The 116,331-nt window shown below is 45.5% G+C and overlaps 4 protein-coding genes across 9 annotated transcripts; 2 read left to right on the top strand and 2 right to left on the bottom strand.

Moving 5' to 3' along the window:
• The first annotated feature begins 2,889 nt into the window (after window positions 1-2,889).
• On the top strand, window positions 2,890-64,773 carry FOXJ3 (forkhead box J3). Of its 4 annotated transcripts, none has more exons than XM_076069238.1 (13): window positions 2,890-2,985; window positions 14,635-14,729; window positions 35,917-36,230; window positions 38,405-38,479; window positions 45,691-45,774; window positions 47,185-48,111; window positions 49,581-49,655; window positions 50,689-50,932; window positions 52,106-52,300; window positions 52,952-53,053; window positions 55,656-55,808; window positions 59,009-59,095; window positions 61,324-64,773. In XM_076069238.1, the coding sequence occupies exons 2-13, from the start codon at window positions 14,663-14,665 to the stop codon at window positions 61,416-61,418; spliced, it is 2,418 nt and encodes an 805-aa protein (XP_075925353.1). In that variant the 5' UTR covers window positions 2,890-2,985; window positions 14,635-14,662; the 3' UTR covers window positions 61,419-64,773. The 4 variants fall into 4 exon arrangements, with proteins under 4 accessions (XP_075925353.1, XP_032821466.1, XP_075925354.1 ...); XM_032965575.2 differs by lacking the exon at window positions 2,890-2,985 and adding an exon at window positions 12,380-13,216; XM_076069239.1 differs by lacking the exon at window positions 2,890-2,985 and adding an exon at window positions 13,355-13,482.
• A 1,304-nt stretch (window positions 64,774-66,077) lies between these two features.
• LOC142928023 (uncharacterized) lies at window positions 66,078-75,466 on the bottom strand. The gene is made up of 2 exons (XM_076069243.1): window positions 72,885-75,466; window positions 66,078-68,201 (listed from the first exon to the last, which is right to left on the bottom strand). The coding sequence occupies exons 1-2, from the start codon at window positions 73,512-73,514 to the stop codon at window positions 67,875-67,877; spliced, it is 957 nt and encodes a 318-aa protein (XP_075925358.1). The 5' UTR covers window positions 73,515-75,466; the 3' UTR covers window positions 66,078-67,874.
• Window positions 75,467-75,496: 30 nt separating this feature from the next.
• Window positions 75,497-86,241, top strand: RDM1 (RAD52 motif containing 1). 3 transcript variants are annotated; one of them, XM_076069241.1, is made up of 7 exons: window positions 75,497-75,825; window positions 78,304-78,477; window positions 79,301-79,423; window positions 81,021-81,183; window positions 82,281-82,373; window positions 83,128-83,201; window positions 83,559-86,241. In XM_076069241.1, the coding sequence occupies exons 1-7, from the start codon at window positions 75,718-75,720 to the stop codon at window positions 84,063-84,065; spliced, it is 1,242 nt and encodes a 413-aa protein (XP_075925356.1). In that variant the 5' UTR covers window positions 75,497-75,717; the 3' UTR covers window positions 84,066-86,241. The 3 variants fall into 3 exon arrangements, with proteins under 3 accessions (XP_075925356.1, XP_075925357.1, XP_032821492.1); XM_076069242.1 differs by having other exon boundaries at window positions 75,506-75,825; window positions 83,727-86,241; XM_032965601.2 differs by having other exon boundaries at window positions 75,526-75,825; window positions 85,284-86,241.
• On the bottom strand, window positions 84,524-100,161 carry FTCD (formimidoyltransferase cyclodeaminase). Its single transcript, XM_032965588.2, has 14 exons — window positions 99,999-100,161; window positions 96,531-96,714; window positions 95,887-96,015; window positions 95,212-95,300; window positions 94,607-94,786; window positions 93,535-93,672; window positions 92,543-92,674; window positions 91,888-91,949; window positions 91,641-91,767; window positions 89,748-89,909; window positions 89,299-89,342; window positions 87,694-87,832; window positions 86,425-86,520; window positions 84,524-85,524 (listed from the first exon to the last, which is right to left on the bottom strand). The coding sequence occupies exons 1-14, from the start codon at window positions 100,155-100,157 to the stop codon at window positions 85,426-85,428; spliced, it is 1,740 nt and encodes a 579-aa protein (XP_032821479.2). The 5' UTR covers window positions 100,158-100,161; the 3' UTR covers window positions 84,524-85,425.
• Between the last annotated feature and the right edge of the window lie 16,170 nt (window positions 100,162-116,331).

The raw sequence follows: 116,331 nt of genomic DNA, 5'->3' as shown, positions 1-116,331 counted from the left end.
GTGTGGGTTACACATTCTCGACTTAAACATTGCAGGGAAAAACTAAAGTGAACAATGCTCTGTAGTCAATCATAAGAAAACAGAGAATAACGTGTCTGCAAAATCAAGATACTGTACAGTATATTAAACGATACAACGAAGCATTTCTAAACATCAACGTTGCAACTGTTATCTGGGGACACAAAAATGGGGTTGTAAATATAGGCTGTTGCAACGTAGAGACGATATTATTTTTAATGAACGTAAAAATAATTCCGTACATAAATATAATGGTAATCTGCCAGCGCAAAAGCAGCTGCATTTTCCATATTTGCTGTGGGAAATTGGTTGAGATGGGGTAAGTGGCCCTCAACATGGTCAACTCAAAGTCTCATTCCACAGTTCTGAGTATCACGAGTGTACAAGTAAAGTCCTTTTGCAGGGGTTATTTGACCAGGCTATTCCACGCTGGTCAGTATGGGCTGGTGATGACGGGAATTTTGCTGCACTGTCCTCTGCTGGCCAACACGTAGGAAAACCTAGCAGCCACCAATGACAGCCTGTCTTATGCATTATCATCACCCATCCAAGCAATGTCGAGGCTCACACTTGCTTAGCTTCTGAGGTCTGATGATATCGGCCGAATTTCAGATGTTATGGTCATAGTAATAAATACACAATTGAAGATATTATGCACAATTAGATGCTACCAACTTCGAGTGTGCTGATCTATGGCCAAATATTTATAAGGAGGGATTCCACGTGGATGATTTAACTGCACAAGTTAAAATATTATGGGGGGTGGTGAGACATGCATTCTTTTATGGGGTTTTTTTTTTACCAGTTTACACAGATGTTGCTGTCGACTAGATTGAATATATAGGACGTGTATAACTCACAATACCCCTTTACCTCTAGGAGTGTAATCGATATTAAGATAGGGGTATAGGGACTTTATGCATACCCTGCATAATCAATAATTGTTCAACCATTATCTATCCACTGCTGAAAGGCCTCCCAAAGTTGCTGCCATCCCTCACGGTCCTGCGATGGACCTATGTGTGTTAAACTTATTTTGCACTGTACGTAGCCAACCGTGCTAATCGGAGAGTGCGGGGGAAAGACAACAAACTCAACACGAAAATAAGTTCTAAAGAAATGTAGTTTTTGATATATATTTAAAAGTGCATAACTCCAGTGGATTCTTAATGTCGGAAGGAAGAGCGTTCCAGACGGCCGCAGAAGCGCATCTGAAAGCACGCGATGCAGTGACCACCGCCTTCGTTCGATGGTCAGCCACAAGCCGTTGTAAAGATGACCGGAGTTTGCGTGATGGTTTATGCTCCTTGAACATTAAATTACACAATTCATCTCGTTCCTGCACGTGAGTAAAATGCCAGATAGGGCCAGATAGAGCTTCGCAATCATTAACCAATTTTAAGTTAAATAAAATTGTCTGGAAACTGCTTTTATTGTTCTTACGATTTCGTCTTTTAACAATGTTTTATTTTACCTGTACAGCACTTGAAATTTCATCTTTGCACGAAATAGTGTAAAAGAAATAAAGAAAAACTTGATGAGTTGATCTCATCGCTCCATCTCCCTAGTGGTTTCCCTCTTGGGGCTGTTCCTGCCTTTGGCTGCTGATGGACAGGATGTGGTCAAAGGAAGTCAAACATTTGATCAAACCAGCTTGTTCATGTAGCTGCTTGCTCTCAATTCAGTTCTGGATGAAACGTCGTCAACAATGATATACTGGATATACAGTATATATGTTGACGGGTCACTAATATATAAAAGAGAAATTTGCGAATGTGTGTTTGTTCGAAATGTTAAGCATACTTTCCGACATGCAACAAACTTGAAATTTGGCATGTGGGTAGTTTCCAGACGGTACACCATGCAAAAAGTATAAAAATAGACTTTTGAATGTTTTGGGGGGGAGGGGGGCGCAATTATGGATATATTTTGCACGGCAAGTGAGCTGTGACGTCACATTTGTGATTTCACCCGCATGCGGAAGCGTCACGAAGTGTGCCTGCTGACGTCACGCACCCCACCCCCAACCCTCCGCGAGTTAAGTGCCATACAAATGTGTTGCAGGTCTAAGGCGTTCTTTGCGCAGCATTGGTTTATTATTTGAGTCGTTTACTGCCGTACGCACCCTGAAAGTTGTGTTTGCAGCAAGCGCGTGTATGTGTACCTATGGACGCGTGCGCGTGTGTGTGTGGGGAGCGGTAGTGTAGTGGTTAGCGCGTTGAGCTACAAACCCGACAGACCCGAGTTCAATTTCCGCTCACGGCCACCACCGGTGACGATTATTTGAACCGGTCCTGGGCCTCCTCTAGGTCGACTCAGCCTCAAACGAGTAACTGGTGTGGTGTGTGAACATCGCCACTGGGGAGACAAAGGCGGCCGGGTGTGGTGAAGCCAAGTGAAGCCAAGTCCCGGGTGAAGCCGGGTCGTAAAGCTAGTTATTCATATAATTTTCCTGTCTCATATTGCATCTAAGAATCATTCAGGCAAACTATCATCCAACAGCTGGTCCCACTAATTTGATGGTGTCCACAGTTATTCCATCTGGAGCGGGCGCTTTCCCTTTTCTCATACCAGTCAAATGTTTTGGGTATGGCCCATTTAGCTAAGAACCGTGTGGCAGTCAGAGCGATAATTTTGGTGGCAGGGTGTCTCTTGATTGAGGAGGAGCGAGGGACGCGGGGCGAGGGGGGGGGGCTTTGTGCGAAAGTGGTTGCAGGTGTGTGTGGGATTAGATCAGCTCAGGAGCACGAGGGATTGGACTCATGAGCACGCCGTGCTAATTAATTTGGGAAAAAAACAAGGGTGTGACTCAATAAAAGACCCCGCCGCCGCCGCCGCCGGGAAACCCCGGGGAAGGGGTCGGGCATTTTATTCTGCTCGGTGCGGCAGCTGTGGCTGGTAGGCATGGGGCTGTGCCGGCCACGGGGAGACACCTACTCGTCCACGGCCCGGGAGCCAGCCGTGTTGGTGGGTCAGCACTGCTACCATCGCCTTGGAGTCCAGCCTGGGAGTGATCACCACTTGCTGGCCAGTGGGCGTGATTTAACTGAGGTTCTGCAGTTGGATGGCTGGTCCCCATTTACCAGTGGGTCGTCTCTGCAACTATCGTTTCTGGAGCCAAGGGTGGGGGTCACACGGGGAACCACACGCTGCTGCCGTGAAGGGAACTCCTCGTGAGGACTGCGGGGCGGTTGACAGCTGGGACATTTGCGGGGAGGAAGGGAGGTGATCCTCTGAGGTGGTGCTTGGAACGTGTTTTTGTTTGGTCCGTTCCAGAGCCGGGTGATTGTTTCGTGTGTGCCTTTCAGGGGTTGCGCAACAGCTTTCTCTCCCACCAGCGTTTGTGGTGAAGGAAATCTGAAGCTGTGGTCGTCGGGTTGTTGTGCGACTGTGCTGTTGCAAGGGCTATTTGGGTTTATATAATTGTGTGTGTGTGTGCATTCCTCCGGAGAAGTAGCAGGCCTGTTACCATTTGACAATTTAAAACGTCTATAAAATTTAAATTCGAAGTAAACACTAAATCTGCAGTATACCGGCAGTCGTCTTTGTTATATTCCACACGCGGTCGTTTGGGGCGTCGTGTGAAACGGGGGCTCCACCATCTTAAACCACAGTGATGCTTGCTAGGGTTTTGGGTATAGACCAAAACACTCTAAAGTATGTCCCAAATGGGTGCACTGTTGCAAACCGCTTTCCTATGGAAAGCGGTGGTTACTGTTGAAGGTGTGACGCATGGAATACATTTCACTAAAAGATTGGTATCCTCAGGTAGATGACTAAATTGAGTCGCTGTCCCAACTTTTTTTCTAAATTGTCTGCAATTCTGTGACAACCCACAACCTCCTGCGTTTTAGGCTGCAGGTGGCGCTTCTGAATTCCATGTGGGGTACAAGATAATGAAATGTGCTGTCCTCTTGGATAATACAATACAGTATTGTACAATCTGAACGTATTAGGTATAGGAAGGAAACCTTGTAAAACCTCGCTGCTTTCTCAAGTTTTCCAGCACCGACTGCACGTAAAGACTGCGTTCAATGTAACGCGGCTACGCAAGACGATCATTTTTCTCGATCATCGGCTCTGATCAACCCACTGCCAGATGAAGGCCTCAAACTGTTGCATTTTCTCACGGTTCTGCGATCTAACAAGTCACCTAGCACCTGCACACAAGCGAATGTCTTTGCTCCATCTGAGCTACATCTCGTGCGTGTTTCTGTTCACTCTGTTCACTTTCAACAACAAAATGTTAAATGCCAGATTGGTCTATCAGCCTATGGACATTGTGGACCAACGATTTTCAGCAGCATGTTTAAGTTTCTACTTTCTGATTATCATTAGCAACATGCGGCCTGTCAACTGTGGCTTGTATTATTGGAAAGTGCCCTGTAGGCAAGATACATGATTTTTTTTCCGAGACCAAGGTACTCTGCAAACTTTCGGGCTACTATCAAAGGTTTGTCCATGAAGCCATCTAGATATATAAACATAGACATAACTTCAACCGAGAAGATGGATACAAATTGAACAATCATTGGAAGGATGTTATTAACCAGGTAAAACCTTAGCTGTGCATGGTTGTTCCATCATTTGCCGGGCACTAGTCTATTTTGCCGCGTTAATTGCATCCCCAGCGTTTGGCATTGTTGCTGCAATGGCATTGTTGCTGCATTGGCATTGGTGCTGCATTGGCATTGTTGCATCTCCCCCCCGCGCATCCCCAGCTCTCAGCCCCGCCCACTTCCAGCCCCGCCCACTCCCCCCCGTCCAGCTTCACGTCCCTCTCCTAGCGTCCACGAAACGCTCCCCTCCCCCTACCCCCCCTCCCTAGCTCCTCCCCCCCCTCTTACCTATATAACCTCTTACCACGGCATCTCTCTCCCATTTCGGCAAAAAAATATATTGCTGTGGTTTTCCCACCCGATGATGCTTGCTTGTGTTGCAATCGAAACGTTGATTTATGTTTTATTTAATACCTACGTGACTACCGAAAGCAGATTATGGATTCCTGCAGTCACGAAAGCTTCGAATCTAGATTAAGACATTTATTTTGACTTAATGAAGCGTAGGAACCCATGCATGTGGTGAGAATACACGGCACCACAGCTGCCTGCACTGACAAGTTCTGCTTCACAACCATTAATCTGCAGTAAGCAATTTCAAATTAAAACAAGACCTAACTGGCATTCATTGTCTATGTCACCGTCGGCCAGTTCTGCACGTTAACTCGACTCCTTTCGTGGTAGAACGATTAAAATCTATCTCTAAATCAGCTCAACCCTCTTTTAAATCACCCGACTTCCGTGTGGCCACATCCACTGAATCCCTCCATTCGCCATGCTGCCCCCTGTCGAAACAGACGCTGCTCCCTGCCCCTCGTTTGCTCCTTCTCTCTCCCCGTCTTCCCTCCTCTCTCATCCCCGATATCTTGACCTGGTCATTACTTCTCCCCCACCTTCCCTTCCTGCACCGCCACTCATTCTTTATTCCAGCTGCTCACCTTGAGCCCGTGCCCTGTATGTCTGTCTTGACCTCCCCTTCCCTTGGTGTGCCACGTGAATAAGTTGTATATCAACTAAATATAGATATTTTAAATGACTCATTTTGGAGGTGGCATTTAAAGTAAAACCGTAACATTTCCAACATTGCTTTAAGTGTAATATTTAACGACAAAGCGCTATAATTTTGAAAAGTCCTGAACTAGATGGTGCTCTAATGAGAAAAAAATTATATAACTGCTATGTTGCAAATACCGTATCGTTTTGATTTCCATGTCCTTTCTGGCTACAAACTCTCAGACAGTCTCTCACCTCTGTCGTTCAAATGTATATGGTTATTAGAACGAATGTGCTTCGAATGACCGTTGCCCAAAACTTTGTTACATTGTTTCCTTTAAGGCCACATTTATTGACGAATGCGTTGAGTTTTGTTAATTGTGCTCGTGCGTCACTGCCAAAAGACCAACATCACTGAAGAATTTCGTTCTTAGAATGGGAGTTTGATGGCCATGAGGCCACTCTAAACTCCTAGATTTTAAACAAACCGTTAGATTCTTACATAATACAGTATTATATCTTTAATACGCAACAGCCACACGACCATTTGAGGGAGAGCATAATTCAGTAACATTGATTCAAGACAAGTTTTCTTGTGCGGCTAATGGGTTAAGATAATTTATTTTTCATGTGAAGAGACATATATATGTGAAGGAGACATTGGCTGGCGTTAGTCATCAATATTCACTCACACCTCCTAATATTGAGGCGTCTGGTGATATCTTAATTATAATTCTCACAGATCCTCTCTTTCCCTCGTTTTGACAGAACGCGTGTTCTAATGGTAAAAGATAGTCGTAAAGTGGTTCACTGTAAACAATTGAGATTACATAGGGCTGAGAATTCCAAACGTTCACATCGAATACTCAAGTATACTGTAGTAAACGACTGCATGTTTTTAGTTATATTTCTGGAAAATGCACTAGTACTACAGAGCGATAATGGCTGGTACGGTAGTTGAAAATAATTGCAAGACAACCAAGACAGAGCACGACCGACGCGGAGATGTAGCAATTCAATCGGCGAATAAGTGAGGTGCATTGCTGCATCGCGAAACAGTGAGTTGACAACGGCTTGGGAAAGGTCTTCATCCAGCTGTAGATATACCATGGTTGATGAGTACAATTGTATTGTCTGCACAACACTGGCTGAAGTAAATCCTTCCAACAACATCCTTATCAATAGTTTTTGGGTTTTTCGGTAAAGTCATGTAGATAGAAAAATAAAAATCACGTTTCCATTGCAAAACAAGCAATCGTCTTCAGGTGAAAAAATACAGCAAGCGGACTGCTGAGGCAGGAAGAAATGTAGCGAGAGCTACTGTAGCCAGAGGTTATATAGGTTTGAGATGGGTACAACCCAAGGGCAAGTGAGTGGGGTTAGAGATGGAATTTGCAAGTAAATGTAAGATCGCATAGCTAGATATACCTCGGCCATTGTATTGCTAGAGATTAGCATGTTAATCTGTTAATGTAACCCCACGGTTACGGTGCTGAAGAAGCCTTTGTATTGCTCGAGATCAGAGATTAACGTGTCAATGTGAGACGGCTCCCGCAGCAGTGGCTGTGTTAATGAGAGAGACATTCGGCCTATTAAACAACGAGCGTCACCGTCGCATCGAGGAAAAGGGAGCAGCAGCTATGTTAGACATTTAGCTTGTTACTGTAAATACATTAAACAAGGTAATGTAACTCGGTCAGAAATAACTGCTAACATTGGCAGGTAGGATGGAAGCATCACAGCGAGTTATGACTTTACCTGGTTAATAACATCCTTTCAATGATTGCTCAGTTTGCACCCATCCTCTCGGTTTAAATTGTGTTTGTTGATATATCTGGATGGCTTCATGAACAATTCTTTATTGATAGCTAATGGGTTTGCATGGTACTTTCGTCTTGGAAAAAACAATTTCATGTGTGCCCACAGCAGTAAATCAATGATCAAAAAGTGTCTACATCTGATTGGGACCATGTACAGTGAGGGGAAAAAAAGTATTTGATCCCCTGCTGATTTTGTACGTTTGCCCACTGACAAAAAAACGATCGGTCTATAATTTTAATGGTAGGTTTATTTGAACAGTGAGAAAGAATAACAGCAAAAATCCAGAAAAACGCATGTCAAAAATGTTATAATTGATTTGCATTATGAGGGAAATAAGTATTTGATCCCTCTGCAAAACCCTTGTTGGCAATCAGAGGTCAGACGTTTATTGTAGTTGGCCACCAGGTTTGCACACATCTCAGGAGGGATTTTGTCCCACTCCTCTTTGCAGATCTTCTCCAAGTCATTAAGGTTTCGAGGCTGACGTTTGGCAACTCGAACCTTCAGCTCCCTCCACAGATTTTCTATGGGATTAAGGTCTGGAGACTGGCTAGGCCACTCCAGGATCTTGGTGTGCTTCTTCTTGAGCCACTCCTTTGTTGCCTTGGCCGTGTGTTTTGGGTCATTGTCATGCTGGAATACCCATCCACGACCAATTTTTAATGCCCTGGCTGAGGGAAGGAGGTTCTCACCCAAGATTTGATAGTACATGACCCTGTCCATCGTCCCTTTGATGCGGTGAAGTTGTCCTGTCCCCTTAGCAGAAAACACCCCCAAAGCATAATGTTTCCACCTCCATGTTTGACGGTGGGGATATGTTCTTGGAGTCATATGCAGCATTCCTCCTCCTCCAAACACGGTGAGTTGAGTTGATGCCAAAGAGCTCCATTATGGTCTCATCTGACCACAACACTTCAGCCCAGTTATCCTCTGAATATTTCCGATGGTCATTGGCAAACTTCAGACGGGCATGTATGTGCTTTCTTGAGCAGGGGGACCTTGTGGGTGCTGCAGGATTTCAGTCCTTCATGGCGTAGTGTGTTACCAATTGTTTTCTTGGTGACTATGGTTCCAGCTGCCTTGATCATTGACAAGATCCTCCCGTGTAGTTCTGGGCTGATTCCTCACCGTTCTCATGATCATTCCAACTCCACGAGGTGAGATCTTGCATGGAGCCCCAGGCCGAGGGAGATTGACAGTTCTTTTGTGTTTCTTCCATTTGCGAATAATCGCACCAACTTCTCACCAAGCTGTTTGGCAATGGTCTTGTAGCCCATTCCAGCCTTTTGTAGGTCTACAATCTTGTCCCAGACATCCTTGGAGAGCTCTTTGGTCTTGGCCATGGTGGAGAGTTTTGAAAATTAATTGATTGCTTCTGTGGACAGGTGTCTTTTATACAGGTAACAAGCTGAGATTATGAGCACTCCCTTTAAGAGTGCTCCTAATCTCAGCTCGTTACCTGTATAAAAGACCTGGGAGCCAGAAATCTTTCTGATTGAGAGGGGGTCAAATACTTATTTTCCTCATTAAATGCAAATCAATTTATAACATTTTTGACATGCGTTTTTCTGGATTTTATTGTTGTTATTCTGTCTCTCACTGTTCAAATAAACCTACCATTAAAATTATAGACTGATCATTTCCTTGTCAGTGGGCAAACGTACAAAATCAGCAGGGGATCAAATACTTTTTTCCCTCACTGTAGATAACATGACAGCCTCTTTAGCCGCCTTGATGTCGGCTAAATGCAAAGAGAAACTGATTTCCAAATTCAGCCTCCTGTCTAAGAAGAAGCCAGAGCCACACATTAAAAAGTTAGACGTTGATAAGATTGTTATCAATTGGAGTAACAGCCCAATTTCTGACAGCCTAAAATCGGTACTAGCTCAAGATTTTAATTTCACAGTCACCCCTAAACATGTCCCAGTTGATATCATTACCCAGGTCGACGTAGCCTTTAAAGGTTTGGGACACATTCCTGCAGACGTGGCGAGATCGGAAATCACTGGAATCCTAAACACGCTAAGAAACCCATTAGCAACATCAGCAAGGATGAGCGCTTTGAGCTTTCTCAACTGAAAAAGAGAGATGACATAGTCATCCTCTCAGCTGACAAGAGCAATGCCACTGTCATCATGGATAAAACCACATATAGTAACACAATTCAGGACCTACTTAATGATGGCAGCTATACTAAAATCAAGAGATCTTACCAACCACCTTGTTACGAAAACCAACAATCTTCACTGATTCGACATCTTTAATCGAACCAACCAAGCGGTTATCTCAAACCATCTGCTGCAAGACCACCCAGATTGTATGGCTTACCAACAAACAATAGAAGGAACACCACTCTGTCCTATTGACTCACCCACCTACAAACTGGCCCGATTTCTGTCAGACCTTGTTGCCATTCACTGGCAAGACCATCTCAGCTAATTAATTCAGCTCACTTGGTATCTCTAATTAAAGACATCTATCTCCAGGTGATTTGCTCGTTAGTTACGATGTATCTTTGTTTACCAAAGTTCCTGTGCCTGACACAAAATTGCAATAATTGACGATTTGGTCCAACAAAGACTGAATGCTGATGTACCTGCCCTGGTGAGACACTGCCTCACCAACACTTATTTCACCTGGAATGGAACATTCTACAAACAAGTGGAAGGTACCCCTATGGGTTCTCCCTCATCTCCAGTGGTAGCCAATGTTTTCATGGAAAAAAATTGAGATGCCATCCAGGCAACCATCCTACGTTCTTTCAAGTGGAAGAGCTACGTAGATGACATGTTCGTCATCTGGCCACATGGCCTGCCAGCTCTGAACCAATTCTTCAACCACCACATCAATTCCATACACCCAGCCATCAAATTCACCATGGAGGTGGAAAGGGATGGCAAGTTACCATTCTTGGATGTTTTAATGGAAAAGAGACCAGATGGCTCAATGGGACACCGTCTACAGGAAAGCCACCCATACGGATGCCTACCTAAAAAAAACCTGACTCCCACCACCATCCATCCCAGAAAAATTCCCTCATCAAAACTACACCATAGAGCTAAATGTATTTCTGACTGTCATCACCTAGCCAGTGAACTGGAACATGTACACCAAGCCCTCAAGATGAATGGATATTTGGATTGCACAATCCGTAAAGCTGTCACCCCAACCGTTGGGAGAGAACCACCTGAGGACCCAATCAAAACCATAACCTTGCCATACACAGCAGGGGTCACCAATTCGTGATCTGATCCCGTCTGTGAAGGATGTGATCCCTGACATGCAATACCCCGGCATCTACAAAATGAGTTGTACCTGTGGCTACATTGGGGAATCTAAGCAACATGTCTCGGACCATGTTCGCGAACACAAGGCGGATCTGAAACACGGTAGGACCAATACCTCTGCCGTGGCTAATCATTGTTTTAACGCTGTGGGCACACACTAAATTTATTTCTCCAAGACGAAGGTACTATGCAAACTCACTGGCTATCAACAAAGATTTGCTCATGAAGCCATCCAGATATATAAACACGGATACAAATTCAACCGAGAAGATGGGTACAAACTGAGCAATCATTGGAAGGACGTTATTAACCAGGTAAAGTCATAACTTGCTCTGATGCTTCCATCCTACCTGCCAATGTTAGCTTTTATTTCCGACTGAGTTAATTACCTTTTTTTATTTAAAGCTTTCGTGACTGCAGGGATTCATATTCTTGGTTCTTTCGAAAGAACCAAGAATATTACATTACCTTGTTAAATGTCTTTACATTAACAGGCTAAATGTCTCACTAACAAAGCTGCTGCTCCGTTTTCCTCGATGCGGCGGTGACGCTCGTTGTTTAATAGGCTGAATGTCTCTTTCATTAACACAGCCGCTGCTGCGGGAGCCGTCTCACATTGACACGCTAATCTCGAATCTCGAGCAATACAAAGGCTTCTCCAGCACCGTATTCGTGGGGTTACATTAACAGATTAACATGCTAACCTCCAGCAATACAGTGGCCGAGGTATATCTGGCTATGCGATCTTACATTTACTTGCAAATTCCATCTCCAGCCCTGCCCACTTACCCTTGGGTTGTACCCATCATCAAACCTATATAACCTCTGGCCTGCAGCAGCTCTCTCGCTATATTTCTTCCTGCCTCAGCAGTCCGCCTGCTGTATTTTTGTCACCTGAAGACGATTGCTTGCGTTACGATGGAAACGTCGTGATTTTTTAAACGTATTTTTCTTTCATCTACGTGACTTTACCGGAAAAATAAAAACAAAGGGTGTCAATTCCTGCCGTCACGAATGCTTTAAGTAAAATCCTTATTCATGATAAACTATGTAAATATATCCTGCAAGTGCCATCTACGTTGTCATCTTTAAGTGACATTACCTTCCGTATAATTTGCTGTCGCGAGCTGGGTTATGAGGCTCGGGGGTGGGGTGGTGGAATTTATCGTTCGGCGGTGGTGGCGGTGGTGGCAGTGGTGATGGTGGTGGCGGTGATGGTGGTGGCAGTGGCGGTGGTGGTGGCGGTGGTGATGGTGGTGGCGGCAGTGGTGGTGGTGGCAGTGGTGGCAGTGGTGATGGAACGCGTGGGATTTCATGCCTCGTGTCTTCCTATGGCCGCTGTAATTTGTTAATTGGCACCGCTGGCCGCTTCAGACACGCAGAAGGGGCGGGGGGCGAGTGCCGGTTACTTGAGAGGAGGGGGGAGGACAATTGTCTTGCGAACGCCGCATATTTATTTGACGTGGCGGCGATGTTGCTTGATGATTGTGGTCAATTATGGTGATGACACTGCTGGTGACCATGGTATTGATAATTACGACGGTAGTATTATAATGGTGGTATGATGATGATGGAGGTTATGCGCAGGGTGCTGCTGCTGCTACTAATGACGATGCTCCTGCGAGTGATTATTATGATGGTGGCGGTGTTGATTGTGGTGGAGGAGGAGGTTATGTTGCTAATGAATATCGTGCTGCTGATGACGATCGTGATGATGGGTGCTCCTTGTAACGATTTCACTGCAGCTGTTGGTACTGCTGCTGCTGCTGATTATAATGAGGGTGCTGCAAGTGGTGATTATGATTGTCGGTGGTGTGGAGGTGATGCTGTTACTGCTGATGTATTTGATGATGATGCTAATGGTGGAGGTGATCATCAGAATTATATTGGCAGTGCTGATGATGCGGAGGAGCTTGATGATGATGATAATGATGATGCGCTAATGATGATGCTGAGGAGATTAATGATGAGGAGCTGTTGCTTGCTGCTGCTGCTGTTGGCTGTGCGCGGGGCGGAGAGAGCCTCACACCGCGCAAGGATTCGCACTAAAGTAGTACCGGCATCCCCCTGCCCACATCACATTATGCAATACACTCGGCTAAGCCCCCGCCAAGGTAACAAAACACGGACACAATCATCGCAAACCCAAGACGTCAACGAGGCCGCGTGTGCGGCACGCAGATTGAAGAAGAGAGAGAAAGAAAATACCTCCCCCAACAATTTGAAAGGGAATAAAGTAAAAAAAGAATGTCGAGTGAGTGAGTGGGTGTGAGTGAGAGAGAGAGCGCTGGCGGAGGGAGACGCGACGGCGGTGAGGAGGCGCGAGGAATCAACATGGCGGCGAGTCGCCTCGCCTAGGCCGCCGCCGCCGCGCTCCGCCTCTCCGCCTCTCCGCGCTCCCCCGCCGAGCTTCCCCGCGGCCTCCTCCACCGAGCCGAGCTCCGCGCTGCCTCCCCGCTGCCGCCTTCGCCGGACGCCTACCCCGTCTCGGTTCGGCCGTGCGAGTGCGCCGCGCGAGGCGGGACAAAGTGCCCCGAGGTAGGCCGCGCCGCGCCGCGTCGCTGGGCCCACGGGCAAAGGCGCCCCCCCTCCCTCCCCCCCCCTCTCGCTGCCCTCTCGCTGCCCATGCGAGCTCAGGCGAGACGGGAGGCTCTTGTCTCGGGAAGCGGTGGGTGCGGGGCCGTGGGTTAAATCGCTCTCTTCACACCCAACACCACCGGCGGCGGCGCTCGTGCCGAACTCGAATCGTCATTCTCTCTCTCTCGGGCGTTTCTCGATGTGTGGTGACATTGCGATGGTTGGCGGTAAGAAGCGTCGCCTCGGCTGGGCGTGTGCCGCGCTGGGAGATCGGGGCTGTCACTGCTGCTGTCACTGTCGCTGCTGTCATCGTCGTCGTCGTGGTGGTAGTGGTTGTTCTTGCCGTTTTATTTTGATTCCGTGTTTTGCAGGAATGTGCGGGGGACGGCGTCGCACGCGCACATGGGGCGGCACGCGTGTTCACGCGGCGCGTTGCGTTGCACGCCGCCGCTGTTGCTGACGGCAGGCGCGTTCATGTTCTCTTGTTAACATTTAATCATATTCTCTTGTTAAGATTTAATGAGAGAGGCGAGCCCGGGCCGCTTGCTTGCGCCGCTTAAAGGGCGTCCCGACGTCACGCGCGGAATCCGTCGGTGCGTTTGCATATCCACGCGCGGTGAAAATTTTAGGTGAGGAGGGAAAACAAAAAGGATCGGTAAACGAGGACGTGGTGGACGGGGCTGTGTGTGTGTGTGTACCGTGCTTTAACATTATAAATACCGTTTTCCCTCCCTATACACAACACACACGCACGCGCGCCGCACGCCGTTAGGTCAATCAATGTACTTGGGATTTTTTTTTCTTTAAATCGCGTGGCGCGCCAATCTGTGAAGCCATGATTATGGTGACGATTGGAAGTACCTGAGTTGTCACTGCGATACCGAAATTCAGAATCGATGCTTTTGGTTGGTGGATATCGCTCTTAATTGCTCTGGGCGAGAGCTCTTGTCACCCACCCCTGCCGCTGCCCCTCCGGTGGAGGAGGAGGAGGAAGGGGGGTGGTGGTGGTGGTTTGAGAACACGCGGCGTCGACAGCGTGGTCGGCGGTCGAAAGCCGGCTCCGGTTGCGGCGGAGACAGGGAGAATCTCGCTGGCCATGCCGCCTGGCTAATTGTGCCGACAACATGGTGTGTGTGTGTGCGCGCATTGTGCGGAATGTACAGCAGAGGCGGCGCGCGCACATGCGTTCGGAATAAGAAGTGAGCTTTTGCACGCCGAGCTCCTTGAAATTCACCCACAGGTTTTGCACCCACGCGTATGTGAACAGCGGCAGTGACGGTGTTGGTGACGTGTGTGTTTGTGTGTTAAGTTATTCCTAGTTTTAAAAAATATATATCATTAATCCTCATCGTGTGTTGCGTGCTGTCGTTTTTTTAAAGGATTTTTTTTCTCCATTAAAGCGGAGAAATGGCGTCAGAACTTGAAAGCAGTTTGACATCTATGGACTGGCTTCCACAGATAGCATTACAAACAGGTGAGTAAAGAGCCGCGTTAATAATATTGTGGTGATCTACTGCACTGTGCTCTGTAGCCTGTGTGCGTGTTATATTTTGAGTTTGCCTCCAACGTATAAAAAACATTTGCATGACACATCATTTTGTGGCTTTCATGTTAGCTGGCGTACAAAAGTTAATCGCAGTGTGATGGTAGAAATGCTTTTAACTTAATGTTCTATATCATAATTTTAAAATCTATGATGTTTTATTGTGTGCATTAAAATTGAGATCTATGAAGATGGTCAATACTTAAAAACGTGTTTTAAGCATTGTTATTTATACCATGTGGTAAAGTTCACAGGTGTAACATAATTCTGTTTTTCCAATCAGGAATATTTTAAAGTAAAATGATCAGGTCTGATGTTGAACACCACTGGCTTTGGACATGTGTTTCAGTGCATCCATGAGCATGTATAGTGACTGTAGGCATGTGGCAGGCTATGGGCACGTGTGGTAGTGACATGACATTTCTAAAATTGAAACTTCATAGCCAGTATTTTTTTTAAGTCTTTGTGACACCTGCCAACCGATTCAACATGGGGTGTGCTTGTCAACTGAATATAGGTTCGTCATTTAATCGGTGTTCACGTCTCTCTTATGGTTTTAAAACATGTTTTGATTAAGTTGTGTCTAACTTTGCAAATAGCCATTAAAAGGTTATTCTATTTTGATTTAAAGCTTTCGTGACTGCAGTGATTCATATTCTTGGTTCTTTCGGTAAAGTCACGTTGAAGGGAAACAATAAAATATATAACAATAAAATTCTCACGACATTTTGACTGCAACACAAGCAGTCATCATCAGGTGACTGCTTGTGTTTTCACACCTGATGATGACTGCTTGTGTTGCAGTCGAAACGTCGTGAGAATTGAATTGTATTTTATATATATTTTATTGTTTCCCTTAAACGTGACTTTACCAAAAGAACCAAGAATAAGGTTATTCTACTTGCCTTGCTTAGGAACGCATTTGGAAAGTATTTCTTGCTTGACTTTTAGGTCAGTCAGAACATAACACATGAGGTGTATTGCTATTTGATGAAAGCAACATTTGACCTCGACAATAACTAGCAAAGCCGTAAAATATTAATTGTGCTGTAATGACTTGTGTTTTATCATTCGTTTCACGTTTTAGTGTAAGACATAAATTAATTAGCTACATGAGAATGAGCATTTTGTTATGTACATTTTCCTTTTGACAGTGGTATGCTGAAGCAGTAGCTTTGATGGGTGTCCTTATTTACATCAACATCATATTGCATTATATATGGTTAGGGGGATCCCCTCCAGCTCACATCAAGAACAATGACATAGCCTCCCTGCAGCTGCCAATATATTGTAGTAAGTTTTCTACTTCGTTCCTGAAAATGTTATGAGATGCTATAACATCAAGTTAATATTTTGCAAGATAATAACATTTAAAAGGCCACAGCGAAATGATTTGGCATCTGGCACATTAGTCATTTTAAAGGCTATTATGTGCCTATTTTTATGAACTTCGGTCTTTTAACATTGTATTCTTTACAGATGAAGGAATGTATATATTAGTAATAAGAATGTAAAGTTGGGGTGCTGAAAATATTTTTGACAGACAGATTTCATGCAGTATAAAAGGGATATTCTGCATACTCTGAAGTTCATTCAGAGACCCCCTTTTCCATGGCTGTCACTGCCCTTGTTGCAGATTTAGTTTTCAATAATTCAAGAGTTGTTGAAAGCATTAACTTGAAACAGTGTATTATTAAATTCAAGCGGTGTAATGCTTCAAACATTGTATTGTTTAACTGCAGTCGTGATTTGATTTTTTTTTTAGTAACAGATGCATTGTGACACCAAACTTCGTTGCATAGCTGAGTTGTTGTGTACAGCCAATTTTCACACTGCCATCACCTCCAGTAATGCACTTTTCATTATTGCTGGTGCTTGCACACAATTTGAACGCCATTATATGACGTGTTGCTGAAGTGTGGCAAATATCATTATACAGTGTAGTCCTACTCCCATTGTATTACAGGTGAGACGTCCTTCCGAGTGAATACTCGTGAGCGTGAGTAAGTCACGTTGTGAATGGAGGCAGAAACATACATTGGTTGAAATTACTCACGACGGGTAGGTATTTCCTGCAGTGGTGTTCTCTAAAGTCTCCAATTAGCGAGGATGCAGATTCAACTTCGTAATTAGCTGTTGTCTGCAGGGCAATGATCCACCTTGCCTCAAGGTGCCGAGACAGTAAATATTGTTTAGGACCACACTATTCGGTTGCTAAGGTAGAGTCGTACCTGGAATGCTTTAGTAACAAAAGAGGCCACTTTCCTACACAATTACTATTTGTGATAAAACTGAAAATATATGGAAAGGAATGAACTGTAAATTGTGAGAATAATGGTTCGATGCATCTTGGCACCATACATCACTTCTCATTTAAACATTTCAAAGGAGCACCCCCAGCGGCAGTTGTTCTTTTGCACAAGGTGACTCAACATCTGGCTTTCAAACGGCTATTAGAATGCCAGTAGGGAGGGGTGGGGGTTGATGATTGGCATGTATAATCAATGCAAGGTTGGCTAATTTACCTGACAATTACTATGTGTTCTTGCTAAAGGTAACCCCCACTAATATCCTGCAGGGATAATTACATTTACTCTAGGGGTTTCAGCCATCATTGCAGTCTCTGTAAATGCATATTCGCCAGGTTAACGGTCGATTGTGTGACTAATATATGGGTGTTCTGTACTGCATTTACAAAAAGTTAACTCGACTAACCACATTGAGGAGAGTTGAGGCATTTATTTTAGTCTTTACAAATTCGTGATGAAAAAAAAATGTGCTCAGTGGGGGCAAGGTTTTCCACAGCAAAAGCCATGTATTGGATTCTACTTTGCTCTAACGTATATGCCTTCCGCCTTCCTGTGTCAGTCATCTGTTTACACGTGGTGTGGAATCGTGAGACGTGCGTGCAATTCGCAGTGGTGTTGAGATTCATTCAACAACAGTCTCTAAAAGCACAGTGTACAGCATACTTTAATTACTGGGAACCAGCAAGTGAGAGGCATTTCTTAGAAAGATACCGAAATTGCTGCATTTTTCTGAGTAGAAAATTTGCATAAAGTTACATTTTATAAACTTTACCAATTGGTCTCTACCAATTGCTGTGTATTATAAAATGAAAACATCCATGGGGAATACTTGCAAGAGTAGGTCATTGGGTACCCAAACAATTTTTACATTTCATAACTGCTGCCAATTCATAAATACATAAATTGCTCATGATGAATGCTTGCTTTTGTCAGATTATCTTAGTCCACTCTAAGAGGTATTTCTGTGGTCATAGGCACTTAATTATTTAGATCGGCATCCTTTTTCAGTGGTTATATAACAAAAATAACTGGGGAATTAGAATGGCAAAGTTTTCAGCTGAGACGCTTAATATCATTCATTATTAGTACATGTACATTATATTCCTGCATAATGTTTGTGTTGTATTGATACTGGGACATGCATAATTCACGTACAGTACACTAGTTGCATACGCGATGGAGGATCCACATGGCCTTGGGTTCCTCTTGGACCATTTGCCCTTATGCCCTGCGCCATTTGACCCTGCTGGGTGACCAGCTGGCCACAGATTTCGCCCAAGGCATCCAGCTTTCTCAGCCACAGCAGCTCACAGATACGCCACCCTGCCAGCTGGTTATTTAATCAGAGTTGACTCGAAGCACTGATGCCATTGAGTATAAGAACGGCTTGCAAAATGTAAGGCTTTTCAGGAGTTAGACATTGTGGCTTTCATTACTTTTGATGTTAATGTAGAGTTAGTGTAGAAAATGCCTGGAGTTTTATAAATCAGCTTTTTATTTTGCAAACCATACATCTCTATGTATTACAGTGATACCCATGAGTCATCCCAACCAATACAGTATGAAAATGTAAAATATTTGTAATGGTAGTGGAAAGTATATGTTAAGAATTTCAGCTTCAATTCCTTGTTTCATAGTTGTTTATCCTGGAAACAAGTTCCTTATACCCTTATTTTTTAAATTTGTGAATGACATTGAATGGCTTAGTATTTTCTAAATGGCTATTGATTCAATCCACACACATATAAAATTAGCATTCATTTAGCGTTAAGAATTTTTGTTTTCATAGTTTATACAATTGATTTTAGTCCACTAGTAAATGAACAAGGTGGAATTTTAGGAATGCATCCATTTGTTGGTTGGCAAAAACTAGAAACCTAGATCCGTATCCGAAGAGCACCGTGGAAGACCGCTAAGTGCCGCCCGATCCACAGCATTTACCCCTGCAGTGGTGATGGGCCTTTCGTGCCGACGGCAGCCATGGTCTGAGCTGCGTGCGACGGGCAGGCGAGGTGGACGTCGTCACCTAAACGGCACCGTGCTGCGTTGAAAGCACCTCCTCTGCAACAAGTGCGCGCGCTGAAACTGGTGTTTGCCAAGTGGTGGTGTTGTACGCCAACGTTCTCGGACACGTGTGAGTTGTTGTGTAGCTCTGCTCGTTTCTCCGAGTCGGTACTTCACTTGGCCTCTCACTCGTCGTGATTGGTTGACCCTGCTGTGCAATGAAACAGGACAGAAATCGTCCCTTATGTGATCAACGGTTATACGTCCATTGTTGATTAATAGAACTTTCTCTGTGGTCCAGCAATACGTTATCGAATTGACACAAAATCGTCCTACAAACTTATGGACAATTCTGGTAAAATCATAAATGTGGCTACGAAGTTGTGTTTTACATTCTAATAAATGCAGTTTGAGCAGTTTATCTGCACAGAGACACATGCTTAAATGTTGCAATGTTATATGGATATTAGTCATGAACAGTCGGTATAATTCATTAACCTTATTTTCTTAAACCAGCAACTCATGATTAACCCAAAATCCATTCTGTTTATCTTTTGCAATGATGCCAAGTTCAGTGGCACAAGGGTAAATTGTTTATCCGATATGTGCTAAGAAATTCTGACCCACACCAACAGACTAGGATGGTCTCTAGATGGGGTTATATAAGTGGAATCATATTACAGTACTCCTCAAGCCCTGGCTTAAATAGTGCATGTGCTGCTTGTCTGATCCCCCTAGTATCCTTCTGCCAAGGAAAAAAAACACATTTAAAACTACTGTCTGAGCATATATCGACAGGTTGTGCTCTTGTACTGATCGTGCCGGCAAACAAAATTAATTATTCTCTATTCTTGGATCTCTCGGTAAAGTCACATAGGTTCAAAGAAAATAACAAAAACTACAACGTTTCGATCGCAACACAAGCGGTCGTCTTCAGGAAAAGTGGGGTTAGCTTCCAAGGCAAACTGTTTATAAAGGTTGGAAATGGGCGTAGCCCAAATGTCAGCAGCCAATGATAATGTAAGTAGTGGGCAGCAACCACGACGTTGGTTGGTTTTCTACCAATCAAAGGGCTGCCAGGTATAAATTAGCATGTTAATTTAAGTTCTGTGAGCGGGCCTCCACGGCGAAGTGACTGAGAGTGCAAATTTGAAATGGGCGTAAAGCACAACTAACATCGGAAAGTGGTTGGATGGGAACATCATAGCAAGTTATGACTTAAACTGGTTGATAACGTCCTTCCAATGATTGCTCAGTGTGTACCCATCTTATCGGTTGAAGTTGTCTGTCTATATATATGGATGGCTTCATGAACGAATGTTGTTGATAGCCAGTGGGCTTGCAAAGTACCTTCGTCTTAGAGAAATCAATTTCGTGTGAGCCCACCGCATTAAAACGATGATCAGCCACGGCCGAAGTATTGGTCCTACCGTGTTTCTGATCTGCCTTATGTTCACGAACACGGTCCGAGACGTGTCGCTTAGTTTCCCCAATGTAACAACTGCCGCAGACACAGCTTAGTTTGTAGATGTCGGGGTATTGCATGTCAGGGATCACATCCTTCACAGATGGGATCAAATCGTGAATTTTGTGTACTGTGTTAAATCGAACCTAGATCTTGTGTTTGCTCATGATTTTGGAAATCTTTTTAGTGACCCTTGCTATGTATGGCAAGGTGATGGTTTTGATTGGGTCCTCAGATGGTTCTTTCCCAACGGTTGGGGTGATAGCTTTACTGATTGTGTTGTCTGAATATCCATTCATCTTGAGAGCTTGGTGTACGTGTTCCAGTTCACTGGCTAGGTGATGACAGTCCCAAATACATTGAGCTCTATGGTGTAGTTTTGATGAGGGAATTTTTCTGGGATGGATGGTGGTGGGAGTCAGGTTTTTTTAGGTAGGCATCCGTATGGGTGGCTTTCCTGTAGACAGTGTCCCATTGAGCCATCTGGTCTCTTTTCCATTAAAATATCCAAGAATGGTAACTTGCCATTCTTTTCCACCTCCATGGTGAATTTGATGGCTGGGTGTATGGAATTGATGTGCTTGAGGAATTGGTTCAGAGCTGGTTTGGCCATGTGGCCAGATGATGAATGTGTCATCTACGTATCTCTTCCACAAGGAAGGACGGAGGATGGATGCCTGGATGGCATCTGTCTCAATTTTTTTCCATGAAAACATTGGCTACCACTGGAGATACGGGAGAAACCATTGGGTACCTTCAACTTGTTTTGAGAATGTTCCATTCCAGGTGAAGTAAGTGTTCCTGAGGCAGTATCTCACCAGGGCTGGTACATCAGCATTCAGTCCTTGTTGGACCAAATCTTCAATGATTGCCATGGTGTGTCAGGCACAGGAACTTCGGTAAACAAAGATACATCGTAACTAACGAGCAAATCACCTGGAGATAGTCAGATGTCCTTAATTAATGATACCAAGTGAGCTGAGTTGAGTACAGGTGACGTGATCTTACCAGTTAATGGTTGTAAGGTCTCGGACAGAAATCGGGCCAGTTTGTAGGTGGGTGAGTCAATGGTGGAGACGATAGGACGAAGGGGTGTACCTTTATGGATTTTGGGTAAGCCATACAATCTGGGTGGTCTATCAGCAGAGGGTTTTAAGGAAAACCGCTTGGTTGGTTCGATTAAAGATGTCGATTCTGTGATGATATTGCTGGTTTTCGTAACGAGGCGGTTGTTGTGATTTCTTTTAATTTTGGTATAGCTACCATCATTAAGTAGGTCCTGAATTTTGTTATTGTATGTGGTTTTGTCCATTATAACTGGCATTGCCCTTGTCGGCTGAGAGAATGATGATGTCATCTCTCTCTTTTTTTTTTAATTGAGAAAGCTCAAAGCGCTCGTCTTTACTGATGTTGCTAATAGGTGTCTTAGCGTTTTTGAGGATTGCAGCGATTTCCGATCATGCCACGTCTGCAGTAATGTGTCCAAAACCCTGAAGGGCTACGTCGACCTGGGCAATTATATCAACTGGGATGTGTTAAGTGGCTAGAACCGATTTTAGACCATGTGATCCCTGCAGTCACAAACTTCAAATCTAGATTGAGAGTTCCCTCATCAAAACTCTACACCATAGAGCTCCATGTATTTCCAACTGTCATCGCCTAGCGAGTGAACTGGAACATGTACACCAAGCTCTCAAGATGAATGGATATTCAGACTGCACAATCCGTAAAGCTATCACCCCAACCGTTGGGAAAGAACCATCTGAGGACTCAATCAAAACCATCACCTTGCCATACAGAACAGGGGTCACGAAAAAGATTTCCAAAATCATGAGCAAATACAAGATCCAGGTTCGATTTAACACAGTACACAAAATTCGTGATCTGATTCCATCTGTGAAGGATGTGATCCCTGACATGAAATACCCCGGCGTCTACAAACTAAGCTGTGTCAGCGGCATTAGTTACATTGGGGAAACTAAGCGACACGTCTCGGACCGTGTTCGTGTACATAAGGCAGATCTGGAACACGGTAGGACCAATAATTCGGCTGTGGCTGATCATTGGGTTAATGTGGTGGGCTCACACGAAATTGATTTCTCTAAGACGAAGGTACTTTGCAAGCCCACTGGCTATAAACAGATTCGTTCATGAAGCCATCCATATATATAGACAGACAATTTCAACCGAGAAGATGGGTACACACTGAGCAATAATTGGAAGGACGTTATCAACCAGTTTAAGTCATAACTGGCTATGATGTTCCCATCCTACCACCTTCCGATGTTAGTTGTGCTTTACGCCCATTTCAAACCTTGCACTTTCAGTCACTTCGCCGTGGAGGCCGCTCGCCGATCTCGCATTAACATGCTAATTTATACCTGGCAGCCATTTGTTGGAAAACCAACCACCGGTGGGTTGGCTGCCCACCACTTGCATTATCATTGGCTGCTGACATTTTGGCTATGCCCATTTCAAACCTTTATAAACAGTTTGCCTTGGAAGCTAACCCCACTTTTCCTGAAGACGTCCGCTTGTGTTGCGATCGAAACGTCGTAGTTTTTTGTTATTTTCTTTGAACCTATCTACGTGACTTTAACGAAAGACCCAAGAATATGAATCCCTGCAGTCATGAAGGCTTTAAGTCAAGATTTAATTAGTCTCTTTCTCTAAAATTTGATTTGTCAATTATTTAAATTTTACTCCCCAGCATTGTTCCCTTTATCTTTGCCCCCTATCGTACCAACCTGCAGCGGCAGGCTTGTGATTCTGTAACGTTTCATGTCAACGACAGTTTGTCTCCTTCCATGATGGCTGCTTTTTGTTTAATTACAAAGAGCCACGAACTTTAGGGGTAGATCCTTTACGTAGGGACACTTACAGAGAGGACAGTTGGGTTTTTTAATGTTTACACCCGAGTGCGGGTGCGATAGGACGTGGCACCGATTAATTTCGCCTGCCAGCAGATCAAGTCCGGTAGGCAGTTTTGGGAGAGAACCGGGCATCAGGTGGCCTCGTTCACTCGTAAAACAGGATGATGCACATCCTTTGACATATACAACCCGTTTTGTAAATCCGCTACTGGTTGCGGGCCTCCCTACACCATGTGGGTCGTACTGGTTATTTCGCCATACTTCACTATTCTGGTCAACGCAGGTTGGTGAAGGTGGGTGAGCATAGTTGCTGAAATATAATACAGTACAACAATGAATTTCGTTGCACAGCTCCCTGCCAACAATGTAACCCCACAGAAGCCTACAACACTTATTTTATCCATGGTGGTCACCCATCCATGCCCTGTCCAGGAGCAATACTGTATAGCTGCGAAGATCTGATGAGATTGGGCACAATACCGGGTGGTTTGGTCACAGTCTTAACTCTGCTTAACAGTGAATACAAGGATGATTTCAATTTAAATCTTCACACTCTTATGACTCGGTGCAGTCCTTTGCCAGCTGATGTCATCTTCTCCCAATCTGATAGCGCCTCACCGTTTTTCTCTTGATAGGTGCTGCATTAACAGCATCATCTCAACCCGATTGTCATTTACAGTCCATTTAACACTTTCTCACTGTAAACGGTTACAAATCCTGAAGGACAGCATCCCAACTGAAATGTCCATCTTTATTGTTGATGGCAATAAAACACTTTCTGTTCACTTTAAGCTTTACGTTTAAATGTAGAAAACGCTTACTTGGTGTGTACCAGCAGCCGGTTCTTATGCTGCACTGCAACCTTGTGATTTTGGTTGTGAGAGGGTTGGAGGTACAAGACGTCTTTTTTGTTTGCTTTAACCCTGTGGAGGTGCGTGTTTCCATAGTATATGTTTTACAAATACGACTTTCATCACAAAACAAGCGGACCTGAACATCCTTTAGTCATCACCTTTAAGACTGGCATTATCTTTATCAGTAAGAAGACACTCGTGCAATAGTCTTGTAAAGTAAACCCTTATTAATTCGACACATGGGGCTCTAGCCTTGCCAAATTATCGAATATTCCGAATTATGTACAATGGTGCTTTCCAGTGCCTCCTGCCCCAATATTTTTTTCCCAAATTTGTTTTCCAAACTCTAAACAGACCATACGCATAAACACACCCTGCATGAATTGTATCTAAAACTTTGGATTTATCTCGCAGACTAAGGGATTTTACTTCAGTCCCTTTCCATTACGTCTTGATGTAGGTGTAGATGACATTTCTTAGAGGGTTGGCTTGCACAGAATGCATAAACAAGGTGAAGTCCAAAGCAACAGGTTTTGCACCAACGCTCATCACGCACGCCGCCACTTGACGGAGTTATTGTTTTGGTCGTGGTGTGCGGCGTCGCTCCACGTGTGTGCTGAAATTTTACAATTTGGTACGGAAATTCGGCTCCTGGTGAATTACTGATACTGTATATATGCCGAAATTGCAGCCGTGCCGAATTATCTCCAATTACGAATGATCAGATACCAAAATAACGAGGTTTTACTGTATGCATAAATGAAATGCTGTAATAGCACGCTGAGCAAAACTTCCTTGAAGCGTGCGCGCACACACAGTATTAAATAAGGTAAGCTCAGGGCTGCACGTATCGAAAACTATGAGACAGTTGCTGATATACTGAGAGAATGGTTTTTGGACACGTTAAAGATTCTTCGGGTTTAGTGTCAATGCCCTAGACTCAGTCAAGCTGACATGCCTAAGATTCTTAGCATACATTATTAATGCCTGCGGCTTGGAGCTAGTTTGTAGAGTGGTACAGCCGTGAATAACCAGCTAGTATTGTTGCAGCAAAACAAGTCGGTGGATTATTTTTCCAGGGTTTTTAAAAAATGTTAAATATTACATTGAAAGTGACCACCAGCACTCTACTTAACTATTGTTTTTTTACTTGAAATATAATCACGTACTAAGAGTACTTTTGTATGCTGCAGCTATTTCACTTGATGTCGGCATTCTCTAGTACACCTGTGTAACCAGTTACAGTGAGGGGAAAAAAGTATTTGATCCCCTGCTGATTTTGTACGTTTGCCCACTGACTGTAATTTTAATGGTAGGTTTATTTGAACAGTGAGAGACAGAATAACAACAACAAAATCCAGAGAAACGGCATGTCAAAAATTTTAGAAATTGATTTGCATTTTAATGGGGGAAATAAGTATTTGACCCCCTCTCAATCAGAAAGATTTCTGGCTCCCAGGTCTATTTTATACAGGTAACGAGCTGAGATTAGGAGCACACTCTTAAAGGGAGTGCTCCTAATTTCAGCTTGTTACCTTTATAAAAGACACCTGTCCACATAAGCAATCAATCAGATTCCAAACTCTCCACCATGGCCAAGACCAAAGGGCTCTCCAAGGATGCCAGGGACAAGATTGTAGACCTACACAAGGCTGGAATGGGCTACAAGACCATTGCCAAGCTGCGTGGTGAGAAGGTGACAACAGTTGGTGCGATTATTCGCAAATGGAAGAAACACAAAAGAACTGTCCATCTCCCTCGGCCTGGGGCTCCATGCAAGATCTCACCTCGTGGAGTTGCAATGATCATGAGAACGGTGAGGAATCAGCCCAGAACTACACGGGAGGATCTTGTCAATGATCTCAAGGCAGCTGGGACCATAGTCACCAAGAAAACGATTGGTAACACACTACGCCGCGAAGGACTGAAATCCTGCAGCGCCCGTAAGGTCCCCCTGCTCAAGACAGCACATATACATGCCCGTCTGAGGTTTGCCAATGAACATCTGAATGATTCAGAGGACAACTGGGTGAAAGTGTTGTGGTCAGATGAGACCAAAATGGAGCTCTTTGGCATCAACTCAACTCGCCGTGTCTGGAGGAGGAGGAATGCTGCATATGACTCCAAGAACATATCCCCACCGTCAAACATGGAGGTGGAAACATTATGCTTTGGGGGTGTTTTTCTGCTAAGGGGACAGGACAACTTCACCGCATCAAAGGGACGATGGACGGGGCCATGTACCATCAAATATTGGGTGAGAACCTCCTTCCCTCAGCCAGGGCATTGAACGTGGGTCGTGGATGGGTATTCCAGCATGACAATGACCCAAAACACGGCCAAGGCAACAAAGGAGTGGCTCAAGAAGAAGCACATTAAGGTCCGGGGGGTGGCGTAGCCAGTCTCCAGACCTTAATTCCATAGAACATCTGTGGAGGGAGCTGAAGGTTCAAGTTGCCAAACGTCAGCCTCGAAACCTTAATGACTTGGAGAAGATCTGCAACGAGGAGTGGGACAATCCCTCCTGAGATGTGTGCAAACCTGGTGGCCAACGCCAACAAGGGTTTTGCCACCAAGTACTAAGTCATGTTTTGCAGAGGGGTCAAATACTTATTTCCCTCATTAAAATGCAAATCAATTTATAACATTTGTAACATGCGTTTTTCTGGATTTTGTTGTTGTTATTCTGTCTCTCACTGTTCAAATAAACCTACCATTAAAATGATAAACTGATCATTGCTTTGTCAGTGGGAAAACATACAAAATCAGCAGGGGATCAAATACTTTTTTCCCTCACTGTATATACAGACACGTGTTGTACACTGCATAGGTGTCCACTGTGGTGAACCAGGAGGATGGCCCTTTTTGGTTAAAGTTCCAATGAGTATATAAATATCACACCAGTAATGGAGCAGTGGCACCACATGGACGTTACATGTCGGTGGAGGGTGTGCACTTAATCCGTGCATGTCGTTTGTTTAAGAATATTTTTATTTTCATGCGTGAAGGCTACAATTTGGGCCAGTTTAAAGAGGCCTGCGAATGTCTTGTGTCCAAATGAACAGGCATCGGTATAAAAATGTAATTTCTTCGTTATTGTACATGGCGGTGCGTTTATTGATTTTTTAACGTGGATGAATAATATCAGCTTTCATTGCTTGTATTTGCAGCCTGGCTTCACAGACTGGGCTCTGATCTCATGGGTACACTGTGCCTTCTCGCTCGTGTGCCTTTAGGCCCTGTCGCCGTGGATAAGCAGGGTCAGTCCTGATGCTGAGAAGTGGTGTCGCCACCTGAGAGCATGGAAATCTGTTTATTACCAAAATATCTATACATGTACAGTGCTTTATGTAGCCTATTCACATACGCATGTGCATAATATAGTGCTTTCAGATTTTGTAAGTGCAAAAACTGTATAAAGGCTGTTTGGTATAACCATACATTAACATGTAAAATAATTATTATACTGCAGTCGTATAGAGGTCCAAATTCATGTGTTGGCAGTGTAATTTCCACAGATATTAAATGAAGTAACAACCAAGTTGTTGCTATTTTTTTGCGTTAGAATAGTTTTACACCAAAAAATGCATGTGAAAAGCAGTTCATGTGAGACTATTAACCAAACTTGATTTGGTGCTTTCGTGACTGTCTGTCTTTGTGTCTCCGTGTCTGTATCTTGTCTCTCTCTCACATTTCACACTTAACTTCTAATTTAGCAATCTTTGGAAGAACGTAATCAACCAGGCCATGCGTTAATTGTGTTGACCGACTCTCTGTGTTGCATTGCATTATATTTCAAAATTTTATTAAGTTTGTTTGATTTAGTGTGTTTTCTCTCTCTGGCTCCCCTCGTTTTGTTGCTCTTGCTTCCTGCAGTTGCGCCAGGTCTCTCATTGACATGCTAATTTCTCTACCCCCCCACCCTCTCTCTATTTAAGGCCTCGACACAGAGGCGTTGTTTCTCTGTGTGCTTATGTGTGTCTCTCTCTGTTATCTCTCTCTGCTTATGTGTCTGCCTATGTGTCTCCGGTTCTGTGTTTTATCTCTCTCTTAAATTTAGCAATCTTTGGAAGAATGTAATCACAACCAGGTTAGGGTGTTGACTGTTATGTTCGCCGACTCTGTGTTGTATTGCATTATATTTCTAAGTTTACTAGGTTTGTATTTTCTCTTTCATTTGTACCTGATGATTGCTTGTGTTGCAATCGAAACGTCGTATGCTATTATTTAATTTATTATTTTCTATTTCTACGTGACTTTACCGAAAGAACCAAAGAGTAATATTAACCAAAACCACAGCGTTCATTTTAGCAAGGGAGACTTGGGACAAGAGCCGGAGAAAAAATATGAATTAACCAGGAAACAAATCGGTAGTTATGGGGCTCGTTTTGTAATGTGGTTTTAGTTTCACCATGCTTCGGGAATGCTCTTGGTTACAGGACTGGTTCAAGATTCATTCACTATATAGAACTATTATAGAAACTTAATTGAACTCTATTTAACTGTTTTTAAAGTATTTCAGTTAGTATTATGGCACTGAAATAAAATCAAAGTATTAACATTTCAATATGAAGTAAGTTAACAATGATACTAATTATTGACAAAACAGGCAAAACTCTCGTATAACATTAATAATCGTGCTACACAGATATAATATTGCCCTTTACCCAACAAATTGTAGCAGAGGCAAGACTTTCAGGAAGGTCCTGCATGGATATGTTTGTCGATTCCTTGAATGAGTATATGCCATGTGTGTGAAGCGACTTGAGTTCCAGAAGAAAACCCATGCTTAAAGTCCCACACAGATTGATTCAATTGCCATACTGCCACCTCCCTGGATACCTTCATGTGCAAGACTATAAGACCTGGTATTCCTAGACAGTTCCATTTAAACTAAAACTATTTGTAAAACTAAACTATTTGTTATTTTACCGGGTAATGCCCACTGAGCGATATAGCTCTTTTTCACAAGCGACCTGGCCACAAATGATAGCTTAACGAAGTAGCTTATGTTGAAATTAATTGCAGCAAAATACTCTAAACACATGTTTCTAAATGTCGAGGGTTAAACCGGACGACCCAGAGAAAAATCCACGTGACCGTGTGGTGAACATGCACACTCCAAATATACAGGCGTCAGGGTGGGGATCGAGCCCACAAACCTCTTGTGTATTCGACGAGATAGATTGTTAACATCTCGCCACCGTGGCACCCTTGCTTAGGTTCTGAGATCTGACGAGATAGCACATGCAGGGTGATATTGACAATCTGTCAGGTTATTGGCTGACCAGAAATTATTAAATGATGACGTTCAGCTATATTTGTCGAGTCCTTTTTGCGATGTCAAACTTTATAATATTTTGTATTTTTTTCAGAACGTTGTAATGTTTGAGTTTTGGAAGCGTGTCACCGCCGCAGATTATATAGTTCCGCTTGCATAGGTGATCACTGTTTTATATTTGCATGGGCACTGCTCCCGATAAAATCGTAGTAAATTAATCAACATGTGCAGCATAGTCGTCATCTTCAGCATGAGGAATGTGGCCTCTCTTGACTTAAAGCTTTCGTGACTGCAGGATTGCATATTCTTTGGGTCTTTTGGTAAAGTCACGTAGATAGGTTCAAAGAAAATAACTAAAAAACTACGATGTTTCGATCGCAACACAAGCGGTCGTCATCAGGAAAAGAATATGAATTCTTACAGTCACGAAAGCTTTAAGTCAAGATTTAACCGCCTCCTATGGGGAGGATTTCCACACAACTATTAGATCTTTTAACAAACTTTGAGACAAGAAGGCTCTTCTGATCGAGTCGCTCACATTCCTGACATTTGGGCTACACCCATTTCAAGCCTTTATAAACAGTTTGCCTTTTAGAAGCTAAACCCCCCTTTTCCTGATGACGACCGCGTGTGTTGCGATCGAAACGCCGTAGTTTTTTTGTTATTTTCTTTGAACCCATCGACGTTGACTTTACCGAAAGACCCAAAGAAAAAAAAAATGTGCCGCCTCGAGTGCAATGCCAATGTGAAGACGAGTGGTGTGCAGTGTGAATCCTCGGTGTTGATGACAGCTCCTCCCCCTCCACCGATTTCATTCACTGGCTACCCCTCCAAAGCGGTTTTGGTTTCCCACCTCTGCATAGAACACATGCACGTCTCTAGACGGCATGCCCCAGGCACAGCGGTGGACGGGCAATTAATCAAATCTGTTCGCTCCTCAAAACAAGTGGTTTGTGCACTTTTAAGCGACAGATGACGAGTGTCAAAAAGTAATTCTTATTATAATACGATTCGTAAGTATAAAATCAATTAAGAGGCTTGCAAATGTGAATGTTGGCCATTTTTATAAGGTCTGTGCAGTTTACATGTCAGAGTGTCTGTCGATTTATTATTTTGCTTAATATTAAAACAAGGCAACATATGAGGGGAAAAGAGAGTGACTGGAGTCTTTGTCAACTGGTCGACAGCATTAAGCAATTTAACAACATAAACTACTAAATGTCTACATCAAACACGAGTACTGTACCATTGCATGCCACTTCAAAGAATGTGTGCCAACATCCACTGGCTGTGTTGCAAGGTAAAGTAAAAAATAATCGATGGTCCGGTGGCTTTGGGGGGGGGGGGAAGTGGGTGCTGGATTTTCAAAAACGCAGGAGAATCACATTTTTAAAAATAGCTTATTTTTGCACATTCTTGCATAACATGTTTGAAGTGTTTGTTTGTTTTTTGTGTTTTTAAATGAGTGTACTCTTTGAAATTTGCATAAATAAACATACAAGTAGACAAATATACTGTAAAAAGTTACTGTACCATACTTATCACTCCAATCTCGAAGACTCTCCATGGGGTGATGTATGTATTACGCTCTTGTTTCAACTACATGAGTTTGACGATCGCCGGACTGGTACAGATTTGGACCGGTTATGCCAGTTTCGCCAGATCGGTCAGGGACCGCCAGGTAATGTTGGAAGCCAGATAATGGTGCGCCCGGATAATCGATGATCAACAGTATTTCTAGGTAATCATTGTATTTGTTTTGATTTAAATTGTGGTAGTGGTCCGCTCCTCTTGAACAGTTTCCCCTGATCTCTCTGGGCAGTCTTAACACATCCCATGCTTTTCTTGTTACATTGGTTGGCCATGGACAAGTCTTTGCTGCCAACTCAATAAAAAAAAGCATGGCACATGTCAAGATGCAATGAAAGACTTATCTCACACCACCCCTTCACGAATGGTTTGGGTGGTTATTGCGAGAGGTGAAGGAAATCCCATATCTCATCAATGTGCGAAATGGTGCATTCTGGGCTTGGCTGTCTCCAAATTGGACAGTTATTCAAGTAAAATGTTTAATGTTATTGCGAAGACGCAGGCTGTGTTGCAAAACCACACAAGCCAGTTATAGACGTTTAGACTAGCCACTGCTCTTTCGCTTGTCTTTGGTTTAATAAGCATGAAGTACATAAGCAGCCCACATCTCGGATAGATATGGACAAATTGACACAAGTTATCTTAGGCGGATACGAAGCTTGAGATGGCAAGATCATGCAGCCTGCTTGCTCAGCAACTGAATGCCCAAAACAGCTGTTGTTTGGCTGGGGTAGAAATGACTTGCATCAGTGGCACAGGATGCAGAAGTGGTGGTAACTCAGTCCAAGAAGAAGGCCAAGTGCCTTCACAGCTGGCTGATGTCTGCCGTGTCTGTTATGAATGACCATTACACATTAACTATGAAGAAAAGTAAAGTGGGCTTGGGCAAGACTATAGAAGGAATGATGACGAATGGATGAGCGTTGTTGGAATAGCAGCCAAAAGAGAACAGCCGCGAGGGGGTGGATTGTGCAGAAATAGAGCAATTAGATCGCTTAATGCACGGGAGTGAGATGGGCTATGGCATTGTAGGACTGAGGGATGGCGACGGCATGGGGGGGGGGGGCCTTTGTCCTACAGTGGCTAGACAATGCCTAATGATGATGAATCAGGCCTGTGAGAGGCCGTTGACATGCATCATTTGTTTTTATTATCACCAGGATAACTCGTGTAGTACCAATTATACATATTTGCAATGTATTTGCAGGTTATGCATGTACAGTAGCAACATTCGAATGTTCACATTACAGTACAAGGCTCAATAGCGTGTGGTGATTTGTGTACAGTGAGGGAAAAAAGTATTTGATCCCCTGCTGATTTTGTACGTTTGCCCACTGACAAAGAAATGATCAGTCTATAATTTTAATGGTAGGTTTATTTGAACAGTGAGGGACAGAATAACAACAAAACAATCCAGAAAAACGCATGTCAAAATGTTATAAATTGATTTGAATTTTAATGAGGGAACTAAGTATTTGACCCCTCCTCAATCAGAGATTTCTGGCTCCCAGGTGTCTTTTATACAGGTAACGAGCTGAGATTAGGAGCACAGTCTTAAAGGGAGTGCTCCTAATCTCAGCTTATTACCTATATAAAAGACAACTGTCCACAGAAGCAATCAATCATTCAGATTCCAAACTCTCCACCATAGCCAAGACCAAAGAGCTCTCCAAGGATGTCAGGGACAAGATTGTAGACCTACACAAGGCTGGAATTGGCTACAAGACCATTGCCAAGCAGCTTGGTGAGAAGGTGACAACAGTTGATGCGATTATTCGCAAATGGAAGAAACACAAAAGAACTGTCAATCTCCCTCGGCCTGGGGCTCCATGCAAGATCTCACCTCGTGGCGTTGCAATGATCATGAGAACGGTGAGGAATCGGCCCAGAACTACACGGGAGGATCTTGTCAATGATCTCAAGGCAGCTGGGACCATAGTCACCAAGAAAACAATTGGTAACACTACACCGTGAAGAACTGCAATCCTGCAGCGCCCGCAAGGTCCCCCTGCTCAAGGAAGCACATATACATGCCCGTCTGAAGTTTGCCAATGAACATCTGAATGATTCAGAGGACAACTGGGTGAAAGTGTTGTGGTCAGATGAGACTAAAATGGAGCTCTTTGGCATCAACTGAACTCGCCGTGTTTGGAGAAGGAATGCTGCCTATGACCCCAAGAACACCATCCCCACCGTCAAACATGGAGGTGGAAACATGCTTTGGGGGTGTTTTTCTGCTAAGGGGACGGGACAACTTCACCGCATCAAAGGGACGATGGACGGGGCCATGTTCCATCAAATCTTGGGTGAGAACCTCCTTCCCTCAGCCAGGGCATTGAAAATGGGTCGTGGATTGGTATTCCAGCATGACAATGACCCAAAACACACGGCCAAGGCAACAAAGGAGTGGCTCAAGAAGAAGCACATTAAGGTCCTGGAGTGGCCTAGCCAGTCTCCAGACTTTAATATCATAGAAAATCTGTGGAGAGAGCTGAAGGTTCGAGTTGCCAAACGTCAGCCTCGAAACCTTAATGACTTGGAGAAGATCTGCAAAGAGGAGTGGGACAATCCCTCCTGAGATGTGTGCAAACCTGGTGGCCAACTACAAGAAACGTCTGACCTCTGTGATTGCCAACAAGGGTTTTGCCACCAATTACTAAGTCATGTTTTGCAGAGGGGTCAAATACTTATTTCCCTCATTAAAATGCAAATCAATTTATAACATTTGTAACATGCGTAGTTCTACCATTTGCGAATAATCGCACCAACTGTTGTCACCTTCTCACCAAGCTGCTTAGCAATGGCCTTGTAGCCAATTCCAGCCTTGTGTAGGTCTACAATCTTGTCCCTGACATCCTTGGAGAGCTTTTTGGTCTTGGCCATGGTGGAGAGTTTGGAATCTGATTGATTGATTGCTTCTGTGGATAGGTGTCTTTTATACAGGTAACAAGCTGAGATTAGGAGCACTCCCTTTAAGAGTGTGCTCCTAATCTCAGCTCGTTACCTGTATAAAAGACACCTGGGAGCCAGAAATCTTTCTGATTGAGAGCGGGTCAAATACTTATTTCCCTCATTAAAATGCAAATCAATTTATAACATTTTTGATATGCGTTTTTCTGAATTTTGTTGTTATTCTGTCTCTCACTGTTCAAAAATAAACCTACCATTAAAATTATAGACTGATCATTTCTTAGTCAGTGGGCAAACGTCCAAAAATCAGCAGGGGATCAAATACTTTTTCCCTCACTGTACACTGGATATGGACTTTAATTGTCATCGTGTCATTTGGTATTTTGCATAGTTTGAACATCTGTTAATCAGTTTTTTTCAAATCAGAGATCAACCTTCGGGTTACAATGAACCCTTTTAGGGGTCTGTGGATGCTATGCTGTAGACCCCCAAAGTGAACAGTCTTGTTTGAAGTGAGATGATAAGCTGCTTATTTCTTTGCCCTGGAATTATTCTGTCTGTCCTTCCTGAGGTTCACATTCTCACGAATAAAAGCAAAACCACTTTCACGTGCAAGTGCACGTATATACTTTCACCTTTGTATTTGAGCTTTACAGTTACAGAAAGCATACATTGGTAACTTGCACCACTTTTCTATGAAAATGAATTTTCTGTGTGCGAGTCCCTGTGCATCCGTGTGTATGCGTTTTTGCTCTTGCATTTCTTGGTACACATCAATTCATTGATATATATATAATTGGGAAAGTCTTGTTATCCTTAAATCTGGAGTTCCTCCATTATAAGGATACAGCCGACGAATCCCCTAATATATGGGAGTATCTGTTAATTGGCTGGCGTTCCAGTTTATATATTTTAAAGGAGTCCTCTTCTACTATGACGATGGTTGTATCATAATTTGCCACCCAAGCAGCAGGAAGTGGTGGGCGGCGGTATTTTGCGTATCGCCACATGCACCACAATTAGCCCAGTTTAGCTCTCAACACCTTAATTCAACATTCTTCTTTAGATCACCTTGGCCACTGTGTCCACTGGTGCCCCCTTGAGCACCCCAGCACTAAATGAAATTCACCTTGCAAGCTTTGCTAACCTTAATATGTTTTGTTCCATACATAAATCATCAGGCCAGTATACAATTCAATTTTATTTACAAATTAATTTTGCGATTATATTTATGCACAACTAATGGCTATGCAACGTATTGTATTATTCAGGATGTAAACTTCCGATTCTGATTAACGCATGTCATACAGTTAAAATTACAAACTAGCTTATTTAGCCTACAGCATGGCTTTCTCACACCTTCAGCTAATTTAATTTTCAAGTAGCCTTGTACTTGCTGTGCTGTGGGAGGTGTAAAACAAATTCAGTGCAGTAGACATCAGTTTGGAATGTAAAAAAAAATCTGAAATATGGGTTCTGGGCTATGCCTTGGATTCCAGAATGTCTGTTGCTGTAATTTTATACAGTGGACTAACAGACTGCTCATTCGTAAGCATGTGTAAAATAAATAATCAATTTGTCATTTAAGTATTGGATTGCGTGCAAGTGAATTTACAAATAAAAAAAGGCGTGACTTTCACATGCTGAATGTAGCACGTTTGTTTGCACGCATACATGTTGCAGTAGACACTGAGGCTGGGACAATTCCTTTACCCTGACAGCATTAGCTTATTGTTTGACAGCCAAATAATACGTCTCCAGTATCCTCTTGGGAGCGTAGATTCCGCGTATGTGTGCCTGTGACACCGCTGTCTCTTCTCGCTCCACTACAGCTGCTGCAGCCGCCGCCGCGTCCAAGCATTCCGCTTCGGCCTCCGGCGCCGGCTCTGGCTCGGATTCGAGCTCGGGTACGCTTCGGAGAACGCCCGGCTCCCCGGCAGGCGCGGCTCGCTCCTCGTCCGAGCCCGACGAGAGCCCGCAGGCTTGCAGCACCGGCAGCAAGGACGGCAAGCCGCCCTACAGTTACGCCAACCTCATCACCTTTGCCATCAACAGCTCCGCTCGCAAGCGGATGACGCTCAGCGAGATCTACCAGTGGATCTGCGACAACTTCCCCTACTACAAGGAGGCTGGCATCGGCTGGAAGGTGTGTGTGTGTTTTGAGTCGCGTGAGGGTGACATGCGTGTTTTAATTGTGCGCGCGTGTGTGCGTTTTTAGTAGAGTAATGGAGAATCTGGCCATAGTATGCAGAACTGGCATGTCAATGAGGTCCAGGAGCACTGGTAGCTCATGGTGTCCCTTACTTGAAAGATGGCCCTCGGACTTTATACAGTCGGTACAACCAGCCATAGCTAACAAAGGCCATTCGCCGTGGCCCTCAATCCCCTCCATATCATGTTGACTTGTGTGGGTTATTTTAGTTATGTGTAATAATATCAATGGTGCATGTCTCACCGGTGGGGAAAGTACGCGTGTTCTGGATGAACTTGCATAACATGTTTTGCCTAAAATCCCTCGGCCCTTGTGCAAGCTTTCATTAGAAGCCTGTAACATGGCAAAATATCTGAACTAGTTTCCCGCACCTCCGATTAGCACAGTTGGCTATGTGCGGTGCGAAAGAAGTTCAACATACATTCGAATAAACTGAATGACACTAGATTGTTTGGGAGGGGTGGCACATTTGTCAATACAAATACCAATGAGCGAGCCAAGTGCCCCACAATCATTGTTGAGTAATGATTTATTCTTGCAAAAATTACTGATAATTCCTGTAGATGCCACCCAGTATTGTAAAGGAATACTGATTTTACTGTTGAGATGAGTGGTTTATTTAACTTTTCCCGAATGGGCAGTATAACCTCATTGGTATTCTTTATAGAGCGAATACATTTTTTGTGATGTATTTTTAAAGGTTGCACTGTTACTATGAAAGTGAAAATCCATACTCCTGAGCTATCCGGGATCAAGGGCAACCACTATTCTGCTATGCCAAAATCTCAAATCTTGCACGTACCAGAGTACATTGATGAGGCTCGTTATCCACTTTATTATTTCTCATTTCCCATGGAGTGAAGCCGTATTGCATGCAGAGCGGATGCAGACCCTGTTCTTATAACCGTGGAACAGAGCGCATCCTGCAAGTACTGTATTTTCCCGCATATAGCCCGCATACGCATATAACCCGCAGATGCATATACCCCGCAAGAATAGCGTTTTGTGTAAAACAAATTTCAGATAGTCCGCATCGTCATATACCCCGCATGCATTCATATCTTTAACGTCGTTACCGCAGCTTAATTCCATCATATTAATACAAAGTTTACATTTGTAATACATTCCACTATCAAGTGTTAACATTAAGATCATAACGTGCACAAAGAAAACAAACTAACCAGAAACGAGTGAACTTAAAACAGTAAATAAGTAACAAAAATAGATATCCAATAAATAAGTAACACATAACTGGTAGATAAGTAAGTAAGCATACTGTTAGGCTTACCAGCATTCGACCTCATCATATTACAGCTACTGGACCAGTAGTTACCCCTGCACTGGTATATTGCGCGCTGCGCAGACAATAGCGGCACTACGGTTACACCATTGCCTCCTGGCAACAAAGCCATTGGAAGTTTGAAACAAAGCTCATGGTCGCGACTGTATAGTGCTCAGCCAATGGCAGCGGCCTAAGGGACTCGGCAATTATGATTCCGCGTCTGCTAGACGCTTGTTAAGGCCCTTCCTATTGCGCAATGTAAACATTGCACAAACAATTCGAATAATTTAAAACGTGATAACGTGCAATTTTAGTGTTAGTGGTTTATTCAGAAGTGCTTTAGTCAAAGGTAAGTGTTGCACAGTGGATAGTCCTACCATATCACACGTGTAAAATATTTTTGGGATAGCCCGCACCTCCATATACCCCGCAGGGTCTTGTTTTGCTTTTAAAAAGTGGTATACCCCGCGGGTTATATGCGGGTAAATACGGTAGCTACACCTAACACGTTTGCATCTGATAATGAGGGAGGGGTCAAAATTAAATATATAGTTTTATCTATCCACTACCACCCGAATACATGGAAGTTAATGTGAAGTCAATCATTTGAATTAAAGCTTTGAAACTTTATACATTTGTAAGGCAGAGCTGATCTTGAGTAAAATAAAAATATTACCCTCCATAGTTGTAAAATAAAAAAGCAGTTATTCAACGAGCCGTTACATTTCTGTAAACCACTGAGATTGATAAAAGCAGAGTGGGCAGCCGTTGGTGTGCATGTGAAGTCACAATTGTGCCGTTGTTGTATGTGTGTGCTGCGTTCTAGAACTCAATCCGTCATAACCTATCTCTGAACAAGTGCTTCATCAAAGTGCCTCGCTCAAGAGATGACCCTGGAAAGGTGAACCTTAAATGCTTTCACCACATTGTAATTATGATGCAAGTCTCTCCGTGTTAAATTGTACCCTTCACGTTGATTGTATGAGGATATTCATATTGATGCTATTAGTACATATTTGCAATGGCCTTCGTCTGAAACTGTTTCGTTCCTCGTACGTACACGTGTGCGTATACCACATGTGTGCGCGTTCTTTGCCGCGTTCCTGTGTTTTGTTTAGTGTTTTTTAAGTGTTGTAACTGTCCCCTTAAATTATTATATTGGCGAATGACCCGGAAATTCTGCTTGTCTGTTTGTCAAGGCAGATTTGTAACCAGGACTGGAGCTGTGCGATACGTTGCACAGTAGAAAGGTGCTCGGCACCGTCCTTTGTAATGCGCTGTGAAAGGGAAGGGCTGTCGGCTCTCTGGCTCCATCGATTAGTGTCACTCGTTTTGAATAGCATTTATGCACTCGTGATTGCCAACAATAGTTCGCTATTGGAGATGGTATGAGCTCATTACATGAATTGTTAGCGGGATTCATCTTTACACTAATGACACACCGGTGTTGTACTAGGCATTTGTAGTAAGTCGCAATGATTAATCTAAATGTTTTTTCGGACACAGAAAACAATGTCTATGCAGGTGTATATTTCTTCTGCACTCTATATTTTTGTTCTTCTTGCTCTGTTTTAAAAATTATTTCTCAAAATTGCAAAACTTTTTTTTTTCCCGAAAGATTGATATTGAATCAGGATGTGCATCATCCAAACTGTGATTTATATTGTGCTTTAACAAGGAGTGTGCTGAATGCAAGAGCTATAACCATAGTTAAATTTGTACAGTCAAGTTGTTTTCCTATTTATAGGAAACATTTAGGTTTGTCATTTGGACTATGATCACAAGTCACGCTGATGAATTACAAAAAATAAGCTACATATTGCTTTAATTGAAGTTTCAGCGATGGGTGTACAGTAGAATGCAAACAGAAGAATATTTACATAGTTTCAAATCGTCTTTGTGAAAGATTTCGCGCCAAATAATATATACGTGAAGTATCAACTGCCGGTGGTCCTATTTATGTCTGTGAACACGTTTAAATGGTAAAAGCCACTTTTGTACAGCCGATGAAATTCAAACTGGGATGTGTTGGCACTGAAAAATATCTCGGCACATTATTGGATTCCATTTTGTAATAGTGTATCGCATGTGACTCCACTACAAATGTGTTCACTTACTCACACAGTTGCGCAGCCTAATATTCAATGCGGCTAATACATACCACTTGTGTTTATTTAAACACGACTGCACTTGATTGCCATCTGCTGGAGAATGATCTATATAAATTAAAACCTTAATCTGTCTCAAAAACCTCTAGGGTACTTCCTGACAAGGTATAAAGCAGAAATTTGGTACAGAGGTAGCTTTTAGGACACACACAACAGGAACAATCTGAAAATCTGAGATTTTTTTTAAATGTTTAGGTCCCCAAATCTCAATTTTAAGTGCCCGATGAACATGTTTGTGCGTGTCATTCAGAAACCGTTCAAAATATAAGATTTAGTTTTTCCTTTGATAGAGCGATAAACAGCAAATTAAAGCAAGAGCCATTGTTTTATATTTTATTGTTCTTGAGATATTTCGGATTCGAGCAGTTTTGAACGAAAAAATACGCATTTTATGATGTTCAAATCAGAATTATTCGAAAACGGTAAAAGATAGCATACCCTTTTAGAGTATTAAGTAAAATTTTGATTTAAAGCGTTCGTGACTGCAGGGAATTCATATTCTTGGTTCTTTCGGTAAAGTCACCTAGAAGGGAAACAAAATAATAAATCAATAAAATTCTCACGACTTTTCGACTGCAACACCTGATGATGATTTTTTGTGTTGCAGTCAAAACGTCGTGATAATTTTATTGTTTTATATTTTTATTATTTTATTGTTTCCCTTCTATGTGACTTTACCGAAAGAACCAAGAATAGTATTAAGTTAGTTGATTTTTGTTCTTTCTAATAAAAAAAACGGAATCTTTAAATTGAGCAGTTTCTGATAGGTACGCCTTTAAATATAAAATGTTGAATTAAGCCGTCAATTATTTTTGTGGATAAATACACATTTTTGGAGTCATCGTTAATCGTAAATAAAAATTGTAAAAAATCATACAGGTAATAAGTTGTACGTATAGAAAACGTTTGCCTGGTGAAGACGGGCTTTTTGAACTAGTTTTAGATACACGTGCATAAAAAAACGACACGTGTTTGCAGGTGATACAAAACAGTTATTGCTGCCAGATTGTGTAGTGACTGATCGTATGCAGATGTATGCAAGCAGAGAACCCGCAATACTTATCTTTCATTAAATGTTGCAGCTGCTGCAACAGCAGATACGGGGGCCTAGCTTTTAGCCCTGCATGGGCACTTTGATACGGTGACGTTCCCAGTTGGCATGCGCCATGCGCCGTCGCCGGACCGTACATCCCGTGCCTGCAGTAGCACTGCCACGTCCGTCACGGAGCTGCGCTAATCGTCTGTAATGACAGTCGCCGCTCAACTCGTTTGTAATGACGGTCGCCGCTCTCCACCACTGCGGTGTTTTGCATGGTGGACATAGCCCAGCTCCCGACTCCTACCCGAAATGGTGGCAGCTCGTGCGTAAAAGCGAAAACAAAATACAAAGACCTCCTGAGAGTAGCCTGCATAGTTTGTCGAGGAAAGTGCTGTGAGCGAGCATCTGTGAAGGTCAGCATGGCACCCAAGGGGATAGTGTGGCCACCACGACACCCCGCTGCCTTTGCTCTCCATTTTATGTTGTTTAAACACTGCATGGGGTACTCATAAGGCTAAGTTGACCTAGAGGAGGAGCAGCAACAGACAAAATAGCACTGCTAATTGTGTTAGCCGCAGCCCGGAATCTAACCCAGATTGCCGAGTTTGTAACACAGTGCACTAACCACTGCCACCACTCCCCGTTAAAAACAAATCCAGAACTGCCCGAAGTGCACTCGCGATCCAGCACCAGCAGCTCTTGCTTCAGCTGAGTGCAGTGCTGTGGGAGCTTTGGTAAATAGTTGGAAATATGAATGTTTTGTTTAAGATTTGCTTCACAGTGTCCAAAGTAAGCTTGTGGTATGCTTTAGATTTACAATACTAGCAGGAAGAGCTTGGCTTTGCCAAGGGGAAACACATATAAATATACTTTAAAACTTGTCTTCTCTTAAAAAAACATACACATACTCATCTGTTATAAAAGCCCGGTGTTCTGTTTGTCCATTTATCCATCAACTAAATTACAGGAGCCTTTCAGAAGGCCTGAATCAAAAAGTTGAACCAATAGGTTTCCAAAAATCGTCAACCCTCCCAAAATGTTTCACCCCCCCCAATTTTTTTTTTATAGAAAGTGGACCCCTCCCCCCCCCCCCGCTCAGATGCGGGGTAAAAAAGTTGACACAAGGTTTACAAAAATTGTCAACCCCACCTCCCCCCCAAAAAATTCACCTCCCCCAAAAAAAGAAGTGTATTTTGTAAGCATATATACCTACACACGCTACATACAGTAGGGTCAGTGGTATCTGCAGTGTGGGGGGGAGGGGAGACAGGGACATCAGGTGGGGGTGATGGGCGAGGTGCCGAGAAGCCCTCCGAAGGAGCTAAAATATATAGCGTCCGCAGGCTGCAAAAAATAGCATTTCCTTAGCCCATGCTGCAGCAGTAAATGTACAGTCTCTAGGTTGTCTCCATGCACGCTGCTCTGACGTTTCCTCCGCCTGTGCTGCAGCAGTAACTGCAGTTTCTGGTTTGTCTTGATGCACGCTGTTCAGGATTTTCTTCGGCGTGTGCTGCAGCAGCAGAAACTGTGCAGTCTTTGGCTTCTCTCCATGCACGCTGTTCAGGATTTTCCTCAACCTGTGCTGCTGCTGCAGTAGCAGCAGCAACTGTGCATTCTCTGGATTGTCTCCATGCACGCTGCTCTGGAGTTTCCTCAACCTGTGCTGCTGAGGTGCATTCGTTTTTTGTTTGCTGTTGAGACTGCCGCTGCTCCTCCACTGTTTGTTTTGCGCTCCACCTTGTTGTAACAGCGACAGGGCTGTTACAACAAGGTTATATATGTGGCGATGGGCAAGCAAGCGGGGTCTGAGCTGGAAAGCAATTCCATCCCCGGACGCAAGTACGTCAGTTGTGTTAATGGGGGAGCTTCGGGACAGAGAGATTAGCATGAAGTGAGCTTCCGTCGCCGCATAAGAGTATAACACTGCGGTTGTGCGCATATGCGGGCATTAATGAGAGATTAGCGCCATGAGAGGTGCAATCCAAAGGACATGAGCATGAGAGGTGCAATCCAAAGGATGTCAGCATGAGAGGTGCAATCCAAAGGACGTGAGCATGAGAGTGCAATCCAAAGGACATGCGAAAGATCTAAGAGAGAGGCATAGAGAGAGTCGGAAATAACAGCTGACATAGGCAGGTAAGATGGAAACATCACAGTCGGTTAAGACTTTACCTGGTTAATAATGTACTTCCAATGATTGCTCAGTTTGTACCCATCTTCTATGTTGAAGTTGTCTGTTTATGTATCTGGATGGCTTCATGAACAAATCTCTGAAGGTTTGCTTGCCCATCGCCACATATATAACTTTGTAACTGCTCTCACGCTGGTTCAGCAGTTCCACTGCTGGATTATATTTGTTCCGACCGCTTGTGTTGCGATCGAAACATCGTGATTTATTTTCTTTTATACATTGTACAAAGTTTTATTTTCTTAGTTTATATTGAACTAAGGGCAATAATAAATACTAAGTATTCATCCGGAGGCTTAGTGTATTGTATTTGTGTATTTTGTTAAAATATAAACCCAATCTTTTGTCCGTTAAATGCGTTTACAAGGAAGGCGGATGCACAGACAGACAAAAAAAGTCCTTTTATAGATAACAATACTAATGTATAAATAACGACTTCAAACAGTACTATGCTTATTGCAGTTTTTTTCCGATCAAATTCCATGAGCTTGAGTAATAGTATAGTTCATAGTTCATTTATTTGGTATAGCCCTGTGAGCCATTCGGCTCTTGAATCGGGTGCAACCGCAACAAACAAAAAAAACACTCAAACTGTTTAAGATTTCCAGTATTGCTTTAACACTTAGGCTTTCACGACCAATATCATCCATAATTGATGTTTTTTTGGATTGGATGGTGTAAATATATAAATGTGTCGTGAAACCCTCTACCACCGAACACAGCCAATTGGTAAGGTTTGTCACGTAAACAGAACATATTCGTTACTAGTGTAACGACGACTTGACACACTTCTCTTGAGATGGAACTTTATTGAAGACACGTTCACTTGACACAGGCGGAGACCCCCACTGCAGCAGCCCCGAGTCTCCCATGCATCTCCCTTATATACGGTCAGAGGCCACGCCCCCCTTCCCGAACCTTCTCGCTGGCTCTAGACACTTGCTCCACCAGCAGATTCTACCGTCCTCTTCCGTCACCTGGCCATGCTCCCCTTCTCAATTATTCCCATAGCCACCAGTCCCTTCGTACTCACAACTGACACCCCTGTCATTACCTCCCATGGCCACTAGTCCACTCACACCGCAGGTCGACTCTTCTGTCATTAAACTAGTACAGCATACTGTTGTGTCAGAGAGCAAATCCACAACATTTACAATCTGAGTACGACGTTTCGCTAGTAATTACAACTAGCATGAGGCGCACAAGATTTGTGGAGAAATCCTGTTTTCGTTCCTTAAATAGAGGGATAGATGTGGTAACATCACTAAGTGAGCCCTTCACGTGCGAAGGAGGGGGGGGGGATTAATGGATGCATATAAATTACAATGCGTATCCATTTCCGGTTGGGTTATTCATATGGTAACGTACATTATGCTTGCATTAAAATAGCAGTACCTGTTACTGTCTGCGTACAGGTAATCTCCATTGAAGTATGATGACTTGTGTAGTGAGTCCAACTGAGTAACACTTTATTTCAGTAACTCAACATAACACAACCTACACTTGGGTGTTGAATGCCCATCTAGCCATGCTATGGCAGAACTAGACACGGTTCGCTATCCCGGCCCGGACCACGAGCTGGGTCTCGGACCGCGTAGCTAGAGGCTTCTTTTACCCGACGTGGATCTTCATCACCAGCAACACGAAGCACCCCGAGCCCCTCACGGAGGCCCCCGTTATATAGCACATATCGTGCACTCGGAGGTGTGGAGCATAAGCTCACGGTTTTTTTTGTGCCAAGTGTGTGGCGCCTTCAGCTGACTCCTGAAGCAAGAGGGCGTTTGAATGCTTTGTACGTGAAGCTGGAAAGAGTTGCAGATGACAGGAGCAGCCACAGACAAACACCGCTCAGCCGGGACTTCTGGTCTAGGAATTATCAGCAGACCTTGATGTGCTCCATACAACATGGTGGTTCTCTGTAAAAGTTTAGTCATTTCTAATCACAGTGTTCGTAATGACTGTCATAGCTGTGAGCATAGAATGATGCATTGACACCTCCCAGGGAGAGTCATGGCATGTAAACTTGCTTCTCGGCACTTGCGGTACCTGGTCACTTGCACGGATGACTTGGGTGACATGAGTTCAGACAGTGCAATCGATAGGTACAAGATTTATAACAATTCCTGAAGTGCAAACCTACACTGGTTCAGGTGGTACACACTCAAGTGTGTCTCCTTCTGCATCTCGCTCCACTGATTGCAAGCAAAAAGCTGCTGCAGAGGAGGTGTTGAGTACTCGCCAACTGTGGATTTCAGCAGAAGGGAAGGAAGTGGTGGTCAGGTGTGGTGTCATCTGGTATTGGCCAGCGATGAGCTCTGTTAGGCATTACTTGTCAATGTGCTTTATTATCATGTGCAATTAGACAACATTGTCCCAAAAAGTTGTTACGACCAAACTGGATATATAACCTGTTTCTGCCATTGTTACAGTAATAAACACATGCCCCAAACGAAGCAATGTACGATAGGTGTCATACTTCGGTTGTAGTTAAGCCATATTTCTTGGCTCTTTCCCAACACTTGTTGTCATTTTAATGGGCATAGCCTTGTGAATGTACAAGACGAGCAGATTTTCGAGTTATGCTGAGAAGGAAATGTGTGAAATTGTTGTTCGTTTAAACAGTTGATCATGATTAATTCATCATAGCCAAAACGCTTGTGGATATGAGAATGTACACAATGTATCAAGTCACTTTTTTGTGTGTGTGTGTGTCGCAGGGATCCTACTGGGCGATCGACCAGAATCCTTCGGATGAAAATTCATCGACCAGACCCAAAAAGCGGCCACGGTCAAATGACAGGGTAAAGGATCTGTGCGTGCATGCGCGCACATCGTCTCGCCAGTTAAGCATACTAAAGGGCGCCTTACACATAACGGATTTCGTTACATTGAATGATGTGAAATGTTTGTACATTTTACAGTAATATAAAGTGCCTCCGATTTAGCATGGTTGGCTACTTATGGTGCGACAGAAGTTCAACATACATAAAGGTATTTTCATCTAAGGTTCTGCTATTTTGATATGTAGGGGCATGCTGGCTTGGATCTGTAAAAAGTAAAACCGCTGTGCTCACACGACTATAGCTATGATTAGGTGAATGGAAACCATTTCAGCCAGGAGAGGTTTTCGTTCTGTTGACACCCGAGTTGATTTTCCCAGAGAAACCCGTATGATGCGAGGACACACCTTGCTGATATCATCAAGGAGCATAAACCATCACGCAAACTCCGGTCATCCTTGGAGCAGCTTTTGGCTAACCATTGAACAAAGACGGTCACTGCATCGCGCGCTTTCAGATGCGCTTTTTCAGCCGTCTGGAACCCCTCTTCTGATGTTAGGAAGCCACTGGAGCTATGCACTTTTAAATCTAAATTGAAAACGAATTTCTCGAACTGCTTTTTGTGTTTAGTTTGTCCTTCCCCCGCATCTCTGATTAACATGTTTGGCTATGTACGGTGCGAAATAAGTTCTACGTACACACACACACACCCTTAAAGGTTTCCCTTATAGGGTCATACTGGCTACCTGTGATCAGCGTGCATACGTGATGCACTGGACTCAGAAGAGTGCACGATATTATTACGATAACAAGTGTTCAGACGTACCTGCTTGTTTTTGTGTTTACTTCAGCCAAATTTTATTCAAAGAACAACTCGCTCTTATATTGTAGATATACACAGATTGTGTGTTCCAGGCTGTTCAAGATAAGTTTGGAGCTTTGTTGGTGAGAAAAAAGAAGTGATTTAACTTTCAAATGCAGTGCTCTGACATCATTGTGGTTTGGCTGCAGTATGCAAAATGCAGCATATCTGCAGCTACATTACTCTCTCAGATACCTGGAAATGTACAGTGAGTCTGGAAGTTATTACCCAACACTGGATCATGGCTGTGAGTTTAATCTTCAGGGTGAAGTGCAGTAAAATATATATTTCCCCCTCGTGAAGGATTATATCTTTTTGGCTACAGTCAGAAGGCTATAACCGCTATCATAGATCCATCTCGTAGTTTTTCCCTTTCAATTGCATTCAACTGCACTGATGTGAAATACACATTGCATCATGAAATAAGCCATAGAGATAGCAATTTCACTCCAGGTGTGCCAATAAATGCATTACAATGCTTCTGCTGCAATTGTGGTACTTGCTTGATATACTTTAAAGTTCCTTTGCAGCAGAAATCCACGTTGCCCCTCTTCTACTCTCTCCCATAGGTTCCGCTGACATCCCCCAACCAGGAGGCAGATGCGCAGCAGGCGGGCGGTGCGCAGACCAACCCGCAGCTTTACACCATGCCTAGCCCCCAGGCGCAGATGCCCTACAGCAGCCCCAACACAACGGCCGGTGGCAGCAGCAGCAGTAGCAGCGGCGGCACGCATGGACAGTTCAAGATCGCCAAGACGCAGACCAGCACACAGAGCCAGTTCACCATCACGAGCGCACAGCCGAACTCGCAGATGCCGTACAGCATGCAGAGCACACAGGCCAGTGCATCCTCCAGTCCCTTCAGTGTGGGCAAGGCCCAGGGCAACTCACAGCAGCAGCAGCAGCAGCACCAGTTTACTGTGTCTGGTACTCAGAAGAGCCCCCAGGGGCAGGACTCGCAGTCGAGCACCCCTCCCCACTACGGCATGGCCAGTGCACAGCAGGCGCATGCGCAGAGCACGCCGCCGTACGTGCTGCCGGATTCGCCACCACGCAGCACCAAGAAGCCCAAGATGTACGTGCCGGCGAGCGGAGCACAGGGACAGTTTTCGGTGGCCGACTCGCCGACCAGCAGCCAGAGCGGCTACAGCATCCCGAACACACAGGCGGCGGCCGAGGGCACGTACAGCGTCCCGAGCGTGCAGTCGGACGCGCTGAGCGCGCAGCCTTACAAGATGGCAGAGGCGGCGCCCTACGGCATGCCCAACTCGCACGGGCAGACGGCCGCGCGGGGCATGTACGACATGCCAGGCGCACGCGGCCGCTACGGGATGGGCAGGACGCACACGGCGCACGCCAGCGCGGTGCAGCCTTACGCTATCCCGCACTCGCAGGCCACGCCGCAGAACCAATTTGGAGTTGGTGGAGCGCAAGCTGGTGGACACGGCAATCAAGCCTATGGCTTGGGGCCATCCCAGCCCGGTGGCAGCACACGGGTAAGAACCAGCCACATCTGACTAGGCTCCTTTCTGCAGCATCGTAGATTTGTTACCATTAACAGCCTGGGGGGTGGGAGGGCATTTGCTTATGCGTCAATTATAGTTTAATATTTCATTTAGATATTTTTTTCCATTGAGGATTTTATGGCGTGTCAAGGTCAGGTTTAGGCAGTGTAATAAAGTGAATGATTAAGCGTTCTTTGAAATTGATGCACAATTAAATTGATTTATATTTAACCTTGATGCAACACAGAATCCAGTTTGCCAAGAACCCATTTAACCTAAGGTTGTAGTTGACATTTCTTAACTCTTTATGCTCTTGTAATAACAAGTAATCCATAGTTTTGGGAATTAAGTTACTCAAGTGAATTCCTGGCAATTTTCATTTCAGAATTTGGTGAAAATCCAGTGATGTCTACTCTGTTGTATGTGAGATATCGATATATACGTAGTATTTTAATTCTTGAGCTTATTCCTACTTAACAAGCTTAGATCCACTTCAAAAATGTTGGTTCAACATCTGAAGTTGAAACTCGGTATCACTTGCCAGGCCTAGCCCTGTTTCCTGCATATTATTGTGCCCCTTCTTGGAACCTCCTGCACAATTGATGTTTGTTGGTTCACGTTGAGTGTTAATGTTCTTCGGACTGAGTGTTTACCACCTGAAACTGTCAGATAAGCCACCTCATATTTCTAAAACTTTTTTAAAAATTAGTAATTTGTTGCAATTTACACATTCAGAGTGCCTGATAACCATTTTCTAAAAGATGAGGTTTAGACTGTCTTATTTGCGGTGTTACCATGCTTCACAGTCTGGTGTTTTGTGTGTAAGCGCATTTAAGAGTGTATATATTCAGCCTCGCTAGAAGAGAAGAAAAATGAAAATGGATAGTCACGTCTTACATTGTAATATAGATTACAAAGGTGTTAACCTATAATAATAATATTAAACCTGAATTAGCAAGTGTAATAAAGTCGGTGTTATTTTGAAATGTACTTACAAAATGTGCCAATGGAGAGAACTCTTCAAATAACTTACACATTGCACCTTAGTTTTACAATGGGCTTCAGATTTCCACATTCAAAGCACACTGAATATTCAGTTTCTTTTTAACTACTATTTTAAATATTTTGGTCATGCTGACCAAGAACCCCAACGGATTCACGAGCTGCCTATCTCAGAGCTCCTCCGCAATGAAAGCCTTGAGGTATCTCCGTGCTCACATGAGCAACGAGGTGGCGTTGCTTATCACCACTGTCTGTCCTGAGCCAGTGGTGGAAATTTTATATTGTTATCACATCTCCTGTCTCTGCACAAGACGAGCCCAGTATTTTGTTGTTCCATGCTAAGTGTTCGTCACAGTCTAGTAATTTTCATTCTTTACAATGTACATTTTCTGATGTGCCAATAGCTTGTGGTTTAACTTTAATAAAAAAAAATGTTTTTATATATATTTTAAATACAGATGTACCAATCCTCGGGCACCAAAATGGGCTACGGAGAGCAGCCTGGCGGCTCCTACGGGCAGTACCCGACCACGGTATGCCGCGGGCACGTGAAACGGCGCCGTAGGCGCAAGCGACGGCATACGAGTTGCGCAGAATGCGATGATGTGCTTTGTCATTGAATGGGGAAGCTGGCCCGAATCACCACCTCTTCTGTTACCTTTTGTAATTTGAAAATAAATCAAAATCCTGTGAGATTGTGCCTAGAAACTGCTTTATACACCTCGCCCTGTGATTTCACAGGCGCTCTTGATGAGCAAATCTGACCATAAAAGCAGCTGTCTGAAGCTTGGTTGGCTGTCCCCATATGTTGCCGTTATGAGTGAATATGGCCAGAGGGTTTGGGTATGCCAGTGTGGTGGTGCTGAGTGACGCAAATAGCATGCAGGCTCCTGCTATGTGCCATTTACGTATTGCATTGTGTTGTCACATCCCCTGTCCACGCATTGTCCGCTTTTTTTCCAGATGTCTGACTGTTGGATTTGTTTTGTTTTAACACTTGTGAGAATTGATTGTGAGATGACGGGGTTCTAAGTGCTCATGAGTGCTCATGAGTGCATAGCTGCAGTACTCTGCTAATTAACGGTCACCAGGAGTGCTGTGGTTTTTAATATTCATGCAGCTCTTTGCTCTGTTCTTTTACGGCTAACGATGCAACAGAAGGAATACCTGTGTAATTCTTGCTGTGAACCATTTATATATAATGATTCATCGTGCCACGACTCAAGGAATTGTTATTATTCGGCTTCATGATTTATTTTAGGAACTGATCATTTTTTGGCATTTTATTACGTGGAATTAATTGGCAGCAGAGCTCTCGTAAACCAAACACGTAGAACATGCATGGATGAGATGTAATCAAATCTCACGCACGGTCCGACGCTTGCATCGTGGACATATCTATTTTAATCGATGAATCATTCCATGCTCGGTTTTTATACTTTTTTTTTTCCTCCATGACATGTGAGAGCGTTGCCGTGAACCCCATGTAATAGACACCTTGGCTGGACAAGTGCTCAAAGCGCGTGGTTTGCTCACCCTTTGCTTGTGTGTGGGGGCTGTGAGTAGGCATTTGGCACGCACGCGCCAAGCGCACCGGGACACGCGCACAACCCCGGCACGCCCACGCACACCACCCCGACGCCGGCGGAGCCCTTCGACTCGCAGCTTGGCGGTGCCGATGGCAGCCGGGAGCCATCGGAGCCGGTGGGGCGTGACGGCGGGCCCGACGACAAGCTGCACTTTAACATGCAGGGCAACGCCGACGATCTCAGCCAGTCCTTCCGTAGCCTCTACCGCAATGTTTTTCAGGGTGCGTGCACGGGGGGAGCCTGCCGGCATCGCGTACCTGTGTTTAGCGCGAGCCGGGCGTTGTGCGAGATGTACGCGTATGTGCTTGGCATTGTCATTTAAAAGATGGATGATGGAGAGATGGAGCTTAAACAGGAGGTGGAATAATGTGGGAAAAAGTTTAGGAGTGTAAACGTTGCCAACAAATCCAAAACTCATTTACTTGTGGGGCATGTCTAAATGTAACAGCGAGTGATATTGCTCAAATAATACATTGTTGAATTTTGTTATGTGCAGGAGATTCATTAGTTAATTATAATGCAATTGTGATGCGAAAGTAAGGATTTTTGGTTGCATCTAAGAACCTTTTTTTTTGGCAGCTAGATGGCTTACATTACCGTGTAATGTGAAGTCTTTTTGTTCTTTACCAGAAAATAATTCACTCAGTCCTATTTATGTAGTGCACCGGCAGCTGCCAGTGCTTCGGGTCTTTTGTAGGCTCTGTTACAGAAACCTCGTCTTTGCTCACAGCCCTTCTATAATAAATAGTGGGAAACGAATACCGTAATACCCCGATTTACGTCTCCCCCTTTTACCACTACCTGATTTGCGTCGCCTCAACGCACACTTACGTTGCTGACAGCATCGTCTCGTATCTTTCGCCTCCACCTACCCCGTAAATTGATTTGATTTACGTCGTTTTGAAATTGGTCGCACCTTTCAAGACCGCAACGCCGGCATAAACCAGGGTATTACTGTAAGAACTTGTAAGGTGACTTCAACTAATATGGGTATGGTGTACATTAGCCTATTATTGCACCTCCGATTGGCACGATTGGCTACGTACGATGCGAAAGAAGTTAAACATACATAGCTGCTGTGCAAGCTCAGAACCCCCTCGCTTTTCTCCGAAAAGTAGACTCGCCATTGCCTGTGTGATAGTTAAATGTTTTTGTGCATCAAAGTCTCAGGTTTTTCTGTTGTTTGGGTTCCTACCTCCATTTTTTTCGGGTTTTCCAAAGGTTTTTCAGTCAGGTGTCTCACTGATTGGTGTGAACCCTTTGGGCTAGACATTTATGTAAACTTGAAAACCCAAGAAATTGCAATCTGTTCAAGGTGTTACAATATGTTACCACAACTTATAAAGGTTGAATTCCTGTGGCTGTTTCACTCACTTCCGGGGCGTGTCGCACAGGGATGATAAACCCAGCGGCACAAGGCGGCGTTGGCGATGGAGCAGGCAGCGCGCCATCGGCCGAGCACTTGGGCCACGCCACCCACCAGGCCGTGACGCACCCCACGCCACGCCTCTCCCACCAGGGACCCACCGGCTGCCCGTATGGGACCAACGCGGGTCACGCCGCACAGGGTGTTGGCAACGGAGGCCCACGTGAGTAGCTGTCTGGCTGCACATGCTATGGGAGATCATACATTTGAATATGTGTGTACACTTTACCATTTTTTTTGTCATTCCACTGCTGGATGAGGGTCTCTCCATGCCACATTGTGGGGATTAGTGACCATACTTGGACACTGATCAGTGCAAGTGGATGAAGGCGGGGAGCAGGGAGCATAGACGTTGCGAGCGTTTACAATGCAACTGTAGAGTTTTCTATACCCCCCCTCTGTTAATATAACACTCAAACAAATCAAATCAAACTTGACTTATATAGCACGATTTGTGCATAAAATACAATCCAAAGTGTTTTAGAAGACAAATTAAAAGCAACTGACACAATTTAAACAACAATAACAATGATACATAAAAAAAGATGTAACGTAATGAACTAAGAATATAAAAAGCATAATAAGCCTACAATCGTGGGAGAGCCCTGCAGCAGCCTACACCTGTGTTATGCGTAATGGTTGCCCATCATAATATCCAGCTTCAACCCTGCTTAGCTTCTGAGATCTGATGAGATTGGGCATATTCCAGGTTATATTTTCATAGGCAACATAAATGCAGTAAATTATGACGTGAACGCTGTGTGTGTTTATGATGTTCTCGGATCTGTGAATGTTGCTGTTCTTTGGTTGATAGTACCGAGTCCCGGGCTCTGGTCTAACCTGGACCTGCTGAAGGAGAGCTGTCGACGAGCATCCAGTTTCAATTGGGCCGAAGTGGACATGTCCCAGTATCAAGGTGAGTTGTACGCAGTAACTCTGCAGCACCACCCCTTTACCTTACACACAAGGTTGTGTGCATACGTGTTCATAAACCATTCATGTACGTGGCTTCGTTTTTATTAGTGCAGCTCTGACTTAATCAGGTTAGTGGTATGGCTTGCTCGTAGGAGGGCACAAACCCTTAGTCCCCCCTGCCCGTTGCACCAGTCGGTTTCCACTTAATGTGAGGTCACTCATTTTCCCATGTTCTCTGGAGCTCCCCCACCCTATGGTCATCCTCTTGCTGACACCTTATAAACTCAAGACCTTAATATGCTTTTATATTTTTGTTTTAATGTGAACAGAGTTATTATCCATAATATAGGTTTTTCTGGGTTAGATCGTGTAAATATAAATGTGTCGTTAAACCCGCCACCACCCGACACAAGCCAATTAGTTTGTCACGTAAACTGAACATGCCAATTCGTTACTCGTACAGCACACCGGTGTGTTGGAGAGCAAATCCACAACATTTACAATCTGAGTACGACGTTTCGCCAGTGATTACAACTAGCATCATCTGTCGCACAGCAAGATTTGTGGAGAAATCCTCTTGTTTTTGTTCCGTAAATAGAGGGATAGATTTATTGACGTCACTTGTGAGCCCTTCACGTGATAAGGGGGGAGATTAATAAATGCATATGAATTACAATGGGTATCCATTTCCAGTTGGGTTATTCATACGGTAATCAACATACGTTATGCATGCACATTGTTCTTGTACCTCCTGTCGTTTGCTTGCAATAAATAGCAGTACCTGTTACTGTCTGCCTACAGGTAATCCCCATTGACTTATGGTGGTGACCTGTATAGGCATGCATTTAAACAATGTATTATTTGATGATTTGCTTCCAAGCAGCACTAAGCCTGTAGCTATCCGAACGGTTAAAATTATTTTTACTTCTCTCAATTTCGATAGATTCTCTAATGTTCTGTTTTTTCGTGACAAACCTTACTAATTGGCTATGTCGGGTGGTGGCAGGCTTAACGACACATTTATATTTATGCGACCTAACTAAAAAATAACCTGTTATGGATGATAAAGGCACGTAGAAGGGAAACAATAAAATAATAAAAATATAAAACAATAAAATTCTCACGACGTTTCGACTGTAACACAAGCAATCATCATCAGGTGTGAAAACCACGGCAAGAAAATGATCTTGCTGTGGTTTATCTTGCTGTGGTTTTCACACCTGATGATGATTGCTTGTGTTGCAGTTGAAACGTCGTGATAATTTTATTGTTTTATATTTTTATTATTTGATTGTTTCCCTTCTACGTGATTTTACCGAAAGAACCAAGAATATGAATCCCTGCAGTCACGAAAGCTGAAAATCAAAGTATTATTAGTTTTATTGTTTTTGTTGTTCACATATGTCCACAGTTTTATCGCACGTGAAAAATATTTTGTCTTAACTAAAAATGAAGCTTATTATAAATGTGTAAAATCTTTACTCTTTGGTTCTTTTGGTAAAGTCACGTAGGTATAAAATAAATTAAATCGCGACGTTTCGGGTGCAACACAAGCGTCCGTCATCAGGTGGGAAACCACAGCAAGAAACAACACTTCAGCAATTGTTTCCTGCTGTGGTTGTCCCACCTAACGACAATTCAACAATTGTATCTTGCTGTGGTTGTCCCACCTAACGACGGACGCTTGTGTTGCGCCCGAAACGTCGTGATTTAATTTACTTTATTTTATACCTACTTTACTTTTTACAGAAAGAACCAAAGAGTATGGATCCCTGCAGTCACGAAAACTTCAAATCTAGATTGTAAAATCTTATCGCATACCTGTGATCCTGCTATATCTTCTCCACTATAATTAGGCTACCACTTCCAATTTGCCATCCTCCCTAATTATGCATCTTCATATGCAAATTATTCTACGTGCTTTATACATCTAAATGGTAATGTACATACACAGATGCCCTTTTTTTCTTTCGGGGCTATCTTTGTACCTAAAGTGTTGGGGCAGCGCAACACCCACCCACAGGCGTCGGTATCACAAAGACCGGTGAACGTGCACTATTTAGGATTTTATGGGGCCCGCCCCCTGTAATTAGTATTATTTCTCACTGGCTCGGCATGAATGATGGGCTAGTAAGTATAGAGGGGTTAAGGCAGCCTTTTTGAAGTTGTACTAATGCATCCCACCGCATGTATGCATGTAAAGGTTATGGTAACACGTGGCGTGCTCATATTAAAAACAAGGATGTTTGTGCCTCTTGTCTTCAAGGATGCTTTTATATTCCCTTCTTAAGGACTACAGATGGTATGTAACTGAAGAGGCATTTTAACGTCCAGTACTGCTTACTAAACTTCGTGCGGGATAGTATGTTTTAAAATAATTAGTATTTGTGACCTGACATATAGCAGCATGACTATTTTGATGAACGCGTGAGCAGTACCCGTTCTATCAGCCTCTAATATCTTGTTCGTGTCCAAGGTACAACAGGCCGTCCAAATCGGCAGTCACTTTATCTTTCCACCATTGCGTTCTCTCGAGCCAACTTGTTTTTAGCTCGGACATCTCTGCTTGGATGGGTCGTGCTCATGTGTCCAACCACCCGCAGAGTTGCTGGAGAGCATGCGGCGGGCAGACATGAACAACTGGTGCCTGGACACAAGCCAACTGGCCGACCTGTGCTCCTCCCTGGGACACTTCTTCTCACAGACTGGGCTCTTCCAGCCAGTTGGCCGAGACCAGCTGCCAAGTGCCCCTTCACGTATGCCGCTTTCTTTCTTGTCCTTATTTTATGCAACAGTGTAATGTATTTCTGTCATTCGTTTGACTCTCTGAAAAATATCAACGGATTACTTCAAAGACTAACCGCCAAGAAACAGGATGCCTTTGCAGTTGATTAACAAAGAGAAGGTGGAGGCGACTGATTACATCATGGGATATTGGAATGCAATGGAGCACATTGACACAGGATTGTGGCAACCGCTGAGAAGCGATATGACGATTATGTGAATTAAAAACCTGGTTGATAGTACTTGCGCTGCTTTTGTACGGAGGAATATTGCTGAAACGAATATATTAATTGCTTACCTTTGACAGTCTGCCATAATAGCTAAACTCGGCATTCGCAACATTTTGTAATAGGTGACGTTTTGAGCAATGATCATTCTTCATATCACAACTTATTTTTAATACAACATTTCATAGAGCCTTTGCCCCATATATAACAGCCATTCCAGACTCTTTTTCTGTTCAGAAAAGAGTTCAGCTCACGAGCACCCTGACCAGGGCTGAGTGGCTCTTCGCATTATTTTGGTTGGGTTGTGTACCCAGCCCTTTTTAAAGATGCCCACAAACAAACAGCATCGGTTGCACTCAGCAATTCGTTTGCTACAGATGGGGAATTTGAACAACAGCATCTGCATGTAACAAAGAAAATGAGCATTCTCTTACTAGCAGGAGTCCCCGGAACGTCGGCGGGGAAAAGGATGTCAAATATGTACTTTGTGTCATCACTCCCTGTCGTCCACCTCACCCGTGACGTCATCAACCACTTTCCTCACCACCCCAGCTTCACGTCAACCTCCCTCATCAACGGACCTCAATCTAGTAACGTAATCGCCCCTCTGCGCCAACTTGTCTGTGTTGTCTAACGTCATCGCCCTCTCCTCACTGCCTTCTCTCCCGTGACGTCATCACCCCCCCTCCTCTGTCACAACATCACCCCAATCTTGTATGACGTCGGTACTCCTCCAACAGCCCAGTGTCTCTTGATGTCAACAGCCCCTCCACTTACACCTCAGGCCAATCGACTCCTCCGCTCCACCTCGGCAGTGTGGCTAACCCCCCTCCACACTTGGCTAAATTGGTCCCCCCCAATTTACAGACAGACAAGTGCATTATTGTATAGAGATTGGTTGTAAATCCAAGACCACACTTATGGTAGCAGTAAGTGATAGGTCAAAAGTCTAAATTGCAGTTGCAAAATCCTTACAAGGCAGTTCGCTGAAACATGACCTGAACACCGTCATCATCATTTAATGTTTCCTCTCCCATATTTTCAGGGTGAAGTGTTTGGTTTGTTACACACTTTTATTGAACTTGTTAGGCTTCGTAGATCCAATTAATATCTCCGGATATACGAATCCTAACGAGCTAACATTTTATACACAGACCCGTCTCGCCGTGAAAATTCTAGTTTTTATAAATCAATAAAAACCGCTACATCTCCCGCCAATCCTGATCTATTCGTGTTTTTTTACTTAATTTAATGATGAATCCTCGTAAATTTTACCCCTCCCCTCTTTTTGAACCTCGAATGGTCGCGTCGAGCTACGAGCGCAAACGTCTCGTCCAATCAGTGGCTGTTGGGGAGCCTCTGACCAATGAAAGGAGAGCGCCTACATCGCCGCTCGTCATGGTGCCGTAGCGGCCTCTGTGGTTTCCTCTTAGCACGAGACCAACAATTATAATAATTACTACTATTGCTAAAATATTTATATAGTTATAATCCTAATAGTTGTATCATTCGCTTTGCCACGCCCGTTACGATGGGCTGAGGGCAACATGGTTATGCTCAAGTTGAGCGAGCAGGTGAGAACCGTGATCATGTTTTACAATTAAATGCCGTAATGTTATCCTCATTTTGGTTGTCAATCTTCTAATTATGATTGATATAAACGCTTTAAATTAGTGCTAAATCTGTGCACTTTGAATACGGTCTTCGCGATATGCACTGTTGTCCATATGCGCGCATTGTTAAAGTATTGCAGTCTGTCTTCTTTCATACAGTACAGTACTTAAGGATCGCAAATACGACAAACGCGTTGTGCATCGTGTTGTTCTAAATGTAATTTCACGACTTTGCAATTGGCATGATCGTTATTCAAATTGTAATAACGGTGATGCGTGTTATCAACCTTTCATTACATCGCCTGTTGTGTAGCAATGCGCATGCTTTCCATTTATTGTATCGACAAGGGTTGACATAGGCAAGCCATCATTATCTCTACAGGGTCATACAAAAATTTGGTATAACAAGTTTTTCAATGCACACTTTTATTTGCACTAAATAATCGCATTTGATGTGTTGAATAAAAGTGGGTGGCTTGCAAAAATAAAAGTTAAAATATATAGAAAGGATGCCACTCACTTTTATTCAGCACATAAAATTTGATTCATTCTGGAGTCAAAATAACTTATTTTGTGAGAATAGGTTTTCCCCTTTTTTCTGGCAACAAAACAGGTGTTCGGATGTTAAAACACCAAACTGAAACCTTTTACAAGGAATCATGTCTGCATTAACCACAACACTTGTGGTCAGAATTCTAAAAAAAAAATACTCTAATATATGATTGGTACACACCAGAGACAGCTTTCTTTTGAGCCTCGTCTCAAAACGGTGTTAGTCCAGAAGACGCCAAAAGGCGTACAGCACAAAGACAATGCACTATCAGAGTAATGAGAGCTCGGGGTGAGCAGCTACATCATGGGACCTCCTTTGCCAGTACCAAAATATGAGAATAGGTTTTCCCCTTTTTTATGGCAACAGAACAGGTGTTCAGATGTTAAAACACCAAACTGAAACCTTTTAAAACCTTTTACAAGGAATCATGTCTGCATTAACCACAATACTTGTGGTCAGAATGCAAAACAATATATACTCTACATATATTATCAGAGAGTTTTTTGGTTTGTTTGCATTCTGACCACAAGCATTGTGGTTAATGCAGACATGATTCCTTGTCAAAGGTTTCAGTTTGGTGTTTTAACATCTGAACATCTGTTTTGTTGCCAGAAAAAAGGGGGAAAACCTATTCGCATATTTTGGTAATGACAAAGGAGGTCCCAAAATGTATTTTGTACTTTAGTTTTTCAATGCACACACTTTAATTTTAATTCTAGCTTTTTCCCCTTTTTTTTTACTTTGATGTACTGAATATGTTGCGCCTTTCACCCTCTCAGGTGCAATGTATGGAACACCTGGAAACATGGTGGGGGCCTCGGGCTATCCACACCTCACTGCGCCGAGCAACGCAAACGCTCACCCAGGTGCCCAGTGCCTTGCACCACACACTTGTAATCATTTGGCCAGCGAGCTCCGCACAATTAAAGCTACTGCTTTAGTTGGAAGCGTAAATTATAAACGGAGCCACGATTGTTACACGGTTGCCTTATTCCCCATGCATTGTGAGTATCAAAATGTTTGTGAGGTGGTTGTATTTATGTTTTGACTTAACTTTCGTGACTGCAGGAATTCATATTCTATGGTTCTTTCGGTAAAGTCATGTAGATAGAAAAAATAACAATAAAATAATAACATTAATAAAATAATAATGAAAATAAAGTGAATAAAAAATATCGCAACACAAGCGGTCGTCATCAGGAACAGGGAGGTTGGCCTCTGAGGGCAAGCTGTTTATAAAGGTTTAGAGATTGGCGGGCCAGCTAATGTTAATGTAGGAGAGGGCTCCGACACCGACAGTAGGTCTACACCAATCAAAGAGCTGTTTATAAAGGTTTAGAGATTGGCGGGCCAGCTAATGTTAATGTGGTAGGTCTACACAAATCAAAGAGCTGTTTATAAAGGTATAGAGATGGGCGGGGCAGCTAATGTTAATGTAGGAGAGGGCTCTGACACCGGCAGTAGGTCTACACCAATCAAAGCATTGCACCTCGCTCCACACACCCACACTGCTGACGGTGGAGGTGGACAAGAAAACACAAATTGAAACTGTTTTCTTGTCCACCACCACCGAAACTGTTATCTTGTCCACCTGCTATCTTGCAATTATCGGGATGAGCAGCTCTCATTGTCCTGATAGTGCATTGTCTTTGTGCTGTTCGCCTTTTGGCGTCCTCTGGTCTAACACTGTTTGAGACTAGGCTCTGAAGAAATTTGTCTCTGGTGTGGACCAATCAGTTTCAAGGACAATGCATATATTATCGAGTTTTTTGTTTGCATTCTGACCACAAGCATTGTGGTTAATGCAGACATGATTCCTTGTAAAAGGTTTCAGTTTGGTGTTTTAACATCTTAACACCTGTTTTGTTGCCAGAAAGTAAGGGGAAAACCTATTCTCATATTTTGATACTGGCAAAGGAGGTCTCATGGTATAAATAAACATGACATACCTTTCATGTTAACGATGGTGATGACAATAAGATGATGGGGGAAGAAGAGGTGGTTAGAAGGAGGGATCTAGCCCCCACCCTCTTCCCCTAGGCCACATAAACAACACTCACCTTGACCATTCGCCGCATGCTTCGGGTCCATGCTTCAGGGAAAAATTTACGTGAATGTGGTTGCGATGCGTCGCGATCTATGCGCTCCGAAAATGACAGTTCAGTATGTTCAACAAAACAGACGGGGCAGCTGATCGGCTACGCACCATCACGGGTGGCGCTGTAGTGTAGAGGAAAACCATGGCCCCAATACATTTTTAAGAATGACGTCACAATTCAATGATGTCATGCTGTATTGCAATGATGTAATACCTATGCCATATGGCTTCCTTAACACCAGGCTTTGGTTGGTAAATTGGTATACAAATAATGAACCATGTATACTTGAAATCGCGGTTGGCAATCCGCAGACGGCCAAGAATTCTCGTATACAATTCCTTTTTAAGGCAGTGTTGTTGACTAATTTGAATGTTTTCACGCAAGTTAGTATCAGCAGTGACACCTCCACGTTCTCTATTCAGAAAGCCTGTATAATAATCTTTATTTAGTATTCATAATTGTGAACGCCTGCAGTCATTCCTTGCAAATTACCCTCTTTTACGCATTATAAAAAATGAAAGTAATTTTAATGAAGTGGAACTCTTGGAGTTGACCAGGAAATATGGCCATTCAAGCCTGCTGGCTTGCACTGCTATACTTTAACGTGTAACAATTTAACAGTGGTGGATTGTACATGGCAACAAATATACAGTCGTCAAAGTAGTCTAATAATGTCATTACAAATGCACATGTACATGCGTATGCTATATAAACGTGATTGTGAAATTATTTTATGCCCTATATAATTTTGAGCTCTTTCGTACAGTACCAATGGAACCTGTTTCCGCATGCAAACTGATTATGTACACAACCAAAAGCGTTTAGATGTTTAGTTCACGTTTTACAGTGAATGAGGATGCTCTTATGTTGGAAAGAAACATAATTGGTTGATAATGTATGCATACAATTGTATGTACGGTGTTGTGTGCTGTTTATAAGCACACACGTTACGTAACGTTTATACAGTACTGTTTGTGTGTGTGTCTGCCATGTAGGCCAACCCCCGCCCTTGTACCACCTACCACTGCCACAGCGACGCATCAGCCAAGAGGAGATAGAGAACGACTTTGACTGGGATTCCATTGTGTGAGGCCTGCGTGGCGAGCGGGATGGCCTGAGTGGATGAGCGCCGCCCCACACAAGCAAACTTGAAAACTGTAAACTCTACAAAACACTTTTCTGAGAAGGTGGATAGGAATTTTAGTTGAACATCCTACCTTCATGCAGTTGGCACATGGTAAATGTACCAACTAAAAAAAAAACAGAAATGTCTTAAATATGGAAGTAAGTTTTACACACTGGGGCACAATGACATTAAGGTGGTGGGAAAAGAAACACATTTGGGATGGGTTCTTTTTGCACATTAAATATGGGAAACTGTGGAAATGAAAATGTTTTTATTCTTTAAAGATACGTTTATAAACGTATCTTAAAAAACAAGTATTACAAACACCTGGTCCAAAGGGATGTCTGTAATAAAGTTCAAAATTACGTCCCCTGAGCGTGCCAATAAGAAAGATACAGTAATATAAACGAAATATGTTATAGTAATATAAAATCTATTAATTTCTATATATGAACATAGTTGAATATATATGTGGATGCATAAAAATAAAGCGTTGGGCAACGAGAGGTGGGGCAATGTGAGCGGCACGTCGACACCACAGTTTCGGCACTTAGCCACCTCCTCCTCCGCTGCCACCGCCACCAGACAAACCCATAATTGCGTTCTGGAGGGTTTTTGTCCACAGACAATCATTTTAAATGTTTTATAGACGCGAGGTTAAATGTGCACAAAGTGTAGTAGATTGGTTTGAAGAGAAAATCAAGGATACAGTTCAAAGTGGGCCCTGTTTTTTGTAGATGATGCACAAAGCTTGTCCCTCCGCTCCTTCCAGGTGCTGCTGCCACACTCGTCAATTTATTTTTTTTGTTTTTTGGAAAACGAGCTTGGGGCTCAACATTATTTTTCAAAACAAACTGCCATGCTTCTTCTTGGGAGCAGAAAACTTGTGCAAATACATATTTTAAATGGTCAAAAAAATATATATTTAGAGGGTTGAAAAGATGTGTGGCTTTGGCGTGGGTTGGGAGCGAGCTGGGGGCATCGTTGTACCCCGCACGGTGCTACAAGGGCCGCGCGGCCTCACGGCATGTGTGACTATCGAACGTTTCATACCGTTTTGATACAAGACTTGATATTGATGTACTATCAATTGAATTATTTCCACATTATTGGAATCGATATTTTTTTACCCATTTGGCCAAATTCGGATTGTCAATTTGATCATGTACATACCCAAAAATATAATGCTTAAAAGCCTAATGTGAACTTTTAACCCCCTGGTAACATCTGCTTTGAGGCTTTTGTAGTTTTTTTTCCCCCTTAGATTTTTAAAATTATTGTGAATGATTTAAGTTTTTTTTTATTAAAACATGCCAGCGATAGACCTCAGTCTTAGCAGATTTCGTTGCTGGGGTGAATGCTTTGTTTAACGTACAGTGAAATTATTGATATCGCATCGATATTGTGGTACATCGCTTGATATCGTATCGATATAGTGCGGAGCGCAGGAATGAGATATCTCACATCCGTGGTGGTGGTGGCATGTCAGCTCACGGGTGGCGCGATGGCAGGGCTGGAATGTTGTGTGTGATGGAGTTTTTACAGTTTGGAATGGGTGGGGAGTAGAGGTGTAGCTGTAATCGGGGAAGGGACGGGCGGTCCATGAGGGAGTGCAGTACTTTGATGCCGCCTTCCCTTTGCCGGCCCTGTGAGCCCGTCTACCTTGTCCACCCCAGGGGCGGCGTGGCGTGGTGGACACACCAAGGAGCCCCACGGTGCCATGGGCCCTATGGCTCTCCCTCGGGCCAGCAGCTGCCCGCCCAGCTATGTGCTGCTGGCGACGCAGTTCGCGTGACAGTGCGAGCTCACGATAATGAGTCTGTGCTTTTGTATTACTGATGTAAGTGGTCTGTGTGGTCATGACGTGATGATGCTAGCCATGCGGTAGCGTAACGCATTGTCAATTATGTAAACCTTTTTGCATTTTTTTAACGGTCATTTTTACGTACGTTGCCCCACAATGCTTTGCATTGTATGCTAATGAGCTGGCTATTTTCCTCGTTGATTGGCTGAAAGATTGCTGTGTGTTTGTGGCGTGATGTGTTAATTATCGTGCAAATTAAAGCAACAATTACTGCCTTAATTGCTTAATTTGCATAAAACACTATAGGCACTTTGCTTTGTACTTACCGCCAGTAAAAACGTATCTTATTGGTCAGCACTTAACCTTTTTACAGTAAAACCGTTTATGATTGGTTAGGAAGGCGGCATCGACTCTAAAATATTGGGATGTAATGGAAAAATGAGGCTTAATAGTTTAATACTTCTTATAAGATCATTAAATCACAAATTACTGTAGATGGGCATGAAAATGTTTACATTTTAGCAGCTGTAAGGCGACTGGGTTCTGTGCCATTTGAGATGAACCTTGGCGACGTAGGAAGCGCCATCAGAGTCTTACAGCCCAAATCCCTTTTGTAAATTTTCTCTTCAGTTTTTAACGCTTAATGCAATATAATGAATATACAATTAATAAATTGCATGTAAGTTCCTATTTATTTTTTTGTTAATTTTCATATTTCAATGAGACCATGGTTTTACTGTAAAATAGATTTTGACCAATCACAAACGGTTTTACTAGATATATAAAACATCCTTATGTGTATATATTAAACTTACAGTTTTTTGTGTGTACATATATTTATACATATGTGTTTAAGCTTTAAGTGTCATATACTATCATAATAAAAAATAAGAATTATAAGAAAAAAAATGATTAATTATCGTTCGGCTTGTTAGCGCTTTGAGAATGGCGCCATTGGGTTGATTTTTTTGTAAATTTTTACGGAATTTATTGTCGTGACAGGCACTGACACAGCGGTGACCCTTGGAAGTATGTAGTGTAACGGTGCGTGGTGCTTAGAGCTTCTGTGTGGTGTCTGTGGCCTACAACCCAAACGCTCCCGCTCTGCCTTGTGTACACAGCTGTGCAACTTCACCGCAAATACTATTTACATGCAAACCTAAATCCCGAGGTATCGTACACACAGTACACATAGTTGTAATGTATATGTGATTGTGTGTATATGTATATACAGTGTGTGTGTGTCTACATATTTAGTACAGACACGTGCGTATTTATGTAATGCACACACACAAACACTTGGTAGGCCATAAGGTAACAGCAGAATAAGTATAATGTATGTCGGGTTGAAACCCAACCCCGTCTGGTGTCTGACCCCAGCTGTTGCTCGATATAGTCCTGTCCCTGGTTCTTTAACTTTTGTTTATATCGTATGTATTTTAACAGCTTTCCATGTCAGACTTGTGTGGTATAGCGGCTTGATACTGTTGAAGCAATAAACGGTGTTTGTAAGGACGTCGGTGTACCAATACATGGATTGCTCGCAAGTACGGTGTGATGTCTGCTGCCATTTCCCAGTGGCATTATCGACACGTGTCCAGCTTGGTGTAATTTCCACCCACGTTCACAACTCTAGTGAAATTCTTCATCAAGCACATCTCAGAACAAGAGCTGTGACGAGTGAGCAAAATTAACCGTCAACATACGTTGAGCATAGAGGCACTCGACAGTGTCACGTTAGCGTGACCGTAAACCACATTGCTCAGTGCAAATTGTACATTGGTGTGATTTGCCTCAAATAAGCCTGCCATTTACACGTGCCGTTCATGGCAATGGTGTCCATCATAGTACTTGCTTATTTTCACGTAGGAAAAAGTTCAAATTCAGTTTCAAAAGCCAAGATCAATCCACTGCTGGATGAAGGTCTCCCACATCACCGTCCCTCACGGTTTCACCGTTGGATGAGTAAATCTCATTGCTTCAGCTTTGGACATCCGCTCGTGCACGTTCCCTCGTTTGTCTGCCATACCATGACTCTCGTCCACATGCTATCCTGGCCAAGCCCATTATTTTTGGTTGTTGATATAACCCTAATTTGATGTTTTTCTTTTGATCCGTGCGTTCCACTTGTCTCCGTATAATTAGTGCATGCATTTTTCGACTTTTTGTATTTTCGGTTTTCTATTTTCTTTACCTCATACGTCTTTCCATTCTCCATCCCTCACTCTTCCTTTCACCTATCGGTCTCTTCCACCTCGTTCTTAACGTTATCTTATCCACACCCCTCCATTTTTTCCCTCATTTTTCTGTTATCCTGTGTAATGTATGGTTCGGTGTTAACGCCCGAGTTCTCAGTCTGGAACGCTTCTGATATTCGGAAGCCACTGGAGCTTTTACATCTACATTGAAAACTCATTTCTTGAACTGCTTTTTGTGTTTTGTTGGTTGTCCTTCCCCCGCATATCCGATTAACAGTTGAATATATACGGTACGAAAGAAGTTCAACAGAGCCAGATTAAGGTTACATTAGGATTCTTCGCTTCATTGAAAAGTACTCAAAGATTAGACAAATGGGTTGAAAATAACATTGCAGATGGAGAGCTAGAATAAAACTGCTTTAGACTAATAAGGGTTCCTGGTTAATGACAGGCTGAGCCAGACGTAGCCCCCTCGTTTAGGATGTCTTGTTGCAAAGGTGACACGTTCTTAATACGTACGTGACCACTCTTACGCTCCACATTTGTAAAAAAAAAAGTCTCGTCCTATTCATTAAAGGTGATACAGGTGTAATAAATCACAGCGACGACGTCTGACTTGTCTTTATTTATTTCTTTAATGGCTGGACAGCACGTTCCATTCCCCTTTAAATTACTGCACGTTCTTCGTTGCGCGGCGTAAGTTGGTGTTGTCCCGCGCACGGCTCGCTCACGCTTCCCGCTCCTGCGCACCGCTGGCCGACGGTGCGCAAGGAGAAAACCCCGGACTGCCACGTGGCCGCTGGAGTTCCGGAGACGCGAGACGTGGTCCCGCTTCAAGACTTTCCACACTGACCTCGAGCCCCTAACTCCTTCCCCTTACAACCCCCTGATGCGGAGCCCAGCCCCGCCTCTAGCCACGCCCCTTCTAGAACCTTCACGATGGTTCCCCGCGAGCACCCCTGAGCTCCGCCTTTGAACTTTGGCACAGATGATCCCACTCAATCCTGATTGGCTAAAGGCTGATGCAGCGGAGTCTATCCAGCCGGTCGGCGACCGTCGGTGTACTCATTACACAGGCTTCAGAGCTATGCGGTGGGCAGTCAATGGTAGTGCAGCAAAATACGTTGTTGTACTGAACTTCTATGCTGCAACACCAATGCTCCCCCGCCTTCGCTGCAGGCGTGATGAAATATCCTCCACGATATATACGGTGTGGAGTCTATAATCCAGCAGTGGATACATCATTACATCGTGTAAAATTAGTTCACTAAATATATTCATTCTACCGATAGTAAAATAAACTCGGTGTCAAAAACACTGCTTTATAAAATGAATGTTAAAATTAGCGACGGTACGGGCAATGCCGTGTCTACATTGAATATAAATAGGCCAGAGTGGATAATAGTCGGAGGCTTTTCAACCATGGGACCTGCAAAGATGTTTAAAATGTTTCCTTTGTGAACAGTTTTCATCCTAAGAATAGTTACCTATTAGTATTGTGTAACGAACCCTTCAATTGTCAAAAATGTAGCATTACTAAATAAACTTTGCATTAAAAATATAAACTAACCCATCGTACAATTGGTATGTTTTAGAGGCTAAACCCACTAAAATGTGGCAACTTAGCTGGGCACATGGCGGGACTTGAGATGAAATGTCTCTTAAAACGTGCGACTTAATTCAACATCTGAGACATTACAATTGTAATAAACGACTTCCACGACGACTCTGGACTGGTGTCTTTTATTTAAGTGTCCGCACAGCTCCACGCTCTCTCTGGGTAGATCTCTCGCTCCCTTGTCCGCTGCTGCGGTACGTCGCCCTCTTTCTCTCTTTCCGTCCACGCCGCTGGCTGGCGGCGTGCCCGGAGGAGAGACGACTTCGCTGGAGGTTCGCCACGTGGTCGTTGGCGAGGAGAGATAGAGCGGCAATGCAGTCTGGACCCGAGGCTTCCCACACCGACGCAGAGTCCTCTCCTGCCTCCGCTTTTATGCCCCCGGCGGAGCTATGCGCTGCCTACGGCCACGCCCCCTCGTGGAACCCTCTAGATCAGGGGTGGGGAACGTCTGGCCCGCGGGCTGTATAAGGCCCGCGAAATCATTTGGTCGAGCCCTGCCAAGGCAACCGCAGGTGGCACTCGAAATTAAATAAATCTAGGAGCAAACCTGGAAAAGCAGTTGCGAGTAGCAACATCATCAATACCAGCTAACATCACACGCCTCGCCAAAGAGAAGCAGTTCCAGCCATCACATTAGTGGCGAGTTAATTAAATGTTTGACCAAATATAACAGGAAAATTTTTAAGTTAATAATTTTGTATGGCCCGCGAATGATGTAACATATCCAAATGGCCCTTGGCAGAAAAAAGGTTCCCCACCCCTGCTCTAGATGGTTCCCCCCACCCCCGTGATGAAAAAACCTAGCCGTCCCGGCTAAGAATGAATTTGGACGCGTAATGGAGAGACGCAATAAAAGACCCCGCGGCAACGACAAGGATCTGTAAAAACACAGCAACATGAACTGTATGAGCCGGCATTAAAAGGCGAATAACAAAGCGAAGACAAATGGGATGATCGGCAAAATCGAGGCGTTTTAGAACGGGTCTGCGACGCTGGACCCTCTGCAGTAGTCGTATCCTGCTTCGTGTCGATCGGCGCGGCTGGAAGTGTAGCGGTCGGCAGAGGAGTCCAATGTAACGGCTGGACCCGGCAAGGCCATCGTTCGCGACAGCAGTCGGGTTGGGATGCTGTGGACGGCAAAACAGAAATCTTCGGAGGATCAACGTGCAACCGCACACCCCCTCCGGCTCATCGGATATGCCAGACCCCGGCAACCCAATATGTGGAGATGACAAAGCAACCCGTGGCGGAACGAAGGGTTTCAACTGTGACGGGTGGACGAACCAACGACGCCGACCTGCCCGAATATGTACACACTGTGGGCGTTTAACCTCAACCACTTCAACCGGCCCATGCCATAGCTTGTGCAGTTTGGGAGAGGTGCCAACAGGCGTTTTAGAACGGGTCCTGAGGGCAATGCAGCCAGGCCCGGTCGCCGACAGACCATGACAAGTCGTGGCCGGACCTGCGCGCACAGCGCTCATTGCGTGCCTGCGTTTTAGTGGTGTTAATCCGAGCCACCTCCCGCGCTTCAGAAATCCGGCGCAGGGAGTCCCGCACATGGTCAGGCAGGGTAAATTTAGTGCCCCCAACAGGCGATTTCAATTGAGCAATTGCTCCGGGGTGCCTTTGTTCATGAAATAGCCATTCAACAATGCATCAGTGATGGAGGATGCAGATTGGTCAGGTAAGGGCCAAGCCATCGGCCACCAGGAAAAATATTCCACACCCACCAAAAGGTATTTGTTATTTTTGGGATTGATCGGGAAGGGCCCCAGGACATCGAGAGCCACCAACTCATTGATGCGCGTAACGGAAATAGATTGCAGCGGCAGATGGCACTTCAGGCACGGCGGCTTCCGCTGGGCGCACTGATGACAGGAGCGAATAATAAAATATATATAAAACAATAAAAAATTCTCACGACGTTTCGACCATAACTCAAACGGTCATCTTCAGGTGTGTCGGTTTGCATAAATGTATTTTAAAACGGCGCATCTATTTATTTATTTATTTAAAAAAAAGGACGTTAGCGTCACGCGCAGCGATTTGGCAGTTTACCCAGGACTAGTCCATCTATATTTTGAAAAGAGGAGGGGGGAGACGAAATTTTAAAATGTATGCTGTCTGAAAGCCAATGTAAGCGTGAACAATCAATTAAGAACTGAAATGGTTTATCAAATCTTTCCAATGATTGCTAAGATAGAATCCACCTTCTCGGTTGAAATTGTCTCTGTGCTTGTATATGTGGATAGCCTCATGAACGAATCTCTCATGGAAGCCAGATGGCTTACAAAGAACCTCTGTCTTGGAAAAGTCAATGGCATGTGAGCCTACTGAATTAGAACAATGATCTGCTACGGCCGAGGTGTTGGTCCTACCGTGTTTAAGGTCTGCTTTGTGTTCACGAATGCGGTCCGAGACATGGCATTTGGTTTCTCCAATGTAACTACTACCACAGAGGCAACTTAGTTTGTAGACACCAGGGTATTGTATGTCCGGAATCACATCTTTTACAGACGGAACCAGATCACGGATTTTATGTAATGTGTTGAAACGGACCTGGATCTTGTGTTTATTCAAGATTTTGGAGATCTTTTTTGTGATCCCAGCAATGTAGGGTAAAGTGATGGTTTTGAAAGGCTCCTCAAGAGGGTTCTTCTTCATGGTTTGAGTGATAGCTTTGCGGATTGTATAGTCGGAGTAACCATTAGCCCTAAGAGCTTGGTGTACGTGCTTGAGTTCACTGCTTATGTGTTCCTGGTCGGATATGCATTGGGCTCTATGATACAGAGTCTTGATGAGAGAATTCTTCTGTGATGGATGGTGGTGGGAATCCGGTTTCAGATAAGCATCCGTATGGGTAGCTTTCCTGTAGACAGAGTGGCTCATTGAACCATCAGGTCTCTTTTTAATTAGGACATCCAAAAAAGGTATCTTGCCATCTATTTCGACTTCCATGGTAAATCTGATGGCTGGGTGTATGGAATTGATGTGGTCGAAGAATTGGTCTAGAGCAGGCCGGCCATGTGGCCAGATGACAAAAGTGTCATCCACGTACCTCTTCCATAAGGTTGGGCGCAGAGTGGCAGTCTGGATGGCGTCAGTCTCAAATTTCTCCATGAAAATGTTAGCTATAACTGGAGAAAGGGGGGAGCCCATTGGGGTGCCCTCAGTTTGTTTGTAGAAAGTTCCATTCCAAGTGAAGTATGTATTGGTTAAACAGTGTCTCACCAGGGGGGGTACCTCAGTGTTTAGTCCTTGATGAACCAAGTCTTCAATGATTGCAATGGTGTCAGGTACAGGAACCTTGGTGAATAAGGAAACTACATCAAAACTGACAAGCAGGTCGTCTGGGGACAGGGAAATACCCTTGATTGTTGATACCAGGTGAGTAGAATTTTGTACCGCAGAGGTGGTCTTTCCAGTGAAAGGACGCAGGATTTCAGACAAAAAACGAGCTAGTTTGTAGGTGGGGGAGCTGATAGTAGAGACTATGGGACGAAGAGGTGTATCAACTTTATGTATTTTTGGTAAGCCGTATAATCTTGGTGGCCTGGCAGCAGAAGGTTTCAACGAAAACTGTTTAGATTGATCAATTAATGCGGTTGAATCAGAAATTATTTTGTTGGTTTGTGTGACGAGGCTGTTGGTGGGATCTCTTTTTATTTTTGTATAACTACCATCGTCGAGTAATTCTTTAATTTTGTTGTTGTATTCTATTTTATCCATGATGACAGTAGCATTTTTTATAAATAAATAAATAAATAGATGCGCCGTTTAAAAATAAATTTATGCAAACCGACACACCTGAAGATGACCGTTTGAGTTATGGTCGAAACGTCGTGAGAATTTTTTATTGTTTTATATATATTTTATTATTTTGTTGTTTCTCTTCAACGTGACTTTACCGAAAAAACTAAGAATATGAATTACTGCAGTCACGAAAGCTTTAAATCAAAATTTAGGAGCGAATAAGTTTAGAGACGTCGGCTGTCATACCGGGCCATTAATAATAATCCCGTTGCAAAGTTAGCAAGGACTTTTGGACCCCAAGGTGCACCAACTTTTCACCGTGCAATACGCGAACCAATCCGTCACGGAGAGCAACTGGAACCACAATGCGCCAACGGTCCACTATATCATCCCTCCACATCAAAAGGCCCTCCAGAAAAGCCAATCGACCACCTTCTGACACAGAACCCTCACGCGTCTGTTTCGCCTGATGCCGCAGAGCCCTTAAGGAGTCATCCACCAGCTGCTCGCACATCCATACGGAGCGGGGCAACTGCAACACCTCATCGGCCGGCACATCCGCCCTATGCAAGGGAGACTCGTTCACCGCGGACATGACAGTTCGCGGCAGCGAAGCGACGAGCGAGCAACGACTTGTCCCGGAGGAACACGCACAACGAGACACCGACGGCAGTTGAGACAGCGCATCGGCGTTACAATGACGGGAACCCTTACGATAGATGACGTCGAACGTGAACTCCTGTAATATCTCGAGCCAACGAGACAAATCGAGAGTGGAAAAATACCTGCGCGACAGTGGATATGCATCGGCCACCGAAACCTTATTTAATTTACGAAAATCCACACAAAACCTGAGGTTGCCGTCCTTCTTTATCAACACAAATGGCGCACCCCAAGGACTATTAGATGGTGAAATTATATCCGTGGCTAGCATGTTACTGACAGCGCTCTGGACGCGCTCCTTCTCCCCTGGGCTGAACCGGTGCGAGTTTTGACGAATAGGGCTGGCCCCGCTCGTGTCAATGTGGTGAGACAAAAGTCAACTCGTCCTTACTAAAAACGTCAAAGAAATCACGCAAAAGCGCGCACAACCCATTCCGTTGTTCGGGCGACAATGCCGAATTTTCACTCTGCAATCCATCTATCGTCCGAAACAGGAGAAGTATGAGTCACCCCCACCAATTGGTGCAGAACACCTCGGTGGGTTCCGTAAAGGCAGTGGTGTCATAGGCCAAAACAGTGCCGGCAGGAATGACAATCTCATCCGGACCACCATTGAGAACCTGCAGAAATGGTGCGTGTTCGGAGCGAACAATCGTCTGAGCGCCGACCAGCGTCAGACCCCGAGTCGCAGCATTAGATGGGGTCAGGAGCACCCCAGCCGCCGAGTTATTGCAGGCACCCCCTTTTCGATAGCGTAGCGGCACCAACATTTGGGACCACGGCGGGATCTCAACCGTGACATCGACCCGCACCTGCACGTCAGCACCCCGAGGTGAGCAACCCAGCGACGAGGGCAGAAAGAACACATTGCGACCAGACGGCATTTACAAGCAGCCCTGGTCACCCAAGATCTTTATTGGCATTTTCGCAAGGAAATCAGTACCCAACAAACACGGCACGGCCAAGGACCTGGAGATCAGAACCGGCCCCGAAGCGGCGACCTCCCCGATCGCGATATGACCGTTCACCTGACCCACGATGCCCATGCTACCCCCGTTAGCAGCTACACAAGCGGCATAGGCCGGACGAACACGCGAGACGGGAATCGACAACAATTGAAAGATCATGTCCGAAATGATCATATAGGAAGCCCCCGTGTCAACTAAGACGTGGACATCCACACCCTGAATGGAACCAGGTACCGTCGAGGATCCCGCAACCGCCGTGACTACGCGACGTGTCAATTTTTTCCATTGGGTCAACGAAACAGGCCAACGTGGCCTCGAACGCAACCCGTCAGCCCCCGAATCGCGATACGAACAACCGTGCCCCATGGTACGAGATGCATGAGGTGGCGAATTTGGCCGGGTGTCAGACGTGTACTGACTTGCCTGTGAGGGATGATGGTAATCTGTCGGAAAAGCAGCAGGAGCCGGAGCAGCAGGCGGAATCGGCGATCGAGGGCGGCGCCTGCACTCCCTCGCGAAGTGGCCCAAGCGGCCACACCTGAAGCAGGTGACGGCCGCCCGCCAGCCACTCCCAACCTCACGCGGACGCGGACCGCCGACCCTCCAGCGTTGCGAAGGGTCGTCTCGACCCCGACCCCAACGAGGCACAGCAGCGGCCAGATCGCCCTCAGCAGTCGCGTGCTCCGGCGGGATGTCCATGACTTTAGTCGGCGACCACCCCTTGGGCTCACCGTCCCGAGCCGGGTCGCCCGCCCATGCAGCCATTTGGGACCAGTGCTGCAGGCTCTCGTGTGCGTGAAGACACCTAGCAGCCCACCGGGACATTTGCACATCATGCCCGCAAGAGGGCAAGACCACCCCAATGTCTCTTTCCAAAGCCAATATGCGGTCCATGACCAGCGAGTCAAGGACCTCCTGCTTAACATCGGGGTAGGCGGCCACAGCCAACGCCATAAGGGCACTCCGGTAGGCGAGCGGAGACTCTGAGCTTCCCCTTCTCCGCTGCATAAACTTTCGTCGGGTGTCGGAAGGTGGTTCATAGACTTCCGCCATTTCGGCATAAACACTTTGAAGCGTCTTCTTTTTCTCAGGGGGGATCGATCTAAAGACCGCTAGAGCGTCGTCGTCTAGGACGGTCGGCAAAGCGACCAACGCCTCCTCCTCTGACCATTGCACTGACCGGAACGCTGCCTCAAACCTCCAAGTGAAGGCACTCCAATCGCCGCCGGCAGCGAGGAATTATTTTACGTGCGGAAGCCGTCGGGTGCGCTCCGCCCCGTGTCGCCCAGCAGGAGCAGCGGCCCCCGCAGCCAGCGCGCCACGCGGCTCACTGGAATATGGCAGGCTCCGACCTCGTCTTAGGCACATCGCCCAAGATGGCAGCATCCTGCCGCGTGGTCACCGCAGTGCGCGTAATGGCGGACCCTCCGAGGCTCCAGTCTGAAGCCTCTGCACGTCACCCCTCGGCAGTACCTCCTGCAGGCGCCCCGACGACATGGACGAGGCGATGAGCGATACCAGCTGGAGAAGCACCATCCGCAGCGACTCCAGCTGCTCCTCCATCCTCCTCCAGCCGTCTTTCACCTGCCGTGGCGAAGAAGCCGCAGCCGCACCGCCCGCTTTTAGTGCGGCGACTTAACCAGTTCCTGTAACCGAGACCACAGATCCCGGGGTCGGCAGGTTCTGGGTCACCGCCTCGTCGTCAGAAGACGCAACAGGTGGGTTCTTCTTCTTCTTGAGATGCTTGGACATTCCTCTTTCTGTTGTATGTTTCCGTCTCCAGAAGAACCACTTCTGACTCCAATGTAATAAACAACTTCCACGACGACTCTGGACTGGTGTCTTTTATTTAACAGAATGTCTGCACAGCTCCGCGCTCTCTCTCGGGGTAGTTCTCTCGCTCCGTCGTCCGCTGCTGCGGTACGTCTCCCTCTCTCTCTCCGTCCACGCCGCTGGCTGGCGGCGTGCCCGGAGGAGAGACGACTTCGCTGGGGGTTCGCCACGTGGTCGTTGGCGAGGAGAGGTAGAGCGGCGATGCAGTCCGGACCCAAGGCTTCCCACACCGACCCCGAGTCCTCTCCTGCCTCCGCTTATATGCCCCCCGGCGGAGCTATGCTCCGCCTACGGCCACGCCCCCTCGTGAAACCCTCTAGATGGTTCCCGAATATTCCCCGTAGCTCCGCCGGTTACCTTTAGCCTAGATTGAGTCCTTACTCCAGATTGGATACCGGTTACCCAGCGGTGGACATGCAGATGTCCCCTGTAACCCCCCAGGTGGTGCTCTCTCATTACACAATTATGGCAACTGACTTCGATGAGTCGAATCGTTCCCACTCACGATGCCGTTCTAGTACATTAACCCAGGACGGTATGCATCCGGTAATCTATTTGGTGCTGTAATGAAGGGCCATTGCCCGAAACGTTGCCTATTATTCCTATCTTAAAGCAACCGACCTTGACCCAACTGTGTCGAGTCTAAATTTCGATTTAAAGCTTTCGTGTCTGCAGGGATTCATATTCTTGGTTCTTTCGGTAAAGTCACGTAGAAGGGAAACAATAAAATAATAAAAATATAAACCAATAAAAGTCTCACGACGTTTCCACTGCAACACAAGCAATCATCATCAGGTGTGAAAACCACAGCAAGAAAATTTCCAATTTTCAAATTTTCTGTGGTTTTCACACCTGTGGTTTTCACACCTGATGACGATTGCTTGTGCTGCAGTCGAAACGTCGTGATAATTTTATTGTTTTATATTTTTATTATTTTATTGTTACCCTTCTACGTGACTTTGCCGAAAGAACCAAGAATATGCGACCGTTTGTGTTATGGTCGAAACGTCGTGAGAATTTTTATTGTTTTATATACATTTTATTATTTTATTGTTTCCCTTCAACGTGACTTTACCGAAAGAGCTAAGAATATGAAATATGCGTCGAGTCTGTCTATTCTGACGAAGGAATCGCTTCGGTTAATAATTATCGGATCGACTTCTCTTCCGGAATTGAGCTCTTCGTGATTCGGTAGCGAGTCCAGGAATCGACGAGTTTAGAATTACGCGAATCGACTTACGCGAATCGGAATCGGTGCGCGGGCGTTGGCGGGAGATTTTATTTTGTCGTCGTCGCCGCCGCCGCCGCAGCTGCAATCCCCGTCGCTCGCCGAGGGCTCGCGGTTCTGTTGGGCTTCGACCACGGGGGAATCGTCGGGCTTCCCGGGGGGGCGTGGGGGGGTCTCTTGGAGCAAGGCATCTGGATGGAGGAGTCGCGTCTGGAGCTGCTGCGGTTCGCTGTGCCCGCGGAGCGCAGCAAATCTGTGCGGGTGCGCGGGGTCCCGAGGGCCGCCGGCGAGCCGCCCGTCACGGTGAGGGGGCCGCACGGCTCACCTCGTCAACAACACCGCGGTTGAACTCACCTCGTCACGCGATTAGAATTAAGTCACCTCGCCGCAGCGTTGCTGTTCAACTCTTCCTCGTCGCGCGATTTTAGTTCAACTCGCCTCGTCACACCGTTACAATTAAACTCACCTCGTCACGCGATTATAGTTCAACTCACCTCGTCACACAATTATAGTTCAACTCGCCTCGTCACACGATTATAGTTCAACTCGCCTCGTCACACCGTTACAATTAAACTCACCTCGTCACAGGATTCTAGTTCAACTCACCTCGTCACACGATTATAGTTCAACTCGCCTCGTCACACCGTTACAATTAAACTCACCTCGTCACACGATTATAGTTCAACTCACCTCGTCACACGATTATAGTTCAACTCGCCTCGTCACACGATTATAGTTCAACTCGCCTCGTCACACCGTTACAATTAAACTCACCTCGTCACACGATTATAGTTCAACTCGCCTCGTCACACCGTTACAATTAAACTCACCTCGTCACAGGATTACAATTAAACTCGCTTACAACTCACCTCGTCAAGAGTCGCATCACGACTACACTCGTTCACAACTCGCCTCATCACCACTCGCTTGGTTAATCCCTCTTACCCTGACCCAGTTAGACTCCACAATCTTCAAACTCATCGCCTTTACAACTTGACCTCCTCGCTTGTCACCCAGCCGCGCCTCTTCACAGTTTTTTTACATCCTAGCCTCAGCATCGCTCACCTCTTCACGATTCGCCTCGTTACAACGGCTCTCGACGAAGACCTCTGGGAGTTGCTTCTTTAAAGCAAGGGGGCTGCTGATAATCTGGCCGTGTTGGGGTTGAACATTCTGGGTTTCAGATGTGGTGTGCGTGATTCGTCGTGTGGCGTTGCGCAACTTGGCAGTATTGGCGGTATTGACCATGAAAAGTTGCGCGTGACAGGGCCTGTGGTTTTGATTTTGGGATTGTAAAGTTTACACAGCTCAATTGCCAAGCCGCATTACATTTTTGTTTCCATTGCGATCAGATACAATCTTTTCCCTCACTGCGCGAGCTGCAATTCGGCGAGCTCTGTGCACGCCTCTGGGTCTAGATTAACTAATGTCCTATGCTTGATCAAGTTAGAACCCTTAGGTTTCTCTTGGAAATTCAACAATCAATCCCAAAGACCTTTTTAGTTGCATGGGAAAGTTGCAAATTTTACAACTTAATTTCCAAGTAGGTTTTACCTTTGAGATTTGACCATACTGCTTGCTGGTCTAGTTGCTGAAGTTGAGGTGGTGGGTAGGGGGTGACCCCCAGGACCGATTCAGATATCACTCGCCAATGATCTTAGCTGTGACTTAGGAATTGAATTCTGGTCACCAGGTTCAAATATCAGTGCACTATCCACTGCACCACTGCTCCGTCCCATTCAAACATCACAGGTAATTTCACATCCTCTCATCACCCACGCATGTACACATTTTACACATGGTAGTCATGAATGTTAACACTGGCAGAGCCAGTGGGGGGTGGGGTGGCACGTGCCCCCCCCCAATGATCCGATCGAAATGAGGGATTTCGATCGGATCATTGGGGTTTATTAGTAATAAATCGGCATTTTGCGACCCCCACGGCCACTGTGTAGCATATTATTATGTGCCAGGGACTCTATGAGATGATAGGACGATAGTCTGAGTCCATAATTGGCAATAAGTAACGGCAAAGCGGCTCTAAGTGACTTAGAATTGTGCGCAGTTGCGTATACAGTACACGACTTCCCTGAAGGCATCGACACCTTTAGCGAGTGCGATGCCGATCACACAACACGGTTAGAGTTCGACCCTCGATCGATGGCTGCGCCATCGCCGCACACGCGTCCAATAAAAAGCAAGGGACAAGGTCCTTACTTACGAACAACTATCATTTTTCATTGCTGGAGGGGTTGCCCCTCCTACCTGAAAATCCTGGCTCTGCCATTGAATGTTAAGTGGTATATTTATGTCCGAGAGTCTTTAACATTATTTTTCCTGTAGATGGCAAACTTTGGTAAATCCCTGCAGAAACCTTTGGGCAGCAGCGGGAATCTCACCATCAACGCCATGTTTATTGACCTGATAGGAAGCGCACCAACCCGTGGTCCTCCGTTATGAATGCTTGCGATTGCATTTGCTTGCGAGCATGCGTGTGGGTAAAGGGCGAGGAGCAACGCTCACAATAACGAGCAGAGCGGTGCGGCTAAAACACAGCACAGGAGAGTGAAGATGGTGCAGATGGTGCATCTGCCAGTCAATTCGGTCACCAGGGTCTGTCCCGTGAACCTCCCCCTACAAACGAGCCTTTAAAACTTCACGTGACCTCAAAGTGCACTGCAGCCCAAGCAACGTGATCATGCCACCACTGCCACTTGGTGGAAAATAAAAACTGATTGCATGTGTGTCTTGCCTGCCACTGACCATGCCTGCGTACTACAGACGGAGCTCCATGACCTGTTTTCGATGGTGGGGCCCATCTTCTCGTTGCGCCTGACGGATTCGGGTGAGCGGGACGGGTGCCAGCAGGCGTTTGTGCGGTTCTACTCGTTCCGTGATGCCGCCCGCGCAGCCCGCGTGCTCCACCGCAGACCCTTCGCTGGCAGCATCCTGCGGGTGCGGGTTGGGACCGATGCCACTCTCCAATTGTTAGCCCCTTTGTCCGTGAAAATAAATCTACCGGATTATTCCTTTTTTTGCTGAAATAGTTTTTTTCACATGTAACAAACTACGTGTTTGCAGTGGGTTATAAGTTTGAGAGATGACATGTTTAAGCCACATTTTTTTACGTGAATGGTTTATGTAAAATTTTGCATTTAAGAAGAGGAAATTATAGCTGGGAGACTTGCAATTAACTGACTGATAATTGTAATCGGTTGCTTTTTTGTAGTTGATTTCTTGCATGCGTTTAAAATTGGCAGACATCCTTCCCAAGGCAGAAAACCCCCTAATCTACTAACCATACCCAGCGTGATTCGGACGATGATGCTGATGATATCTCCAAAAACTGCCACTTAGCTCCGGTCCAACTTGTGTTTAATGAGTGTCCTTGAAAAACTTTATAACCATACAAATTTCATTATCCACAAAGTACGCTTCTCTTAACAAATAGACTTATTAAGTAGATGGAAAAATATGACCTTTATTATGTGGCCATCTGTGGAGAGATGATACAGTAAAAACTATCAAGAGTGGATTGTAAAGTGTCCCATTAAAGTTAGCATGGTTTATCCACGATGTGTAAACCTTAAGTTCCCAAAAAAATAGTTCCGTAAAAGACACGCGGGCATCTCTCTCGCATCTTTTTTTTAAGAGCGTGGCCACGGGTTGTTACTGGACTTCCGTGAAAAATAACTTTATAGCTCATCGGATTCCTCCAGTATAAAAGTAAATATTCTGTGTTGCTTGTTGCCCAACGCTGGTCTTCTGTGCTCCACAGGTGCAGCAGTGTGTCGACCACGCCAGGGATGTGCTGCGGGAGCTGCCACTCAGTCGCCAGTACTGCTGCAACCTCGCCAACTACTACTTTGGCTTCAACGGCTGGTCCAACAGAATCCTTGGGGTTGGCACACTTCTCCTCCCTGTGCACACGGCTCCCTACGATGCACGGGACAGATATAGCCCACGCCTCAGTAGTAGGCCCCATGAGGCCTACTACTTTGAAATTGCCTGCAAAGGATATTTATCAATCACTGCAAGCATTCTATTTTATTCTATTTCAGCTTTATATAGCCCCCTTTCCAGGGCACTTTACAATGCAAGCATGTTAACCATGCTATGCATGCAGCGATTGCATGTGGGCACAAAAATAAACTCAAGTTGTCTTGAGCCATTTAGCAGTATCTGAGTCAAGTAGTGTTCTGTTTGAGAAAACCTCCAGCATGATTGCATGATTGGCCACACTCGTTGAGTAATAGGCCATCCATTTAGTAGGTACGCAATAATCTGTCAACTTGACTCCTCCCCCCCTCCCTGTACGCACGTGTATTTTTTACACCCCCCCCCCCCCCACCTGCGTACATACGCTTGACGTACCCCCCCCTCCCCCCGAATCCTATAGAACGGCCGATATTTAATCCACGCAGAAACGATCAAGGATTAATAATATTAACGTCTTTAAAGAAACAGTCCACAGCTGGTTGCATTAAATCGTTAAGTTGCGTACCTTGGCCACTTATTTTTCTGAGCTGCGCAATAGCTAGCAGTCAGGGGTACGGTGGCATACAAGTGACACCTTTCCCACAGTCCTACTTCTCCTGGTAGTACTTGTCTGACAACTGAAGAAACTGAACTGTGGCTCATTTGAAGGCCAATGTACACAAATTATTATCGAGCCTTCACCCGCGCCCCCCCCGTTTCCTGTGCTGTGTGTACGTACATTGTCAGTGGACCCCCCATACACAAGCGTACACAATTGGGTTACCTCCCCCTCCATGCGTACGTACTAAATGGTTGGCCCCTAATGGAGTGGAATATTTTCGACCTGGCAACACTTTGTGTCCAATGTTAGCATGGGCATTCACTTTTGCAACTGCAAGGACCTCTTTCAGTGGCAGAAATGAGACTCGAAGAAAATATTTCGGAAGTGGCACATTTTCAAAAAAAGTAGCTTATTCCAGAAAACTAAATTGATTGCATGTAAATCATGCTTTAATTCTATGATTAAATGTATACGACATTACATATATAGCAAGAATGATTATTTACAATGTCATTTGTGAACAATCTCAAAAAATGGACTGAAATGCAACCATGTAAAAAGTACAAAAAGCCTCTTTTGCCCCCACGAGGTGTGTGTGGTGTGTTAATATTTGGGGAGCGGTGGTGTCATGGTTAGCGTGCTGCACTACGAAGCTGGTGATCCAAGTTGTATTCCCGCTCACGGCCAAAACTAGTGATGATCATCTGAACCAGTTCTGGCCATCTCCTAGGTCAACTCGGCCTCAAATGAGTACCTGGTGTGATGTGCACACAGCATCACTAGGGAGACAAAAGCGGCCAGGTGTGGTGCTGGCCACTCACCCCCTCGTGTGCCGTGCCTGCCTTCATAGGTGCTCGCTGACAGCACTTGTCCTTACAGTCTGTTCAGGCTATACAGGGGATTTTTTGTTAATGTTTGGGTGCCCCTCTAAAGGAATTTGACAGTGCCATTCTTGCAGAACTCGGTGAGCAGAGGAACAGCTGGGAACACAGTAGTGAAAGGTGATGCCACGGAGCCTGTCCTCACCGTGAGGGCCGTGTGTGCCGTGGAGGTGCTTGTGCCCGCGTTCGAGATTGCTGCGCGCGGGTTTGGGGAGGACGAGGAGAAGGTGCAGAACCAAGGTGTGTCCCACTTGGCGTTAAGGCCCGTAAGGCGCTCGCACCGTCTCGTCTGAACAAATTTCAAGAGGCAAAGCATGGACACTATCAGAATCGGAATCTTTATTTATACCCGAAGAATCCGTTGAGCTCTAAAGCTCTTTTTCACAGATTTTGAGTAGGGGCAGGTCAGAACGTTACAACAACAAACAATACAAGAACAGGATAGGAGTGCGAAGTAGAGGAAAGGTAAACAAATCACTTAAAAATATATATACAAATACAACTATTTATTTTTTATCTTACCAGGTAAAGCCCAAATAGCTATTCGGGCCTTTTCAGAAGTGACCTGGCCACAGGTGATCGCTCAACAAAGTGGCTTATCATGTGGAAGTGTATCCATTTGAGAAAAACATTTAATCATAAGCCATAATCCATTCCTGAAGGCTTCCCCAAACCGCTTCTCATAGTCCTGCGATGTAACACCTAGCCACCTGCACACAAGCTGATTTCATTGCTCCATCTCCACGATATACATGCTGTGGTGCCAATTCCCACCTATGGTTGCTTCTCCCATTATCCTTGACCATCGACCGTACGTTTTTATTTAGCAGGAATGTATATGCTATTAGGGCACAACTTCCACTTCCCGATTTGGTGGTGTATTTTACACAGCACTATGTGCATTGAGTAGCAGCTGATTTGGTGAGGGAGGTTTTTAACCCTTTTACGTTCCTATGACGAACGTGTACATCATAAGTTTTACTTTAGATTCCATTCTGTTGAGGTACACGTATGTCATTGGAACGGAATTGGAAGTAAAAGGCCATGCAAAAGGGTGTGGCACAGTTTGGCGCTAGCTATCATAGATTGTAGTCATGCCACTACAGATTCAGAATATTTATTGATACTGGAGGAATCCGATGAGCTGTGAAGCTCTTTCACATTGCACCGCTGTCTTTAAAAACAGCGGCGCTATGCCACTCTAAATAAAATTAACGATAACCGCTTGCGTGTTCTGAGATTCAACGGTCAATGGGACCCACCCCAGCAACTTGCAGCCATCTCGAAACATGAAAGGGTTAATTGGGTACATGTGTTAATGCGTGATTTTTCTTCAGCGATGGAGCGGACAAAGTTAGCAAAAATAATGAAGATGGCAATGGACAAAGCCCTCTCTAACGCCTTCAGCAAGATCATCATTCTGCTGCCAGGTACTGACCACAAGATCGGATCTTTAATTTAAAGCCACGCACCTCTGAAAAGCATGGTTGGCTATGTACGGTGTGAAAGAAGTTCCAACATACTGTACATAGTTTAACACGTAGGCTTTCGCGACCAATATTATTCATAATAAAGGTTTTTGGGTTAGATCGCGTTTATTTATGAATACTGTACATGTACATACGTACATACATGCAGATGATTTGGAGAGTCCACAAATTCTTACCGTTATTTGTCAATCGCTGGAGATTTCCGGGGGTGGTTGGAAATCAACTTAACCCGGAAGTCCGTGATTGTAGCACAGGAAGGTTGCCATGCTGCCGTTATGCAGCTCGCGTTGTTCCGTGCACTGTGATTCGAATAACGCCGCGAAGGAGAAAGTGCCAACAGAAAAAATTTTGACGCTGGCAGGACACGGCGATGTACCCTCATTTTACCCAACACGTGCGACCTGTCGATAGACCAGTAATAGTGGTCATGTATTAAAATGCGATCACCAATTTAGGAAAAGAGTACATAATTTCAAATATATTTAATTGTTAACGAAGTAATATGAATGGACGAAGGCTGTCTTGTAACTTTTGATATGGATAGACCCTTAAAGATGGGAGAATGCCTATGAAATTACCTCCAGGTTATTTGCATTGTGACGTAGGTGTCTATTGTTCACTCCGCCATGATCACTTAAACTGCGCAGATGGTGAAACATTACTTATACTGCATGTGCATGTGTACTTCCGCCAGAAACTGGTCCGATCGCAGCGCTCTTGGATCCACGGATTGATGATTGTGATGACCTCGCTGCCGACCAAGAGCTGGTGAGAGCTGCTCGCTTGCCTGTGAAAGTGGAAATTTGCGGTCACTGTGCAGATGGTTTGGACCTCCTGTCTTGCAACATCCAATTGCCATCTCTGTTTAAAGTTGGCAATAGGTAAATGTACAGCCCTGCAATTACGTATTCAAGCAACTGCTGGTGGAAGGGCCTCCGCTAGATTGAGCTCTAGAGCCTCCCCTAGTCGGTAATTGGCCTACTCTTCCACGCTGGCTAGACATATTGAAAGAGGTGGGAGTACCCCCACACTTTACCCCATCACACGCGAGCTGTCTATCGCTTATACGTGATGTACCCATTTAATTATTCTGTTATGTGGACGTGCATGTGCATGCATGTGTAGTGTCGTAGGTCTCTTCTTCTCTCCCCCGAGGCGTGCGGGTGGCATGCGGCGCACACACTCAGTCGGAGACGAGGTCGTCGCAGGAGGCACCGTCTCTCTTTTATTATGTTCACACCACCAACTCCGGCCTTCTTTTTCACGACCACGCTGCCGTACGGCCCGGCCCAGACACCGCCCTGTCTGCGTTGCACCGACGGCGTCGACCGAGACAGCCAACGACTGTCCGGCCGCGCATTGATCGGGCGAAGGCGGCGACGACGACAGAGACGAAGAGACGAGTCCACTCCCAGAACCGACAGCCCGGGGCTCTCGCTCTCCACTGCTTATATTCCCCTCGGCGCGGCTTGGCTCCGCCCTAGCCGCGCCTCCCTTCTCGAACCCACCAGAGGGTTCCAGGGGCCTCCCCACGAGGTCTGCCGTGACCCTTGCCCCAGTTCCTCCGCCTTGCCAGCACACACACACTCGTGTATATGCTCAAGGGCGTGTGCGCTAAATGTCCACCTCTAGTTGCTGCTGCTGTACAGCAGTCGGCGCTGTGTCACTACACATGTATGTTGAACCGTGTTAATCCGAGGTGGTGGGGGGGGGGGTCAAATTTTAAGAAACACGCACCATTGTTTCAAATGCCGCTCCGGGAGATTGAACTGGCGAGATGGATTGCAAGTCCCGTGTGCTAACCATTACACCACGGCGGCAATATTGCACCAAATCAAGACCACTAGACTTTGAGCTGCACACAATACTTCACTGTATTACATGTATCGGTCTTAATACATGTATCGGTCTTAACACGTGTGTAAAATAGGTTCACTGTTGTTTTTACAAGCCGCTTGCTATATTTGCACAAAGCTTTTGAAATGTACTGTCCTTGACATGCCAGTTGTGTATTATCACACTTTGCTCACACTGCTGCCGAAATACACTGTAGTTTCAATTGGACATAAATCATTTATTGACACATGAACTAATGTCAAATATTTTATTTTCCGTACGTATGTGGAAACCAATTTATATCTGTTTCCAAACACACCCCGCCACATTGACACTTATCCGTCGGTATTTTATTAACAACAAGACACTTGAGCTATGTGCGCACGGTGGCTACTTGTAGCAGCATAGCTGGTGCCACCAAATCACATACTAAATGAAGTTCCACAGAAAATGGAAAATAAAATCTAAAGCTACATTAAAGGCAATTAGCCTCCACTCACAATTTTGGATGCGTAGACGTCTTCACATTCCACAGAAAACATTCTCAACCTGTTAAGTTGCTGAAGCAGTAACAATTTTTCACTCGTATCTCATATGTATTCAGGCATGTAGCTGACAGTACGTATAGAAATGTGATGTGTATCGGCGTAATTACGGGACCTTGTTATTTTGTGTAAGCTTCCATTTCTACCCCACGATATTCACCGCCCCTTTCCCCACGTATCGCCAACACTGTGTTAATTGATGTATGGTACAACTTTGCTTATCCGACTTGCTAGGTATGAAGCTACAGTCAGATCGGATATGAAAATGCCTCGTACACAAGAGTAAGAACACTTAATTATATTATAAGATCAGATTTGTGAACATCAATAGGAAATGGCAGTCACACCACGCACAAATATTGCACTGGGTGTGGGCTGTTAATTGGTCAGGGCGGATACATGATGGTCAGATAGGTGACATTGTACTGTATTTGACTTTTAACCCTTTCAACAAATGAACCCTTCCTAGGAGCTTCTGTGATGAAGTTGACAAGCCTCATGTGTTCTGGAGGGAAGAAGGTGCGGCGTGCAAGCCTGCCTGCTTGACACCACCGAGTTCGACTCCCCCCCCCACCCCCCACTGCCCGAGCACCACGGCCGTCCCAAGTCGCTCACGCGAGTGAGGATGGCTCTCGGCTTGACACCACGTCCAGGATATGGGCGGAATTTTCACGAGCGCGGGCGAGCAGCCGCTCCATCTTCTCTCTCACCTGTAGGGAGGGAAGAGACGCACACGTGCGTGCACGGGATCACGCTTGCTCAGCGGACACGAACGTTTGCGGCGTGCGTTGGTGTTACATTTCTGACGTCGTGAACCTCTGTTACTGTTGCCTCAGCGGAAAATTACAAGAAAATATTCCTCCCACAGTTATATTTTTTTATTTTTTCCGGCTAAGCTTGAAGCGTTGTTTGCACGAGCTGTCTGTCCATCCATCCATAATGGGGGGGGGGCACTATGATGTGTCAAAACATGAACCTGTAGATTGAAGTTATGTTGCTGTTAGCGATTTAATGTTTCATCACGTTCCCTGTTTTAATCAGTAAAAGGAGTATACAAGTTAGAAATGCTTTTGCTTTGCTCGTCCAGATTGTGTCCAAATAAAACGGCAGCACTTTAGTGTAAATTTTTTATCCGAGTAAATATTTTACATATATATTAAATAATTGCATTAAGTTAACCCTCAGCAGTAAAGATCGCATTTACGCAACTTCAGTTGAAAGGCAACTCAACAGTTTTGGATGATAGTTCAAGGAGTGGACGATCTAACTTACATTTTCGAAATATTTGTATCTTGCAGACTTCAGACTGCTCGTGTGGTAGGACTAATGTATACAGATTTTGTTATATCTTGCGTCTTGTACAAAACGTTTCATTTTTTTAATGAACCTGTTTCCAATTAACTACAAATATGTATTTCCTTCCTGAATCCAGGTGTTTTTTGCTTGATCTTCAAAGCTGCTTACTTTTTGCCTCCAGACACTTCAAATTGCGTGCCCGGAGAGCACGCCGGGGTTGTGTTTCCACTGAACTTAACGAACCCTTCAATAAAACCATAGCACGGCCGCGAGTTGGAGGGGGGGGGGTTTGACCCTAGCGCCTGAGCCACAACCTTTGTCTTAAAGGACTCGCTGTGGATGTCGGGGAGGTTGATGAGCACGTTGTAGTAGGCACCCTCCACGCCCAGCTCCAGCGCCTTGACCCCCACCTGTGTCACGCAGACTCCAGTCAAACTCCAGTCAAACTTCGGTCATCCTCGCAGTAGTGGCTTCTCGCTGGCCATTGAACAAAGACGGTCACCGCATCGTGCCATTTTCAGATGCTCTTCTGCGGCCGTCTTGAACACACCCTTCCGATATTAGGAAACCACTGGAGCTATGCACTTTTACATCTAGATTGAAAACTAATTTCTTCTTCTTTGGTTCTTTCGGTAAAGTCACGTAGAATGATAATAAAATAATAAATTGATAAAATAACACAATAATATTCTCACGACGTTTCGGCCACAATCAATTTATTATTTTATTATCATTCTACGTGACTTTACCGAAAGAACCAAAGAAGATGAATCATTGCAGTCACGAAAGCTTTAAATCGAAACTAATTTCTTTTGAAGTGCTTTTTTGTGTTCAGTTTGTCCTTCCCCCGCACCTCAGATTAGCACGGTTGGCTACATACAGTGCAAAATAAGTTCAATATAGATACACCTAGAGGGGACCACCGACACGATATATCAGTACCCCTCAACTCGTCCCTCTGGTAATTGTTACTCTGCAGCACCCTCTTTTTAAAACCAGGATTTCTCGCTCGTCTTTTTTTTACAAGCACAACACCCTCAAGACCGATTCACTGGGACAGGTTTGGGGTAGTCATTCACGGCAATAATTGTTGCACTGTTTTCTACAGTAAATGATTTAGTATCCAAAATGTCAGCAACTGGGAGGGAAACTTTCAATTAGATCACACTACAGGAGGTATCAATGACTGCCCTGAAGTTGTGTAGTCTATTGATCATGATTCGTAAAATGCATGTTCAACAAACTTTATGATGAGGTAGAATTCAGTCACTGGCTTAACTTGCCAAGTTGCGTAAATCGTTCATTTTTTGTTATGACACCACTATCGTGTCACTCGTCTTCCACTGGGGCGACGGGTTGCATAATACACTTATGAATTGAGAGACCTGCATCGTGATACCTCAACTGAGTTTGGGTGCTCCCCCCCCCCCCATCAGTGCGGTATGGTGAAGAAGTAGGGGCAGGGATTTCCCAGGACTAGTTCAGAGGTTATCGTGAAATATGGCCAAACAAAGAGCTGTACATTGGTATGAATTATTATCCATCTGATCATGGTCTGCATCGTGCCGTCAAGAGGTGCGTGCCTGCACGTCGGATCTGCAGGCGTAGTTGCCGTGCGCCGCCAGCTCCAGCATGAAAGGCCACGCGTCGTCGACGCGCTCCGCCACGGACAGCGGCACCGCCACCGCCTCGGCCAGCGCCGCCTGCACCTCCTCGTTCCGCCTGCACGCTGCCCGGCACGCGCGGGCCGCTCTGAGCAATCGCGTCGCTGCTGTCGCTCGGCTCAGGCCATCGCGTTTCTGGGAGACTCAACAGGGGGGACTCGTGGAACTGGCAGCCCCTCCCGTACGGCAGCCTCGCTCGCTTTTGCACTCGTCATGTCAAGGTTGACGGACGTAACCATTTGGCCGCTAGCGAAAGTCAAGATTTGTTTGTTTAACCAGGCGAGAACTCGGGTGTCCAGGGTAGTCTCATGTACAAGAGTGGCCTGCAGTCCTGCCCACAGCAGGTGGCCTCTGGCATTGGCCCTGTTTGCTTGCTCACTCACATGCTCCACTCACTGCAGAGACCCCACCCACTATTCGGATAACCCGTCTGCCCGTATCATGAGTCTCGCATCGGGCTGCCACCTCCACAGACCAAACCTGGACATGTTTCCCCATCAGCCTAGGTGACCTCCGATTTGCATGGTTGGCTATGTACGAAATAATTCAAATTCTTACTACCTCAACGCAGATGCCAATTCCCAAACTGTTGGGGGCAAAAACCGAAGCTGGTTGTATCCAGGAGGCCAGAGAATGTTAAGTTGAGGAAAATCGCGATATTCAAAACCTTTGGAGCACAAGACCAGCCTTGCTGAAACTAGGATTGCACCGGCATGGCTTGAATAATCACTGGAAATTATTATGAAATTGGAAATGTTAAAATAAATTCACAACTTGCAATTACAAAACCTCTTCCCCATACCCCTGCTGTACAACGATATTTAATGCAGTCAAGAAATGTGCTGCTCAAACTTGTGCGCGTAGTCCAAGGGCCAGAGCAGAAATTGGTGCCAGCTAAAGTGAGAACTTTATTGGCACAGATATATATTTATTTAGCAAATAACTGAGTTATGTGAGAACCCAGTAAGTTTTAATGGTTATTACAAATCGCTTATTGGCAACGTAAAGTAATTGTAACCACAAGTTGTGTATGTTGAACTTCTTGAGCACCGTACGTAGCCAGCCGTGCTAAATCAGAGGTGTGGTACCACATGAGGTGATTACCGAATTTCCCCGCATATAACCCGCAGACGCATATACACCGCAAAAATAGCGTTTTGTGTCAAACAAATTTTAGATAGCCCGCACCTCCATATACCCCGCATGCATTCATATCTTTAACGTCGTTACCATGAAAAAATTTAAACGAGTCATGGTTGGCTATGTCACACGTGTAAAATATTTTTGGGATAGCCCGCACCTCCATATACCCCACAGGGTCTTGTTTTGTTTGTAAAAAGTGGTATACCCCCGCGGGTTATATGCGGGAAAATACGGTATACCACCACCATGTGGTACCGATCAATGAAATATCTGGTCTGGGCTCGTGGATTACAGAGCACAGAGAAGAGGCAAACAAGACGACTCTTGAGAGGGCAGGTGTGGAGGGGTGAGAGGAGGGAGGGGAGAGTTAGGCCGTCTCACCGTTTACGCTCCTTCTCCGTGCCCCGGGGTAACTTTAGAGCCGCCTAAACGCCATGGTCGAACACGCACACATCATCAACGTCGTCAGCCAAGATCAATCCACTGCTGTATGAAAGCCTCTCCAAGCGAGCAGACACTAATCCAAGCTCAGTGAAAACCGAAATGCTATTTTGTGTTTGAGTGAATTCAGTCATTGGTTAGATTTAGAACCCGGTTTAATAATGGCCAGCTGAAGCCTGGATTGGAATTCAGTAGATAAGCAGGTGAGGGAGGTGGGGTGAGGGAGGTGGGAGCGGGGTGGGTGATGGAGGTGGGGGGTGGTGAGGGAGGGAGACGGGTGGGGGGGGTGAGGTGGGTAGACGGGTGGGGGGGTGAGACGGGTGGGGGGGGTGAGACGGGTGGGGTGGTGTGGGAGGTAGACGGGTGGGGGGGGTGGAGGATGACGTCACCATGTAGCGGTTAAAGGCGCAGGCGTCGGCGTCCACGGCGAGGGAGAGGAGTCCCATGGCCTCGTGCAGAGGAGCCGTGGCTCGTCTCACCACCTCGTCCACCTCCTCGAACTGCCGCTTTCCGTACGTCATGAGCCCCACCATGGAGCCCAGCGCCGCGCCCTGCACACCAGCGGTGATTGATTCGACGTCGAATGTTGAAACCGGACCAGAGTTTGCTGATGAATTCAATGCTGCTGAAAATTAGGGCCGTAGGCCTGATGGGGTGTCTAAAATGTCTGGAGGGACAGATATGGGAAAGAGGCTGTCGACGTATATATATAAAAGGCAAAGTTGTGAATGTGTCTGTTCAAAATGTTTAGCGTACTTCCCGACATGCAACAAACTTGAAATTTGCCACTGGGATTTTTTGCATGCAGCGTTGGTGTACGGTGCTTTTTTCAGTAATATTTTGCTGTTTTTTTTCCCATGGATTTTCTGTTTGCACAGTCACGTAGTCACTTTAAGATGTTTTCTTGTTCATGTTTTTGTTTGTTGTGGTTGCACCCGATTCAAGAGCCGAATGGCTCACAGGGCTATACCAAAATAAATAAACTGAAAAAAATGTGGGTACGTTCCAGACTGTACACCATGCAAAAATTATAAAAAATACACTTTTTTTTAGGGGGGGGGGGAGCTCAATAATGCATCTATTTTTTGTACGGCAAAGTGAGCTGTGACGTCAAATCTGTCACGTGACCCACACACGTGGAAGCGTAACGCATTGTAGTGTAGCGGTTAGCGCGCTGCGCTACGAACCCGGCGACCCGAGTTCGATTCCTGCTCACGGCCACCACCGGTGACGATTATTTTAACCGGTCCTGTGCCTCCCCTAGGTCGACTCAGCCTCAAACGAGCAACTGTTGTGGTGTGAACATCGCCACTGGGGAGACAAAGGCGGCCGGGTGTGGTGAATCCAAGTCCCGGGTGAAGCCGGGTAGTACAGCTAGTTTTGTTATATTCTCTACAACTATTATTTTCTGTTATGTAAATTTAGCAAAGTCGAAGACCACCTGTGCAACCTAAGACGAGGCTTAACCATTCCTTCGACTACACCACCAAACACCACACCCCACACACTCGCCACCACATAGCACATCACCACACACCACCAGCATACGCCACAAGACCCCCCCCCCCCCGAACAGCCTTTTAACAGACTGTTGGGGCAAGTCCCGTTAGCGAGCACCTTTGATTGCCGGCACGGCACACGAGAGGGTGCGTGGGTGGCCAACACCACGTCCGGCCGCCTTTGTCTCCCTCGTGGCGATCTTTACACACCGCATCAGGTACTCAGTTGAGGCTGAGTCGACCTCAGGGTGGCTCATGACCGGTTCAGATAATCGCCACTGGTGTTGGCCGTGAAGCAGCAATTGAACAGCTCGCTAACCTCTACTTTACCGCTGGAGGTTTTGACTTTTACATCTAAACTGAAAAACGATTTTTTTTAAACTACTTCTTGTTCTTCTTTGGTTCTTTCAGTAAAGTCACGTAGAATGAGAATAAAATAATAAATTAATAAAATAACAATAAAATTCTCACGACGTTTCGGCCACAACACAAGTGGCCTTCAGGTGAAAGGAACAGCTCTGTCGTCCCGACAGGTCTGTTCCTTGTGACTTTACCGAAAGAACCAAAGAAGATGAATCCTTGCAGTCACGAAAGCTTTAAATCGAAACTACTTCTTTGTGTTTAGTTTGCCGTCCTTCCCCCGCACCTCCGCTTAGCAAAGTTGGCTACGTACGGCGCGAAATAAGTTCAAGATACACACACCACCACACACTATCCAACTCCACGGCACACTACAAACCATACAGCACCACACAGTGACCACCACCAGACACCACCCCACACCATGGAAGCCACGGCTGCCGCCACGGAGCCGCCGCCTGGCGCGGGGGAGCGCGACCCGACGCTGCTGATGAACCGGTGCAGAGGCAGCGAGGACAGGGGACCGCCCTCCAGCGCGCCCGTCATGTACCTGGGCCACGCACACACACACACACGTGTACACAAGTGTGTGAGTGTGTGTGCACACTAGCTCACGCGTGAGAATGTCTGCGGTGGTGGTGGTGGTGGAAGCGATTTCTGCGGTACCAACTCTATGATCCTCTCCTTGGCGTTGAATGGGGAGATTGAGTCCAGCCCCAGTCGGTTCACGACCTGTGCCCCCATTGATCATTAAATTAGCAGTCAATCAAGTACAGCAATCAATCGATCAAGAAATCAGTAAAACGATCACGCAATCAGTAAAAGCACACAATGTGTTTACTCGGTTTAATCCATGGCAAACTGTCCAGCGACATTCCTCTTATCAGTTCACTGTTTAACCTGGTGACTTGTCTAATGATATATTTTATGACTTTAGAAGGTCTATCACGTGACATTAGCGACTTACGTAGGTTGTGTGGCAACATTTTTCCTGCCTCAAATCTAAGGGAAAATCTTTAAACTCAACAAAACCGATCTAGAAGTGAGATCTCGGATCGAGTTAGGACCTCTGACCTCACAACATGGGCCCCTCTAGGCCAGGGGTCGGCAACCTAAATAACAAGAGGCACTTTTTTTGTCGAATTTGGTACAAAACTCAACATTTCAAGAACCGCAATGAACGCAAATACATAGGTACGTACATAACGTCACGAAGCAGTCCGTAAAGGGCCTCATACGGCTCCGGAGCCGCAGGCTGCCGACCCCCTGACTCTAGGGGTAAACAAAACACCCTGTGGCGTGGCCATCCCCGTCACGTGTCTCACCAGACGGATCTTGTTCTCCTCTTCGAGGACGAAGAGGTGGTCGCGCTTTATGTAGAAGGCGGCGCTGGTGAGCAGGGCCTGCAGGGGCACGAGACCCACCACCTGGGAGCCCACGGCCGCCACGCACAGCTCCTGCATTCCACACCGGCCGTCACGGTTCGTTAACCCTTTCCCATTACGATGACGTATGTGTACATATGCGCACGTCTTCGGTTTTTCTCTTCTCCAATTCCATCGTGGGAACGGAATCGGAGAAAAGAAAAGCGAAAGTGAGCATCACTTTATTGGTAGCGAGGCTCCCCACAAGGCCATGCGGGAGGGTGTGCGTGGCACAGTTTGGCGCCAGCTCTTGTAGAGTGTGGCCGTGTCGCTGCAGGTCTCTGTGGTGACAACAATGTCTTTAGAAACAGCGACGCTCTGCCTCTCTAAATAAAATTAACGCTGAACCACTCGCGCGTTCCGAGATTCAGCGGTGAACGGGACACCCGTCATGCAACTCGCAGACGTCTCTAAACGGGAAAGGGTTAAGGCTGCTACATTTCTTGGAGGCTTATCCAGGACACATGGTGGTCCGTCAGCCCCGACCACTTTCACATAGATCTGCCGATAGTGAGCGGTCCCGTTCCTTCTGACGCTGATCTTGCCAACTACTCATAGGTAGTGTCGTAGTATCACCATCATCGGTGTTATGGCGATACGACGATATATCATACGATACTAGGACCACGATAATAGCATCATCCATTTGGCAAAATTGTAGTGATGGTGGTGATGGTACTGGCGGTTGTCATGATGTGGATGATAGTGGTGGTCATGGTTTTAATAGATATAACAATACACAAAGGTGTGCTCACACACAGCAGGACTCCCATCACGCCTTGCACGCTCGTCATGCGACCGCCACATTGCATGTACAATGCTGCTCTCAGCCTTGCCTCAACCATCAGCTCGTCTTTGCGTGTCGTTAAAAATCTATTTGTTTCTTCGCTCACCTTGGCGTCTTTGCACACCTCCTCGTAGACCTCGTGCATGGGTGTCACTTCGTGGTCCAGGATGTTGGTGGACACCTGGGCCAGGTCTTGCTCCTCCAGGTACCACCCGATGGCCTGTACGCAGCGCAGACGCCCGGGCTGGGCATCCACGTGGGCCAACAGACACACATCAACAACCGCCGGTCACCACGAGGTGGTTGGGGTGGTCGACCTTGACTCGGCATTTGTGCCAGGCTAGGAGCACTCTGATGCAATATTTAAAAAAAACTCGATGAATGTCAAAACATTTGTCATATCGCATTGGCAGTGGCTCACTGACAAAGTGATTGTGGGACACTTCCTGGTGTTTTGGCTAAGGAGGCAATTTACTGGTCTTTTTTTTCCTCGTGGTTTATCTCGCTGAGTGCAATTGGTGTCATGTGACGAATAATCCCTTCATATCTCTCTCGCAGAGCAGCACATGTATCGAGAGAACGCCCCCACGGAAGCGAATATCACCGATACGCCTTCCGAGATCCCTTAAAGTGACCTGATCCACACAGGATGGAACAAGCATTTTCTTCCACACTCACTCCGCCACACGAGGGTGACATTCGTTGCGTGACAGTTCAAACCAAAGTTGTAATTCTCAGAGCTGACCGCCCATATAGGGGCGCCACTATGGCGTGACTTAACTACCTCGGCTGGTATACAGGAGGTCATGGGTGCGATCCCGACCCTAACTCGTATATTTTACGTTTGCATGTTCTCCTCGTGGTCAAGTGGATTTTTCTCCTGGTTCTTTGGTTCTTCCCTCAGCATTTAGAATCAACATGCATTTAGAGTATTTGGCTGCTATACATTTACACACCATAAGCCACTTGGTTGAGCTATCGTCTGTGGCCAGAATACTTCTGAAAAAGAGCTACATAGCTTAGTGGGCCTTACCTGGTAAAAAATAAAAAAAATGTTTTTATGAGAGTAATGTTTTTCCCCGTGACCAAAGTTTAAAGTCTCAGAGCTGGCTGGGTAAGCAGGGCTTTTTTGAGTTTGGTGGCCACTCCCCATGACTCCGCCACTGCCGCCCTCCCACCTGGCTGGGCCCCCGGCCCTGCTCTCGCAGGTTGAGCGCGATGCGGTGCGCCTGCTCCTTGGTGCCCAGAACGTTGATGTTGAATGCAACGAGGAACTTTCTGGTGCCGGCGACGGTCGCCCCCCACGATGGCACCAGCGTCGCGGGGCCGTAGTCCGGGGCCCAGGCCGGGTCCTTCAGCTGCCGTGATGGCCGCCGCCACCACCACCACCGTCACCACAAAAGACAAAGATCCCCCGTATAGCCTTTAACGGACTGTTAGAGCATGCGCTGTTAGCGACCACCTAATGAAAGCTGGCATGGCACACGTGGGGGTCGGTGGCCAGCACGACCACACACACACACGCACAAAGACGTGAACATACACGCATGTATATTTTCTAAATTGTGCTTTACCACCTGCTGTTTGAGTTACTGTTTGAGAGGAATTTTACAAACCAACAAAAAAAATGTCTAAATTTCACTATGCAATTTGGTGCCGTTACCAAACAAAAAATCTAAACTACGAGTAAAAAACCCAACAGGTATACGAGCTGCTGCGGTGCTGGGGTTGAGGGCCGGGTCGTCAAGAGTGGGGCATCGCCATGCGGGGACGTTCTCCTCACCTTGTCTCCTAGCTTCTCGTACTCTCCAGCCCGGATGCTGGGAAGGGCCTTCCGATCGTCCTTTCTGGCTGCCTCTCCATACAAGTACACTGCCCAACGTGACGAAAATACACCACTGTGGCATCAACATCACCATCATCATCGTTATCGTTGTTGCAACGTCATGGCATTCTACTTTATATCCATCCACCTTCACCACCCCCCCCCCCCCCCCCAAGATCTGTTCTATCACATGGGGGACACGCAATCCCGCACTCACATCACCGGTTATTGCCTTATACGGTAAACGATTTTTCAGGAGGTGCGAACAGAATCAAACTGGCGACCCCCAGACGCTATCGGATTGCTCTCCAAACTCAACCCACACAGGTAAAAACTCGTTATTTTCAAATGTCCAATCCCTTCCTCTTTCCTGCCTATTCGTGACCCCTACATGTCCTCTGTTAAGGTCACCCATTCCTTGGCCCTTGCACGCTCCCTGCCATCTAAATCACTCTATGTTTGTTACCACTTTTGAACTATAAATATGTATGTTTAACTTCTTTCCCACCATATGTAGCAACCATGCAAATAAGATGAGATCCGCGAGAAGAAGCGTGGTGCGTGGCACAAACACCGATCACGCGCAAGCGAGTGAGCGAGCGGACGGGCGGATGGGCGGACGAATGGACAGACCGGGCACATGCAGCTCCTCGGCGAGCCGCTCCGAGAACTCCTCGGCGCAGCGCACGCACTCCGGCACAGTGACACCGCGCACCGGCACAAAGGGGCACACGTCCAGCGCGCCCAGCCGGGGGTGCTCGCCTGCCAGGCGAGAAGAGGCGGGTCACGATGCGGGCACAGGGTCACGGGGTTGAGCACTCTTAGCAGGCAGTAATTTGGGGCAGGGTTAGTGGGCAATGTTAGCGGGCAGGGTTGCGGGCAGTTAGAGTGGCAACTGTCGATTACTTTTCTGCCGAGGCAAAAAGTAAAAATACGAATAAAGAACAGGTACCAATAACAACGGGATGCCAGAAAACAATGCTGAATTCAGCTGGACAGCGGAGAATGGCAATTTGTGGATGTGTAGCACGAGGCTCGCAGGCAGCCCGACTGCCATGCCAACTCCTTGGGATAATCAAAGGCAGAAGGGCAAGGGGAAGACGAGGATAGACGTGGCGATGGGATGATGACATCAACGAGCGGACCGAGCTAAGCACGGGAACATCTCGAAAGCTTGTGGCAAGATTTTAAAATAAAATCTCGGAACACATTGGCCGGTACTTGGACCAGCGTTCCCGGAGCATCGCCACCCCCCTCCCACCTCCTCCCGTGCTCACCGCGGTGCCTCCGCATGTCGATCTTCTGGAACGCCACGCGGGCGGCATTGAGGGCCCCTTCCACGGCGGCGCTGGGTGGTGCCACGAAGGTATAGACGGTGCGGTGCGACGACTCCCCGGGGTCCACGTCCAACAGCCGGCATCCCGGCGTGCGCCGGATGGCCTCGGCGATCGCCTCGATCACCTATGCACGGGCAGCCGGCGCACATGCACGGATGTTGCATGGACAGCCACGGGGATGCTTGGCTGGAGGTTTTTCAGGCAGTGGCCTAGCTACCGAGGGTCCACGCCGTGCAGTTGCATCAGGCCCCATGGGCCGCAGAAGCCCATGTGCCCGGCTAAGAATCAAAATCTTTATTTTCTCAGAATCTTTATTTAGACTGGAAAAAAGCGATGAGCTATGAAGCTCTTTTTCACAGATGTCCAGATGTCTTGGTGCGGGTGCTCTGAGTACACGTAACGTCCTGGGTTATGCCTACTCCACACCCATACATGTTTATGTCAGCCTTGATCGATCACACCTGTGAAGTAGACAATAAAATTGAACACAACAACCACCAGATCTCGTTATGAATCTGGTGGTGCCCCATTTTATTACTTCTACCTGGGTCCATGCCACCCAAGCCATTCGCTACTGGCTGGGCTGTGATTGCCACTCTCAGATAACCCTCCACGTGCTCCTGCCTGCTTGTCCAGAAAGGGCAGTGTGGTGTAAATGTTCTGGACAATAGCTACACAACAAGGAAGGGCGTGTTGCGTGCCACTCAGAGAGTGTGGCATGAACCATGCTCAACATCATCATCAACGTTGGCATGAATGTGATGCCAGAGCGTTGATCAAAGGTGAACCTGCATGGACATGCTGAGCAGACAAGAGCCACTGATATTTTTTTGCATTTGTTTCTTGCCTACGAAAACAAGAAAACTATTCTCCACCAACAACAATGCAGTTCTATGCTGAGCTGGGGTCAAAACGTATATTTACGCCCGGATTACACATTAATTGTCTGTTTAATGTGGGTGTAGGCCAACCAATGTTGCTGATTGGCGGTCTGCAATCATTTGAACATTGGAAAATCGGCAGGCAGGTCTGTGTGTGTGCCCCATGTCAATGATAAGCAGAGCGTGGCGTTTGCGTGTAATCACCAGCCAGGCCAGACAGTGCCAGATCAAGAGAATCTGCAATCCACTGCGAGTTTACCCCAAGTTTATTTCTATGGAACTCTGTTAATGTTTCCTTTATTACCAACATTGCATTATTTGTCGTAGAATTAAATTACAGAAACCTACATCGCTAACATTTAACTTTCATGTAGTACTTAAAACAGCCTAAAGTAACCCAATAGCACTGTCGTACAGCTATTCCAAAGCGAGTGCCCTTCATTTTCACTGAGACATTTCGCAACTACCCTCTCTCATAAACTAAACTCATTTGTCAATGACACTGTGGGATTAAAAAAAAAAGTAAATGACAGGTGACGTTTCAGGCAATGGCCTTTTTTCACAGGCACACGGGAGAGAGAGATAATAGGTGTGTTTGAGTAACCTCCATGGCATACTATTCAAAAGACAAACTGAACAGACGTCCTTCAAGGCCGACATGAAGAAGTGCAACACCGACACCAACTCGTGAGAGACTACTGCCCAGGCTCGTCCCACATCGAGGAAGGGGCGCCGTGGCTAGGAGATGTTAACTACCTCGCCTGGTATGCAGGAGGTCGTGGGTTCGATCCCAACCCTGACGCCTGCTGCTGTATATTCGAAGTTTGCGCATTCTTTTTCCCCGTGCTCGTGTGGATTTTTATCCGAGTCGTTTGGTTTTTCCCTCCACATTTTGAAACATGCGTATAGAGTAGGTGGCTGCTATACATTTCTACGTGATGAACCTCTTCGTTGAGCTGTGATTTGTGGCCAGGTCACTACTGTGGGCCTTACCTGGTCAAATAAAAAAGTTTAGTTGAAAGTTTGCTGCTGATGCAAATATCTCAACAATTCAGAATAAGAATATCGATTTATACTGGAGGAATCAGATGAGTTATGCAGCTACTTTTTCACAGAGTCCAGTAAAGAGATCACACGACCACGACAATAGGGTGGGAAGGGGGAGTAAACCGCGTAAGTGGCAGAAACAACAACAGCGTGGTTCCAGACCGAATCAATAACCCAGGCGCCACCCATCCCCATCGGAGACACGCGGGCGGCACGGGCTACGGCTCCAGAGTCTGTAGATGGTTGGCCCTCCCTCATCAGCCACCTGCGGTGCCACAGATAAGACATTGATAATGGAAGACAATCATCGGCTCCGAGGGGTTGCCGAAGAGGAATAAGAATAGAAGCCTTAATCCAGTGTCGAGGTCGAATTGCAGTAACCCCGAATCGACCGGGCAATTTAATCTCCGTTCGCTGGGGGTGTTTCGTTGTGTTTATCGTTGCAGTGACATTTGTCCGGGTTGGGAGTTGGGATTTTTACAACAGATTAGCAGGGGAGGTCTGGGCAAGTTGAATGAGGCAAGGCGTCATGGCACACGAATAGATCGTTTCCTTGTCGGGAAAAAAACGTTAATAAATAAAAATACGCCATAACAATAATTCGCATTATTTGTAAATACTGACCTGCTCACAATATACCAATTACTTTTCATTAAATTAGAAGTGTATGACAATAATAACGGATAGATCAATTTGACCAATGTGTTGAAGGCATTTTACAAGCTTAATGGTTTTGTGCCGTTCATGTTTAGGCGTTTCCCCAGCGTCTCAAATCTGCTGGGAATTCGCCTTCACGTTGTGAATTAACAGGACGCAGTGCCGGATTATCCCAGTAGCAAAAGTAGCAAATATGTAGTAGCTACGGGCCCCGCACTTTCAAGGGCCCCACGCTAAATGCTTTCAAGCTATCAATTCTGGTTCAGTGATTCTGCACTTGCTCCATTACTATAGTACTATACTGCCTTCAACTTTTATGAACGACTGGGTGTTTAATGTTAGCGATTTGTCGTATTATCTGGCTGTATAGCAAATGAAAAAACTAATTACTATGCAAGTGAAAATTGGTTTTTTTTTATTTAGGGCCCCTTTATAACGTATGCTACAGGCCCCGCACTAGCTTAATCCGGCACTGACAGGACACCGTCCGGGGAGAGATGGAGCAACGAAATCAGCTCGCGTGCCGGTGCTGGATGGATTGTTGCATCGCAGATTCGTGAGATATAGCTACGGCATCAAGGGAGTCCTTTATCCAGCAGTGGATTGATCATGGCTCATAATAATAATGAAGAACGTGATTGTAAGTAGCAAGTCTTTGTGTGTAAATTCTCGATTGAGGTTCAACCCCAACAGTCTAACCAGCAGCATCGCGAGAATCGACAAGGCAGCCGTGCTCCACACCTCCGATTAGCGCGGTTGGCTGCATACGGTGCGAAAGAAGTTCAACATTATCCCCCTCCACCCCTCCGGAAACCTCGCTCACCTCCTGGTCTCTGCCCTCCGAGAAGTTGGGCACGCACTCCACCAGCTTGTCCATCGCTCCGGCCGGTTCTGTCAGTGGGACGACTCGAGGGGGCGAAGCTGCTGCTGCTGATGATGGAAACGCGCCCGGCCCACGGCGTACAAACTCCACGTGGTTCATGAATCTGTGCCCAATAAATACCCGGGAGTGGGAGGGCACCAAATGACCACATGCACAAACAAGGCAAAGACAAAGATACCCCGTTTAGCCGAACGCCGACGTGGCAAGAGCAAAGACAAAGGTCTCCCCGTACAGGCATCTCTCTATTTACAAAAGGGATGCGTTCTTCGTCAAAATAAGCGTGAAACAACATTTTGTCAATCGGAATGACTTTTCCCATTAATGTAATATTCAAAATTAAGGATGTGTTTCGGGCCGTCATTCCAACTCTACTCCGAACTTAAAAATATACACTTTTATCACTTTTCGCAAGACAAAAATAATACAACACAAACGATTGAATAATACGTGAATTTAAAAAAATGTACCTATTTCAGGGAACTCACCAAAAGATCTGCTGCATGTTGGAATGTTTGTAAAGGCGAAGTGGTGGAGGCACTGTTGCACACTGTCGCTTCTCGTTTGGATGATCGCACGGCACGTGGTCGTCGTGAAATGTCGCTGACCTGGAAATTCCATTTTGTCACGTCGAAAATTGACCATTATTTTAACCTTATGGCGAGACCCCGGGGTCCCGAATAAACGGAAGTCAAATCGTAATTAGTTAATTAACTTTTGGCGACTCCGTCCCACCGCGCACATCAGGCGCGGATCATTCTGTTGTCGTGTCATCCAAGCGCAGCGAGGACGAATGCGCAGAAGAAACAAAACTTTGATGAAGCGCATCGTGTAGAGCTTGTCTAGAGGAATATTTGCCGTGTCGTTCGCCTTCAACAGACATAAAATGACATCGCAACGCAGTTTATGCGAGAGCCGGGGGCTTATGGGACCCCGGGGTCCCGCCATAAGGTTCATTTGTCAATCGCGTTTTGCGCGAAATTTCGTAAACCGAACGTTCGTTAACCGAACGTTCGTAAACCGAGGGATGCCTGTATAGACTGTTGCGGGCAAATGCTGTTCGCGAGCACATATGAAGGCCCAGAACGGGACATAAGGGAGTGGTGTGGACATCACCGCGCGAGAATGGGTTTTTTTTCTCCCCAGTGCAGATGTTTACACACCACAAAAAATGAACTCATTTAAGGCTGAATCGACCTCGGGGAGGCCCAGGACCCATTCAAATATTCGTCACTGATGTTGGGAATTAGCGGGAATTGAATTCGGGTCGCCGGGTTCTTATCACAAGTGCGCTAACCACTGCGCCACCGCTCCCCTCGCGTGCACACACGCACACGCGGGTGGTACTGCCTGTCGCTGCTCACACCCCCCACGCACACCCCCACGAGAAGACCAATCACGGCCCTGTGGGTCCTCCCTCTGCCAGGCGACCGCTTACCACCACAGGTCGGGGTCCCTGTCGCCGAGATCCCAGCCGCCTCCCTCGACTCGAGCCCTGGATGAACAGCAGCCACGGTGAGGGCCTGGCTGTACCGCGGTGGCGAGGAGATGTTAACTCTCTCGCCTGGTATGGAAGGAGGTCGTGGGTTCGATCCCGGCCCTGACGCCTGCTGTATATTGGGAGTTTTGCGTGTCTCTCTCCCTCCGTGGTGGCGTGGATTTTCTCCGGGTCCTTCGGGTTTTGCCCTCCATATTTAGAAAAACGCGTTGAAAGTATTTGGCTGCTATAAATGTCCACGTGATAAGCCACTTCCACGTGAGCTATCATATGTGGCCAGGTCCCTTCTGAAATATTGCAATAAAGCTAAGTGGATCTTATTTGGTACAATAAATAAATATTTCAGTTTACTTCAGGATCCTTCTGGAGATTTGCCTTGGAGGTGCAAGTTCTGGAACCCTTATAGCCCGGCAGAAACGGGAAAATGCATTCAAATGACTGGAAGAAGTGTTAGGATATAAATGACCAAATTACCATGTCTCGTGTAATTTATATGCAAATGACGAATTTGCGGTGTGTAATTCAGATACCAATTACATTTAATTAAATGGAATTTACATACTCTGCACGATACAGGTGCGCGTCTTGGATACACAGGTGCATGCGTCATGGGTACACAGGTGAGTAACCCTATAAGTACATAGGTACACGGGTACACACAGGTGAATGTGGTATTGGTACACAGGTGCATAGGTACAGAGGTGCATGTTTCAAGCGCACAGGGGAATACAGCATCTCAATAGGTACATCGTTGACATCTTGAATCTGCAAAGCCTCACGCCCAAATTCTGCACGGAGAAATAAAATCACAGGCTATGTGCTCTGTGACAAGCAGCTGAGCTGCAGCTGACCCGACGACGCTACCCACGCGGGCTGAGATTGGTCCACTGCGCTGACCTCGCGCCTAACCGACAACCCACTCTGCTTCACCTCGTGAGCCCCGCTGATGCCCTGTGCCCCACCCAACCTCTGGCTGCGCATCCACGAGGGCTGGTGGTACCAGCGCGACCCAGCGAGCAGCTCGCACGCGGAGGTGCTCACGGCCACGTGGCACGGAGGGAACGTGTGCGTGCACCCGCAAAGCGAGCTGGCGCGCGACGATCGGACGGCGCTGTTCGTGGGTCGGCAGAACTTCTCTCTGCTGATAAGGGCGGCTCGGCGCGTGACGGGACGCAGGTGCGTTGGGATTTCCTCCAGCGCACCGACGCCACGCGGGAAAAACGAGTGATCCTTAAGCTCGCAACGGGTATTATCCAGAAATAAACTGAGTTGTTTTATTGACGAATGTGATGAGGTTGTGTTATCTGCTTTGGAAGCCCACTCGTTGTTTGACCGTGACCGCACATCTGTCTGTTCGTCCGTCCGTCCCTCCAGCCAATCAGCCAGCAAAACTTTTTGTGTGTTTAGTTTGTTGTCCTCCCCCGCACCGCCGATGAGCTACGATTGGCTACGTACGGTGCGAAAGAAGTTTAACGTACACAAAAGTACCCGTCATTGAACGACGGTCCTCCCCCCACCTGCAACGTCCCCATCTCCCCACCCCTGGATGCCCCCCTCTCGAGCGTGACAGCTCCCAGCCCCCCGCAATCCGCACCCTCCTCAAACGCCCCCAACCGCGTGCCCCCCCCCCTCTCTTCTGCGCGCTGGGCGGCGTGTGGCCAACTAGACAAGCCCGCCAGACAGCGAGTCAGCTATAACTTGTTTTTCTCATATTCGTAAACTGCTTGTGCACGACTGCCCAAAGCAGCAGCATGATCACCAAATCAATCGTAAATAAATAAATAAAAAATGCAGTTAAGCACGCTCGGTTTTATTTGATACAAAATAACACGCAAGAAGGTGAACGGTTCAATGTACGCTCGTTATGACCAATATCATCATCATGAGTCGCCAAGTCACAAAATCAGCGACTGTAACATGCGCATGTTGCCGCGGTACGTGATTTTAATATTGCTGCGAACAGGAGCACGAACCGTGACCCGAAAGGGTGAACATGAGGACAAGAAGCGCGCGTCACGCACGCGCGCGACACCTTTCTGACCGTTCGCCGACGTGGCAGACAAAGGCAATTTTTTTTGCACGGACGTGGGAGCTGCGTTTTGTCTTACGTGAGTTTAGAAAAAAGCGGTTATTCATTTAGAAAGTGCAGTTATTCGTAATCGCTATATAGTACGTAACACGTATGTCGTGAATGATTACTGTAACACGAGGCATATCACTACAGTATACGAGAAGCTGAGCATCCAGTACGTTACTCACTTAGCTATGGAACGTGCTGCGGAAACACCAAACGTCGTCATCCACTAATCGCAGAAAAGTGTCACTGAATTGCAAATTATTATTTTCGCCGTAAGCTCCCGCCGCGTTTGGGTTTAATCCTAGTAAGGGCTCGCGGGGCGTCGACCACGCGTCAAATATTGTTCTGTCGCAGTCTTAACCTAACGTAGCCAGTGACTTGCTGTTAGCGGCTGGGTGTTGTGGGTATCCTACGGCAAGCGGGAAATCCAATGGCCTGCAGAAAGCAGACAATATACAGTCCGCACCTTCATCGTACACGGCCCACGACCGCATGAGGCCTGCCACTTCGAAGGGGCCCTGCAAACCGATATTTCTCAGTTACTGCATCTTAGCCACACTGATCGGGTCCTGGAGGGGAATAATATTGATCTCGGTAATACTGCGTTTTTTGTTTCATTTCAGTGTGCTCGGTCACTTCTGTCACGTGAAGGGCCTCTTTGTGCTCGTACAACATGAACGATATGATTGGATGATGCCAAGATGGAAGTAGAGGATGTCCTCCAGGGAGGTTGGGAGTTGAGGATGTCCTACAGGGATAGTGGGAGTTGAGGATGTCCTACAGGGAGGTTGGGAGTTGAGGATGTCTTACAGGAATAGTGGGAGTTGAGGATGTCCTACAGGGATAGTGGGAGTTGAGGATGTCCTACAGGGATAGTGGGAGTTGAAGATGTCCTACAGGGAGGGTGGGAGTTGAGGATTGTCTACAGGGATAGTGGGAGTTGAGGATGCCCTACAGACAGGGTGAGAGTTGAGGATGTCCTACAGACAGGGCGGGAGTTGAGGGTGTCCTACAGGGATAGTGGGAGTTTAGGGTGTCCTAAAGAGACACTCAGTGTTGTGGATCTCCTCCAGGTGTTCTAGGTTCTGTTAATGTTCTCGTAGATCGAATCCCTATGAGCCATGTGCAGGTTGGAGTAGTCGTCAAAGTGTTCCTCTTCCTCCTCCTTGTCCTCCTCGTGTTTCTGGAACGGGAGTAGCACAGGTGCTTTGATGAGGAGGCACACGCACCGGTCTGCACCTGAGGTGCATGCTAATGAGCAAAGTCCTCCCCTGTTAAGGCACTTCTACACAGCTTCTGGGAGTATAACAATAATAAGACTATTTTTCAAGAGCGTCCTACATTGTGGTGTTTGTACCAATAATGACTCTTTGGAAATCCACATGTCACACCCATGGGGTAACAAACAAAGCTCCACACACATAGATTCAAGAATCCACTGCTATACCGCCACCTCCTGGCAACGTCACATCTCAAGTCTATACCACTCGGTCTTCCCAGGCACCCCCACCCCCAATACAAATACTAATCAGGCTCGGAGGCTGCTTAGCGTCTGGGGTATGAAGAGATTGGGAACACTCGGGGTTGATTCGGTGGTCTGCTGCCTCTTGGTCCCCGGGGGAATTGGCAAGTGTGTTGGCGTGGGTTGAGATGGAACGTATCAATTTTGATAAAGCCCTTTGGAAAATTACATAAAACATCTGGAGTGAAAACTGTCTCCATTAGTTTTAATATTGGTAAATATATTCAATCAATTTTTTTTAAAATAAAAAATCGCCTCCCAGACTCCAGGATCCTACCAGTTAGAAGCAGCAAGGACTCAGAAATACAAGGAATTGTTTATTTTTATGGACAAAACTATTTTGACATGGCACTTGGAGAAGGCCAGGTGTGAGTCTGATCCAATTAATGTCAACAGGTGGACACGTGAGTGGAGTAAGATGACAATAGAACAATGAAAAGGAAAATATCATAATGGACAAAACAACCGATCAGAGTCACGATAGACATAACTGAAGGTCAAAAACGTGTCCAAAACGTGAACGTGATCCAATTGTCATCAACAGCCACAGCAACTTACATTTACATCGTGTGTCAACGCGGTCGCATCTCAAGATGCTTCCCAAACATAGAAAATAACTCCGTTGGGGGTAAAAATTACACACATTAATATTACGGAGAAGCATCTTCTCGGTGAGATCTATCCGTACCCATGCTTGTTTAGGGTAGAATGATTGGGGGGGAGGTGGGCAGGTGAACAAGGACAGAGAACAACATCGCGGCACAGCCTGGAATGAGTCACATTTACAGCTTTCACATTTTACATCTGTAATGTTCTCTCGATTGGCAAACTCTTGTGCTGCTTTGTGGTGGTACCTGACTTGCCCTTGCCTTCGCAGGACCGACGTGACTCGGGTGACTTCACTCAATTCTCCGGGTGATCGTTCCTGACACGTGGTACGGTAATGCACGTGACGCTTGTTCTCAACGCAAGCCATTGATTATCTTGGGGTTGCCGCCTATGGTCGTCGCGATCCACTGGACCCGTAATGGCCCGCAGCTCAAATTGCACGACGTCGCATCGGTGACGGCGCAATCAAAGGGGCAGGCCAGATTCAATTGCACAGTTGTCACGGGAAGGGCAGCCACACGGCACGTGGCAGTTGAAGTGTGGGAGCCACAGCAGATGCAGACTGGATTGTGTTTCGTGCAGAGACCGAGTTTGGAGATGTCCGAGTCAGATTTCATGCAAAAAATCCGTTGACCGGGCAGCCACAAACGTACTAACACACTATTTAGAGATGATAAGCATGAACATAGACACTTAATGATGAACTCACTATGCCATACCGAGGGGTGCTTGAGACATGGCACTCCACTGCTCTCATGTTTGAGACATTTATTTTCGCTTGGCTCTGTTGGAGTAGAACCTAAAAATAAATAAATAAAAAAAGAGAGTAATGTTAGAAACAGACGTTAACAAAGGAGGAAATTGTAGTATATTGCTTGGATCACCATTTAGTGGTTACGAGTTGAGTAAGGCAAAAACAAAAGCACATTTTTTTTTTTAAAGGTCAATTTTTTTTCCTGCAGTCGTGTACCGTACAGAGGCCCGGTCAATATGCCTTGTAACCCCCATTTCATTCTCTAAAACTTAATATTTTGAAAAAGTAATGTTTATTTAAAACAGAAACTAACATGCAAAGGAAAAAACAATGTTAGGGGTAAATTAATTGGCAAGTTATCTGGACCACCCGGCACATGACATGCACATTGAATCTACCCCGCTGAGCGTGACCATTCGACGTGAAGCTGCTCGTACGACGCATTCACCAAAGTCAACAACGCGGAGCGGTGATGTGGCACGCGCGGATAGCGAGATTCGCCGCTTGTTGCAGAGGTCTACGGTTCAACCCCCAGGGGCCGCCCTGATTAATGCCGCGGATGTACTGCATTGCGCAACAACAACAAAAACCCCCCACACGCCCGTCGGCTAAACAGCGGACGTCAACGACCGCGCAACGTAATTCTAAATTCGAGAGCAGACCAAGTTCGCGAGCATGACGGTCCAAATTTGGCAAATGTAAAAAAAAAAATTCGACTTGTAAACTACTCAATTGGAAAAAAAAACACATCTCAATAATCAGCCCCGCCCCTACTGTGAAGCTGCCTGCAGACTGCATCTGCGAAACTTAGCCCTGTCGTGTTATCCTCACGCAAGAGGAATGTCGTGAATACCACATTTTATCTTGATTTTATTTGAGAAAATACCGCACAGACAGTCGTCTTGCAGCGTAGACTCGTGGCGGCCAATTGATATAAAACACTATGGGTGTACCGACGAATCGATGTATCGATTCATATCGATGTTTAAGGCTTAGGATAACGTGCATGGAATCATGCGTGTGTAAGAATTTATGGCAATTGCGTGGAAATGATATTGGAATGTTAAGTTTCGGTTCATGGAGCAAATGATTGTAGAAATGGGATGGGAAAGGATTGGAAACAATGCAAATGAGACTGTAAAAACGATCCAAAAATATTTGTAATCTAATCACGAGCACCGTATGAGAGGAATACATTTATGGTGGGAGACTTTTGTCAGATGTCTTGTGTATGAGGCTCTAAATACAGACAGATACATCTTTATTGATCACAAGGCGAGGGCCCAATAACACAAGTCTCTTTTGCAAGGGAGATTCGAGTGACAAAACCAAACAAACACGACAGCGATAAGGCACAGCAAAAAAGAGTACAGTACAACAAACTATCATGGGAACTCTTAACACAAGTCATTAAAACAGGCACAAGACGATATTATAGCAAGACTTCACATTCAGATGTTGTCCATGCAGTGAATCAAACCTATCATAGAAAAAAAAATCCTCCTGAGTCTGAACGGTTGATGAATGAAATGAGATGCTACATTATTCCAAGTCAATGAAGCATCGTGGATGAAGATGCATTCTATGAATCGAGTACAGTATTCATTCTCAACACGTGACATAGGAATTAAGTTTGTTATCCCCCCCCCGCACCTCCGATTAGTACGGTTGGCTACGTACGGTGCAAAAGAAGTTAAGCATGCGTACGTAAAAGAGTTATTGTGGTCGTCATATCCTTTAAACAACCATGAGATGAACTATACCCCGTTGAGACGCGTGAAACAGCATTGCCTTATTTGGAAAGGCGACCTGGGTTTTGTAAAAAAAAACATTTAAGAACGCGATATTTTCAAAGTACACTTAGAAAAATGCAGTTAATGGCGCCATAGAATGTGAGGGGTTCAAATCCGGTATTATTTAATACATCATATAAAAAACAGGTTGGTAGAATTGATAATTGCTTTCCAGCAAACGCACGTCCCCTCCACAATGACAATCGATGGAGAGCCCCATTAAATAATACATATTTTAGTATTTTAGCCACGGCTGCCTAAGTACCCGAGCTTCGACAAATATTTCTCCGAGGAAAGGGGGGGGGGGTAAGGAGAAGGTGTGGTAAATATTTTACGAGCTATCGGCATTCACAAGTTTGTGCCGATAACCAACATGCGATAAACGCTCGCGTAGGAGGCTGTGGTCGAAGAGCACTCGCCCGCTTGCTCGGAAAGCAAAGTCTTAAAACTAAAACTAAATTATGTTTTTATTTTACCAGGTGAGGCCCACTGGGCTATATAGCTCTCTTTTTCAGAAGCGACCTGGCCACAAATGATAGCCCAACGAAGTGGCTTATCACGTGGAAAAGTATAGCACCAGCCAAATAATCTAAACGCGTGTTTCTAAATGTGGAGGGAAAAACCGGAGGACCCAGAGAAAAATCCACGTGACCACAGGGAGAGAGAGACTCGCAGACTCCACATATACAGCAGGCGTCAGCGTTGGGATCGAACCCATAACCATCCTTAATACCAGGCGACGTAGTTAACATCTCGCCACCGTGGTGTCCCAATAGCAACTGTTAGGTAGCTATTCGTATGCCAATTTAATAACTGGTCATTAGAAACATATTGTAAATGTAATTCTCATCAGGCCGCATGCTGCAAGGTGCGGCCTCGAACTCTTCTTCTGCACTCTGTCTCTCTGGCCTCTCGACGTGCTATCAAGAAGGGCCATTGCCCAAAACGTAACCCATTACATATATATTTTTTTTCCTTCATCAGGCCCATGCAGTCTTATTTGTGGAATGTGTCGGCGCCCTTCACGACTCACTCCATAGTTGTTCCCTCCGCCTGTGGAGGAAGCAGTGAACGGCGAAGGCGAGAAGGAGCACGCCGGTCACGGCCGCCGTGCACAAGAAGTGGACGGCGAAGCTTTGCCCGGCGATCCGGCGGCTTTCGTCGACCGCCACGGTCACCTCTGCCATGGAGTTTCGCCGATCGCTTCGCCCGTCCTCGCTCCCCATGAGCGCCGCCAGATCTGGAGACGGAACGAAACAAAGCGGCGGTGCTAACTAAGACGCAATTCTATTGTAGTGGCATTATTATTATTATTTCCTTATAATGAGAGTTATTATCCACTTTTCCTTTATCGTTGCTGTGCTTTAAGTAAGATGCCTTGTACGCATTTTAAGTCTTCGCCTACACTCTACGTCGGCGTACAATGCATATTTTTTTAGAGCTTATTTCACATGTTTTGCACAATCTGTAGCTTTTATTTATTTATTCCGTGCCACCCTCACTTTCGGTCCCCCACCCCTACGGGCCCCAGTCACGCCGTGAACTCGGATGAGCGAGAGTTGACCTCGCGTCTTTACGAGCAGCAGCACTCGGCGTGAGCCACGCGCGGCTTGGTTCTAGCTACTGAGTGCCTCCTGCGCGAGTGGAGCCAACGTGAAGGGTTACGTTGGTGGATGTGAGTCAACTGCCGCCGGTTTTCCGCCACACCTTCGTAAACCCTGATGATGTAGTCCTTGCTGTGCTCCGTGTTCGAGGTGTTCAGCGACAGGGTGCAGAAGAACGTCCCGGAGTCCTCCATGGTCAGCCGCGTTATCAGCAGAGAGAAGGTTTTGGGCCGTGCGGACGTTAAACATTTGCCAGATCGTCGTTTCGTTTCGCCCAAATTTGACACCGTCTCGCATTCGCGAACCAAATTGTCAGCCCCCCTCCTCCTTCCCTCCCTTCTTTTTTTCCCCACGTCGCACAGTGCGTCTCAATTTGGGGAGGTAAGCGACTGCCCGCCCGGGTGTCCCTTCGGTGGGTTTGGTGTGGGAGGGCCCCCGTTGAGATGCTGCGCCGCCGCTCAGCGGTGGAGCCACAGGGCATCATGACGGAGGAGCCCACGGTGGTGGCGATGATTTCCGACTCGATGCCTTTCCCTGGAACGGGGTGGGTGGGGGGGAGAAGGTGAGGGTTGTGGTTGCACATTAGCTGTGGTGGTGGGGTGCAGTGCCGGATTAAGCTAGTGCGGGGCCTATAGGATGTTATAAAAGGGCCCTAAATAAAAAAAACACGTAAATATTAAAACATTAAAAATTTTACTTGCATAGTAAAGTAATTGTATTTTTCCATTTGCTATACAGCTGGGTGGGTGGATGGTTACGTGGGGGTGGATAGTGAATGGGTGGGTGGATGGTGAATGGGCGGGTGGATGGTGAATGAGTGGGTGGATGGTAGCTGGGTGGGTGGATGGTTACGTGGGGGTGGATAGTGAATGGGTGGGTGGATGGTTTGGTAGCTGGGTGGGTGGTTAGGTGCGGGGGGTGGATGGTGGCTGGGTAGATGGTTTGGTGGTGGTGGGGGGGTGGATGGTCAATGGGTGGGTGGAAAAATGGGAGGGTGGGTGGGACGAGGCTCACTTCTGCGGTCACATCGTGGGGCCCGAAAGGGTGAGGCGTGGTCTCGTGCCCAGTGGCAGCTTTGGTTACACCCGAGCATCGCGATACGTGTTTATAGCACACGATTTACATGCACTACCTTTGTCTGATATTTAACATGATGCATGTGTTGTAGTTATATATGCAGTACGTGTGTGTTTTTGTATCATGCTTACAAATATCGATCAACGTGTTGTTATTATGTACGTGCACATACACGTATCTATAACGTGGCGACATTTTTAAGATACTGTATGTCAAAATACAACATTAGCGTGAAAGAGTTGGCCGAATACCCTCAAGAGGGGCTCACTAGAGCTCCCTCAAGCAGTGGAGGCCCCTTCCGCCAGAAGTGGAGCGAGCCAGAAGCTGTTTTAGCTTTACACTTTTGTCTACATGTTGCGTTTATATATGGGTGTTTAATAATAATGGTAATCTCTTAAGTATTCAAAATTGGCAATACATACTTTCGGAAAATTAGTTTTTACTCATTAGTCAGGTTTAGTTGGTCTGTGTATAATGTAGGCGAAATCGCACTCTTTTAATTGTCTGCATCATTGTCGTATACCGTACTGTGTTTTTTTACTGTGTGCGTTATTAAATAATATAATTAAAATTTTACACTGAATAATTTACTGGGTGGTATCTGGGAATGTACGTCTGTGTGCGTGTGGGTGCGTGTTTGATATTTAAAATCAAAACAGAACATAGAGCAGAGAGCGAAATTTCCACGGTTATGTCTAGCAAATCGTTTCGTTCAATATTAACATTTTACTGACCGTGTAGTATTTAATATGCCCTGTTTCACTGCGTTTACTGCATTCGTGGACGCATCCGCACTACTCGCGACATTGTCTGTTCCCGTCCATGAAAGTGTGAGCTGCAGCCAACATGTTTTGGCTTGTGACTTATTGACTAGGCAAGGGAATTTCAGCCATCGTCAGTCTAACGAACACTTTGGTATTCTTTACTTAAATATAAAAAAATAACGCCTCAAATATCTTGAATTTACAATCAAGCAGTATTGTACGTTATTTACACAAAACAAAACTCAGCAATGATGCAAATTATGCGATCAGCGTTAATGTTGGGGGGTTAAACATTTTTTTTAACCCAGTGTGTTATTAAAGGTGGGCATGCATCGATGTAATTAAGCCGTTAAAAAACACAAACTCGTTACGGGTGCTGCATGTGAGACGGTGTGCGAGGAGTGAGATGGAATTTGCGGCATCGCAGATCTGAGGAATGACAATGCCATTGGGCCTTCATCCAGCAGTGGATAGACCACAGCTCGTGATAATGTATGTGGGGTATGACCATTGTGTATGTGTGTACAGTGTCTACAGTGCGTGTGCACGTATTCTTATACCATCGTTGTGGTTTACTGACAGAAAATCCCATATCCACACCCAAAATAATATAGCCAGGGAGTAGCTTATGATAAAAACACATTTTATTCGTAATAATTATGATGTTAATTTACATCCTTTTCTGAATTTACTGGTGGATGAAGGCCTTCCCCACACTGTCAGTCACGGGGGTTGTTTGACCATACTTCACTACGCTGGTCAGTGCAGGTTGAGGAAGGTGCCCAGAACAGGTTCAGATATCACTCGCCACTGATGTTAGCCTTGGCCGGGAATCGAAGTTAGGTGACTGGTTTTATAGTTCACTTGCCTTTGCTCCAACGCTGATATGCGTCAAATGTGCATGTGAATGCATCAATATACTGATTACAAACTCTCCACATTGTGATAATAGACGCTGCAGTATAATATTGCCCATGAATGCATGAGTCGTAGTGCACGACTGAATTTCATTACTGCCTGACCCACATGAGCCCTGTCACTTCAAAATAACCCGCAGGCAAAATTAACCCATCACTGTGAGCATCAAAGGCGCTCTAAACGTGTACTCGAGGGGACGATCTTTAACACGGCAACGATACTGTTTCTAATTTTATCGCGATCAGTCAATTGTATCACTGCGGTAGCACGAGTGGCTGAGGTGTGTGTCAATGTGTGGCCTGCTCAAAAGGTATTTGAAAATCCCATTTGGTCTTTCGTATGGAAAGGGTCCAACAATGGTGTCGACGCCTCAAAAGCGGGCCCTCTCCAAATGAACCGCAGAAAGCCACATCGCATTCGTCACCGAGTTGCTTTTGACAATATTTTGTTGGTCGTCAAACTCAGAAAAGTCACTAAGTCCTGTACCAAAAAAAACTCACTAAGCTTGCAACACTGGGAAAACGTTTCCCTTCCCCTGTTATACAGGGTTAAGTGTGAGGACACAGAGCCTTTTTTCAGCCCCCAAGGTGAGCTGGATGAGTTCCTTTCCGCTGGATTGGAATTGGAACTCAACTTTGCTGCAGTTGTACCAAATGGCAAAAGTAAAACGTCACAAACTTAATGTGAACATGCAAATTGACTCTCACCTGTGGACAGGGCACCAAGAAGCACGACAACGGAGGCCAGGGTCCCCATCCTCCCAGAGTCTGTGGAGCCAATTGGTGTGACCCTGTCATGCAATGAAACAAATTATCCAATGACATTGCATTGGCAGTGGTGCAAAAACACAAACAACAAAACTCAACACATTCCACAAATAAGACTGCGTGGATTGATAAAGAAATATATAATAAATTTTGATTTAAAGCTTTCGTGACTGCAGTAATTAATATTCTTAGCTCTTTCGGTAAAGTCACGTTGAAGGGAAACAATAAACAACGTGACTTTACCGAAAGAGCTAAGAATATGAAATATATAATAGGCAACGTTTCGGGCAATGGCCCTTCTTCATAGCACATAGAGAGGCAAGAGAGACAAAGTGCAGAAGAAGAGTTGCAGAACAAACCTTACAGCATGGGGCCTGGTGAGAATTGCATTGACAAAATGTTTTCTGATGATCAGTTATTAAATCGGCATACGAATAGTTATCCAACAGTCGCTATTGAGTAACAAACCCTTCAATAATCACACAGTATTGCAAAAATAAACTATTTTACATAATTAATATGGGATGGGTCGGATCGCGCGTTTATTCACGTGGCAACTTTATTTGACTGTGCCAGGTGGAAGAGGGGTGTACGACACACATTGAAAAAAAAACTCCGTAAAGTCACGTAGAAAGAAAATATATTTAACAATAGCATACAACGTTTCGATTGCAACACAAGCAATCGTCATCAGGTAGAACTAAATTTGAGAGAGAGACAAAACACACACACACTGTGTCTATGTTGTGTGTCTCTCTCTGTGTGTCTGTGTTGTCTCTCTCTGCTTGTGTGTCTGTCTGTGTGTCTCCGTGTCTGTGTTTTGTCTCTGTCTCAAATTTAGCTCTACCTGATGACGACTGCTTGTGTTGCAATCGAAAGGTCGCATTCTATTATTTAATTTACTTTCTTTCTACGTGGCTTTACCGAAATAACTCAAGGGTAATTCCTGCAGTCACGAAAGCTTCAAATCAAGTTAGAACTATTTTTTTTATTTTACCAGGTAAGGCACACTGAGCGATGTAACTATTTTTCAACGGTTTTACTTCACTTGACTCCTGTGTCGTGGTCAAATCTTGTAATCAAAAGTTAGTCCACTTCCCGTTGTCCAATCAATAAAAAATGTGCACACGTACTCAGATCCGGTGACAATACATGCCTGTATGAAAATCCGCATCGATTAATCACTTAATTGCCTCCTTTCAAGCAATTACAATTTTGTATGGACGGCTTATTAATGCTATATTTTTTGTGTAGGTCGAAAACGCCGCGGTCCCTAAACTGTGGACTCGCCTCGCACAAAAAGCACGCGCCACGTGTCTCAGGCGCCATTAAAGTACTGAAGATTCATTTATAAAATAACCAATTATTTCAAGTAAGCGTTGATGTGGGAGCAGGCGCCGCATCATTGACGTACTTCTCGAGGGCGAGTTAAACGAAGTTGTGAATAAAACCGTTGTTGAAAATAAATGTTTAAAGAAGTTTTTTTTAGAAGCGAGCTGGCCACAAATGATAGTTCAACGAAGTTGCTTTTTCACGTGGAAATGTATAGCAGCCAAATAATCTAAACGCATGGTTCTAAATGTGGGAGGAAAAATCGGAGACCCGCAAAAACATCCACATGACCATGGGGAGAGACACGCAAACTCCAATATACAGCAGGCATCAGGGTCGGGATCAAACCCACGATCTCATGCATACCAGGCAGCGTCTATTATCACAATGTGAAGAGTTTGTAATCAGTATGTTGATGCAGTTACATGTACATTTATGACGCATTTCAGCGTTGGAGCAAAGGCAAGTGAACTATAAAACCAGTTAACCCCACATTGGCATTGTACTCGTGCGACGTAACCCAAAACGTAATTATAATTAATAACACTGGTCGCAAAAGGCCTACATGTTCGTATTTCAATTACTGGAGTCTTATTGATCCCTGTTGAAATTGTGTACGTCGTGTGAACGTGAGGCACGATCAAACTCAAGGTGTTTGAGAAAAGTACTCGTTCGAATACTTTTAAAAAAAGTTATCTATTTAAACCGTGCACCGATAGCCCAGAGAGAGTTACCAGCGTGTTCATATTATCTCAGTCACGGCATGTTTCTTCCAGACCCAGGGGTCGGCATCCTGCAGTTTTGGAGTGGCATGCGTCTCTTTAAGTTCTGCTTCTTGACATTACTTATTAAGGACCACCACCGTCTCGGATTCACCACATTGCATTGCGGCTCTTGAACCATTGCGGTTTTTTTACTACCGAATTTGAAAAAAAAAATGTCTCTTCTTGTTTATTATTTGGTTGGCGACCCCTGTTATAGACGTAAGGTTTAAGTTCCACGCAAACCTTTATCCTCGCTGTCTCAGATGGCGCAGGTAGCCAACTGGCTGCACTCAAAGTGTTCGTGCCACTGGGTGCGTCCCGGGTTTCTCCGGGGCGGCTCGGCAGGGCGAGCAAAGAAGGCGTCAGATGCCCTCCCGGTGCTTCCTGCCGATGGTGTACCGTTTGAAGCCATGGGCGGGGAAAATTGGGCAGAATTTTCCACGCGGGAGTATAATGGGCGGCGGTTCCCCCCGGCCGCAACAGATGGCATCCGAGGGAAAGCGCAGTGGTGGTATGAAATTTGACAAAAACAACTCCCGTTTATTAACTTTGCGAGTTTTGAGTTTGCGCTGTTTCGTCCTTGCTTCAGATGTGGTGCAGATCCAAATTGTGTGGTACGCCTTTATCTGCAACATTCACAGTGTCTTGCGTACGATTACAGGAGCGCAATTTATTTTAAACCCGCCAAATGTGTATTGTTTTTCGTGCCTTTTGCTCTAATTTTACGCAAGTCTATCCATTTAAAAATTCAACTGTCGCAAATGCCCTCTCTAGGTCTGGTCGTCCGCTTTTAACGA

This window comes from Petromyzon marinus, chromosome 2, assembly GCF_048934315.1.
Source record: "Petromyzon marinus isolate PM22_M1 ecotype Great Lakes invasive population chromosome 2, UKy_Petmar_22M1.pri1.0, whole genome shotgun sequence".
In the NCBI taxonomy this organism is placed as follows: Eukaryota; Metazoa; Chordata; class Hyperoartia; order Petromyzontiformes; family Petromyzontidae; genus Petromyzon; species Petromyzon marinus.
This window is presented reverse-complemented; position numbering and strand designations above follow the sequence as displayed.

Excerpts from the sequence above, each read along its gene's own strand:
- FTCD (XM_032965588.2), bottom strand. The coding sequence starts at position 100,157 with ATGAACCACGTGGAGTTTGTACGCCGTGGGCCGGGCGCGTTTCCATCA. Across the intron at positions 92,675-93,534 it reads AGGTGTGCAAAGACGCCAAG|GAGCTGTGCGTGGCGGCCGT; the intron begins GTGAGCGAAGAA and ends TGTGGAATGCAG. Across the intron at positions 87,833-89,298 it reads ACGGAGAAGGAGCGTAAACG|GCGGAACGAGGAGGTGCAGG; the intron begins GTGAGACGGCCT and ends GGCAGCGTGCAG.
- RDM1 (XM_076069241.1), top strand. The coding sequence starts at position 75,718 with ATGGAGGAGTCGCGTCTGGAGCTGCTGCGGTTCGCTGTGCCCGCGGAG. Across the intron at positions 82,374-83,127 it reads GATCATCATTCTGCTGCCAG|AAACTGGTCCGATCGCAGCG; the intron begins GTACTGACCACA and ends TACTTCCGCCAG. Across the intron at positions 83,202-83,558 it reads TCGCTGCCGACCAAGAGCTG|TGTCGTAGGTCTCTTCTTCT; the intron begins GTGAGAGCTGCT and ends ATGCATGTGTAG.
- FOXJ3 (XM_076069238.1), top strand. The coding sequence starts at position 14,663 with ATGGCGTCAGAACTTGAAAGCAGTTTGACATCTATGGACTGGCTTCCA. Across the intron at positions 36,231-38,404 it reads AGGCTGGCATCGGCTGGAAG|AACTCAATCCGTCATAACCT; the intron begins GTGTGTGTGTGT and ends GCTGCGTTCTAG. Across the intron at positions 53,054-55,655 it reads GGACATGTCCCAGTATCAAG|AGTTGCTGGAGAGCATGCGG; the intron begins GTGAGTTGTACG and ends AACCACCCGCAG.
- LOC142928023 (XM_076069243.1), bottom strand. The coding sequence starts at position 73,514 with ATGGCGGAAGTCTATGAACCACCTTCCGACACCCGACGAAAGTTTATG. Across the intron at positions 68,202-72,884 it reads ATTACCATCATCCCTCACAG|CATCCCAACCCGACTGCTGT; the intron begins GCAAGTCAGTAC and ends TGCCGTCCACAG.